This window comes from Patagioenas fasciata, chromosome 4 (genome assembly GCF_037038585.1).
Source record: "Patagioenas fasciata isolate bPatFas1 chromosome 4, bPatFas1.hap1, whole genome shotgun sequence".
NCBI classification, from domain to species: Eukaryota; Metazoa; Chordata; class Aves; order Columbiformes; family Columbidae; genus Patagioenas; species Patagioenas fasciata.
The window spans coordinates 29,829,688-29,955,335 of NC_092523.1; the positions used below are offsets into that span (position 1 = coordinate 29,829,688).

A 125,648-nucleotide genomic window follows, 5' to 3' on the forward strand; every position below is an offset into this window, starting at 1 on the left:
CTCCCTCACCCTCTCAATGAGCTTTAACATCCACTGACCTTGAACTAAGTCAGACACACAAACCTTTCACACATCCAGAAAGGAATTATAGACCATACAGCTGTTGTGAGGAAGAGAAGTTGTCTCAGAGAAGGTATTTCAGCTGTTTGCACTAGGAAGAACTGTTGTAGATATCGCAGCTCTGGCAGGTAGCTGGACTGAACACTCCCTTCACGTTCATTATCATTTGGCACCAATCTTAAACTACCATTGGTATTTTTTATAAAGGACAAGTCCAATACTTTTTTAAACCAGTAGGTTTTCCTGATGGGGAAAATTATCTAGACACCCTGACTATTGCCAGCACCACACTCAAGGTACGTGTGTACTCCCAAGCAAGATCTGACATAGACAAAGTAAATTTAACTCTAAAATGCTGCCAAGGCAGAGTTTTGACCTTCCACACCACAGGATTGTTCTCTGTCCCTGTGGCAGCTTCAAAATGGGGCACGTGACTCCTGTTCACTGCAGAGACATAGATGGGCAACAGCAGCTCCTGCAGAGCAGACCATGGTTGGCCTTTACTCATTTCTTCAATCAAAAAGAGCAGAATCAAGAACAGTTTTCTCAATTTTTTTTTTTTTTTCACAGTATCACAGTATGTTTGGGATTGGAAGGGACCTCAGAAGATCATCTAGTCCAATCCCCCTGCTGGAGCAGGAACACCTAGGAGAGGTCGCACAGGAATGTGTCCAGGCAGGCTTTGAATGTCTCCAGGGAAGGAGACTCCACAACCTCCCTGGGCAGCCTGTTCCAGTGCTCTGTCACCCTCACTGAGAAGAAGTTCTTTCTCAAATTTAACTTCCCCAGAAGCAGGGCAAGTTAGCTTGGGCAGACTGGGGCACCAGGAGCATTCAGGATCCTTAATATGTGTCAGTTCAGAAGATGACAAAAGCTTAATTTTATCAAGGCAGAAGAGAATGAAGGAACTGTGGGGAAGGGATCACCTATGGAGATCACAGGTTGAAGATGAAATCCAGCCCATCAGAGACTCATGAATCACAACGAATGGAAAAGGACAAACACTACACTTTTATTCTCTCTCACATACAAAACTGAAGAGGAAAAAATGGAAAAAAACAAAAACAAAAACAAAAACAAAAACAAAAACAAACAACAAACAACAAAAAAAAAAAAAAAACAAAAAACAAAAAACAAACAGACACATCAGTTTTAAAACATGAACATTTCATTTCAAAACACAATATAACATGAATTTGTTAAGCTGCATCTGTTTGCTTGGGGTTTGGGGAGCTTTTTGTTTGTTTGTTTGCTTGTTTGTTTTGGTTGTGGTTGTTTTTTCTCCCAGTGGATTGAAGAAATGATTCGTGATTTGACTGGCAGAAACAATGGGGACTTTCAGAAAATAAGAAAAACCTACACCACTCGATAACCCAGCACTTGCTAATGGAGGGGAGTGGGAGAAAGCATCTGCAAGAAAGCTGGTCTAAAGCCATCAAGAAAATGTATGTGCTCTTACAAAAAGATACTTTGCAACACCCTGTTTAACAGGTTCCTGCCCAATAAAAAAGTTCCCTATTACCTCCTCATTCTGCATAGAGCCAGTAAAAGACTTAATGGTTCTTTGGGATGCCTCCCTGATCTATCTGCCTTCTTTACAGAAAATACTCACGTGTAATACTAAATGTGAAATTTTATCAGCTTCATAATAGACAGGTGGATTCCTTTTTAACTTAGTAAGTAGAAGAGAAATACTTATATCAGGTTATACTTGAAAAAGTGCCTTCACTTCAAAGTATCTGGCAATGAAAGAAGACAGTTGAGAATGAGATTTTTCTTACCTAGCTGCTCCTAAAACAATGGGATGGTAGCAGAGCTAGACAGGTTCATTTCAATTCACATGTTCACAGCACAAAGCCTCTGTGTGTGTTAACTGTGTCTCCGATTTAAGCATTTAAGCCCTAGCATGGCAGTGGGCGGAGGAAGACAAGATAAGCAGGAGGCTTTTCTCAGTTTAACTCATTCATCATGGATCTGGCAAAATGAAGAGTCTACAGCCTATAATTCTGTACCTTTTTGGCACATGAAAAAGGTCAGTGCTCACTGTGATAATGCAAGGTGGATGGCGAACATCAGCTTTCCAGGGTTGGGAACTCAAGCTCTTCACTTGCGCCCACATAGAGTGACTCCTTTTTTGCCAAGTAGTTCTGCAGAGAGCTATGACTCAAACTTTGTGTTTACCCAGCAGATATATAGACTTTTGTCTTGGAAAGTGGAGAGGAAACAGGCTTTTCTCACATGGCTTTGTTCTGTCTTCAGCCCCAGCCAGCAGCTGATCCCAAAACTCAAGGACCACAGCACAACACGGAGTGAACTTTACTCAGGGATTTTTTTTTAATTTTTTTTTTCCAGCTTCCTCATGTTCCCTAACCATTTTCCACAGGGACAATATTGCCCATTGAATGGGGAATTTATATTTAAAAATACTTAATGACATGTCTTGCTCAGGGGAAACATTCCTGTGTCTGAAGCCTGGCCAGCTGTACTCTGCAGCTCATTAAGTGAAGGCTTTATGCCACTTTTCTTTGAGGAACATTTTACGGACATAACTGGCTGGTTCAACACATGCTGTAGAGCTCAAAAATATCTCATTTTTCTTTCCACGGCCACTAGGTGTCAGAGCACGGTGATGTGGGAATATCCCATGAGGACCATCAAGCCCACTGCAGCAGCCGAGTCTGAGCCAGACTTAGCTCAGCAGAGGGACTAGAAACACTGATAGTTCTACATGATGAATAACAACAACAACAACAACAACAACAACGAGGAGAGTTAAAAAGTAAAGAGACATCTTGTATTCTGCTTCACATGCTAGTTGCTACCTCATAAGGCTCCATGGGGAGGATGTTTGCCTGCCAGCATTTAGCAGCTTGCTACCTATGGTAGAAAACATACACCCCAACGTATAGTTTGATGTAAAATCCACATTCAGAAATGCTTGGTTTTTTCTACCCAGGTGCTTTCATTGGCAACCACCAAGGTTGTTGTTAAGTGCCATTGGCTGCTTAACAATACAGTTTCATCTCTGTATCATACTCATTTTGGATTAGAAACTGAAAATGTTTCCTCAAGAAGATGCCCCAGTCTCCATCGGGATTTCTGTTCTTTTGCGTTTTATGTAAACTGCACTTACGCTTGGATCTGATGATGGGAAGTGTACAGGATCCTTCTCTTTTTAACACAAGATTAATTTAAGTCCAGCAGGAAGATTTTAACTATGGAAGAGTCTATATTTAGAATATTTTCCTTTTGTGTACAGCTGAGTGTATTTCCAGATCCCTTGAGTGTCCATTATGCTGTGGACAAATACAAAACATATCCCACCTTGAAAGTCATTCCCAAGGCAGAAGGAAGGCAAGAAAAGAATAATTGCCTCCAGTGATCACAAAACTTAGGAAGAAGTCTCTTCCTTCCTCTGAATGAAAATATACCTTGTTTGACAGCACAGCTGTTGATCTACTTTGAATATTTTGTTGTTAGTGTTAAAACCATGCCACAGAAGCACAGAAACATTGAATAATTTAAGTTAGAAGAGACCTTGGGAGATCATTTAGTCCCCTGCTCAAAGCAGGGGCAGCTTCTACATTAGATCTACCAAAAAGGTTAGATCAGGTTGCTCAGGACTTTGTCTAGTCCAGTTTTTAATATATATATATATATATATTTGAGAAGAGAGATTTCATGGCCTTTCTGGCAAACTTGTTGCCTGATTGGCCACATAGTGACAAATTGAAAAATTACTTAAACTAAGTATAACAAAGCAGCACTGATTTAAATACAAGTAAACCGTTCAGTCCTATATGAAAATAAGAGGTTTTTATCTCCTCAATAATGTATTAATGCCAAAGGCCTCAAATGGGAAATTTAGCTTTGTCAGTAGCACAGAGCTATAACATTTAGAATTTTTTTTAAAAGGTTAGTTCAGCACAGAGTCATGTTTCTGTTCTTCTTGAGTGCTCTTTCTTTCAATTCAGTCAAATACTTGCAGAGAATGAACTTTACAGTCTCAGTGGTAATGTTTTAAAGACCAAAAGCATATTAACAAATCTTTCTCTCCACTGTAAGAGAAAAGATCTTTAGAATAATATATTCCACAAAAATAAAACAGTTCAATTTTTGCTTAACTGAAATTAGATTTATATTAACTTCTGATTTTTACTCTAGTCCTTGTGGTTGTAGTTTTACAGATGGATTTTCCTTTGTATTTATTGTACATTATTTCTCAGTGCTGTGATGCTATACTTGCTTGTGCAACAAACAGACATGTTAGAATAAGTGTAATCTTTAGACTTACTTATTTCAGACTTCCACAAGCCCTTCAAAATCAGTCCATTATAGAGTAAGATGGTCAAACAGCATCAAAGTTATGAACATGTGAACCCGGTAAAAACATATTCACACACTGATCTTTAGATGGAACATAAGTGGTCTCATATAGAAACTCAAGCAATCTCATTGCAGAGATGACATAAAAGATGAGGTCACATCCACCTCAAGGTGACCTCACTGAGAGGTTAAATGTCATCTTTCACACAATCTTGTCATTTAACCACGCTCTATTACTATTTTTGAGCTATTTTTACTTGCATGATCCTAGCACTCTGGTTTTCACATACCATTCCACAAGTTTGATCTTCAGGCTGCTCACACTGTTTTGGAGATTTCTGGAAAAGTTAGCTCTTTGCAAGAAGATGTGAAGCATGGTACGGCTGAACTGGATCACAGAATCTGATCTCCATTGCTAAGGACAAAATAAACTGTCATTACTAGCTGCAAAGAAAATATGCTCTTCTATAAGCAGAGTCTACCAATTCACAAAAATAAAAATGGTGCTTTAGGAAGAAAAAGTGCCATGAAAAGCAATTGAACTATCCTTACACAGAAAAAATCGTTATGTGACATACACAGGTTGAAGACTGTTAATGGACCAGTAGCACTACACACAAGGTCCATTTTTACTTGTTTCTAAGGTTCAAGATTTCAGAAGGAAGCACCTGACTGGCACAGATGTATGCATTATACGGGACACTGGCAACCCCAGGCAGCCACATGCTGGCTGCAGCTATCAGTTGTGGACACCCAGCTCCGTGCTTTGTGCGTGGTGTGGTGTACACTGCTGGATGCAGAAAGAGTTGGTCTTAGCATTACTGCAATTATGTCAGAAAGCACACATGCTAATTAAATACAAACTTAATGGGCGTAGTTAATAAGACACTGAACGATGTCTGACAATTTGCACAGATAACAACAAGTTCAGGCTGAGTAAGCAACTGAGCTACTGCTTCTAGTGTGATAGTGTGTAAAGGGTCCAAGCAGGAATTAAATCCTTCATCAGCTAGGTACTGTACAAACAAATAACAGAAAGACAATCCCTCTCCTGAGTTCACCACCTTGAGCACTGCCAATAACAGTATCCTTTACAGCTGAGACTTGGCCATGTTTGCTGGGTTAATGAGCAGGGAAGCAACATTTGGTGTTAGCTGAATTTTGTGAGAAATCTGGAAGCTGACACTTAATCGAAAACTACTGGCAAGCAAAATGCAGAACAGCTTATAATTTAAAATCCAGCCATCACTTAAAAATACCAAAAACCATGTTATGTTATGGTATGACCAACTGATGGTTCAAGGAAATAGGTTCTGCGAAAAAGAGCACGAAACGGTACAAAGCATGGCATTTAAGTAATTCAAAAGAAGATTGCAGACAGGGGCTTATTTTAGAATGAAGATAGTACAACTAATTATTTCTTCTGTTAAACCCTTAGATATTATTGCAGAAAGGTGTGACAAGGAAAGGAAAAATCAAAAAGTCTTTTTCAGGAGACACCTGCCCGTGCACTGGGCGAGGAAGGAAGAAGCCCATTGAGCACCCAGCCCTGAGAGCATGGCAGGGATCTTGCTCCTTGCTCACTGCCTGCTCGCTCCTTGCTCGGCCATACCTCACTCCTCACCCCACTGACTCCCCAGGCACCGCAGGCCTGCCCCATCTCCTCAGGTCATGCCCCCTCCATCTGAATTACACCTGCTTGCAGCATCTCCCAGAGAAAAGTCACTGCAAGTACGGCCCGTACAACTCCACATCACAGTAAGTGATGTCACATCTTGAGTGAAAAGACCCAGTGGTGGAATAAAACTAGAGAATGAAAATTCAAGTAAATGGCAATACATTTGCTCCATTTTCCTATCAGCCTGCTGCTTCTGCTGCATATATTTTTCTTCATTTTAAAGAGACAATTGGACAGATCCCAAGGTCAATATTGCTGACCCCCAAATTAGCTTTTCCTTTGAATCCATGAAAGTTACATTGCTTGGATGTTCAACGCTCTCACCACAGACTGTTAGGGTCGTCCTAGCCATTGAACACCCAGCTCCATGCTCTGCATGCAGAACGGTATTCACTGCCAGATGGAGACAGAGATAGTTTGCATTACTGCAATCAAGTCATAAAGCAAATTCCAGTGTAGGAGACCTTGTGTACTGGCATTTAAGTTCAATCAGAAGAAGGACATGAGAGATCTCTCTCTTAATCCCAGTAAAAAAATATGTTAATTACTCGATGAAATCAAGGCATTTGAGGTACATCTTTATCATAAACAGTAGATTTGTTAACTCCTTTAGTTCTGCATTAAATTCACTGTTCCAGCTGTCACCATTTAATATTTTTAGAAAATATTTTATGGAATACAAGTACACAAATATGGTCGGACAAAGCATTACCCTCTAGCACCACAAAACCCTTCAGCTAACATAAAGCCATGGAGGTCCATCAAGCAGAGAATCTGTCTTGTAGCTTATATGTTCAGGCTGCATCTGCAGATAATGTGGGGGTGATTATGTTACAGAAGTACCGTGTGAAAAACAGTCAGAAGCGTCACAAGTAGTCTGGAGAGTGATTTTTACACTTATCAGCTTAATGACAAGCAAAGGCCATCAGACGCATTCTAAAAATTCCTCCCTGCTATTTGCAGGTCCCTGCAGTGTGCCGTAGACACGCGCCGAAGACACGCTGCATCATGAAATCCTGCCGTTCTCGGAAGGTGGAATCAATTAGCATGTAAGATGTGTACTTAGGGAGAAAAAGCCTTGCTGTGAACACCCGACAAGAGAGGTATCAACTGAGCTGTTTGCTCACATGGAGCCTGTTAGTTACACAAACACAGGGAAAAAAGATAGTGTTACAGGTGAAATCCTGCAGCTCTCCTAATGAAAGTGAATTTGTTGCCCTTCCTGTTTTTCCTGCTTACCCCTACTATTTGACTGAGGTTAGACTCTGGCATGTACACTGGTCGAATGCCGGTTTTCTACCTTCCATTTGGCATTTTCTGTCTCTCTCATTGATTTTAACTCAAAGAAATTGCAAAAGAAATATTTTTCCTCTTCCTGGGAGCAACACTCAAGGAAGCTGTCTTTGATGCATATGAGGGCTGTTTTGAGAAACAACTGGGGAAAAGAAACCCTGAGGAATCATATAAAAAATGGCAATTTGTGAAAGAAAAGCATGCTTTTTCAATTTGCATTTTCCAGTGATCTTTGACCTTCCAATTTACATTTATCTTCTTGAGTTTAAGAAGGAAGGAGTGTTACCAATACTGAAAAATTAAAGCTTCTCAAACAAAGCCCCAAGAATATTAACCTCTGGGGAGGGATGACTTGCTTTAGTCAGGAAAAAACATAACCTGTACAGTGAACATTCATCTTAATGCAAAGCCAAGGAATGACATTCTCCTCTCTACCAGGAGATCTTATGATGAACAAATATTAACTCCTTGTGTCTGATTTGGTAACACCCCTAAGCCCTACTCAATCTCTGCAAATGCTGAGACACAAAGTCAGTGCTAAATTCCTTGTCGTATTCAGAAGGATGGAGTCCAGAGGCAATGAGAGATAATCTTGGCCTTGGTGTGAAACAGTGGTTTTCCAGTTCTTCAGACTGCTGTCCTTTCTTCCTAAAACTCAGGAGCTGACAGTCAATATACCGGGAGCGATACCTGTCCTGGTATCCTGCTGGCAACTGACACAGGTGCTGAGTGGAGGTGGTGTATGGCAAGAGCTGAAACAGAGGCAGTTCAGCGAGGAAAGACTCTTCTGAGATCTTGGAATAAAATCCCAGATCAAATTTTTAGATCATAGCTTCTTTTCAAAGGATTTATAATTTGAAATGAATGTGCAGATTTTTTTTCAGGATTGATACGCGTTTCACATTTAATTGTTTATTAAGTTAGGAGCAACGTGTTTTCCAAACAAAACCCACCACTTCAAGATTGGAAAGCAGAATATTCCTGTTTCTTAGCCTTGAAAACAACAAAACTGTTTCTAGCCACAGTATTTTTCAAAAACTTCCCTGAAGCAAACCAACAGCATGAGCAGTATCAATTCAAAGGGCTCACATCTGCAACAAGAAATAGCAAGTAACTTTAACAATAGTGAGTAGTACCAAGCAAACAAAACTGTATTGCTCTAACTTGTAAAAGTCTCGGAGCACATATGATGGAGAATCCTGAAATGCTTCTCCCACTGCAGAAATAAAAAAACTAATAGTTTGTTAACTTTTTTTTTTTCCCATAAAACTACACAAAGCCTGCCATAATTTGAAAACTCAAAAGGATTTTTTTTCTTTAGAGTTATCCACACAAATGACATGGACCTTAATATCAGTGTATTTAAGCTTCAGTTTTTCAGGCAGCAAGGGGGAAGAAAAAAGTCTCTGGAACAGAAACCAAGAATTGAAAATTTCCATCCAAAAGATGAATACATTGAAGAATACATGGAAAAGGGAATTTATAAGAAAAGCTCTTTTTATCCCTTCAGCTCCATAATACATAGATCTGCTGAGACATGGGCAAAATCAAACTGAAGATGAGGGGCATAAGAACTGCTCTCTTTTACACAGGGTAAATGCACAAAATATTTAGGTTCTTGAAAGAACAAGATGGGTTAAAAACAGAAGCCACCTCTTAAGATATGGATTACCTGTAAGAACTGGGGTTGAGTTGCACAGCTACAGGGTCTGACTGAGACCTGAAAATGGAAAAGGAAAATACTAATTTTTTTTTCTGTCTTGTTTTGACTGGGGCAGTGGGAATGGGCTGCTTATGTCTAGATGGCTATCTAAAAGAAGTGATAGAGAGACTGACCAAAACCACCAGAACTCAGACCAACAGTTTGGGTCAGAAGAGGTATTGCTAACAGTCTGGACATATTGCTTCTCAGAGGAACACCCTCTGTCAATCTGAAAACTGTTATTGAAAGAATTCTCTGCAAGCAACCAAAGTGCAAGTCCCCGCAGTAAATACAATCTGAACTAATTACTCTACTATAAACATATTTGCCTCTGCTGGCAGATCATAGGTTTTAGAAAGTTTGGAAGAAAGACTTCCCCTTCCTCCCAGAACTTTGAAGCTATATTGTCCACTTGATGAAAATATGAAAATATGAGCCATGTTCTTCATTTGACAATGCAAGAGGAAAAATAAAGGAAATGAAAAAAAATAATATCGACTCAGTACCATTATTTCAGATCATTTTGGTATGTTTTATTGTTTCCTCTTAACTACTCCTCTTCCTTCTTATCTCGTGTATGGGCCCATCTACAGTAATGTTTTAAATGAAAAGCTTTTTAGTGAGCCAACTGCACCTTTCTCTAGGGAGTTCCCACTGTAATTCCTGATAACACCAAACAATGGAATATTTTTTTTTTCAAAAAGTTACAGAGCATAATGAAAATGACATAAATTATCACTTAGATATTTCATCTCTTTGAATACATTTTTCCTTCATTATTCATAGCATTTTTTTCTAGAAAAACAAGTCATGATAGATCTTTCTGCAGAGCATATCAATTAGCAATAGAGGTGGGCTCCCTAACATTCGGTATTTCTATTTTGAATTGCTCTTTATAAAATAAACACTTAGGGAGCTTAGCGATTCAGGAGCCAAAGCTTTCTGAGTCTGTACAACATCCAATTAAAACCATAGCAGACGGATTAAGTCGGCACAGGCTTCACTCAGTGTCCATAAATAGCATTTAGTACCTCTGAAGATGCTCTGGGGGATGTCACTAGTCTCCTCCATGAAGGGGTAAGTTTCTTGAAGATCATCTGCAATAGCTGCCCACCCATTGGGGTAACCTAGGCAATTTCAAATGGCACCTTATACCTGAGCATAGGAAACTCAGTCAAGCCTTTAGTGTCCATATTAAAAGAATTATATTATGCAGACAAAGCCATAGAGAAGGATTATGTTTTAATCTGAAGCCTATATTTTAAGACCTGGAAGATGTTAGACTTTACAATTACAAATACAGAAGATTAAATAGATGTGGAAACTGGTGCCGAAGTACAATGGTAATAGTCCTATTTGTACGTGTGGATTTACAGATATTTGGAAATGTATGTCAATAAAAAAATGACCTCAAAAATACAAATCCTGAGTCTCATCCATGCAGGTAAGCCAACGTGTGGAACAAACTTGTGTTAAATTTCTTCATTTAGGTAGATAAGAGATGGAGGGGTGTAGCAGCTCCAACCCTTTCTTAACATGCCCTCCAAGCTGCACCATGTCTCAGGGATTCAAGCTGAAGCCCAAGGGAGTCAAAAGGGAGATCTAGTGAGATCAAAGGACTCTGCATGACACACCTTCACTTAGTGGAAAAGATGGAGTCATTGCCATGTTTGAGCTTATTTGTTGCCCGATTTTGGTGCCTAACTTACCCACATGGTGGTAAAATCAGTTCACATACTCACTTCACTTAAATTGTATGTATGAAGAAGGAGGGCTTGGCTTAGTCCTCTGAAAGTGAATTCATACAGTATAAAGGCCGTGGCAGGAGGAATGTGCCTCTGACAACCCCCAGAAGCAGATGTCATGCAGTGAAACGGACCTCTCACCTGTATGGGGAGGGCACGCCTGCCCAAAGGGGAAGCTGCTCAGGCCAGGTTTGGTGTCCATCCCTCTGCCAGGTGCCCCTCGGCAGGGAAGCACCAGCTGGGTGAAGGGGACCCAGCCTCGAAAGTTAGCTGTGGGCTGCGCTTGCCCCAGCTGCTCTTCGAGGCAGATGGATGGCTGTAAATCCCAGTCAGACACAAGCAGACGGGCTCCTTCAGACTGGGGGAGACGTGGACAACATTTTGGGAGGGTTCCATAGCAATTTGACTATTGCAGAAAGAGGGACAGGTCTAAAAGCATGGGTGTGAGTTGCTAACACTATGCTTAGAATTTCTGGCTTCGGTAGAGAGATTAGCCAGTGCAAGAAAGTAGGATCAGTGTGGGATTTAGGCAGACTAAATCCTATCCCAGGTTTTACGCTATTTTGATTTCTTTAGTCTCCTGCCAGGCCAATACACAGATCTGTAGGAATCCCTCTTCTTCCAGCTCCACATATGCTCACAAATGCCAAAATTAACAAATCGAGATTGCTTTTAATTCCAGATGAGCACATCTGAATTGCTCCATCTTATGATAATATTTTGCATCTTATTCAGAAGAAATGCTTGCATACTTAACTAAGCAAAACATTTCAAAATCAATTTCTAGCTCATGTCTTTTTTCCTGAATCCAAGATTATGCACGAGTTCTCCTGCTCTCTCTCCAGTCAGTGTTGTCTGGTGCAAGGGGGAATTAAGGAATTGCACTAGAACAGTGTCAGGCAATGGAAGAAAGTGACTGCAGGTCACTCATAGGTGAGATGTGGGCATCACAGCACTGCCAGGACTGGCACCCTTCTAGTCCCTTGTAGAAGGAGCACCATGGGCACTGGTGGAGGTGTAGTGGTGAAAGCCAGGGTGCCCAGAGGGACTGAGCACCTCACTCTGGGCATGGTGACTGGTGATCCCATCAAGTCATAGGGCCTCTCGTCCTTCACATACTGCAGTCCCAGGGGCTCAGCCACAGCTGCACAGGAAGGCTGCAGGTTATGGGTTAGTGCACATGCAGAGCCTGTGTTCAAGGATAATTTCCTAGCACTGCCCTCTCCTTTTTTAGTGCTTCTTCACCGATGCAGATCTATTTTTCAAAGGCAGGTGCAGCATGGCTGGGTCTCCCTAGGGGTAACACAGGATGGCTCTTGCTGAAGCCCAGACCTGACCTGCACCAGCTCTAAGTCATTTCAGACAGATCTGAAAGGAAGACCTGGCAGTAATTCAAGAGGTTTGAGTTCTGGGTTGTGGAGTCCACTGAGTCTGTAAAACCATCCTGGGAACATTTTGTTTAAACATCCCCCTGCCCACCCCAACCTTCCCTCTCCAACCATTGTAAAGGAATAGCAAAGCTGAAACAGCAGAGTTTCTTAAAAATAGTTCCATTTTATAGGGAACTACAAGAAATACTAGGCAAATCACCAAGCGATGAAGACCTAAATCCCGAAGAGCTTATACATATGCATTAAAAAGAGCAGTTTGAATGTCAAAATAAATAAATATAAAGCTGATTTTACACTACAGGATTATGCTTGGGAGGGAAGGTTTTCCTCCTGTCTTACACAACCAAACTTCAAAAGAAAAATCCCTGTGAAATGCTACTGGGTTTCTGCAGTAGTGCAGATGACTCAGTTGGGCAGGACAAAGCTTTTTTCTGTTTGACAGAAAAGTTCTATTTGGAATATTTGGAAGCAATTTCTGCTCTCAGTTTGCAAAGTGCAAATCAGGACAGTTTGTAACAACACAGAGCGATTGAGATGCTGGGAATTATTTACATAAGCAAGGTAAGCAGGATTTGACCCAGCCCCGTGAGCCCTGCAGATAGCATTGTCCTGTCAATTTTCACTCCCTACAGCAATGAAGCCAGATAAATGGCTTCCTGCCATATGGCATCACCTTTTTACAAGGGATCATGTAGACGTTGCCACCGGCCTCTAAATGCTTTGGAGGGAAGATCCCTCTTTGCTTCACAATGTTAATTCCAAAACATTTCCCAAACCTGCCATGTAGCATGAGTTCTCTGCTGAAATACATAAAGATGCCCTAAGTTAGGGTACCAGGAAAAAGAAGACTCGTGTGCTAGCTGTGGGGTTCAGTATCTTCAGCCCTCCCCACTCGGCAGGATGGAGCTCTGCATGTGATCTGTGTGATCGCTCGGGGTCATTAGTGCCTCTTTTTGCTGGGCAAGGTTCTGTACAGAAGTATTTTGAGCCATTTGAGATCACTTCAGTGAGAGTAGATACCAACCTGAGTTTTGAACAGTATATTTCTTCATAGGGCTTAGAGCACCAAATGAACAATGTTTAATAGCAGAGCTTAGCCTGTTAGTCAAAGATCTTCCTCAGTATTTCCCGGTCTGTGCTTTATCCATAGATGCTTCCTCTCATCCTCTACTGCCCCTCAAGTATAGACCAGCCAGCTGTGGTGTGTTTCATGATCATGTTACACCAAAGAAGGTCAGAGAAAATAAACGGTATTATTCAAACTTTACTCAAGAAAAGAGCAAATCTCTAAGGAAAGCACTCCTTCCCCTTTATTTATGAAATTAAACTCTAGAGTTTCACTCCTCAGGGAGGGATTGCTTTATATTCTCACTGTATGTAAAATTTACCCTGCCAAGAAGCAGCTGATAAACTCAAATCTCTCCTCACAGCATGAGCTTCTTAATGCCTCTGCCTCATTTGTTCATCAGCACTTTATGAGAAAATAAACAAAAACACTGTCTGTTTGCCCATTGTCATCAAGGGCATCTGAACACTTCCTGCCGGGAGAGGTGGTTGCACCACCCTTGGAGCACAGGCGATCGCATCTTTCTTCTGCCTCTGCATTTACAATGGCCAATTTACAAAGCCGGAATCCCAGGGAGCTTCATCAAAAGCCAGAAGACACCCCAGGGTACATGTTATTGTCTAATAAGAGTAAGCAGTGCATGTTGTTAGCACCAGCATCAGGCTAGCGTCAGCATTTCTGCATACTTGGGCATCCCTTGGAGCAATCCTGCTGCTCTTCTGGGGCAGAAATTGTTACAGATGGAGAAACCAAGCTATCACAATCATACTATGATTTTTAACAAGGTAAAAGTTAGAAATAGATCCTCGGTGTTCCCCTCTGGTAACAGTTTTCTCTCTCTTATGAGTTTGGAAAGAATATTGACACTTTTTTCAGTTCAGCCTATCAGCTGTTACAGTGAACCAGTGCAACACTGTGAGAGGTTCAGTGCAGCTCCTACCATTCATCTCTCAAACTACGCAGCAGCATATGTGCAATTTCTATATGATTAGTGTGGTGGACTTTTCCCCAAGTGTCTTCTTTACTTCTTTCCTGCTTTTTTGCTGTCTCTGGCAATTTTTTTTGCCATCATTCCCCCTCAAATCAGTATTTTTTCCTCCGTACTTGGTCCATTCCAGCATTTTTTTTTTCTTCCTTGTTTTTAGCTTCTTAATGGGGTAGATGTGGATGATTTAACTCCACTTCTAACCCCAGGTGTACTCAAGTGCCTGAGAAGCAACGGTCAGCGGGTGTGCAGCTGAGGTGCATCGGTCATACATGCTTTGCTCACCCATTGTCTCTCTAAAGAGATGGAGGAAGAAGGTTTGTAAGAAAGATGGGTAATAGCGCCCATCTGACTCCATCTTTCATGTAAGGGGCAGCGTGGAAAAGGCACTGGGAAGGGGCTTCACAGTCCATAGGGGAGCTCTAGTGCCCAGGGACAGAGATGAAACAAGGAACTGTTTCCACTGCTGCCCACTGTACCCTAAACACGAGAGAAGGAAGGTACACGTGTGACTGTAAGGGCTACAATCAGGGAAAATACTCAGCTAAGTCCGGTTTATACCACTCATAGGCAAAGGGAGACCTGAAGATCTCTGTGTCTTCCTTTTGCATCAACAAACTGGTTAACAAAGGCAAGGGGGGATGAAGCACGAGAGGCCTGGGCAGACCTATAACAATGTTGTCGTTCATGGCAGCTGGGTGTCAAGATGTGGGTTCAGTAAATGTGTTGTCCCATCACGCTGACACCACAGTGCTCCGTCTCCACAGCTGCGATGCGGGAAGACGTATCTCCAGCCCATGCATTGGCCTACGTTGTCATACCTATATGTTGCATATACATGCAGTGACCAGGTGAAGGTGTGACAGCCTCTCAGAACTGGTGGGAAATCCAGTGTGGACAGCACTCTTCCCAGCACAAGTACCTCCTGTAGAGAAGGTCTTTTTATTTGAAGTCAATTCTAAAGGGACTTTTTAAAGGATTTTACAGTCTACTTCAGTAGGGAACTGAGGCTCCTGACCAGGTTTCAAATCTCTCTCTTTAAAAGTGTTGATAGTTTGGTATCAAATATTTTTCACATGAGATTTTTGCATTTTAACATTACCAAAAAATCTTTGAACTTTAAAATTCCTCCTGCTATGACCTACTAGCAGCACATTTGCATAAATATACCTAGAGACACACATACACACAAACATATAGCTATAAAAATAAAAAGAGGACTAAGAAAACTAACAAAAGCCAGGCTCAGCTGAGCAGTTCTCACTGACTTGGTTTCTTGTACTGCCAGAGACCATTTTAAAAGGCAAATTCTCACCAGATATTGGGGAGGGAGGGAAGGGAAGGAAATTCATGACAGATTGTGCTGTGAATTCCTAAGCCTGGAGTTTTGTTTGTGATTTATCATTGCTAAGCCTTATCAACCACTGATTGAGTCTTTCCTCTCTCAGCCCTCAAGGGTGTCAGTCTCTGGTCTCCTGCGGTTCCCTCCCGGTCGACCAGCTTCTCTAAATGCTAATCAGATGATACGGACCCTTCTGTGATCTTGTGAAGGGCTCTATCAGCAGTTTGGTAGAAACACCATAATGTAAAAATGATACTCCCTTGTCATCTCTGAGAGGTGTCTGCCAGGAAGCAGGGTAGAAGCACAACATCAAATGGCTTGTGCATTGTCAGCTCCTACAGTTCTCCCTGTGATGTGTTGAAGTGTGGACAAATACTCACCTGACATGTCTTGTTACAGAACTGGAGCTTTTGCAAAGAAAAGAGATGTTTTACAACTCATGAATTTTGTTTGCGTGTTTGCTAAACTGAATTAAATTCAGCTGAAAGCTATGCTGTTTCCAGACAGGATAAATGTGGGCCCAAGATCCAGGCAACTTTAGCTTTCTCATGGAAGATATTGTAAGCATCTACAGGCAACAGGACCAGTAGTTTCCCAACACATAAGCAAGTAAGGAAACAGTGCTGCTACCAGCACAGCTACGCAGCCAAACAGCTATTCCTCAGTGCAATCTGCCAAGTTAAGGGCACAGGAGAAATTTTGCTTCTCCTCTTGAGGGTCAGAGCTCCTTATGATGGTGATCTGGCTGGTACAAGATGTGTAAACGTGATCCTTCCATCACCAGCTGCTGTCCAAGTGGTCCCTGGAACAGAGGATGGCCAGAGGCTGTCTTGGGAGCTCTGTGTCTGCCCAGTGCCTCTACCATGTCACATGCACCAAGTGCTGCCTTTGTGGTATGTTACAGACAGACAGTCTGGGTACTGCCTGGGACACAGGTTCTCCAAGAACCTCTTGCAGAGACCTTGTGGGGCACTTTTCAGGTGCCCCTTTGAGCTCAGAGGGTTGCAGCTCTCGGTCATGGGCAAGTGCTCTCACCATACCAATATAGTTCCCATTGCACCAATATCCATAATAATAATATACTAGGTAACCCAAATGTCGGGCACTGCCTACCCTTTCATTTCAGATGCCCTTCCCTACTCCACAGAGTGCCCAGCCCCAGGAGAGGGGTGGGTGGCCTGCTCCTCTCCAGCCTCAGAGGAGGGTCTGGATTGCCTTCTGGGGGCAACTGGATGTTTGGGATAGTCCAGGGAGAGAGGAAGGTACATTTTCAGGGGGACTGGGTCTCCCTCCAGAAACCTGCAAGAGGTATCTACATACAGTTCACCCAAGGAGCTACAAGGAAAATGCCTCTCCAGCTGTGCAACACTATTCTACTGTCCAAATACAAAAATGATTCAACAGGTAATTAATTTATTTTAGGTATTACCCATTAGGTTAAAGCTAAATTGGTTTGTTTCTTTGCATATGGCAAAACATTTCAACCTGGCATCAGTCAAAAATCACAGAATCACAGAATGTTAGGGATCGGAAGGGACCTCAGAAGATCACCTAGTCCAATCCCCCTGCCAGAGCAGGAACACCTAGATGAGGTTACACAGGAAAGTGTCCAGGCAGGTTTTGAATGTCTCTAGAGTAGGAGACTCCACAACCCCCCTGGGCAGCCTGTTCCAGTGCTTTTTTACCCTCACTGAGAAGAAGTTTCCTTTTATTGATTTATTTGTTTCATTTATAGATTTCTAGTTTGTTCAGCTAGCAAACAAAAACTATCCCACCCTACACCCAAACACACCGTGACAGCCTTTGTTTGAGGAAAAAAGCAGTCACCTGAGTGACTATATGCCAGAAATCTCCACCAACCAAGTCTGCTAAATCTAAGCTATCCAAAGAAATTGTTTTCTAAAATGACTAAGAAAATGTGGTTTAGGGGCACAGAATCAGCCCCTAACCCCATGGCACAAGGAACTCATTTCCCAGTGCAGGTATCCAGCAATAGGCTGCCCCTGAAGCATCTTGCCAGCAGATTGATGGTAGCTATGGACTCCAGGTGAGAAATACCACCAGGAAATTCAGGAGCAACACAGTGGCACCAAACTACCCACAGTCACCATGCACGATTGTAGTGGAGTGGTTTTAAACTCACTGAAGGGCTGCTTTGACTCATTAGTGGCAAAGCAGTTTCAGATATTAATTACTGTTGGCATTGCAGGGCCAAGTTCAGTTACCCAAGCTTTATCCAGAAGTATAGGAGACTATGGAGATACAACCTGATATGTTTATCTTTGCGAAGCACGCTCTCTGCCTCAGTCGTGTGCCAGATGTAGCCACAGCTGCAGGAAGTTGTTTATCTGCCCTCATGACCTTGCAGAAGTGTCAGGCGATGGTAAAATCATGTTTTTATTGAGCATCTCTTGTCTTTAACTGGAAACGCTTCACCATTAGCTAAAAAGTATTTTAAATTCTATAAGGAAACCAAGTACTGATATTGTAGAGCTCTGTAATCCAATTATATTCTTTACTGTGTGTTCACTGTAAGAATTTATTTTGGGGAGCTCACTTGGAAATGTTCTCCTCAGTGAAAATACTGGACCGAACACTTGCGGTAGCTACTGTTACCACTGCCCTTTCTAAATCTCATAAGTCTGTATATTTCTTGCTCTTTATGCCTCCACATTTTATAGAAACTTAGTCTATCTCATTAGATGTACTGTGACATTATTCTGGCACATAAGACAGATCCTAGCTAGCCTGTGGCTGCATTTTCCAAGACTCCTGGGGTACACAGACACTCAGTGCCCCTGTGATTTTTCCTAAGAGGTGGACACTGAATTCTCCCACGTTCCTCTGAAAATTTTAGTCCTCACAGTTCTGCAAAGAAAAAGGGATACTCTGTGTCCGATAATCCTGTCAAAATAAATTTGCAGCTGCAAATGACAGAGCAAGAGCATTTTTCAGTAGAGCTAGATGCTAATATATATTGACTGATCAACACTGTGGTGTAAGTGATAGTCCTGAACATGGGAGAAAAAGGATTAAGCAAAATACAAGTGGTATGTATCCATCAACCTTATCACTCAGGAGAAAAAAAAACAGCGTCATTAGCGAAGTTTCCAAAATAGCCCAGTTTCCTGCTTGAAAGCCAATCCTTCAGAAACAAGTTAAGCCTTCATTTTGTTATGACATGCTGGTAAAGTCACAAGGGTGCCTTTGGTCTTTTTCTGTCAACATTAACGTGCTAAGTGAAAATCATTGTTCCAATAGAAAATACTTTGTTAGCTTACAATACATTATAATTATCAACATTTCTTTTTAGTTGAACAGCAGCTGTATCACAGAAAGATCTTATTTACAAAAAAAAAAAAAAAAAAAAAAACAAAAAGTGAGTAAAAGAATTTGATAATGCTTTGTTTTCATTTTTTTCTTCTAATCACTTTATTTGAGCGGAATTAACACATAAATTTTAGTCATTGTTTTTCTTTTGCATTTTTAGAGTAAGCAATGCAATTAATAATAATCTTGTCACTTGAATATTAAATCTTCCAAATAACATTAAAATCAATGCACATTTATTATGACTGCTGCTGCTGTATTCAATTAGCTGCTTCTGTCTTAGCTGGTAACTTCCAGACATTAGCAGTAGTTGTGTTTAGACACATTTACTATGTGCTCATGACAAAATCACAGAGCCATAGATATTTTAAAGCTTGGAGTAGATCCCCATAAAGATGAGGCTGCTCCTGAAGGTTTGCACTGACTGGAGGTCCAATTTGAGAATTACATAATTCTTCACAGCAATCCCATTTGTTGGAGACCAGAGATAATATGTCTACATTTGGATTCAGACATGATTTTGTTTTAAGTTAATTTAGTATTCTTAAAAGAGTCAGGAGCAAACACCTTATTTAGCCACAGGGAAATGAGGACTTGGGTAGGAGCAGCATAAATCCCTCACCTGTTCCTACTGATGTGCCTCATTTATTTTTCTGAGAGGCATCCTGTTGGGGTTGAATTGATAGGTCTGTCTCACCCACCTAGCCTTCGGAACAGGTGCCTGCTAAGACCAGCCGTGGCAGCAGTACCATGATGTAGATACCTGGCGTGTGAGACTCAAAAATTCCTTTCACAGGGGACACCAGGTAGCCATTAAAGGTCAATAACTATCACTTATCAGCGATCTGAGGACAGACTAAACCTACAATCAGGTTCTTCATCCAAGGTCTTCTAGTTCCCAAGTGGAAAGCAAACCCTTATTTATTTATCTGGGCAATTAAATGACTGAATTACATAGACCATACCTTTCAAAAAAATTAGCTTGAGTCTATGTCTTATACGAAGCTTTACTTCCTAAAATTCCCTTTTCCAAAGGCAAAAGAGCTCCACTCCAGGCAAAGACACCCTCAATAAAAACCTAAAAGTGGACATAGGACGTAATCTAGTTATTTGTGAACACAGCAGAAACCCACTGACTTCACAAAATTATCATCATACATTTTTAGTGGCATATGATGTCGACATGGAAAATCTTTGAGGTTTCAATTCAACTATCAGACAACTCAGTGGAACAAATGAATACACTGTCTTATTCAAACTAAAATGTATTCAGGTATTAATGGGGTAGTGGTTCATAATCATGTAAATATTAACTCCTACTGCAATAGGATGGCTTGTGCAATTCTTGGTCTATCTGGCATGGACAAAATTGCTACCAGAACATGAGATTCATTCTGGTGCTTGCAATCAAAGAACAACCCCGCTCAATTGCAGAATATTCAAAAAAAAGCCACAAAGAAAGTATGTCTTTCACAGACAGACCGAAGTAGTGGTTCTCATTTAAATTAACAACTAAGAACAGGGATGATTTGACTGGGGCTGCATGCACTTATGTTGAACCTACAAGGTAGATTTTTAAATCTATCGTAGATCAAAGTATAATAAGTGCACAGAGTGAGAAGCTGAAGCCACACAAATTCAGATTAGAAACAAAGTCCAAGATGTTTGCCTGTGAGGACAACTAATCACTGGAAAAATTTACCAAAGGCTGTGGGAATTCTCCAACACTGAAAACTTGTACGATGAGAGTAAATGATGTTTTATTTCCTAAAAGATGTTCTAGGTCAAGCTTTCATGGAAGTCTCACATCTTTGCTGGAAAGCAAGGGAGTCTGTATGCTCACAATGGCTTTAGAGTCCATGGCACTGTCAAAACTGAAGTCACAAAGACTCATTTTGATTAGAATTCTTTAAAATACCATATAAGGAAAAAGTGAAAACATAAATTCTCTGTCTTTTCTCAATTAAATATCATGGAAGTGTACACATTCCCATGAAACATTAGAGTGATTCCATAACAGTGCTCCTAAATGCACCATTGGGAAATTTTGGCCCACTCTAGGCTGAAAATACAGCTTAAGCACTCTGTGCTTGCTGTTCCTTTTTCTGTACAAACCTCCAGTTGAGAGTAATGCAAATTGTGATGTTACGAGAAACTCAGTACTGGAATCTATAAGCAATTTCAACTCAGGCATGAAACAATAGAGGTAATATTTTACATGCAGCATCACTAATGTTTAACAGCTTCTTTAAACATGAACATTTTAAAAAATTAGTGTTCCAATTTTTTTTGTTGTTTCATTAAGAAACTGTTTAAAAGTTAAACAAACCCTTTCAGGTCTCCTCCTGAGATTTGTCTTCTCATGTCTCTATGGTCTATACTTCTTTTGTTCACACCATAAATCCAGGTTCCAAGCCAGATATTTGTAATAAGCCTATAAAGAAAACAGAAAGAGGCGTGGTAAGTTTATCAGCTTGAACCACACATTTAAGTTTCTGGTGTACATAAAAATTCCAGACTGAAGTCTCTTGACTCTCCCTTCCAAAACATTTCCTGCATGGTTCAAAAAAAAAAAAAAAAAAAAAGACGCAGGGAGAGGAAAAGAGAGAGAAAGAGGGAGATTTTTGCACAGGAAAGGTACAAAATACCTTTAAAAATACTTTTTTTTTTTTTTTATAAGCTAGTATCGCAGGATTTATTGGATCCTCAGCAGTGTCATGTTCAGACTAGCCCCACTGTCCACCCATGCCAGCCAGGCTGGCTGCAGGTGCCGCCAAACACTTTTGATTTCCAAAGCAGAGAGAATGGATGTAAGTAAGCAGCAGTCATATTTCTTGCTCAGATTTATGCCTGTTCTTCATTTCCAATGAGAAATAAAGAAAGAAGCCCGTTCTGTATCTCTGGGAGCATACAGGGGTTGGGATAAAGAGCAGACTGGAGTGAGGTGCGGTGCAAGGAGCCAGCCCTGCCGTGCCAGCACTCGGCACTGCTGGTGGGCAGCACGGCGGGATAGCACCCTGCTAGTCCCACAAACAGCAATCCAAAACCCCAGGGTGGAAAAATTAGCGCTTACACAGAAACTCCTTTGTTTTTTGTCCCTGGCATCTCAAAAATCCTGTATCATAACAGTTTAGTACTAGTCACAGAAAGGCCTGAGGAAGCAACAAAGAGCTATGTAGAGTTATCTTCATTTCCTCCTAAGTAGTCTCTTCTAATTCATCAGATCACTTTCCAGGTCTCTCCAGATGTAAGTGGAAACAAATACTGCCAGCAGATAAAAGGAAGGAACCAAGCAGAGAAAAACATCCACTATCACAGCATTTTTAGGGGCGACAAACACCGAAGCCGCCTCTCCAGCACAGGCATCACTCAGGCACGCATCACTGGAAACTAAACTCCCCTTTTCCTGAAGTCCTCAAACAAGTTGGAAGTTACTGATTCCATCAGGAGGTGAATTAGGCAGGACAGCAGGCTAAACTGTCTAGATTGGGGTGAAACGAAAATCTGGAAGTTAAATGCACGTTTCCCCAGCCAAGCTGGATTTTCAGAGGAGCTCATTGAGCAGGTTGGGAGTTGAATTTAACCAAAGGAGTGGCCTTGGTAGGAAAAGCTGAATCTGAAGGTTTCCACCAGACTTTGTGATCACTGAGAACCGATAGGCAGTGGACATACTGCTAAAACTTATTTTTTCAGAGGTGGGAGGAAGCAAGCGCCATCATCCTCCAGACACCGGGTCAGGCAGAGGCTGAGGGCAAGCAGAGGCACTCGGTGTGCGCGTTGCACAGATGGTCCCACCAAAATGCAGGAGGGATGAGCAGCAGGCTGGCTACTTGGTGGGGCTTCACAGTTCTTATACACACTGCTCATGCCAGACTTCTGACTATCATGTTAAGAATTATGAGGAAGGTCCTGAGCTTAACTCTATCCCTGTTCAGCAAAGTCACTTAAGCTTGGGTTTAATCCTCTGCTGAATAGGGAGAAGCTCCTGAAATAAGACCTAAGTCAGCCACAAGATAACAGAATTTGAAGGATCAGGGAGAGTCACTCTTGCCCAGTTACAGCTGCAATGTGCCACGGTCCATCCTCTTGGCCAGCAGCATTCATGCACCTCACCAGGCCAAGCCACCAGGCACAAACCCATTTTATGTGACACCCTGGGCTTCTGTCCCTGTAACCCTGTCAGGGAGAGCAGGAGAGGGGGCCACTTACACCCTTCTGAAATGGTGTAAATGACTGGCAGTGCAGGAGAGGTCTTCATCACTTATTGCCCTGTGCCCTGCCTACCCTGAGCACTGGCTCTGACAAGTCAGTCTAGAAGGTTTAGTGATCCTACCTTTGCTGTATTTCCTCTCTTATCTATGGGCTGTGTGGCTGGAAAGAAAAACCTGAATTGTTTACATACTGGTCCAAATCGCTGTCATTTTCATCCCCTCTTAGTTTTTCGGGTTTGTTTGTTTGTTTGTTTGTTTGTTTTTTCCTTTAACTACTTGAGAACTGGGAGTGATTCCAGCAGGAACAGTATTCCGTATGTAAAGCACAGCAGAGCCATGGGTAGAACAGAGCCAGCTCATTGCTCTGTGCTCCTGGCACGAAGGGCAGAGGCACATGCAAGCAACACATCCCCATTGCTTTGATAGTCATTTTGTTGCTCTCATTCCAAGGGTTTTAAAGCCTGCCAGGGTAAGACTTCATTAAAATAATAGCCAAGAAATCAGCAGTTTCGAGAGGGCAGCCTACATCTTGTCTGAGGTAACGGTGCCAGCTCTGTGTGACCTCAGCTTTGTTTTGAGTCCGGACAATAAGAATATTTATTAAGTGCTGTCTTGATTGCTGAACGGCACACAATGAATCTGGCAAGTAAGTCGTGACGTTAGCCAAAGCTGCTTGCAGTTTCTGAACACAGGGGCTGAGATTATTTATCGTCAGAGACCCCACACGCCTCAATCATATCTACCCACCCATAACTGTTTATTTTTCTACCCTCTAGTTCAGAGAGCAACAGAGCAGCTTATGTCACTGCAAATCTGTAGGTAAGGCACTACAAATAATTAACTTGCGGGTGACCTTTTGTTTGCTTTTACCACTTCCAGATTTTATTTTTTATTTAATGATTTTGCCCAGGTATGCACACAGGCACTAACGAAGTGGGTACTGGCATCCTTGCTGGGCTGTATCACAAGAAGCCCTCCTGCCCTCTCACATGTCCATCAAACCGAGAAGACTGCTTCCACTGGGAGAAGATGCAGCATATCTTCAGAAGCGCTTTAAAAGCAATGCCAATCCCCAGCTAGCCTGGTTTGGTTGCTGCCATTTAAGAGATCTGCCTCATGATTCTATGTCCACAACTCAGTAGCTAATCGATCTGGTAGGTATGGAAAGCTCAGCCCTCCTACTTAAAAATCACCAGGTATTTGTCACTGATTAGCTGCATCTAAACATGCTTGCAGCAGGCAGTACTCTGCGGGTACTGTTTCTGTCTTGACTGTAGTCAATATTTATCACAATTTGACCAGGTTTTATAGTGTTAAGACTCTAATAAATATTTGTTGAGAAAATTACTAATATAACACTTTCCTGATAAATATTTACTAGAGATTTTTCTGTCAAGAAACACACTGGGGAAAAAAATTTCCTTTAAAAAACTCTTATAAAAAAAATCAATTCCAAAAGCAAGCCAAGTTAAAATTAATCAAACAGTTGGCAAAAAGGAGTATACAAAATTAAACATATGCCAGGAAAGGATTAAGTACACAGCAAAGTAAGGATTTGCCAGTATAAAAGAAGTTGTGTGAGCTAAATGGGAGCTGACTCTATTCTCACTTCCTGTTTCCTTCAGAACGAGACTGGGCTTTGTAACTAAAAGCTACAGATATAATTAATATTATTCAAATAAAATCACATTCTCTTGTAGAAAGACACCTTCATTTGGAAATACTGCAAAGCCAGCACTAGTTTGTCTCATTTCCAACTCACACATCGGATGGAAAGCTTGAGCTCAGACATGTTTAGGATCAGGTCCTGCTGAGATAACTCAGCAGTTTGAGGTACAAACCATATCCTATTAGCACAGACCTTACACACTGTCTACGCTACCCCCTTTTTGCCCTTCATAACAATGTGTGAATACTTGTATTAATAAGAAAACAAAGACATTAAATAATCTTTCAGATATTGCACCAAGCTAATCAGGAAGACTTAATTTGCCAGAATTATATTTATACAATAAGGATAAATGAAAAAAATGAATATTCATAAACACCTTTCATTTCCCCTGTGATATGTTTAAGTTTAGCAAGATAAATTATTTTCTACAGCTGTTTTTACAGCTGTTAACTGCACTTACTAGTTGAAAATCTGAATTTCTTTCTAGTCACAGGTCACGGACACTAAGGGTTCATTGACCCGCCGTATCTTTCCAAGGCAGGATCACCAGTGAATACGTGCAGATATATGAATGAAGCCCGTGTCTTCATGTTATGGCACAACTCAACAAAACACACAGAACACATGGAAAAAAATACACATCTGCATTCTGGAAGAAAGCAATAGCCTGGCATTTTCAAACCTAGTGTTTGCCTTGTTGGAGCAGGCAGTATCATCTCTAGAACACAGGTAATTTAACGTCCCATACCAAGGGAGAGGTACCTCCTCTGGATGATGCTCATCTGAGAAGATGCTTCTGCTGGTCAATACTAGCGTTCGCACAGCCCACAATAAATGTGGTATTTTTCCAATATCCTGGTATGGGATTTCATGTATACACTGGGTATCTAAAATGAACTCAGTTGCATTGGCAATTCTCTATGTTCATAAAATTGCAATATAAAATGGGGACTGTCTTCTTTCCAAATGTGGCCATATGGATATGTGACATGTGACCAGATCCACGGTCATATCTTGAACCTACCTCTACCCAGGAACACCAAAGCATGAGGACTTTTTTTTTTTCTTTTTTTTCTCCATGGCAGATGAAATCTTAGAGTTGGAACACAGTTTCTACAAAATAAAGAGCCAATTCATATCCAAGATTATTCTATAACACATTTTAGAAAAAAAAAAAATATATATATAATGGTAGTTTTTGGTCCTTGCTGTTGTGAATGACTCCTTTAGGCAACAAGCAGTAGAAGAGCAATTGCCCCAAGTTTCCCCAAACTGTATAAGCTGAACAAGCTGCCACACATGTTGCAGCTTGACTGCTTTGGAATTTGGCCACAAACAGGCCATGCTTTCAGGCTGACTCTTTGAATGTAAAGCAACCTCAAAATGAAAAGGAGCCACAGAGTGGTCCGCAAGATGCAGTCTAGGCAATGTCTTTCTCTACAGATAGCTTTGAAGCAATTTTTGTGCTCCTGGAACAACTTCATAGCCTCAGAGAACAGCAGCTACATCCCAAACTCCCTTCTGTTTCCCAGTTGATTCTTATGAGACAGGTAGGAGCATTAAGATACTTTCCATTCACTGTTCCAGAAAGCTTAGGAAACGGCAGCTAATGCCATCCATTTCCACTGAGTTCATAAAGCAGTGTATAGAAGGTCTTTGTTTCCTTGAGGAAATTTTGACCCTCCTCAATTTTGAGTTATAAATGTTTCTATTGCCTTTCTCATTGCCTGCCAAGTTTACTTAGAGCTTTCCCTCTTCAGCTGATAGCCCTGTTAAAACTAACTTCCCTCCATGGCTTTTATCAGCATTGGTCTTTCTCCTCTGGCAGACAGTCTGTGCCCCTGAACTCTTAGCTCTTGTATTTGAGTCTGAAAGTTTTAACAGGAATTTCAGGGAAAAACTTTTACTTTTGAACCCACACCTGAATGAGATCTCTATTCCAGGAAAACCCCGATCATTTTGCAGGCAAATAGGTTCTGGCATATTTCTAAAACAACATAAAACAGTATGTAAAAGGCAGAGCACAGATGGGTGAGTATGAGGATATTGATACAGAGTCAGACAATTATTTGCTACTGTTAAAGGTCTGAATTCTGCTTCTGCCAAGCCCTGGGGTTATATCATGGACTGGTGCCCTTTGACAAAGAAAGTACTAATGATTCATCCCTAGGAATTTTAAGTCATCTTCCCTGCTCTCACGGTAACCACAACTTACCTATAATCTTAAGTAAAGATGTGTTTATTTCTTATGAGGCTATTCTGCAAATCAAAATGATTGAAGTGATAATTATGAACTCCACATAGTTTTCTCTGTTACAAACTTCCTTAGATAATGATAGGTTTTTTAAAAATCCAAATGCAGGTTCATATAGCAAACAAAAACCTGCCCAGACTTAGTCTTCACAGCAAGTGATCAGCCTGGGATCAATACCGTATCGTACAAGCTGTAACAAAGCTGCTTTTATTCCCAGGGTGAACCTTCAGACTGTCTCAGATTCCAAGTTGACTGTGTTGTCAAGATACTTGACAGCTGTGATCCGCGAAAATTCAGCAAATAATATAGCTGAATAGTGAATAAATCATACATATATAATTATCATGGCTCTAAGAGATATAGAAATCACATCCTGAAGTCTACAGATTCACATGTATGAATTATGCATTAAGAACTATGTAAACATAACAATGTTTATCCCATGAGTACAGCACCAATCCTGCACAGGAGCTTTTGTCTTATCAGAGAGTAATTCCTGCTTTCTGTCAGCTAGTGGAAACACTCGCATTTTCTAATTTGAAAGCCAAGGGCATATAGTGATCTTTGAATGGTGGGAAGTGCACTTCAGTGCAAGTTTCTCCTATCTCTAAGCACTCAGAGGTTTTTTTGTGCTCTGTGATTTATGGTTTCTTGGCCCCAATATCTTGAAATTATCTTCCAATGACTAAAACCAGTAGGGCACAGGCTAGTATTTTTACTTTCAAAATGTAACAATCTACTGGCTTTCTTCATTTATTATCCCACAAATCATGGAAGTGTGTGACTTTACTCCATTATGCTAATTATCTAAATCAAAGAATCCTTTACTAATTAAAGTTCCTAGATCTGCTGGTACCAACCAACTTAATTAACATAGAGTATTGTGTCCCATAACTGAATATCTAGATTTCAGGGTCCTCACCCATATTGGCTTTAAGCATTTTCATAAAGGTCTGAAGGAGAGTGGCCTGATTTGTACTTTCAAGGTTGCCCTTATCATAAATTCACACTGAATCCTGTCTCATAGAGATTACCAGGGTACCCACCTGTAGTACTCACAAAGCTGCTTGGGCTTAGTTAGCAAATTAAAATCTTCCTTGGAAAAAATCTGAGCAAATCAACCAGCAACAAGTATCTGAGTAATTGAATAATTTTCCTATTCTCCCTAATAAATTAAAAAAATAAACCAAAATCACCACATAAAATCAGTGGGTAAGTCTATTAAGTCCAGTCTTGCTGTGAAATCTGCTCTGGGCTGGCCATTAAGCAATGCTGATTTTTGTCCCTCATGCAGATAATGTCCCTTGAATAATATGATGGTCTAGGTTGGAAATCTCTGAAGCAGACCTTTGCTCTCCCACCCCTACAGGCATTTCATAAAGCGCTGTCAGACATTATGATCCACAGTGGCCCACACGAGTCTAACTTTGTGGTACATAAATCTGAGCTCTCGTCTGTTCATTCCAGCATTTTCTATAGGGTAAAGCCAAGCTTTGGCTCTCCTTCCCACCTTTGGTACTGCACCTTTTCAGGCTCTCTCTCCATTCTCCTTGATGAACAAGTTTTGTTACAAGTGATGTCTCACGGCAACGTATAAATGGTCCTGGCAGGTCTCCTTTAACAGGCAGGAAACACAAAGCAGTTACATTTCCAGATAACTCTCTCACTTGGCCCAGGCCCTTGTGGAAAAGTCCTTTCTTTTATCTCAGTGAAAGCCTCTGCATGACACTCATCAAACCAACTCCAGATCCAGGAGGATAAATAATTTATACTAATTTTTATTCTGGATCCTTTAAGATTCTCTTTCCACCAGGAGGACCTTCACCAGGGCAGACAATTCAGTTCAACACCTGAGACATCTGTGTTTAGGAAGAAAAATCCTGGCACTCAGGAGATACCCACCTCCATACTAGGAAACCATATAGCTAGTTTCAGCCAGTTAGTTCTTAGGTGGTAAAGTGAGATAAGCTGAACTCCACTCATTAAGATGGGATAAGTGTCACACATTTGCCATGAAAAGCTAACATGCAATATCACAAACGTTTGCAATTGTAAAATTACAAACCCTACAAATGTTGTCAGTACATCGACTGTTACAAATTGCTAACGTCAGGTAGGATTGCGAGGTGAGAGCCCCGCAGCGTTTGCTCGCAGGATGCTCGCAGGATGCTCGGAGGATGCTCGGAGGATGTTCGGAGAATGCTGGGGGGCTCCCGGGCTCTCCCGGGCAGCTGGAGCCCAGCGCAAGGCGGGCGGGTTTCTGGGGAATCACAGAGTGCTGGTGCCACCTAGAGGTAACTGTTCGCCTAGAAAGTGGGACAATCATTACCAGACACGGGTGACACAATGTGCCACAAAAGTACAGCACTGGGGGAAAAAAAATCCTGGAGAGAAGGGCTATTGCGGCTGTGCAAAACCTAGACACAGAGAAGTAGCAGATTATAACTTACATCTTGTCCTCAACTTGCAAATATAAATATAGCTGATACATTTAAGACAACCAACTGCCGATTCCTATCTCCTTCAAACCATTTCCCAGCCTCACAGCTGTATTCATTCCCTTCTTCCTCCAGTTATCTGAACTCTCAGAAAATAGCCATCAAGCTGACCACATCTGGAGGTTGGATCTCGCTTCCCTGTGCTGTTGTAGGACCAGCTGTGTCTGGAGCCAGCTGACAGGGGAGTTCAGGAAACACCAACTGCATGGCAAAGAAAACCTGTGGGATACGAATTCACAGCCCTCTGCTGATCACCAGCTTTCCCAAATGTCCCACCTAGCATCCTCCAAAACATTTCTGAATGACCCACCCAGCATCTACCCATATAACTTAAAACTGGTCAGCTTTATAGCAGGAACAGAACCAGCATCCACATGCAAAGGAAGGATTGGTGCAAAAATATGTCACCTTTCTTCCACCACTGAATCTGCCACCTACAAATTATGGTTCACTGTAATAACCACAGCGGTGATGATATCTCATGGGGACACTGTGGGACTTGAGGAGCAGTTGCTGATGGGTAGAGTCTGCAGCTTTTTCGTAGTATGTTGAAGCAATTTTTGAGGAAGTGTTCACCAAAACGTTGTGGACCACAGCGCTCTCCTCACCCTCAAGCTGCTGCATATGGTTCCTGCTGTGAGCTAGTCTGTGGGCATGGCATTCGTGCCGTGGCTCTTACTTACTCCACAGGAAACTCCACATGATAGCGGTACTGGAGCCAAGGGCTAAGACAGATACTAAGTGATCAGCTCTGTCTGTTACAGCTTTACTTCTCCCCAGACGCAATTTCTCTCCCTTCCCACCTATGAACCCTGGAAGACCGCAGAGCAAGACTTGGCTTGTGCCTACTACATCCTTCCTGCTTGGCTTTGCTGCTAACATTGCAGTCAATGCAATGCAGACAGTGACACTGGGGATGATGCCTTGATCCTACCATGCATTACAGACCCGCAAATATATGGGCTTCCTGCCCTGTGTTCCTTAAAGAAAGGTGGATTGATGGAAGAGTATTTGATACTAAACATCTGCCACTGCACTGATCTCCATGAAAGCTGTACCTCCAAGGTTCTGAATTAGTTAATTTTTTTTAGATTACTGAAGTACCAGAAAGTTGGGTACTTGTCACCCCAAAGGAGAACATGGCACAATGCACTGCGTGTCTCTGGATACTTGTGACTGTCCTGCCAAGGCCCTGCTGTTGTTCATCAGCTCCATCCTCTAGCAGCACACCTGTAAGCCCTCTGGCCTCCACTGTCTCTTGGGCACCATAGCCACTTTCCCTGTCCTTTGCTTTACAAACACCCCCAAAGCCTAAACTGCATGGGAAACTATAACTTGGGTCTGGTGGAAGCCAAAGACCTGCTCAATATGCTACAGGACCATGCCATACATCCAGCCAGCAGACTCCAGACCACGATTTCGTGAAAATGGCATCCACACTGGCTACCAAAATTGCTGAGCAAATCTATGCTAGGTTTTATTCAGACAAAGGAAGAACACTCTTTATGGGACAGATCATTGCTCTCTCTTGCATTTTCTGTCTTGTGAAAGCTGTAAAAGGTTGAGCCTGCAGAGACAAGGCTGCAGTGCATCTCCCGCATGTTTCAGAGAGGAGATGAGTCTGAAAAGAAAGAGGTACCCCTGCTGTACACACAGTCATACATGCCAAAATGGTTTAGGGAGGGTATATACCTCTGTTTATGAAAGTACATGGGTAAAATTTAAAATTTGTCTTTCAGTCAAGCCTGATCTACACCAAAAAAAAAAAAAAAAAAAAAAAAAAAATACAGATAGGGTTGGTAGTTGGTTGGGATGCAATTAATGTGTTTATGACACAATTCAGTCCCATATAGGAAAAAGTCATCAACACCTTTAAAGATACCTTGGGAGGTATCACCATCCAGGCAGCCAGACCTGGTGTTGTAAAAGCACATCAGTATCAGCAGAAGTTCCTCTTGAAGTCAAAAACCCATGTGTACTTCAGGCCTGGATCTCAGTGAGCTGCAAGGTGGTGGCCATTGCTTTGTTCTCTTTATCTGCTGATTTTGAGATGGTTTGAATTAGCACTAAAGACTAATAAAATTAGGTTGTACTGTATTTAAAGACTTGGACATACAGCCTAAGTATTTTTTTTTTCCTGAGCTCCCTGACTTAAAATCTTATTCCACTCGAGAGCACGAAAAAGTACTAGCATAACTATGCCCACACTAAACATTGTTACTTTTCTCATGTATGTTATGAAAAGTTTTATATACCTTCCAGTATCTCCTCGGAGGCAGGTAGTCAGTGCTATTTGGTCAGATAAGCCAACACCTGAATGCCTGCTGAGTAACACCTGAGTGTCTCTTATGAAGGGAAGGCTCGACCTGCAACCCCACATGCACAGAAGAGGGATGCAGAAAGGACTGGAGTCAGAGGGAACCACCTCCTTTTGGTGCTGAGCTGGTTGACTTATTGATTTATCAGGGCAAAAGAAAGGTAAGGAAAGCCTTTTCTTTCTTGTAACGATAAACCCTATAATATTGTGTAGAACGAAATTCTGAACACAAGACCCCACATCCACGTAATGCGAAGGAGGCGGCTGACGGGTAAGTGTGCAATTGGGATGAGCCCCGGAAGGGGAACCCGGTGAGCTCTCAGGCAGCTGAGGGGAAGTTGTTTCTGAGTGTGTGTGTGTATGTATGTGTGGGGGGGATGTAGGTGTCGGGGGAGGGTGTTGGGGTGTGTGTGAGATGGTATGGAGGTGGGGGGAGGGTGTCCCTCCCCGCCCTGTTCGGGCCACCACCTGCGGGCAAGGAGGGGAGCAACCGCGACTCCCGCACCCGCAGCTCCTTTCGAAACCTCCCCGGCGGCAGTGGGCGGGGCCATGACGGGGCGGGGCCATGCCGGCGGTGCTGGGCGCTGCCTGGGCCCTGCTGTCCGCTGCTTTCCTGTCGGCGCTGCTGCTGCTGCGGTGCGCTCCGGCGGGGCCGCCCGGCGCCGGCTTTGGCGTCGTCTTCGGTATCTTCCAGGATCTCATCCGCTACGGGAAGACGAAGCGCGGCTGCGGGCAGTGCCCGGCCTGGCTGCGCCTCCTCCAGGTGCCCAAGAGGTGAGGGGGCGGTGCTCCGCTGCCCGCCGCCATGTCTGCGGGTTGGGTGCCACCCGCGTTCTGCCGCGGCAGCGCGGGGGTGACTGCGCGTTTCGCTTCGTTCGGCTAAAGATGTAGAAAATAAACAGCATATACAAATAGCATTGCGTATTTCTGTGGGCTTGGGCTCAATTTATTTTTGGAAGTTTTACTCCTTTTTTACAGATGGGGAGCTGAGGAGCATAGAGACTGCGAGTCCGTGTGTTCCAAATGGGAACAAAAGCCTAATCCCTTGAATCCCAGTCGCATGCAGTAGCTGCAAATCAGCCCTTCCTGCAAGACTGAGGGCAGGGACCTGGGTATATGGGCTCCCGAGTGTAACTGTGATTGTGCAAATATACTGGCAGTTTATTGTCTGTAACCGATTCTCAGTTGTCTTCTTCCTTCAAGGTTTCTTCATAAAATAGAAGAGCGTTTTAATGTAACTGGCTGGACACTGTGTGAACAGTCTGTAGTAAGGCAGAAGAACTGCTGTATTACCCAAATATATCTTTTAATAGATATTTAATAGAAGTGGGGAAGAGAAAAACCTACAGCTTTCTATATGTTACTGGGATCTCATAATTTTTGATCAGCTGAGATTCATGACTAGAAGTAGCCTTTGACATGAACACAACAGGATCTTGCAAGGCCAGCAAGACAGAGCTGGGAGGCTACTTAACTCAAAAATCTGATATACCCCTAGTGTAATGATCTTGTTATCATTGACGCATTTTGCATACATAGCTTTGAAGCCAAATATTAAAAAAGTTTCATGACGCAGCATATTATTCATGCAAAGGCTATAATGTAGTATCTTGGTTATCAGGCTTCTGGTTACAGAAAATTCCTAGGGATATGTTTAAATTCTGCAATATCTTCAGTGAAAATAAGGCCTCATAAAGGCTTTGTCTTTAATTGCAGCACACTGCCAAGTGCCACATTCTTGAGGTAGGTTCTCCTTTGAGTTGACCTTTAACCAACAGAAGTTTTCTACCACACAGGGAAGAAGGTGTCTGTAAGACATGACTTTTTCAAGGAATTGTTCTCAAGCTCTTGACATCTACAATGTGATTCTATTACTTGAATAGTCAATGTGTATGCAACCCTGCTAGCTGAAGGAATAGGGAAAATCCTGAAGGTAGCTGTTGAGGCATTTTCTATTTCCATTAATCTGTGTCTTGTTTCCAAACAAGCATTGTATTTTCTCTAGCCTGAGCTTGGTTTTAACTTTGCCATTCCATCTGGTCAGATGTTACAAATGGTTTTGGGTTGGTTTGGCAAATACTGAACATTCCAGTCCTTGAGAGATGACATGTACTTACTGCAGTGCTGGATTGCTCTGTAGGTCAGATATATCCCCAGTGTAATTGAGGTTGCTGAAAACTTGCAGGGCATGCAGCTGCTAAGCTGCCAGGGCTTGTTTGTGTGCTGGTAGCAACAAGCAACACATGTGGAGAACGTTCTCTGGGGAGTGATGGGAAAGTAACAGGACAGCAAGGAAAGAGCTTGAAACTTGGAGGTGGCCATGAGTTTTTATGAATATACAAGTTGTATTTGTCTTCTAAGCAGAAAATGAGAGAGTGGGGCTAAATTTTACTTCTGCTGTTTCAAATCATGTTGCTGTTTCTGCTTGGTAGGAGAAGGAACCGAGGAGGAGAAGTCATTGTCTGAAAGGGCTGCCAACCACTAATGGGCAAAGTGCTCTGGGGCATGCAGGGGAGCTCGTTACCTCTGTGCTTCTTATTGGCCTCTGCTGTTGAGAGATACCTGAGTGGCTTTGGGAGGGGTGACTTCATTTAGTTTCACTAAGCAAGTGTGTTGTACCCCCAGACTTCAAAAGAAAAGTTGCGTGTTCAAGAGAAATGTAGTCAGTTCTTTGACTATACAGTTATAGCTCAGTTTTGTACCAATAGTTAACTTGTCAAGATAAGGCCATCAGCATCTTAGCGTGGTATGTATTTCATCTCTTTGCAGGTGTTTCCCGAGGTCCTGATTTTTATTCATAGCCAGAAGGACTTATAGTTTTTAAAAGGAAATACTAGGTCACCTATTTTGAGCTGGATATCATAGAATGTTTAACTCCATCCACTTACCTGTCTTGATAGTCTTGTGTTTCAGTAATGCATAATGTAACTTTTATAAGTGCATTATGGGATTGGGAGGCTCTTTGTTTTCTTCAAAAAACATGTGGTCTTGACTTGTAATCACTCAGTAATATTGCTGGTTTCTCCTTTTTCTGTGATTGTCACAAGCCTTGAATTTGCAGAGGGACAAGATATTTTTAGTGTACAGCTGAGTGATTACTTCTGAGTGCCTTTTACTGTTTGCATTTGTCTTTAATGTCATGTAATGCGTCCACTAGAACTGAGAAAAGTGAGGGTGCTGCTAGGCACAACAGCCTGGAAATGCTCAGAAAATTATTTCGGATGTTCTTACAATAGCGTGAACTATAAAGAAAAAGTTGTGTTCGTTATTATAGTTGTAAGCATGTTGCAATGTGCTGTTTACACTTTCTCCTCTTTACTGCAGCTGTGGTAAATAAGGTAACCTAAGTGAGGGGTTGTTCCAGACATCAGAAGAAGGTGTTTGGGTTATTCCCTGGTGATACCACTGGAGTCCAGAGTTCTCTGATCATTGATGTGGGGACCAAAAGGGAATGTACTCACCATGAGGCAAGCATGTCCTACAAGCATTTCCAACTAAGGCATGATGAGAACATTAATGAAGACCCTTCTTGTTCCGACAGGTGGTTTGCTCACTTTTATGTGGTTTCTGTGCTCTGGAACGGCTTTCTGCTGATCTGGCTTTTCCGAGCTGAGTTTCTTGGAGAGTCGCTCCCATCATGGATTCAGCACGTGCATCGTGCTCTTGACAGAGATTGTCAGAGCGAGGGCACAGGCAAGTATTCCGGCTATTACGAAACAGCCATTTAAATACAGAAAGCTGCGCTACCGTTCTGTGCTGAATTTGTATTTTTTGAGTGCTACTTCATTAGCTGCTCTTGAACTAGGTGCCAAGTGACTCTCCTGGAATATCAAGTCCCTATGTCATTATTCAAGATAGAAATCATTCTAATTTATGGATAAGATGGCTTTCAGCAGTCCTTTCAGTAGAAAGGGCCATTAGCACCTTCTAGAAGTAATCTTGATGTGGTCAGCAGTACCTCAGATGTACAAATATTCTCCCCAGTGCTCAGTTAATTTAAAATGAGGTTAAGATTTTTGCAGTGGAGAGGGGAAAAAGTAGCCTTTTCAAAGCCCTGTCAGGGTTAAATTGTTCCTATCTGTCTCAAAGTTGCTATTTTTCATGTGTGAGCAGATAGCGAGCACTTTTCTGCACTCCTGGTTCTCCTGCTGCTTTGGCTGCATAGCTGTCGAAGACTTGCAGAATGCCTCTGGACCAGTGTGTTTTCCAGTGGCGTCATTCATGTTGTGCAGTACTGCTTTGGAATTGTTTACTACATTGCCGTCGGCTCAACGGTGCTGTGTCAAGTGCCTGCTAACGTCAGGAATGGTAAGTGCTTGCTTAGTTATTGTCAGAGACTCATTTTTGCTCCCATTTGTTTCCATCGTGGCAAATGGTTCACGTGGTTTCATAGAGGGCTGCTTGTATTAGAAGGGTGTTAACCAATGAAGCATAAAAATGTTTACTGGCATAGTTCAAAGTAACTACATTTCAGTAGATCATATAATCAGCCAGCATTATACATACACAGAGACACTGACCCACACTTACATGTTAACCACCACTGTTACTTCCTGAAAGACATCCAACATAGATACTTTCAGGATCATTACTGATCAGTTTTGCTTGGAGATACATATGCTTTACGAAGGACAGTAATAGGTACCAGTTCCCAAATGCCACTGTGAAACCTCAGTTCTTAAACCTGAGGGGTTTTTTTTGTTTGTTTTAAGCTTTCATGTAAGATGAATCTGCGAGGCTGTCTTGGCCACCTCCTTTGTTTTCCATTGAGAACTCGCCACTGCTCTGCCTTGCATCAGTCAGTCTCTTCCTTCCCTCAGTACTGTAATATCTCCATTAATGCAGCAGAAATTTTAATTGTATGACCTGTTTCTGCCAACACATTCCACTGAGTCTCACAACTCAGCTGTTGTTACCCTGCACAGATGAATCGTGAGCTGGTTGTAACACTTGTCCCATTACTAATATTTGTAAGGTATTCACTGCCAAATATGTGACTTTAGTGAAGGTTTTAACCATTTCCAACCACACCAGCTCTAGTTTAATCCAGTGATTTTTTTTTTTTTTTTTTTCCTAAAGAACCTTCAGATATCCTATGTGTAGATAAAGATTTTATCTTTCTGGACCTGTTTTCTACTTTTCACATCTTGTAGATTCTCAGACATGATGTACTGGCTTCTCCATTGGAACTTATCCTTAATATAGTTAAAACTGTTTTGAAGGCCCAAATGTATGTGTATATATATCATTCACTGCAAACAAGACAAACAACTGTGTACTTAGACGTTGACCTAAACCATGATATCATCTTTAGTTAGGGTGATAGTTTTAAGTTGTGTTGAACATTGAGGTCTTAGACTATCAATTCTGTACCAGTTTTATGTTGTAGTGTACCTCAAGCTCCTGGATTAAAAATGAGATATTTTTAGTGGTTGAAGGTTGAAGCTGAGCACTTAAATGATGCAGGATTTAAAAGCATCTTTCAGGGGATTAGAGACCCACTACGAGAATTTTTTAAGACAGTAACATTTAAAAAATTTATACAATATTTTGACATGATGCTTGGAAAGATATTTCCTGGCCACATATTAATGAAACTTATTTCATTCAGGAGAAGAGCTTTCTGTGCAGATCTCCTGGTATCACGTCGTAGGAGTTGTGATGTACGTTTGGGCCTCTCTTCACCAACACAGATGTCTTGTGATTCTAGCTAATCTTAGAAAAAGTAAATCGGGTAAGAGCTTTCATTTCTTCCAAGGCTTTACTTAGGTTATTTTTTCCTAGTTGTTTCAATAGGCTTCTGTAGTTTCTAATACCTTAAACCACATGCATTTTTCAGTTCCTGTAGTGGAGTGTTCTCTGTTAAGACTTTCAGTAGATTAAATGAGGCTGTTAAGTAAAGGGATCATATGGCTGAGTGGTGCGTGTTTCTCTGTGTCTGTATATATAGTTTTATAGAACTTAAACTGAAGGTCTGGCTTCTGATATCTTAAGGACAGACACATGCTAAGGCTTAGGACTTGTGCCACTCTGCACAGACCTTCCATCTGTCTCCGTGTGGACTATGAACAGGTTTCCTTGCTCTGCATTTGTGCCAACAGCCAGAGGTGGCATCTTTATTTCTTTAAGAAGTGCAAAGCTGCCAGATCAGATAAAGGTGGATGAGATGATAATTTTAATGAGCATGTTGTTCTGTAATTGTGAGTAGAAAAGCTTAATGCCTGTTGTTCTCAACTAATTTGTTTCCGTTTGTTCACAGGAAAGGTCATAAGTCTGAGCCACAGTGTACCATTTGGAGATTGGTTTGAGAGCGTTTCTTGCCCTCATTATTTTGCAGAATTCCTGATATATGTATCTATGGCCATCATGTTTGGATTTCACAACGTGACGTGGTGGTGCGTAGTGATGTATGTTCTTTTTAACCAGGCACTGGCTGCCGTTTTGTGTCATGAGTTCTATCAGAAAAACTTCAGCTCGTACCCAAAGCATCGAAAAGCATTAATACCATTTATTTTTTAGAGTATTTCTTCTGAAGTATGTTTAATGCAAACTGGGAAATGTGTTCTATAAGGGAATAAGAGATTTACTTTTCACTAAAGCCAAGGTAAAATTGCACATTTTATCTAATTCCAACTTAAAAGTTCATCATTTTAATGATGGTCTCATTCATGTTACCAGTTTATATGGGGAAATGCAAGGTCTGTGCTCATTGTACAAGCTAAAAAAAAAGGATTGTTGAGGATCTTAAAGTGAAGATATGCTAATTGGCTCTTTTCTGTTTTATAATTGTATCTTATGCATAAAATGCTCACTGTTGTGCAGCAAGCCAAAATACTCCGTAGTGAAAGGAGGGTGCAGAGAATCATTTGAACTACTGTATTTCATGTCTCGTTTAATATTTAAGTGTATTTTTTTTTCCTAGTCTCTTTTCTTTCAATCACTTCCGAGGAAGGCAAACTGTGTATTGTCTTTCTGTGCTTCCCTGTTGATAATTAAAACCAGCAACTGCTTTATGACTGCAAGTGCAAAAACCAGTGGGGAAAGCTGCAGTGGAGGAATGACTCATGCTCAGCAACGGAGATAAACAGACCCGTTCTCTGCATTATCTGTTCTGCACCAAAGTCAGTATTCATTGATGAAAACTCCTTGTTTATCCCTAAACTGGGAAAATCAGGGAAGGTTCTCTGTTTAGAGACACAATAAAAGAGAACTTGCAGAATATTAATCTTCTCAGTTACGGTTCTGCCATCCCTGTTGCAGGTTTTTGGAGTCCCTCATGTGTCAGAGGGGACAGTTCTCTAGGGTGACTGTAACCGTGGCCGTGCTGGTTTTTAAACAGCCTTTGAGAGCAGATGCCATGAACTGCCGAGGCAGCGGACACACGGAAACCAGCACCCTGCAGGTGTTCCACAGATATTCTCTACTGGGGGGATGATGTCACTCAGCACAGAGGTTTTTTTGCACTTAACCGTTGAGTATTTTGGTCCTTCTCATGATACAGGGGTGAATGATGAGTTTGTGTGATATAGCGTATGGACGCTGGTGTTTCAGCATGTTTTCTACTTACATGTGTATATTATTTTGTATATGAGAAGCATTTTTTAATGATTTATCCAATTAAAATTTATTATTTATCTAATTAAACCTGTTTATTACTCCTATTTTTGTGTAGTCTTTCAAAACTGAGCTACATGTTTGCAGAACACAAGCCATCTGAAGGAAACGTTGTGCTCCCCTCGGCTCTCGCAGCCCTGCCTCAACCGACGCCTCCGTGGCCTCAGTTCCCCGCGGCACCCAAGCGCGGGCCGGGTGGGCCCGTTCCGGCGGGGCGTGGCGGAGGGCGGGACGAGCCGCCTGTCAGCGGCGGCTGCAGCCAATGGGGGCGGCGCGGTCCCGCCTCCCCGGTCCGGGCCGTTGCAGGAAGCGGTTGAGGGACCGCGGCGGGGCGCGCGGCTGCGGCGCTGCGGGCCGGGCGGTGACGCGGCGCCTTTAAGAGAGGCCTGCGCGCCGCCACCGCGCTCGGCCGCCATGGGCTCGCCGTCGTCCGCGTCGCCGCTCCCGCGGGCCGCCGCGCTGCTGCTGGCGGCTTCGCTGCTGCTGGCGGCCCCGGCGGGGCTGCGCGCCGCTCCGGAGGAAGAACCCAGTAGGAAGAAAGAGCCGCCACCACCGCCGGCGGCGGCGCAGGGAGCCGAACCGCGGGCTGAGGTGAGGTGAGGCGGGGCCGGGTCGCGCCGGCTGCCTGCTCAATCCCCCCCGCCCTCAGCCGGGCCGGCGGGGCGGGCCCGGCCTGCAGGATGCCTCGCCTTTCAGAGGCCGTCGGATTGCTGAATCTCCCGCTTCTAGCAGAAAAAGGGAAAGCTTCAGGGCCCTTTTTCTGCTAGAAGAGGAGAATTGAGATCCGTTACGAAAAACGGGCTAATGCTTTTTTCACGAGATAAATATTTTTGTGCCCCGCTTGCTTGCGTGCTGAGGGCGGAACCGACCTCTGCAGGTCTTCCTCACAGAAACAGATGGAAACAGGCTTTGTTCCTACTCAAAACCTGCCAGCTTTCCTCAGTGTTTAAGATTAGTTTCTTCACGTTAAAACTTCTAAAATAGGATTTTTGGTTAGGGGTTCTAGTGCCCGGTGAGCGCACAGAGGGATGATAAAATTACTAACATATGGCTTGATGTAGCATGTCGAGCATGCCAAGCTTTAAATATCGAAAACCAGAAAAATTTACAGCACAGGTGAACTCTGGGAACCTACCGTGTATCTTATAGAGCATAGAAACTTTTAAATATCAGACCTAAAAACTTACACGCTGCTAAAAGTGGAATGCTGGGAAGTCGCCGTGTTAAAACACGTTTCAGTCTGTCTCTGCTGGTAGGTGTGCTGAAACAAGTTTTCTCAGCCATCTCTGGTCAGGCATGTGAACATCAACTTCCTTGTTTTGGGTCTTGCTTTTGACTGTAGACATCTTAGTTTCTGCAAAAGTAAACAGTGAGTGAGGTCTGGAGTGTGTTGGTATGGTTTGACTGCTGGCAAGTCTTAAAGCCAGGTTTCAACAAACATTGAGCATGCACAAAGAAAGCCGATGAAAACTTTAGTAGAATTCTAATGCAGCTGAAATGCAAAGGTTCTGCACGGGAAGAAAGTGATTCTAACAATTTTTGAGAGGGCTTTGTATTTCTCTTAAGTTATGCTAATTGCCCAGTTTTTGTTCAAAGAGTTAATTCTTAAGACTCGTATCAGAAAATTGGTTGTTTGATCAAGATCATAAAGTAAATACCAGAATTGTAAAGGCAGCAATGTTAGAGCTGAGCTAAAGCAGCTTTCCCCATGTTTTGTTGTATTACTGGTTCTCATGTTCTGGTAATAGTGTGCACGGTGAAGTACTACTTTAATAATCTGTGCACGATCTGATCTGCTTGCTGAGTGCCTAACTAGCAATTTGAGGTAGGTGGCAGCCAGTAACTGGTTAATGATCATTAATGCTGTGTGAGAAGTATATACTTGAAATGGCACAGCACGCAGTGTGATGTGACAGGAGAAATACAAGGCCCAGTACTTCTGCAAACTTACCTATTCAAGCCTAATAACTAGTGGGGTTTTTGTTGTTTTTTCCCCCACCTCTTACAGAAGGGATCCTCACCAGTTGCTCCGGTTCACATTGTCAATGAAGAGTCAGCTGACAAGACTAATTTGGGCTTTATTCATGCGTTTGTGGCTGCTATATCGGTCATCATTGTATCAGAACTGGGGGATAAGACCTTCTTCATTGCAGCCATCATGGCAATGCGGTACAACCGTTTAACTGTGCTGGCTGGTGCTATGCTTGCCTTGGGACTGATGACATGTTTATCAGGTTAGTGCTCTTTTGCTTTCATATCTTAAAATGTGCTGAGTATGTATTTATCAATAAATATTGATTGAAATGAAGATGAAGGTAGTAGGTATATGCAATCTTCTGTTTTGAGGAGAGTGTGAAGGTTTTCCTGGAGATCATGGCTCAGATGAGGTGTTTGCACCTCTATAGAACTCAATACGAGTTTAAGGAAGAGGAATCAGATTAAGAGCCAAAGCACTTCCTTTGATTTCGCGGCCACTAGTTTCCTTTTTATTTTTAGCTCCTGTTAAATTAGCACGCCTAAAGGGAATGTGGGAATGACTGCTCTTTTTCCTCCTAAGGCAAAAGTTTCTTAATATGAATGACACGTTTCCCTCGTCTGACTTGTATCCCTATATGTGTAGCTGTTTGGGTTTGTGCTGGGAGATGCATAAGTAGACGATGATGTTCTGCCTCAGTCCTTTGGGATGGGTGGTACTGACAGAGCCAAGAGCTGCGGGGAAGTGAGGTGTCAGGTGGCACTTGGAGAACCTGTAGCTGTGGCTGCTTATGTAGCTGTGATGGTGAAACAGAGCAGCCTTCACGTCTATCAGATGCAGCACCGATTTTGTTCTATATGTGCTCATTTCTAACCATGCCTATTTCAGAAATGATTTAAGTATAGTTTGTTGGTTTATATACGCTGGAGACAGTCAATTAACTGGCTTTAGGCTTCTCGGCCAGCGTTTCTGTGAATGGTTCTTGGGTGTGTAACTACTACTATATACACTGCTGCAATAATTACTGCAGTCTTGGAGCAGCTGCCACTTGCACTGTGTGTAGTGATAGCGTTATATGAGTTTCTTCTGTTACTCATTTAATATAGCAGTCTTTGACAACTCTTCCACTTCTGCATTTCTTGATTCGTTTGATGTTATTAAATACCATAGGTAATTCTGTAAATGTTGTGATATCTTTTCTCCTGCCCATTTTGATTCTTCCGTTTTTCTATATGAAGTCTTTTTTCAAATCTTTCTTGATGCTTTTTCATAAAAGCTTTCTTTTCTGCTTTATCCCCCAGTCTAGAGGTTCCCAACTATTTCTTCCTTTTCAGAAATTAGACTTTTTTTCCCCTCTTTTTTTATTTCTTCTTCTCCTCTGTCTCCACTGCCCTTGGTTTTTTTTGTACAAGCTGTGTCTGGAAATCCCTGGGGTTTTTGCCCATCTTGATTTCATGAAAACATGGTCACTTAAACTCACTAGCTCCAAGCAGTCACTTCTTGGGGGGTTTTGCAAGCTGTGCTTGACAAAATACATTCTGATTATTTCATTATGTCCACGCTTGTATATGCAAGTAATGCTAAAAAAATATATTTTTGTGTAGTTTATTGCAGTGCTTTAGTATTTTCTGTCTTTAAAAAGAAGTTTAACTCCTGGTTTATTTAGTTGAGCAACTAATATTGTTGTTAATGTATGTATGTGCCATGTTTATTAACAGTACAGCCTGATTAACTTTGTTCTCATAGTCTTATTTTTGGTAGTGGCAGTATGGATGAATTTCCAGATTATGTAGTAGCTTCCGACTGTGACTTGTGTGCAAGAGAACACACATGGTAACATACGTCCTTTTAGCCAATTGCACGTGGAATAAAACAACAGAGACAGTTGTGAGTGTGTGGTCCCAGCAGCCTTGAATGTTAGGTGTGGAGTTCTAATTTCCTCTCATTTATACAGGCCTTTTTTTTCCCAAAAATGCTAACTGGTTTTCCTTTGTGAAGAAGTACGTATTTTGTCATGGATTTGTGTTACTTCTCATTTGAGAACTAGTTTTGGCTTAGTTTGACGACCTCTGATACCTGTAAAAAGTAGATGCACCATGGAGGTAGGTTTTTGGTCTTTGAGTGGGATCAGTACTTTTAAATTATGTTGTTACTTCTAAGTTATGTTGTGTGTTTGTAGGGATTGTGGGAAGAAAGGGAATGGTAACATGCAGGTATTTGCACTTGGCAAAAGAAGACAGAGATGGATTCACGCAGCTGGATGATTTGTGGCATGTCTAGTAGATTGAACTTGTAGAAAATCTTTTTCGAACTTTATCTGATAAAGGAAATGGTTGGAAAGAGATGCTATCCAACATGTAGCCATGCATAAAAATGGAATTAGCTGGTATACACTGTGACTCATCTAAGGTGATTACAGATTATAATTTCAAGGCATGCTTGGAGAAAGGCAGGACTTTCATAATTCTTGATGGGAAAGAGAATGTTGGTTGGACTGACTCTTGAGGATAGCAGCACATCAGCTTTGCCTGGTGTGCCTCATCTACATGTTATGAGCTTCAGTCTCTGACATGACCAGTAATGGTTGGAGTTTCCAGTATGTTGTTATCTTCAGAAAAAAAAATAATAATTAAAAAAAATATATATAATCTAACAAAACCTACAATATTTGTTTTTCAGTGGCTATTTGAATCACAGGCTTTGCTAGCAAACATGTCTTAGATGTGGGAAAAACAATTATGATCCTCATGCTTATTTTTTAAATGATGCATTTGTTTTCTTTTCAGTTTTGTTTGGCTATGCCACCACGGTTATTCCTCGTGTGTACACATACTATGTGTCAACGGCACTGTTTGCGATTTTTGGCATCCGAATGCTTCGTGAAGGCTTGAAAATGAGTCCAGATGAGGGTCAGGAAGAGCTGGAGGAAGTTCAAGCAGAAATTAAAAAAAAAGATGAAGAAGTAAGTCATAAACTTTCTGTAAATTAAGGCTGATGAAATAGTTACAGCTATGAAGCTGCAGAACAGCACTGTCGTGTTTGGTGTTCAGTTGTCTCTGACTGATAATCTGACACAGAAAACGTGTGGTAAATGGGACAGAAGTGGCCCTTGGAGACTGTTTGAACAGGTGATTCCAGTTCTGTGGCAAGCCTGGCTTCTCAGGAGAAAAAGGATTTTCTCCGTAGAGTGTTTTGAGTGGTTGGTGGTTGTTGTTTTTGTTTATTAGTTTTTCAAACGCATTACTAGCAGAGAAGGCATCAACAGCTTATTCTTGCCCCTACTTTTTTTTTTTTTTTTTTTTTTGTGGTCAGGCAGATTATTGCTGAGGTTTGTAGTGTTGCAGCAAAGTTCTCTGTTCTAATAACTTTCTAAATATATTGGTCCACTTCTAAGGAATAGTGTGGACTGTTAATCTTATTTCTCATAAGTGTTTTTTCTTTTCTCATTAATTTATAAAATCCTAATTGGAGAGCCACTGCTTGAGAAAAGGGGGATCCCTGCTTTAAAAATGGGAGGAAATCTGTGGTTGAAAAACAGGTGTCATTTCTACTGAAGCTGTCGTGTAAGTGCAAGCAATAAAAGATGGACAATAACTGGCAGTTAGGGGTGATTACAGCCTGTATATATACACACACCCATATGTGTATGCATATGTGTAACTAGTTTTTTAAAATGTTGTCTAAATAATACATTGATAATGCAGCAGTCAGTGGCTAATAGCATTCCAAATGCTAAATGGCTAGCTTACAGTTTAAGTATTTAATTTGGGTTGTTTAAATGACGTTTCTAATTTATTATTTTTTTTCCCTTGTCCTCCACAGCTTCAGAGAACTAAGCTGTTAAATGGGCCAGGAGATGTGGAATCAGGGCCAGGCACCACTATACCTCAGAAGAAGTGGCTGCATTTTATTTCTCCAATCTTTGTTCAAGCTTTTACTTTAACGTTTTTAGCAGAATGGGGTGATCGTTCCCAATTAACAACTATAGTCTTGGCTGCCAGAGAGGTGAGTGTTGCAGAGCGCCCGCTGGTCTTTGCCTCATTGGGTTGCCCGCAGAGAAGCAGGAGAGACAAAATACTCTCACAGGAGGCGTCAGATTCACATCTGCTGCCTTGCTGTGCTTCACTTAGTGTTAGAGCTATGCCAAGGGCTGAAAATAAATGCACTGAAGCTCTGTGTAGTATTAAAACTATTGTTACATCATTGGGACTGCACAGGCATTTCTGGAAATAGTTGTTTTATATTGTGCAGCTGAATACAATTGTTTTTTGTTAGTGTTGAGAGATGTTACAGAACAGATGTTTCTTTGATCCTTGTGTTCATACAGTTTTCACACAGTAGCTTTAAAAAGAGAACTTCAGGTTAGCAAATTTAATGCTGTGAAAAAGATGGCTCTTTTTAAAAATCTAAGTGAATATGATACGATGTATAGAACTAAAATACTGTGTAATAATACCATAAATGAAATTACATTCAGCATGGTGATTGGAATGTATATAACTGTATTATATTTAGAGGAAAATTAAGATCTACAGTCAGCCTTTTAGTAAACATAAGTAACTTGCCTGGGCTTTTTCATGCATTGAGATATTTATGTTTTTTCCCTAGGACTCATGCTTCTTTCAGTGCACTTTCTGACCTTCCCTGGGGACAAGTCAGGGCTGTGTAATGAACGAGGCTGTAATCTGTAGGAACCTCTTGTCGCTGTTACGGTGTTGGGAAGCTGCTTAGAGCTAACAAGGCAGGGAACAACAACAGGACGAGGGAATGATCTCATTGTTCAGGCAGCTACATGCCATCTCGGAAAATGAGGAATCATTCCTTCCTCTGCCCAAGTTTTTGTGTGGTGCTAGGCAAGTTGCTTAAACCCGTCTTTTCCTGGGTGGTTGCTGACTTCTGGTTTGCATTTTCTGAGTGTCCCATTGGGAAGTGTCCATCAGACCCTGTGGTCTGATCTGTAAGTGCTGAGCATTGCAACTAAAGACTCTGGAATGTTGTGGCTTGAGCGTATTAAGTGTTTGTGTAAGTGCTACCAAAGCAAATACTGTAGAAGAGGAATTGAAGATATCTTGATCTTGGCTTTCAAAATTAGTGAATGATGATGATCTAGATCTTTTTTTCATTTTATCTGTGGGACTGTTCTATACTTCTTTTTTCATAATCAGATGAATCCTTGTCTGTGAAGTACTAAGATACATAGCAGAAGCATTGCAGAAATGCTCATGAGGAAAGAAACTATATGGAGATTTGAGCAGTGTGGTAAGTCAGCTGTGACCATACATTCTTCAGTGAAAAGAAAACAAAATACTACATGGCTTTTCATTAAGCAAGTAGTGTCCATCCTGTCACAATAACCAGGACTCCCTTGGAGGAAAAAATGGGTGATAATTTGGCTGTCTCAGTGCATGCATGAGGAGAAGGAGTTAAGGCTATATTTGAGAACCCAGTCCCAACAGCAGTCCTTAAGAACTTGATTTTACACATTCATGGTTTACTGTGTATAAGAATTGTTCATCTATTGAAAGAAATAGAAAAGGAAACTCTGTAGAGTCCTACTAGACTGGCTTTGCATCAGCTGCTGCATCTGAGCACTTCTGCTCCTGGAGAGACCAGGCTGAGGGAAACTCATGACTTCCTACCTTCCAGGAACAGCCCTAGGGAGTGGGGTAGAGGGTGAGATCACACTCTGCCAGTGAGGCTGTACAGGTAACTGCTGACCACAGGGAAATGAAGATTGCCCCATCCTGATCCTGGAGGCAGGTGTGTTCTGCTGACACAGCCCTGCTTTCTGCCTGCACTTCTTTGTAGTTTCCTGCCTGTCCTCTGCTTGGTGTTCACCACCTTTTCTCACTGGCTTGTGGTTTTGGTTCTTTTGGCGAGACAATATTGTCTACAAGGAGCAGCCAGGACATCCAGTACGCAGCAGTTAGGTCTGGTGACATTCAGCCAGGTGGGTTGACTGTGACATTTTCAGACCTTGCTTCTTTCATTATTGCAGAAACCGTTAAAAACAGAAGTTTCCAGAGGGGTGTGCTAGGAGATATGTCACTGTATTAACTCAGAAATGCTGGAGGGATACCAGGTTAAACTGTCTTTTCTTTATACCGTACCATTTCCTAGACAGTGTGCTGTTTATCTGTTAGAGATTTCATGCATTCCTCATGTGACAGCAGCAGTTTTTTTTTTTTCCTGTCAGAGCTAACAGTCTCACTCAGAGATATGCAGGGAACTCAGCTGCACTTTTCCCTCATTCATCTTTGTGCAGCAGACAGGTGTGTTCCTACCTTGCCTTCAGTGTCAGTCATCAAAACATTTCTTTTTGTTTCTAATGCTGAAATCTTCTGTTTACTGAGGCGTTTAATGCATATGCTGCCCTTAACTCTGTAAGTAGATCTGAGAAACGTCTTCATGTGCTAGACTTGTTCGCTTATTGAGAGTAGGCTGCTTGTTATGTAATCATGTGAAAGATGTCATTGACCATCAATTTTGAAAAGTTTATTATCCTCTGGACATGAATTCTTTCATACTTCTCTCTTTGGATGATTTGGGTGCAGAGTGTAGAGGACAAGCTTGTGAAGCTGGACAAAGGAGTCAGAATATTTTAGTTGCTGAAAGTTTTTCATTCGCAGTTCATGGATTTATTTTCTATTTTTTTATAATTAGGTTGGTATTCTTCCAGCTGATGCATATTGTGTTTCTCAACAGCTGCCACCTTCCCTTTAGAGGTTGCTTCATTGTTTAAGTACAGCAGAGTGGTTTCTGGATCTATATTTAACCACTTGAAGATGCTTCTTGGCTGAAACATGCCATATGCTCCTGTATTAGTCAGATTTAGATGTAAGTCTGTCTCGCTAGCTGAAGTACGCTGTTACTAGTCGTTAAGGCAGTGATGGATAGCAGAGCAGAGCAAACACCAGAGAGTATCCACCTTGCTTGACAGTGTGCTACCAGGGAATTGAGGGATTGCTCCTTCATGGCAGGAGGCTGTCGAAGGGGTTTGGGCTGTGCTGATGTTTCCCTTCTGTGTTTTTTCCTCAGGACCCCTATGGTGTGGCAGTTGGAGGAACAGTGGGACATTGCCTATGCACTGGTTTAGCAGTTATTGGAGGGAGAATGATAGCACAAAAAATTTCCGTTAGGACTGGTAAGTGAAAACTCACTCCAACCAAAAAAAAAAAAAAAGCATTAATGCCAGTAATGCTTGTGGTGTAAATGACTACATGTTTGTGAACAGGGTTTCTCAAAGCTCTTGGAAAACCCAGAAACTTTTTTTAGTCTGTGTCTTCTGTCCCACACCCATTCCACAGTCAGCTCCCCTCATGGGGGTGACCCTGTGCTGTTCCCTGGGCCAATTTCTTCCTGCAAGGCAGAGTCCCAGCGTGTGACACCACTCTGCACAGGGTGCTTCTAAGGGCTCTGGCTTTAACTGAACTTAATGGTTTACTGACTCTGATTTAAAGGATCAAAATGAGTATTGGAGCTCCAGGTTTAAAGACAGACATGGGTGAAGCAAGTTTTGCTTCACTATTAGGTAGCTTGTAGGAGACCAGAAGCAGGAAATATAGTAGTTTGAGTAGTCAGTATGTATTGTTCAGCAGTGGGATAATGCAAATTATGTGGTAATTCCATGTGCAGACTATTAAGTAGACAAGAGAGCTGCACACCTGTGAGTTATGCCAGCCATTTAAAAGCTTCAAAGGCTACTCTGTGTGTGGCATAACTTTTTTTTATTGTGTTTTTTGTTTTCCCTTGTATTGGGTCGTAGCCTGCTTCAACTGTCACTCCTGTCATGTAGTGAGATTTCTTGCTCCCAGGAAGGATTCTGTGAAGCTGTTCTCAGAATATTTTTTTCTGTGCATTCAGAATATTTGTTCTGTAGTTGCAGAGGTTGTAAAAAAACAACTTCACCGTAGAAAGTGAAGTGTGCATTCTGTCTTGTTTGTTTGCCAAGGAAATTGGTGACAAAATACTAAATTAACAATGATTTAATGTGCTCCTAATAAGCTCAATGTGGATCTTTGGCTGCAGGAATAGCCTTATTAGGTTAGACCAAAGATCCATCTAGCCCATTCGTTTGTTTAGAGAAGACCAGGAAGAATATATAGAGTGGTGCTTTCCCAAATACTGTCCCAGCGGATTGTGGCCATTGCAAGCAGCTAATACGTTTTTGATACTGTCTCTTTCAATATAGTTACCTAAACTGCAAAAAATGCTTATTAGTATGTTGCTCTTAACAGATGACTTGCTCCAGCATGAGAATATTGTATCTTATTTTCTTCCATACAGCCAAATATTCATCAGCAGGTGCCAACCTCAGTTTTATATCAGTTAAAGTAAGAAGAGTGAAACAAAGCTTCCTTCTAAGGACCAGAATATATTATTGTAGATGCAGTTAAACAATGGGATGGCATATGGGTGTCCTCTCACTGAGCTAGAAACCATGTCCACTGTTTGCAGCATAAATTTTAAAGTTATTTGAGAATTAGACATTTTAAAAATATCAGTCATATGTCATGGAAAATATTTACAATTCAGTATCTAATTTCTTTTTGGTTTGTGTTTTCTTTTCAGTGACAATCATAGGAGGCATTGTCTTCTTAGCATTTGCATTTTCTGCACTATTTATAAGTCCAGATTCTGGTTTTTAAAATTTTTCATCACTGCAAAAGAACAAGGATCGGAAGAATCCAGCAGCTGTCCTTGTGCATTTTTGTATATAATGTACAGAATTACAGTTAAGCACTGAAGCTGAGACACTGAACTTCTTATAGCAAATGATTCATGGGACTGACACATGTATGGATGGCTTCCGCAGTGGAGATCTACTCACTGGTTTGTTTATTCCATGGTGCTGCTCCCTTGGTGGGATTTGTGTGGTTTTCCTGCTTGCTGGACCTGACTCAGCTGAGTTTTGAGGACCTACTCTCAAATATTGAGGCTTCCTCTCTTCTTCCTGTTACACATGGCCGCCTTTCCTGTTCCATCAAGAGCTGATTCTTAAGGCTTCTAGAAGCAGATGGTGTCTTGTTCCATGTTGCTCGGTGCGAGGTGTTCTGGAGGAAGCTGCTGGCTCCCACCTCCCAGGACTTTGGTTCCAGGTGTGCCTGAGGCTGGATAATCAAAGCAACAAGAAACATGGGAGCAGTTCCTATACCTTTGAGTGGCTGAGCCACCGACAGAGAATTTTATAAACTGTATCTGGAGGGAAAACTTAATCAGGGATTTTTATCAGGAAATTGATGTGTGGTGATTAACAGCCTACCGTGTTCAATATGCAATCTTATCTGGAGCTGATATTATTTGACCATTTTTCTTTTTTGAATTTTGAAACATTAAAGTATAAGGAAAGTAATAAAATGGTCCAGCTTAACAATGTTCCATTCCCAGGACTGAACAGTAATGGAATTCTTAGATTTAAATGTATTCTTATTTTTCTTTTTAGGAATAGAAGTGTAATCTGGAAGTGTATTAATAAAATATAGTGTCTTTATTTGAGCGTTTTTCAGTATTGTTTTCGATCGTTCCCCTAATTCTAGCCATAAAGGTTTACCTAGTGATTATGTACATCAGGTGAGGAAAGTTTACTAAATTTATGTTGGATACTGTTAAAAATGCCAGTTATAGAGACTTTGCAAATGTTGACCACTGAAGACATGTGGGGTTGCAGAAACACATGCTTATCTCTGCTCTTCAGGGATGATTTGGATTCTGAGCTAACAATGTAAATAACCCAACACGATGTACTCAGTAAAACAGAAGACATGGTTTCTAATGTTATGAATCCGCCTCACTGAAATTGAAGCAATGTGGAACATTACAAATTTGACCATTCCATCTGTCACTCACAAACAGAGCAGTCCCTAATCCTCTGAAGTTTCTCTGCCCACAAAAGCCCTTAATGCCACATTTCTCAAAGCACCAAGGCTGCAGCAGCGCATTGCCTGTCATGCACAGTGGTATGAAATCGGGCTGTGACTTAAGGCTCCAGGTCGCAATGTTTGTGTCTTGGCCTGAAGGGAGGGTACTGCTGGCAATACTGTTGGTAATTGCTGGGCGATGCACTGCCTTTGTTTGGTGTTTTTTTTCTGGTTGGTTTGTTGTGGTTTTGTGGTTTTTGTGTGGTTTTTGTGGTATGTTTCGTTGGTTTGTTTTCTCTTTTGAACCAAACATCTTAGCCAAAAAGTGCAGCATCGTCTTCCCCACAGCCTGGAAACACACTCTGTCCGTGCTGTGTTTCAGCTCCTGTATGGAGGGGACTGGTAGTACAGGTCGTGTTAAAGGAGGGCAGAAACAGAGAGGCCAAAATAGGGTAGAGCATAAACTCCCAACTGTTTACTGGACAACTTCTTGTTGTATTGATCAAAAGTGGTGCTGCTGGACAACAGTACCTCTGTATGCATGTGTCCCAGGTGAACTGGTGCCACAGTTCATCCTACTGAAAACTCTCGCTCAAAATCCAAGAAGCCAAACCAATTGCCTGTATTCTAATATAGAAGCTTCCCAAACTTTATATGGTACTTCAGTAGCTGCTACTAATTGCAGTGATTTAATGTTGTCAAGTGCATGTTGGAACTTTTCACAATTTAAAGAATCTAGTTGGGATGTAACCAAAGCCTGGTGAAGGTGAGGGAGGATTCCACTGATGTATTTTTAGTAGGAGTGTGTCTGCTGTGCTGTCTCTAGTACAAATGGCAGCCTCCCACAGCGTCTCAGAGCACTTGCACCCCCGGCTATCTCTCTTGCCTGTTGGCAGGCTCAGGGGCCGGGATTTTAGCAGCTTTCGTTGCACTTCTTTCTTGTATTTCTGGTGCATTGACATTGGAGATAATGTGTGGCACTCTTGTGTTTTGAACTACCTGGATACTCGAGATTATAGGTATTATCTTCAGGAGTGTGTATGTGTGTGCATACACACAAACACACACATACATACATATATACATATATATATGTATGTATAAGAAGTGTCTTACCCTTTAGGGTAAGTTTGCATCAAAAATTTCCAGTTTTTGTTAAAGCCTTTCCTTTGCCTATGCTTCCCCTAAAGTAGTGGGTCCTAATGAAAGAGATAGGTATGTTGTTGGTAAGATGAAGTGAGTCTGCTTGCTAGAGCTAAAACACTTTCTGGGAGAGTGTGGGCTGGGTGCCTGGCCCTGGGCTGAAGCCCTGGCGGGCGAGAAGATGGGGACAGAAGCTGCAGTGCCTCATGGTGTCCTCTGAATGCAGAGGGTGGGGAGCTGAGGGCTGGTGTTTGATGCTTGAGATGCAGATGCACGTGAGCAGTAATTCATTGCCTGCCCCTCCTTCCCCCACCCTGTGCCCAAAGTGGAAGTTACTGATCTCTTGGTAAAATAAACTCTTGTTTCTCTGCTTTTCCTTATGCCAAGAGATAAAGTGGGAACTGTGGGGCATGTCTTTGTGATTGAATGAGCTGTGCAGTTGAGTCAGCTCATGTGTTCCACCTTAACTACTTCTTTCAACATCCTCAAATGTGTCTAACAATGGAGCTGGGTATATGGGAACAGATTATTGTGTCTTTTCAGCAGCTGCCTGTAGCACTGACTTACTCTCTTTGGAGGTGCTGTCCTGACAAGGTGTTTACCAGCGTGCAGGAGCATTATGCCTGTGCATTAAGCACAAAGGCTGGAGCAGAATCTGTGCATAGTCAGGGAGGGGAAGAAGCTGTAAGTTTTATAGAGGTGCCCAAGCCATGAAATTGTAGCCTAGCACTTGCAGAGGGTGGATGGGAAAAGTGAAGAAGTTACTAAGACAACATAGAAGTCAGTCTCCTTTCCCATGCATAGATGTCTTCAGTAATTTGTTGTAAAACTATCTGCGTTGATTTGGTTTTGCTGTGTAAACAAGAACAACACAAAGCAGCAAAGAAAAATACGAGACACAGATAGTCAGAAGTGCCAGGTATAGGTCTGACTTAGTGCTTTTGGCCACATCAGGTTGCTCATGTGGAAGAAGCACAACCCCATCTAGTTCAGCTCTGCAGTGGCCGTGTTTGAGCTGCTCTCAGGTACACGGGAGGAGCATCTGCACAGCTGGGAATTGCGAAATCTTGATGTTCAGGACGGCAGCGCAGGCTTGATGCTGTACTGGTGAGTTAACACGTCCCACGTGGCTGTATAAATGCTTCAGTCATGAGGCGTTAAGTGTAGCCACGCCAGATGGTGATACTTTCGGGGCAGGAGCTGGTTGGTATATCAGGCACTGAAGGCCTGGATTTTCAGCAACAAAATATAGAAAGACTTTAAATAATAGTGCTCTTTCACTTCTAAATGGAGGCAGGTTTAGGGTTTGCCTCACATTTTGGACTATGAAAGCAGAACTTCAAGTAGCTATCTGAAATTTTAATTGCCACAGTCCTATGCAGTTTCTTGTTCTTTTGTAGCTGGAGAATGTGAAATACAGTGAGTGTTTCTGTGTTGAAGGGAAAATGCTGTAAATGGCTCCATCTGCAACATGGGGAACAGGCAAACATCCAATAGGTTTCCTGGCCATCCTGCAGCTCTCCTGCTGCGGTGAGATGCAGCAGATGTCAGTCGCTGCCAAAGGAACCATCACAGCAGTGTGTAGTGCGGGAGTTTGCATCTCTGACTGCGTGTGAACACAGCAGAGGGGTAGAGGCACACAGTGCCTGGAACTGCTCAGTGCCAGGCAACAGGAACAAAATGGAGACGGTGATGGTCCCTTCTACTGGGGTGGAAAAAAACCCAAATCTCACATCAACTGAGAAAGATCTTGTGCTTGTTATTTTCAAAAGTGCCTGTTTCCAATGCGTAGGTAAAGCCTGTCCCATTCCATCCTATCTGGCAAAGTGCAGTAAGCAAAGATTAAGGTAAACTTATAATCTTGGGTCTTTCCAGGACAAAGATTTCAAAGGAAACCGCATGAACCAGAGCACAGGTGCAGTTCACCAGCAAGCCTGCTCCTCTAGGGTGATGCAGATAGGAGTTTATGTGCTGGCCTGGTGGCTTTGAGCCAGCTTAGTCAGATTCCGAGACTAAAGGTGGAAGTTGGTGATGAGCTCTGTGCGGCCCGTGCTGTCAGGGGCAGCGGCTGCCTCACAGGCTGCAGCTCCAGCCCTGGGCAGGCTGTGCAGCGGCTGGAACGCTGCCACCACATCCACCTGTGTGCTTGTGCAACACCACTCGAGAAAAGGGGTTGGTGGCTGAGCCTCCCTACCTGTTAGTCCCAGGTTTTGTATATTAAAATAAAGTTCTTGAGTGAAGAGAATCAGGCAGTTTCATCCTAATATGATCCAAGTTATCTTTGATTTCCAGGGACATGGAAATTGTGAAGGCACTTGCTGCACTGACACGGCCTTTTTCCACTGATATCCTCATACAGTCCCTGGAGCCAGTGCCCTTGGCAAATCACAGCCACAGGCTTTTGCTAATATAGATACAGGGGACTTTTAACCTGCAGCACTTTCAGTTTGTATGTGGCACGTGTTATAGATGTGTATTTCTTCTGGATGATTTAAATTTACTTCCCAAATGAAAATATAGGTGCATAAGAGACTGTATGCTACAGCAAAGGCAAGTAAGAAGGTAGAAATTTTTGTTATTGTATGTTACCCTTGAACAGCTGAAATCTTCTGGAATTTATTAATGTATCACTAATGCCTGAGACTCAGAAGTGCAACTAACCTTTGGATTGCTAATCTTTACAAGCTGCATTCTCACATAAGCACCGTTTTTGTCTCTGACTTTGCAAAATGCCATTGAACAGCATTGCTTCAGGTGGGGCAGCAATTAGAATTACAGCTCCTCTTCTTGATAAGCTTATGGAAAAGTATACTGCTGTTTCCAAAATTCAAGAAAACCGATAATCTTGCTTGCTACATGCTATCCATCTTACTGCTGGTGGGTATTAACAGCTTATTACTGTAGCACTTCTCCAGCAAATTTTATGGCATCTAGAAGTCACACAGAGTTGGACAGATACCATTGAATTCCCAAAGGCAGACTATCTTCACAAAGGCATCTAGTGGGAGATTACAGAAAGAACTGCAGGCTGTAAAAATGGCTAAGTGTATTTTCCGTTTTCTCCAGGTATTCAGCTTTGATTACAGGATTTCCTTGAACATTTGATTAATTTCAAGTTACTAATGTTCACACCTGGCTCAGTGGAAAAGGCTGAGGGGAAAGGGTCAGACCACGCTGACACGTCACTGTCCTCTCAGCTGGACGTGAGTCTGCATGTCCCTTCCCAGTGGCGCAGCCACTCTCTACTGCTTTAAGAATATTATTCCTTGGGAGTTCCCCAGCAGAAGAAACACCCAGGAGGGGAGGTGAAGGGATTGAGGGTGCTTTGCTGCACCAGAAAGTGAGGGCAGAGCTGTGCTGGACCCGCTCTCCTTGCCCCACCACCTGGGGAGAACAGGGACTGGATGCACCAAGATCTAACAGCAGTTTGAAGTTGTGCACGTTCAAACAAGTGCTGCGTGAGTAAACTCCGAGGCAGTAATGAAAATACACAAATCAAAGGTCTCTAGCCTTTAGAGTGGGGCATCAATTTATAAAGAGATACAGAGAGAAGGCAAGAAAAAAAAAATACAGTTTGCATTTTTACTGAAATCTCACAAGTCATTTGTCTGGGTAGGGGGAGAAGATAAAATCGACACCAAGCAACTTGTCACAAGTGGGTTCTGTGGGTGGGGGAGAAAGTGCCTTTGTTACAGTCATGGGAAGGGCGAGCGCACTTCACTGTGAAACTCGGATAAAATTGACATCAAGCAACTGAAAGAAAAAAAAAACCTCTAGAACCTCAGAAGCTACAAAAAGCAAAATTTAAAATTAGTTACATTTATTCAGTTAAAAAATTGACAGTTAGTAATGGTCACATGAACACCAGGGAACTGTATCTACATTTCCTGACGTCAATATGAGCGACACTAGGGTTTTTCTGTTTGTTTTCTTTTACTTATACAAATCTAATGCCAGTTAAAAAAATACAAAACAAAACTGAAACCCAAGACACTGTGAAATCAACACTGCTTAAAAACTCAAAATTCAATCTGATATATTTGAAAATAAATAATTTTTACCTTTCTTGTTAAAAAAAGACAACTCACCAACTGCTTTCAAAGCAGGAACATCTTTAAGACCATTCCCAGAAGCGTTTCATAAATAGTTACCCACTGATTGTCTATTAATGCAGCATCTCTCAGTCTCAGCTGGGGTCTCTATATTAGGCCATATACAGTATTTTGTTCAGACACAGTGTTTTGTTTTGCGTTGGTACCCCCTTCCCCCCATTTTTATTTAGGTACAATTTCTTTGAATACAGCACATCATGCTGGCAAAAATCATGCAGATGACATAGCATGAAGCATAGCAGAGCTTAAAATCACCTCTTTAAAAAAAAAAGACAAGGAATGTAGTGTTACAAATCATGATAATGAAAAAGCAACTATCCAGTCTCACGGACAACCAAGACAATTTCAAATGTTCTCTCACATTTGTCTCATCTACTAAGATTTGTTTAAATGTCTTTTTAAATCCAAATTCACTTAATTGTCTTCAACCTTTTCCACCAGGGATAAGTAAAAAAATAAAAGGTTAATTATTAAAACTAGTCTCTTTTCCCTTTTAATCAAAATAACCATTTCCAGCCCTCTGACTGTACATCTAATTTTAATAATGATTTCAAATAGAGAAACTTATGAATCTGACATGTTTGACACCATTTCCTGATGCCACAACATTTAAAACACTCATAACAATACCTGGGTTAAATCTGCGAAAATATAAACGGTTCTTGAATCAACTTCCAACATTTGAAAAAGGCCACATCTTTAAACCTTCAGAACATTTTCACACACATTATAATCCTAAGGGACACTTAGAATTATTGAGCAGGCAAATGAGCCTCCAGATGATTCTCTCTCATAGGCAACTGTGCAACTTAAAAAGTCTCCTTCCAAGGACACCACCATCCCTGGCCACATAAAACACAAAGCCAACTGCTTTTAGTAGCCTTCTTAATCTTGCACTTTGAGCCTCAAAGGATCACCGTACTAAAGAGGCATTTTCCAGAAATGTCTCTCTTGACAGTTTTGTGCATGTTATTCCTCGATGCCCCCCCCTTTTTAATAGTTTCACTGACTAAAGAAATAAACTGTTTTTCAAATAGTCTTTTCAGTAAAGTGCTTGTTATTACTCAAAAAAAAAAAAAGTGCTATTTGAATCTTAAGATAATTTCTTTTCCTGTGAAAAACTGCCTGATATAACTTTATTTATTTTTACATAAAGCTGAAATGAAACCTACCTCTTGTAAGGATACTGGCTTACTAATTTTGGTGTTTGGCAGTAGGCAAGATGCCCACAGAGGTGGTGACAAACTGGAACCACAGTACAGAAGGTAAACCCTCTAGGTGAAATGGAAGGCATATGGAGAGCTCCTACTAGAATCCTTTCATATTTATATACAAATATAATATATATTAAATAGAAATATAAAAATAGCTCTATTCTTTTTCTCTGAAGTTATCCTAGAAGCTTTTCTTCAAATCCTCACCCATCGCAGGCAAACAATGTCTGTCTCCTAAACTCCATCCTCTCTTCCACTCCATAATGTACCACCAGCCCATTTCTTCATAAATACAATCGTCTCCTACCAGGCTCCTTAAAGTTCCATAACGTTTACGCTCCAGAACCTGCAGCATCACAGCATCCGTCATCATGCTCTTTACTAGGATGTTGCAAATAAGCCTACGGCTATAGTAAACGAGTCGAGCAGAAGCAAAAGGCTGATGAAGAAAGAGGCAATAGCCTGGTCCTCTTGCCACTGAAAATCGAGGACAGCTCAGCAATTGATTCAGCAAGAGGGGAAGCTGCAGACCCTTTAAAAATACCGTTTTTAGTCATGAGCTGTGAAACAAAGCATCTGCATCTTTGCACAGAATCTGGACAAAGTTCTACATACTTGCTTTGCTAAAAAACTTGCCTGATTCATGGCAGGAATTTTTCAAATATGTGTTATATTTTTCCAGTTTCTTTGAATTTCCCCATCTCCTATACTTTTTTCTCTACTAGCTGGTAGTTCTGTAATTGAATGACCTCTCTCTGAGGTTACAAAAAGCCTCTTGATCAAAGTGTACACTTCTGTCACTGTCTTTCAGCAGCCACGCTACTGCCCTCATCTCATTTCTCTCTCACCAAGTTTAGCCTTTTTAGCCACAGACCCAGAGCAGCACACCAGAGTGTTTGGGAAGGCAGACATGGGAAGAGAAGTTTAAACGAAGCTTTATATGAAAAGCTGCCTCATTAAGCGTCTGGCTGGTATCTCTATTTTCTGGAATTCTGAGTATAATAGCTTGATATACCTATTTTATCACTATTGACTAGTTCTAACAGCACTATTAAAGCTCTCCCAGTTTTCTTTTTTAGTGCTATATTACTGTAATTGGTTAAAAAAGTCTAACCTATTTTCCATTAAGCAAAAGTACTGACAGCACAGACCTCCAGTCAACGCAGCTTAATTTAGAAACAGGTGGAATGGCGTGGTAGGGACGGTAGAGCAAGGCAGGATTTCTTTACATGGAACTTTACAGAAACAGGTTTCTGACCACTATTCCAGCCCAGACAAAGCCAGAAATCCCTTTAAGGAAGGGAAAGTGTTCCTTGCTATGTTTGGTATTGGCATCTGTTCCTTGCTCCAGAGGTTGCAAGAAGCTTCTTGGAGCAGCAAGCAATCTGCTTCTCTTTGGTACTGTGCTTCTCACACTCTCCCTTCCTTGTGACTACTGTGCTTTTTGGTGCCAAACTCTTGCTTTGTAACTGGGGAAAAACAAAGATCTAATGGTGGGACACGTGCAGAGGCAACGGTGAGCCTCAAAACAGATACACAACCAACTCTGTCAAATGCTCGGCTAAACTGGTTTGGTTCACCCAGTAATACAATCAAACTGCTTCATAGTACAAAATAATCCATCACCATTTGGTTACATTCATTCTACTCCTCCTCAGTATTCAAGATTAATCCAGCTTTCTCTCCCTAGTACTAATTTTAACTGCTTTTACTGGTTTTGTTTTTAATTATCAGATCTATCAGCATTTATTAATTTTCCTCTGAAGTTCTTGTTTCCACAAACTAGTACCATAAAAACCTACTGAACGTTTACTTAAAATAGCACATCATGTCTGTTGGAACTTTTTATTTTCTTTATAAAGTAAAGTTGCCTTCTGAAGTCTTAGTTCAGTGATATCTGTAAATCAATAGCCTGGTAGTGTTAAATGCAATCATGATCTCCCCCAAGATACACCTTAAACGCTATGAAAATTATTTTTAAAAAACAACCAAACAAAATAACCACAAAAAACCCCTGCAAAACAACCAAATACTAGAACAAAAAAAAAAAATCAGCTTACCATTCCTTCCTCCTGCAAAAGGGGTAATCTATACTTCTAGATATTTCGATCATTTAAGAATATTACCTTCAAGGTCTGAGATTTTAGAGGCTCCTCTGTTTCTGGCTAGTGTTTAAGGGGAGAGTACCACTCAAAAATGCTCACGGTCTCAAATCAGACCATTGTTAAAATCAACACGATACAGAAATATCTATGAAGCAGATACACAAGTTTGGTTGACAATGTACTAAGACTTCAAAATTGAAAATGGTTACAGATTCAAGACATTGTAATTCAAGATGTTTAACATTATCACCTGAATTAAAATCAAGGCACTATGGGTTTTGTTGTTGTTAAAATGACCCTGAATTAGTTCTGACTAATTTTTGAAGGAGAATAAAAAGATTCCAACATATTTTAACAAGTTACAATTCTCACCACAGAGAAAGTGGTTAAAAAGTGCCCAAAAGGTTATTAAATGTAAATATATTTTTGTGCAAATTACTCCTATAACTGAAACATTCTTGAAAATCACTGTCATTTTTTTAAACCTTTTACATAAATATTTCCGACTATGAACTATATCAAAAGATAGCTTTGGGGAATAAAATTCCTAACCATCCACAAGAAAGCAGTGCAAATTCCTATTTTTCAAATAAAACAATGAATTAATTATGAAATGATGGATGATATTCATGAATCTGAACCCTGATGCATGATCACCAGTTCAAACAGCTTCATCAATAATTTAACCTCGAGAAGTCAACTAACCAACACACTACACCTCACCGAACAAACCCTGACATCACAGACAAAGCACAAACAAGAGACTTGTGCCCACATTAAGGGTGAAAATAATGATGCATCATGTTGTAAACAAAAGGGTAGAACAGAGGAAAACATTAGTCTGAGTATGGCGTGAGAATTTAGGGAAACATATTCAAACCTACAAATAACAGATTACATTTTCATGCATCATATAAAATATTTTGCTCTTTCTCCTTTTATGCAGACATATACACAATATATTACAGCATCTGTACAACAGAGAACCGGATTTCACACAACATTTTCAAAATATTTACTGTCCCATAATCATCTGAAAAAAATTAGATGGTTTTTGGACTATATTCCTGGCATTTTTTTTCTGCTAATTCAAACAATTGCTCCATGTCCATTTTAATACTTTTAAAATGTACAGGATTGATAAAAATACCAATATTTTCAGCATCCTTCTCATTTCAGTCACATTTTGAGATTTCACCTGGACAAATTAACACATGGCAGCAAATTCTTTAGAACACAGAAACTGGGGCAACTATCAAAGTTGGCCATGTCCCTGTCACCATAATCTTGTGGCTTTTCTTAACAAATTCCAGAAGTTAGATCTCAACACCGTTGTGTCAGAAAGCCTTGGTACTGCTACCTCCGTAGCCTCAGTGCAACTCCTTGTGGAGCAGCCTCCTCCTGATAGTTGGCTTCAACGAGAGGCCAAGCCCCACACTACTGTGGCTGAACTTTGGAAGGATCAGTCATCTTGTCAGTTCTGTGTCGCGGAAGTTGCTGCTGCTGCTGAGACTGATGCTGCTGGTGGTGCGACTGAGTAAAAGTGCTTTGCTGTAGTGGGAAAGCAGCAGAGAGGATGAGCTGAGCTGACTGATTTCCGTGAAGTAACCTGGATGTCTAAAACATGCAAATAGGAAAAGATTATTTTTCCTGCTGCTCTGAGAAACACAGGCCTAGATGCTTTTTAACTTTTCACAAGGGTTCAATCAAAATAAGCTGAGCAAACAATGCAAAGATTAGTTCATACTAATAAAGTTAATTAGACCATCTGACCAATTAATAAAGCAGCTGTAACTGATCTTTGTAATTTCCCATGACAATGGGTAGGAACACATGGCAATTTGTCTCAATTTCAAACCACAAGAGCATAACAGGGCATAAGGAATCTATTTGAACAAGTGCAGGTGGCTGTCACTGCCGCCAAATGAAAAACCAATGCATGACTTGGCACAGTCCCCTTTGAAGGGGATTAATTACTATTGGAAACTGTACTTAGTTTTAATATTAATTTTCATGGAACCAAAAGGTGACGGTTACTGAAGAAAAGCAATGAAGCATGGGTACAAATGCACTTGGAAACCTCCATCCAGAAAACACATTCTGCAGCAGAAAGTAAACTACTTCACCTGCTGCACCCACAGCATCAGACTGTGCGAAACCCCAGCACACAGAGGCAGGAAAAGTACTGTTCCTTTTCTCCACTTTCAATCAGCATTTTCTTCACTTCAAATTCCAGCACTTAAATAGTTTGTATTAAAAATACTAAGCTTCTGCCTAGAAAGAAATCCTAGGACAGAAACAGAGCTTTGGAGATATTTCTTTTTCACAAGTCATGTGTTCTTCACCAGAATTAAGTCCAAATCGTACAAACTTTTTAATTTAGAAACAGAGCTACAGACATTAGCAACCTGCTAAACAGTACTGTTGTTACAGTATCTGTCTGAGTTGTCAGTGAACACATTCAAATCTGCACTCTGGTTTAATTCAGTTCAAGAGTCTCCCACTACATAAATGAGTGCTGAAATTCAAATCAATAGGCATTTTTCAGTTCTCTTTTTGAGAGGCAACTTGCAGGTGAAAAGCCTTTGCCTGACACATGACTGAAATTGGTATGTTTCCATGAAAGACTTCTTCAACAAGTCAGTATTTTCTATCAGCGACCTAATGAAAGAAAATTTTACTCAGCCCTAAATAGAACTGTAACCACTCCTTGTGCATATAAATGTAGGTTAAGCCTCCAAGTACTTACTGCATTTGTATATATTCCACCTAAGCACAGGGTCTCTCATTTAGTGCAAGTGGGAGATCACACATAGTAAGAAGGAAGAAATACTTGCAAAATAAGGGTTTTTAATTATGTGTACTGTGAAAGAATAAGAAAAGCAATTACATTCCTAGTGTAGATAAAGAATGTTAAGAATGTGCACAAACTTTATTGTGATAGTTACATGGACTTTATCTTTCTTTGGAGAAGGCAACATCAGAGGCCCAATTAAGATTTTTCAACCCATGCCTTCCTGAAGGCAGTTCTTCGCTATTGTTCCAGCTACCACTACATCTTCCCCCATAGCATCACCTGCTGGGTGAGCTACGTGCCACCCATTAACTGGAGTTAACATATGGCGGCAGTTTTCCCCATCAATTCTTCCTACCTTCTGGTTATTTTCTTTTCAAGATTTCCTATCTCTAAGCCCCTCGGGTTTTGCCTTCCTTCTCTTTTGATCCAATCTCCTTTCTCTGCTAAACCAAGGTTTTTCAGGACTTCCTGCTTACAAGGTTACTTGCTGCTCAGCCTCCCCTGTAGCCTGGACAGATGTTCATGCCTCATGTCTTGCTCTGGGCTTTGTGCTGCTTTCCAGACCAACGAACTCTGTTTGATATCACCTCTCATAGCTTCTTGCATTAATATGTGAATGCAAAGAAAATACAGGCTGTTTTAAAGGGAAATGTCTGTTTCTTCATCCCATGCTCAATCAAAAGCAGCAGTTCAAAGGGAAGAGGATATAAAATAGGACAAAGCATAGAGTCAAACTGCAGGAAAGACCACCACTCCTTTAATTAGCAATATTTTAGAGAAAGGCTACAGAATAAACTTATCTCATGCATCAGCCTTGTTCATACATTACTATTTTTATCGCTCAGTTTTCAGATAAAGCACCTCTAGGACATGCCACGAAGGCTGAAAGTGTCAGGACTTGGAAAAATTTGTCGAGAACGCTGCATTACCTGTAGGAACTGCTGAGGGTGCTGGGTCAGCTGTGGCTGAGCTGGTTGCTGAGCTGTGGTGAGCTGCTGCTGATGGTCTGGCTGACTTGGCTGCTGCTGCTGCTGTTGCGTTACTGACAAAGTCTGTGGCTGCTGCTGTTGGGCAGCAAAAGTGGGATAAGCTGTCACCACCTGTCCCATAAACATAGTACTTGGTACCATTACTGCTCCACATGCTACCGGGGCTGTGACAAGTTTTGTTACAAGTTGCTGACCTTGAGAAAATCTGTTAATGGAAAAAGACATTTGGAGACTTTTTAGGAAAAACAAAACAAAACAAAACAAAAAACACAAAAAAACCCCACAAAGAAACAACAACAACAACAAAACCAACAACAACAAAAAAAACAACAAAAAAAAACACACCACCACAAAACACCACAACAAACCACAAAAAAACACACCAAAAAACAAGCACCAAGTGCACTGGAGAAACACACATGTCAACTTCATACTTTGATATAACAACATGGGTTTTGACACCTTAGCTTTGGCAAAGTTTAGTCTATATAGTTAAAATAGTAAATCACATTAATTTTTCCATGCTACTTTAGCTCCTTTTGTATATGATGCAGCTATGTATAAGCAAGTCATCTGAATATTGGTCTTGAAGATTTACCTGATTTGCCTGTCCTGTGTAAAAGTGGTTACTGCAGCAGCATTCTGGTTATTGTTCTGTGGTAAGCTGGAAGGAACCTGGACCACATTTCCTGTTGTTGGCTGAGAAATCACCATAGTGTTATACAAAGGTGCCGAGACTGTGTTCTGTGACTGACTGGCAAGAGAAGACTGTTGATTGTGTCCACTTAGTACATTTTGTTGATTATGCTGAAAAGAAAAAATATTTTATGAAATAGTAATTTGAAAATAGCCAGGTACTACAGCTGCCCTCCTCACTGTCATTGCCCATAGTTTACAACTGCTAATATTTTCCTATTACAAATTAATTCTTTATTTACAGTACACAGCATTTCTACTGACTGGGGACTTGGAGAGGGGATGGGCCCTCTTAGATTAACCTCTTCTCCTCTTCAGGTTCATTTTTCAGTTACTTGTAAACTGTTTCTTCAAGATGCTGTTTTTTACTCCTTTGGCATTTCTGTGCCACACTTTAGACTAAAATGCACACACCACATCAATCAATTTATTACATGAAAATCTGGAACTAGCTCACTGCTGAGATGGTAACACTGTCCACCATTAGTCTGCCTCTTCACAAATCTCAGAAAGAGAATATGGAATTTGGATAGAAGGAGGAAGGTGACCACAGAGATCAGACATACAAGGAGCCTCCATGCACAAAATGGTCAAGCCCAACAGAAGTGTTCAGCTTGAAGAACAGGCTTCTATGAAGATATATATGACAGAGGACTTTGAAATGACATGTGACTGAGAAGATGAAAAGTGAATAGCTGCTCAATGTGTTTCCAGCATATGTGTATATGAGCTGGGTAGCAAGTTAAAAAAACAATCACATTTCACAGAAAGTAAAGCTGTAGAACTCATTACAAGATACTGTGGATTTCAAAACTTTACATGGAATCGAAAGAAACTGAATAAACTCATAGAACTATTACATTATAGATGTCATACACATCTGGCATCTGACTGACATTGCTGAAGAGTACAAAAGTCAACTGCAGGAGCACCAACATATGCTTGTCCTGGTCCAATGATTTTCTAGTTACTTGCTGTCTGGACACTGCGTTTCAAGCTGACCTAATACAAATTTCATGTTATGTGCTCTATGAACAGAAAATTCATAGACCTTCAACATAAGGCAAGCTAAACATTTTCTTGATACTGGTCTTTCAAAAAAGCTACTTGTTATTACTCACAGGCCTAAGTCTTAAAATAAAAACAAGATCTGAAATTGCATTATCAAGAACATATATGCATTTCAATTACAAAACTTGGAACACGAAGAAATCAAGATGACACGAAGGACATTGTTAAGAAAAAAATTTGGGAGGGGGATGTTATGGGAGCTACTGTTGTGTTCCAGCCAAATAAATAAGATAATGTTACCTGTGTTGCAGTATTCTGCAAAGGCTGTTGCTGTATCATGTGTGGAGTACTTATATGGCCTGTGTTCATCCCACTTTGCGTCTGATTAGTCTGAACAACTTGACCTTGCATGTTTATTGGCGTAAGCTGCTGAACATTTGAAGAATTTCCAGAAGCAAGCTGCACAGAACCAAAGTTGAGTCCAGAAGTTGATTGCTGCAAGAACATCTTAAAAAAAATCCACCTGTTAGCTTTTAAGAAAAATCTTAATTGTTCAACATCTTTTAGAGAAACTAAACTTAATTATTTTAAATCGATGTAAGATAGTGTTTCATCTTAGTTATTAGAGGTGTCGAAACAGCCTTGCAACCACCAAGAGCAAGAGACCAAACTCCCATGTAAGGTTGGTACTCAGACTCTACTGTAACTGATAAGAATCAGAATCCTGATTCCTAGAGCCCTAAACATCAAGGTTTAATATTTGTTCTTAAAGAAAAAGTACCATTTAGAGACTAACTTGTAATGTAGTCTACAACTGTCTAAAGACAAAATGTATTAGAGATCACATTTCTATTTGTAGGGTCTCTAGCAGTTAAACTAGTTCAAATGAAGAAAATCTCAGAATCGGTAGATCCAGGCATAGCATCAAGAACATAATCTTACTTGGCAATCAAGTAATCATAATGATTATAACTGAACATTCAGACTTTGTTGTAATAAGCTGAATTCAGCACAAAAAATGTTCGAGTCTTTACAAAAAGCGAGGCCCAAGACTGCAATGAGACAGAGTAATAAGGTAGAATGTAGATATTTTTCCACAGTTTCCACAGTCCTGAATAAATTCCACAGTGCATGGGAAAAGAATTGTGAATTTCTCCTGTTGAGGCATCTATAAGACAGTCTGCTGCTGGCAGGCTTACACTAGACACAATAAAACACTGACAATGGCACATGCCAGAAACTCCCACTCTTCAACAGAATCTAAGCACATACTCAATACTTCCAGGAAGTACTTTTTCTACTCTTTCTTCACAATCTATACTAAAAATATTTAGGTTATTTCCTTAAGGTGTATTTTAGTTTTCATAGAATCATAGAATAGTTTGGGTTGGAAGGGACCTTCAGAGGTCATCTAATCGAATCCCCGCAATCATCAGGGACATCTTCAACTAGATCAGGTTGCTCAGATCCCTGTCCAGCCTAGTCTTGAATGTCTCCAGGGATGGGGCATCTACCACCTCCCTGGGCAACCTGTGTCAGTAATTTAACACCCTCATTGTAAAAAATTTCTTCCTCATGTGTAGTCTGAATCTCACCTCCTTTAGTTTAAAACCATTACCCCATGTCCTATCATAACCCACTCTTTTAAGAAGTCTTTCCCCATCTTTCTTATAGGCTCCTTTTAAGTACTGAAAGGCCACAATAAGGTCTCCCCAGAGCCTTCTCCAAGCTGAAAACCCCCAGCTCTCTCAGCCTGTACGTTTCGGTGGTGTGGGGTTTTTTGGGGTCTGTGTGGTTTTTTGTTTGTTTGTTTATTTCATTTTTTGTTTTGTTTTTAACTAGAAAAACCCAATAGAGTAATTCTTTTCTTCCCAATGCAACTGCTGAAAAAAGAATAACAAAATTAGAAAAAAATATACTGGTTAAAATACAGGATAGTCAGCTGCCAGACTGAATGTAATGCATCCTCTAGATTTGTCTTTCTGGCTCAGTAACGTCTTCAGTATGCCATGCAAAGTAGGGCTTGTAGGAAGACCACAGCCAGATAGGACAGTCTAAGAAAGAAAAGCTAAGAATTTGACACCCTTGAGCTAAAAGGGGAACTAAATGCTTATCTTACATATTTTAGATGAATATTCTAATGGCTACAAAACTATGCAAGAAGTAACAACCACGGCATCCTTTCACATTTAGCTTCAGGCATAAGCTGGCTTGAGCCACTCAACATAGAAAAGACACACTGTGGCACTTCCAGATACATTCACAAGCAAAATGGCAGGTACTACAGGAACAGCCTCTTTGGGTGCTATGGATTTTAGGCATATTAAGTCCAGATGGCAGCTGACAGGGTGTATGGAGGATGACCTTGTGGAATTAACTAGCCAAGTATCTTTTTAGATCCCTAAATTCTCCACAGATCAAACCTGTAAGTTACACTTACTCACCTGGAGCCCTTGACCGTGGACAATTTGAAGCTGTTCTTGAATCTTACGCAACTCTTCCTGCTGTCGATGAATATTTGCCTCTATCATTCGTGTTCTTTGCTCTAGCTGGTCCTTTAGATGTTGCATAGCTCCTAATTGAGCTGAAAACTGAAACACAGGCTGTAGTGCAATTAATAAATTAAAAGCTGAGCAAAAATAATAACTTTTTATTTGCAAGCAGTAAATACACTCCTCCACAATAGCAAAGAAATTCAGCACTTCTTTTTAAACTGCTAATAATCATAATCTGAGAACAAATTCATCTGTATGAAAACGTCACAGAACTCACATTTAATTGGTGTATCAGAAATGGTGAATTAAAAAAAAAAAAAAAATCCATAGCAAAAGAAATTGACTGGCATCCAAATCGCCCAGACTCTACAAAAAGCCTTAACAACTGACATGGTACTGCAGATGCTAAAGATCTCTCAGGTTAAAAATTAGAATTGTACCTGTTTACAAAAAAAAAAAATCACCCAGAGCTAAAACATGTGCAAATAACTTGGGAACACCCTCAGTGTCAAACACAGAAACCATGTTTGCCACCTCTGTTCTTCCCTAGACATCTGCTATGGGCCACAAGTCAATTAACTCTCTGATACTTACATGCTGTCTATAGGACAGAGGTCTTTAGTTGGACCTGATACCACTGTTCATAGGCTGAGTTGTGTTACAAGCATATGTGTAGAAATTCACCAGCATAGTTGACAGATTGTTAAATTCATGTCCTAAAATATTTTATCTTAAATTGTGTTTACATCTGTGTTTCTAATGGCCAGGCTGAAAACTAGATCCACACAAGCAACACAAAGAAAAAAAATGAAGGGGAAGTGTCAAATTGGGGAATTCGCTCATTTCAAGAGAATAAAGTTAAAGTTGACTTTGGCACCAAATAACTCAATTTCTGAAAGACAAGTTAACCTTATATTCAGAACAAGACTGTTCAAAAAAATAATAAACCAACTTAATCCATACCTGGGACATGCCAGACTGGAGCTGTAAAGTTGCAGGCTGAGACATCGCTGGCTGTGTTACTGGTTGTCCAAGAGACTGGGAGCTTAAAGACTAGGATTTAAAAAGTTGTTCCGTAAATGGAAGAGAACGAACTTCATACTTGACAGGAAATACTTCTTTACATAGTGTCAATTCCAAAATAGCATCATATAATAAAAACAAGTAAATGTTTCCTGAAACATCTAACCTTAAATATTAGAGAATTAAGAACATAAGAACAATTGATTATATACATTTTGTATATATGTAATTTTTCCACCACTAAAAATATATAGAAGCAGTAGGTATGAGCAAGGAAAAACAGAAATTACAACTGTTTTAAAAGTCTTATTTGTAGTAAGGGAAAAACTTTTTCAACAAGTTTGGAAGTTGACACCTTTGATTTGTTCTTAAACTATCAGTTTTTAAAAATGCATACTTTAATAAGCATTCTATTTTTGAAGTGCATGTTATTAGTTTGACTGGAACAAGAGCACCAAGTACATGAAGCATGACATTTTCTCACATTACTAAGACTTCAGAAACAATGTAAGTATTCACTATTATTCTTAGACTCATAAATTTATATTAATTCTCTATAAGGACACACACAGCATTATGTTGGAAATTATAAATGTAAGTAACTACTTATCCACATATATGTACTAAAAATGCAGAATCATAGAAAGAAGTTATGTGTGAGTGAAAGCAGAGATTCATATACAATCTTGCAAACCCTAGTACCAAAAAATACTTATACGCTTAATTTTTGTATTTCCTTAAAATGTAGTATACTGAAGCTGCATGTTTATACAATTCTGACAGTCATGTATTACAAGTGCAAATATTAGCTTAAATTATTTGTTTTCAGAAGAAATAAAACAAAAGCTATATAGATTTAATAATACCTTTTAGAAGTGAATAACACTGATTAACTACAAAATTTTTACCTGACTACTCAAAGATGATCTTCTTTGTGCAGTCTTTTCATGACCAGATAAGCTTTGCCTTGGAGGAGTGCTAGTGTCCACTGTCATCTTAGTAGGTGTTGCTGACAATGTTCAGAGTTACAACAGAAAGAGACATGTTAATAGTAATCTCAATTCTGCAATGTAATATTCAAATCACAGGAAACTTTTCAAGAATAAAAAAAAAAAAGCTTAAGGCTTGGACTCTTTTTACCCTGACTATCCAATAATAATGCAATCTGATAGACTGAAACAAGGTGTTCTAGGGTCTGCTATTGAACCTATAGAAGCAGAAGTCACTATTTACAACCTTCGAAAATCTGAGTGGTCAGCAGGTCTCTGAATCATCAAAAAGGACATTTTCATTTGCACACTTCTCATAAAATGACGATTAACAGCTCATTATGCATTTAATTAAAGTAACTAAGACAGAGAAAGCCTTCCCTAGGAAGGAAATTCTATTTTCAACAGTTGGTGCTTACATGAATGATCCGATACTGCAGTATGTGAAGATTTTCTTGAACTCCTGGAGGAAGCAGAAGGTGTGGGGCTGGTATCAAACCTTTCCAGTGCTTCTTTGAGACTCACTGTGTTTATGTGATTGTCAGACCCAGAGTCCTGACTCTGAAGAGACACACAGAAACAACCACCATTTTATCCGATTTGGCACACAATGTACATTTTTTTAACAAATATCAAAGATTATCCTGTGTCTAATCAACCCCCCCTTACAGAGGTGACTCTGCAAAAGTAGTGGCCTGTTTGATATCTTTAAGCTCAGTTACCATTTGCAGCTTTTATCCTTGGAAAAGAAACAAAACCAAAGTCAAATGACCAAAATGCATGCAGATACAGGGCACAAACTGACTGTTGAGCTGACCACCTCCTCTAGCAACTCATTTCACTCTGAACACCAGTGTAATGAGTGAATTGCTTATTCTTTTGCGAAAGTGTAAGTTAATTCCACAAGATTCTAGTCCTGCATTTATACAGTCCTAAAATTACATTCAGCCCTTTGAAGGCAACTTCAAACTGCTGTGGCCCCCGGTGAAAACGAGTTCCACACCCCTGCGCTAGAAGCAGCACTGTCAGATGAAACTTGCTGAACTGCCAAGGGAAAACATTTCTGAACTGCCAGGGGAACACAGACAGAGCATCTGCACAAGCTGGCTTATCTAAGACTCACTGAGCTTCCAAGGACATTAATTCAAAATTAATTTTGTACACTTCTAAGAAGCGGGACATTCACACAATGTAATAGCTCCTGCTTTGCCCTTGTGAACCCCTTTAAGTCATTTTTGTGTGTTGACCTTGGTTTTTCAGATTAGGAGTGCTTCCAGTATGGAAGAACATTTACTTATAAATCAAACTCTGCAGAAATCAGATATTAATAAAGACTTATGGATGTTGCCATGGTATAACTACATGTACATGAACTCCTGAAAAGACATGGGTAAGTGTTCAGGGAAAAATACAGTTGAACCAACACCTTTCCTAGACTTCTTCGATCATTTCAAACAGTCATATTATTTAGAGGACAAAATAATTACTTTTTCTGTAACAGGACAAAACACTTCTTGCTGCTGTGTATTTGCGTACTACTTTTATTTTTTTAGTATGAAAGAAAGAAGAGGTATAATAAAATAAGACACTCACTTTATCTGCTGTTATCTCTGGAAGAGACTCCTCAATACCAAGTTCCCGTCGTCTTTCTGCTCTAACTTCTGCATAACTAGAAGAACAAACCAAATATGACTATTATATTCTTGGGTGATTTAAAATACATACCTCAAAAAAAAAAAATTCCTGGGAGCTACCTTGCTTACAAAGTATCTTGTGAAGTTTTCCAATGATTCTTTAAACTGCTGTGATTTCTCTACCTCCAAAAATATCAGCAATACAGCTTCCATGCCATTAGAATTTCTTTAATACAGGTTTTTTAAAAATGTCTTACCTTACAACAGTGTGCGTACAGACAATAAACTCTGGCCTGGAATTCCACTGGTGATACGTGATATAGTAATGTGTTTGCAGCCAAATCCATTGTTGTCCCTTTGTAAGGAATCTGTAGTAACATGACTTTCCTTTCCCATATTGCATTACTATAAAAGTAAAGAATAACATCTACTGTCTTTCCAGTTGGTAAATATTACAATTATATCATAAGCATTATTTCCCAGCTTCATATGGCCCAAACCCATATATAAATCTAGTATTACGATAATGACTAAGAATAGGTTTAAAACTGTAGATTTCTACAGAAAAATAAAGTACACTGCATTTTTCCGAGAACTGCAGAATTCAAACTTCCATTTTTGTGGCGTTTTTACATATTGTGAAAAACTAATGTGCAAAAATTTTAAATACAGCTTTATAAAGAAAAACATAGCCAAACAGAGAGCTTGTTCTATTACATGTTTAAACAAGTTTTGCATTTATTAAACATCACAGAGCCTGTTAAATGCTGTTGGAAGAACTGGAGAAGTATTAGTCATAGCGCTCTGTGCTCCAAGCTAACACAATGAAGACTCTGTAAGATAAAAGTTAAATCTGTTTTATAGTTCAGTATCAAAAAGATAATGATCAGCAGTGCAATAAAGTCAAATGAACAGGAGTAAAGACCCTTCACTCAATGTATCACAAAATTTCACTACAACAGCCATACCATTTAACAAACTTCAATCCAGCATCTACAAAGCAAACTCATTCATTGTAGGAACTTAGTTATACTCACAATGCTCATGACATTTTGCCAGATTATCTAGATCATCCACATGATAATAATCATAGCCTGATGTTCCCAAAACTTCAAATGGAAGATAACCTATTATTGGAGGTGCCCTAATTAATATAAAAATAAAATGTCATTTTATTTTCACACTAAGAAAAGCCAAGCAAAAATGATTTCATTATATAAGTTTTCTTGTTTACAGTCTGTACTCAAAAAAAAAAAAATTAACACAAGCTATGAGTAGTTAATGCTGATTAGTGAACTCTAAATATTACAGCCTATTCAGCTACTATTGCTGTTTTACATAGAAGGAATTGCACCTGTGATCCAAGAATAGGAACTTCCATTCTAAGCTATGTCTAGATGTGAACTCTTCATTGGGTTCTTCAACAGTGCACATTTCCTAAAAAGTAAAAAAATAAAAATCTCTCTCAAAAAGGCTCTATTCTAATTCATAAGCTCTTTCGAAATTCAGACCTAAAGTTAGTAGAAAACTCCACAATAGCTCTACTGTTATTTTTAGACAGCTTCATTGTTTTTGCTTGTTTAGATGCACAGTACTGAGGTAGAATCTAATCTCAGCTGTGCCAGGCTGGCACTCAGTTGATGTAAATGGAACAATCCCGGCATGAGATTAAACTCAAGCTCTGTATCTGTAAACACGGTAGTACAAGCAGAAATCAATAGTTCCTGCAGTTATGCTTTTAACTTGTAACAACACTCCCACCAGAGCTCTGATTACAGTATTTGATTATAACGGGTAAAACCCAACAATGAGCACGATGGTCACTTATTTTGAGTTTAGGAATTGGATTCCTCTTTTTAGTGAATACAGAGTACTCCAAATCACTTTGGCTTGAGGGCACAGGCATGTATTACAAACAACAAGATTATTCTTATGTTTAGAACTCATGAACAGTAAGAGAACAATTGTATTTCTACAGTGACAACAAATTTTCAACATATTCTGTACATTGTTTTACATGTGTTCTGCTCAGACATATGTGCAATCGGTGCATGTCACAGTCAGTTTCTATTGTCCCCTTCCACAGAGGTGAAGATGCCTCACGCTGAGACAGTGACAGAGCTAAGTACCTCAAGCCAGTCGGTTCTATGGCAAACTCCTCTTGCACTGCCTTCCAAGAAGAAGGATGGGTGATGGAATACATGCATGCACACAAATAAGCCCCTCAACGTATTACAATAAAGCTGAAGATCAGTAAATCTTTCTTTTTTTGGACACTCGCACAAGTTTGTCACGCTTGTAGGAGCTTGCAGTGGTATTCCCATTGCCGGGAATACAGTAGAATCTACTGATGATCAGATACCACAACAGTTTCCTAAAGACTACAACACAGAGGTCACTGCTGCACTGACATAATATTCACAACATCACAACAGATGTGGGCGGATGAGCACACTGCTGCTCTGCAAACATCTATAACTAAAATAGTCCTGCAGAAAAATACAGTAGAATACTGACTGTAGTTCCTGCAAAGGGAACACCGTCCTTTTCATTCTTTCAGGTTATAATACAAAGAATCTAAGTGGATATTTTGCAGTTCGTTAAATAGATATTTCAAAGATTTCTTTCTGCAAAAGAAAAAAGCAAGCATATCTAGGCAATGTTTTTTCCTCACCTTCATCAGTGTAAAATGTAAAGACAATGACTAGACAGGGAGCTATATCATGGAGGTAATGAACAAAATCACTCTGAGCACGAATTTTTTACTCTTGGTGTGACTTCCAGTTAGCAAGACTTAACCTTCAAAACTGAAATTACTCCTAAAACCCAAAGCTCACCTAGCGTCCTAAGATTACAGCATTTAATACAGCACCACTCATAGCAAAGTAAAAGAAATGACAGAGCAAATGTATATCTTTAAGATATACTTTTGGTTTGTTGTTTCTTTTAATTTAATTATTTTGGTAAATTTCAAAACAAAAGTAAAAATAACTTCAGTGCAGGCAGTAAAATCACAGTAAAAACATCATTGTTAGAGAGCAGCTGGCAGCAGGTTAGTATCTGATTATTCAATGCATTTATATTAATGATTTTCAGATTCCCACTGTAAAATGCCCCTGGACAGAAGCTATCTTGTTCAACAAGACATCTTGTTGAAGTTGTCAACAAGGCATCTAGAAAAGAAAGGACTTTCATTTGTAACAAAAAGTATTCTGTTAGAATCCCTTTGGCTGGATTGACCCTGTCTTCTTGATAGGATTCAATCATTCACCAGCCAAAATGCAAGGCAAATGTTTTACACAATGTGCAGAGCCAAATCCCTTAAGCGGAAAGCAAAATTTGTGGCATATTTTGTTACAAAAGTGGCGGGGTCATATGCAGAAAATAAAAATGTGAACTTTCAGAAATTATTCTCATGAATACTATGACTTTCTGCAACAGCACTGTATATTCTTGAGAAATTACATTTTAGGTAAAAAACAATCCAGAACTGTATACCACCTGAAATAAAAAGAGGCAGATGAGCAGGCCAGTTCTACCTCAATTAAGGCAACCCAGTACTAAAACGCACATCTCATTACTGGTTGTATCACGCATCTGTTAGTAAAGTTCCTGAGATGGTAAAGTTTCTGACATAACGCTTATTTGCTAGAGTCTAGTTAATGCCAGCCTCAATAATAACAGAAGGTACCAAAAGAGTATAAACAAGTACTGTCAGATTAAAAGTCTTCACTCTAACATTAGTCTTCTTCACAAGAAGATTTCTCAGATGAACAGTGCTAATCGAAACCCTTGAGGGGATCTTAAAACCTCTGTAACATGAAAGCTTCCTTCAGCACTAGGGGCTCAGAAGTTCAGATAGAGGAATGAAACTTTGGCCAGAGTATAATCTGTAAGGCTTTTGCCCTCAGGAGGCTGAGAGACTTGAAAGATCGTAAATGGATGTTCCTCAACATCCAGTTGTCCTGTTCCAGAACTAGGAAACAGAAAAGTCATACTACACCACATTCTAAACTGTCAAAATTTAAAAGACAAAAGTATTTGCAAGTCCTGCTGAGTTGGTCTTTTTTTCCCCAAGTATTTCATTAAGCAAAAACATCACACATTTAACATCTCTACCAACTGTAGGCATAGCAGGAAGAACATTATTTAGACCGGTACGGGAAAAGTGATGAAAGATTTCCATGGCTTCAGGAAAAACAAACAACAAACTCCCTCTGGCATGCAGTCTGCAAAGAACCAGTTCCTGTTCAGCCTGATAGAACTGAAGTTTATACAATTTCTCTACGTGCTCTCTACTACACTTTCAAAATGCAAGGTATATAGACCATGTCTTTAGAGGCAACAATCGTCAGCTTAAGGCACAAGTGCATTCAGCTTACAGGAAGAATACTTGAATGTTCAAAGAGTTCTGCAGGACAGACAGCAGCTTAGCCATGTGCCATATACATTTCATGGCATTTCTTTACAACTGAACTGCAAGAACAAATATTAGATAGTAGTCTATTCTGAACCTTGATTAATATATTTGTATAAGGCACGTAATGTGAATCACAATCACAGACTACCCTGTACTGTATCCTGAGTATTTATTTTAACTGATTTTGTTGAGAAAGAGTATTATACTTAGTAAACTACAAAAACATCCAATTCTAAACTTGGAAAGATACCTTCATTGTACATCAGCAGTTAAGTAAAATGGTCTTGTTAAATAACCAGGTTACTGAATCACAGTACTGAAACAAAACGAAGGAGTTCTATTACCTCAAACCCAGCTCTCAGTTACCGACAAGTGATGTAAGCTTTCATTAATCCCTAACAGATTTTCTTCTGTGTCAAACTACAGCAAGACCCATGAAATTCACATCCACTATTAACTTCTCCAGTGAAAGTGGAATCTTGATGTTATCTTTCATCTCGTTTAAGTTAAACTGTCTAAATTATATTCCTATGGACTTCTTCTGAATTTATTTATTGCGTATTACTTTATTATATGACTATTTAAAAATGGCATTCATGATAACAACTTCATTTGATGCTTTGCAAAACATTTAACCTATTTGTGAAGAAATACAGACACTTTCACTTTCATGTAATAAATTCCTTATGTTTTTCAATAATATTTGCAATGTTATGTGCATTCTCTCTCAAGTTTTCCTGTTCAGAGTACATTTTAAAATGATACAAAAGTGATTTCATTTGTACATACCTTGATGAATTGAGGTGTAGCTAATCTAACTGTGGCTACAAAGCAAACTTTGTCTTCATATGAAGGCCGATGTGATCGCTGAATAGTTCCTTCAAAACCATTGTGCGCTGAGTTGGGAACTGAGGGAAGATAGAGAAGAGGTCAACACAGATTACAATATAAACATGGAGGAAAATGGCAATAATATTTTAAGAGAAATGGCCCAGTATTTCTCTAATGTGGTTTCCTTCCAACTTAACATACGTTAAGAAAAATGCTACATATAATACATACACATATTTGCACGGGAACAGTATTGTAGAGTAGTTATGGGAACACAACCATCAAGTAAGTTTCTCAAAGAACTAAAATTATCATCAACGTGATATTATCTGACAAAGCAGTTTTAAGAAACTAATAACAATTCTAATCCTTCTTGGTAACTACTAAAAATGACTGGAAAACACCCTCTTCAAAAATATTTTTAAAATTTCTCTTTTGCATCAGGTTTTTCTAACTTTTTCTTTTGAACACTGAGGTCAGAATTTCTCTTCCAGGCTTCCATCACATTCAAATGACACAAGCTGCAGACACACTGAATAACAGAACAATCAAATGCACAACAATTATGTACACGAAAGAATCAGGACACCAAGCTGAGGACAAATTCCACTTACTGAATTAGAGATGCATGGAACCATAAGGGGCCAAGGATGGACTAGACCTCAAACCAGATTAACTTAATCCTTCATTTCCAGCAGGTATCAATTTAGTTTGTCTTTACTAAGCTTTAATGAGCGTGACTTTAAAACCCTGTCAGGCTCTTCCAAGCCTAACTGGTTTTAATTCGACCCTAGATTAGGACTTCTGCTGAAGTTTCATCATGCAATTTAAGCTTATAGCTCCCTGTTCTTTCCATCAGAAGGAAAATAGGTAATTTCCTTCCTCTTTGTCTTATCCCTTCTCCTTCGTTCTTCAGAGTTTATCTTGCCTTGTAAGTTAGACATTTCAATTTCTGATCACTTTCACTCCTCTACTCTGAACTCTATCCAACTGCTCTACTCATGACAAATAGTGTCAAAAACTGGATGAGGACATATGTGTGCTAACAAGTGCAAGGAGATTATTTCATGTGATTCGGATTATATTTTAGAAAAGCTTCTGCATTTTCACAATTTGGTGACTGGTCACAGTGATCTGGTCACGTCCAGTTCAAATTCCACAGCAACCCCTTTTTCTAAAGGACCGCTACGCAGCTGACTGTAACCTTTTCCCCTGTTCACACCATTTGTTATTACTAAATTTAGTACCTTGCATTTGTTCTCAGTCGTTATCTTTTTTTTTTTCCTTCTAACATTTTCATAACATTAAAGAAAATACTGATCAAATCCAGAAGCTGTCCATTAAAACTCCATTTTGAATAATGGGTAACATGGGTAACCTTTCCAACCAGTTTATGCAGCTACTTTCCAGCAATTTCAATTAACATCTGCTTCCTTTACATGTTTATGAGAACAGAATATGATAACTGTCAAAAGCATACTAAAACAGTTCATCATTTATTTGTGCTTTGTCCTCTTTATTCACACAACGTGTTACTCTTTGATAGAAGAAACTGAATTGATTTGATGCTATTTCTATCTGAAAAATCCAAAGTGGTTGCTATTCAATTCCTTGCTAGCTTCCTGAAGCTCACAGAGTTTAATTATTTGTCCTGGAATATTTCCCTATATCAAATGAAATCAATAGGTCTGCAGTTTCCCAACTCCTCATCATTCTAAGACCAGGACCATATTTGGCCTCTTCAGGCCTGTTTCTTGTCTTTTCTATACTACATAGAGGCATTTGGCAGTAAAACACAACCTCTCCTCATTTTGTGAGAAAAATACTGACATCACATAAAAGAAACCAGGCTTACTTACAATATACCATTTTTGGTAATATTTTTGCAAGTAATCTTTATGAACATCTACTACTGACCATGGTGCACAACCCATTTGCCTGGCTGACCAAATAAACATGCCTCTCAAGTATATAGTCAGCATGGGCTGGCCAAATAGATTAGAAATGTAGTACAGAGGAATAATATTAGTATGTAACTAATAAAAATTACTTCAATGGAAGGGAGAAGGAACTCAGTGCAGAAAACTGTAATGGCCTATCTGCCCAGAGTGATAACTCCTGTCTGTTGAAGCACAGAACTGAAACTGGGAGGGGAAACCTATGGTCTCTTTCCCAGCTCACTGCGTAATGAGAACTGAGGGTACTCAGTGCCATTGATCTTCAAGTTACTTAGTCACCTCCTTCAGTATGGATTCTGTTTAACTAAATTCATGCTCTTTGTTTTAAAGTGTTTGTTTAAATTTATCTTACATTCTTTTAAAAATTGTTTTACAAGATGCTAGTTTTCTTTAATTGAAAGCATTAGACATAATTACTACATTTTGCATTTGAATGCATCGACCAGGAATAGCTGATCAGCAGTTTTTCTTATTTTTCATTGAAGTGATATAGAAGTAATAAAAATCCTGCTTCAAGCTCTTCTTTTGAAAAATTGATTTTAGTTCATCATTAAGTTTTGCATAAGGATCCCAAGCCTGTTCAGCTGTGTATTCCACTCTAACATTGCTGAACTTACTTACCATTATTCAAACACTTGAAATTTCCTATAAATTTTACATATTCATATGTAGGTTGCTCTTTTGGATCTATTGTCCCTCGCAGCATATGGCAACAGAATTCTAGTTGATTTTTTGCTGTGAAAAGAATAAACAAATTAAAAGGCTACACACACTTGATGAAGCACACAGGCAACATGAAACAGAAATCAGGAACAAATGAGTTGCACACTTGCTGAGGTACTGTAAATGATGTGATTAGAAATGGCTATAACCTCTGCTTTTAATCAGCATGATCCTCACTAACCTTTAGAAAAGGAGAACTCCTAGAATTTGTGTATGAAGGGCCTGAATGCTAATGACACAGAAAACCCCTGAAAACTAGAGTTATTTTTAAAGAAGCAGCTGCTGTTTACTAAAGCATGCATTTTCAAAACCCATTAGGATGCTGTGTTTTTATTCTTGCCAACCATTACAACTGTCTAAATAAAAGCTATATAAACAAGACAAACATTTCTAACACATGTGAAAGTTATAGAGTGAAATGCAAGGTAACAAGGAAAATTTTACTCTTCAGGGTGGGAGGGGTGGGGGCAGAACCATCACAAAAAAGTGCTTCTATTCTTCAGGGCTCAAGCATATGTTTCTGCTTAAACAACACTGGAAGAAAAGAACTGATCTCATGTGATACAAAGCAGATTATTTTTAACACAACTACCATACTGGTTTCATCTGGGATATAACTAATTTCCTTCATAGTAGCTCACACCGTCCTGTGTTTTGGATTTGTGACTAGAACAGCACTGACAACACAGGGATGTTCTAGCTATTGCTAAGCAGCACTTATACGGTGCAAAGGCCTCTTCTGTTCCTCATACTGCCCTGCTAGCAAGTAGGCTGGCGGCACACAAGAAGCTGGGACAGTTGACCTAAGGGATATGCCACAGTGTGACACCATGGTCAGCAATAAAAGCTGAGTTTACTCACAATAACTACTTACATTTTAAGTATTCTGGTGTCAATGAATCACTTTCCAGCAGATGAGACGACAACATTTTATAAATTTCTGAATGTTCCCCCTCTGGGATAAAATTAAATACACTCTGATCCACAAGGTCAGACTGAAAGAAAAATGTTTAATAAGCATTAAAATATGCAAGACGTACAATGTCACAAAGCCTACTACTATTTTAATGCAAAACAATTCTTCACAGTTAGAAGAACACTACTGACTCAACAAAGCCACCTACTGGAATACACACGAGGATTTTGCAATAAAAACATCTCACTTTGATCAGTTTTAATTTTGACACCATGAACCATTTCGTGAGGAACACCATGAATGCCGCAGATACACTAAAGTACACATTAAAGTACAATGGAGCTTATATTAACTTCCCTGGGATGCAACAATTCTAAGTAAAGGAGCATTTTAATTCAAAATTATAGTGTGTTGTTCTAGGACACTGTAAACTCTCAGTGGCATTCAATACATTGAAACCATATTTCGGAACAAAGACAGTCCTACATCATATATGTTTTGATGTTACTAATAATTACATCCAATTGCAATTGATTTTATGAATAAATTCTATAATAAGTTCCACAACTATGTACACAAACTGGGAACAATAGAGATGAACGCAATAAAATTGAATAACTGATTATATGCATAAATGCATTTGATTAAGTACTCAGAAAGGAGGTATCATAAAAGATATGTTTACAGTACATAAATCACACCTAAAAACACAGCATAAATGTGTCTTTGAGAACCCACTAAATTCTACTTTTTTAAAACAACCACAACTACCTGTACATTTTTCAAAATTCTCAAGATGGTATCATGCATACCTTAGCGGAATTTGTGTTTTGCAGAATCATTTTTAAATATGCCACTCAAAGTTTTAAAAAATACTCTTATCACAGTAAGGTATCTAGCCTGTAAGAATAACTTGTCCCTCTCTAAGAAACAGCTCATTGTTTCACTCATGAATTGTTTGCATTTTTGAGTACTAATTTGCTGCATTTCAAAAAAGCATTATTCAGAGGTAACTTTAAAAATTACTTTTACTAGTGACCAATGCCACCAAGATTGAAGATGAATTCATGTGATAAAACCCAAAGTATATACCTAGAAGAACCAGCAGAAATATATTTCTTATAAGACGACTTTCACAAGAGAAAAGTAAAAAAGTAGTTTAAAAAAATTCCAAGGATATAGCTCTTTAGCAATACTCTTCTGACTCATGCAGAGGCTATGATAAGTGTGAATTCTAAAGGGTCTCCTGCAGTAAACCTGTTATTTCAGTTAAGTAGAAGAGAAACTGATGCTAGGCTGGCATCTCATAATCCCGCCTCACAGAGTGCTGACTACATTCTGTATTTCTCCAAAAGAAATGTTTAATACAGGAGGCAGACCAGTAGCACAGAACTGTGCTGAAGAAAAGCAGAAGCATTATAACAAAGCATACATCTGTTCTATAAGGCAAAAAAGCCTAACGATTAATCAGTACTCATAGTAGAACACCATCCACAGACAAACTGATATGTTATTGAAAGTAATTTGTACTTACTGGCAAATGTTCAAGTAAGGGAGTTATACTTTCAGACACATATATTATGTTTCCATCTGTCATAATTGCTAAAAAAAAACCATCAAGAGCCTGAAATTAAACATAATAGGCAGTTAAACAGAGACAGAAAATATTAAAAATGTTATGCTATATTCAACATAGAAAATAATTTAGACCAATTACAGTTTAGTTTAATATAAAAATGAGAATGTCTTTCGCTACTAGAACTTCTTAGCCTTGCTTTTACACCATGAGCATTACAGTTCTCAAACTGATCTGTTCTCAAATAATCTGTGGTTTCAGAAGAAAGACTTTAGTCAGTATAGAGCTAGCCACTGTTGCCCCCATCTCCCAATTTGCCTGCCTGTTATTTTCAATTTCATCATCATTTTAAACATCCAAAAACTCAGAAAAATGAGATAGAGACAAAAATAAAGAGGGGGAAAAAAGAAGAGAAGACCAAGTAAAACAGGTGGTGAAATCAATGCATTTCAGTATTTAATACTTCAGTATTCCCAGTCTCAATAAAAGAAACTCATAGCAATATTTTACTGAGACTTGAAAACTGTGAGATACAGTTCTGACTGCCATATTTTCTACTTAACTCAAACTTGTTTCCACTGAACATAACGTGATTACTTTATACTTGAGCATTACCAAAGATAGAAGCATGACAGAACTGTATTTCTCAATAGGAAATTTCAAAGTTCATGTCTTTGAAAAGCATTCTTATATTGTTCTAGCTTTATAGTCACTAGTTGCAGACATATCTTGTAGAAGGACTTGTGAAACACCAGAAACAGCTACAAAAACTCCTCCAAACCAGAAACAACTACTTCACTAACTTCTTGGAAAAAAAATATGCATATTCACCAGAAAGGACTAATGAAAAATTTTTAAGTACAAAAAACGAGAAATTTTTACTTTTTAAGTCTCTGCCTCAAAGAACAGGTTTAGCTACAGACTAAAAAGAAAATGCGCTTGTTCATTTACTTCAATATTTTCCATTCAACTATTATTAGAAATTGTTTCACTAACAAGATACAAACTACTTATTCTTATTTCTAAGGAAAAAACAGATTATACTCAAAGTTTATTGCTAAAATAGTAACTCAACTACTCATGTAATCTTCTTCAGCAAAGTAATGCTCACACACCACTTTTGGAAAGTGTAACGTGCAAACAAATTAAAAACTATTGCTCACAAGCTACATGGGTGTGTTGAGCCTCTTTTCTAATTAAGATTTTAATTTATGTACAACAATTCTTTGTTTGATTAGTACCTTCCTTAATAATTTAAAATATCCACTTTGACAGTAAATATTTTATTTCATGGACTTGCTTTGTTATAATGTTTTATGTAATTGAAAATGCAGTTAAAAGAACTATTTTGCATTACTCTGTATGCATAGGAATTTTGAGTGTTTACCTTCATGAAAATGTATAGTTAAGATATGAAAACAAAAAATTATATCATCAAACTGAAAAAAATTATCATGGAACGAGTGCCCATGAGAAAATAGTCTATTCCCAGAAAACCAGAAATAATATACCTCTAACATTAACTGTGTGAACTCTTCATTACTAAGGAATGTCGGCTTCCAGTCCTGTCGAATCTCACTGGCATCTGATTGTGCAGTAATTTCTACAATCAAATATAAATACAATATAAGGATTCACACTTGCAAAAGCCATTGTTTTCCCACTAAGTTACACATACACAGTTGGAAATAGCAGACTGTTCTCCATTCTTCTATGTTGTTCATTCATTACATATAGATGTTGCTCCTTAAAAAGAAAATAAATGCCTTCTCTCTTATGTCATAGTGAGATTTGCCTTCTCTTTCCTTCTACCACTTTGTGCTACAGTCCTGCCAGACTTCAGGGTAATGCTGAAGTTAACGACAGTAAGTAATGGATTTTGACAATGGAAAACTACTCTTCCCTCTGAGACTATAACGTATTACTGAGAGTGTTGTTATTCAAAATTTAGAAAGCCAAAATTCCTCAACAGTTTAGGTCATTAAAATGGCTAATCCTCAAGTATCTTGCCCAATCCTGGTCATTCTAACCTTTGCACTAAAAATTGTCACTGTCCTTTCTCCCCACCCTTTTCTGTAAAGAAATAAGACCACATTAAAAAAATAGTAGGTTTGCAATAAAGACTATTAGGAGCTGCATGACAGACTCCAGTGCAGAATTACTGTCTGATTCGTACACAGAGACGAATTTTGAGCAGATGTCCCTGTAGAACTTATGAGAAATATATAGAATAAATTCCCACACATGGGTGAAACCACGGCTGCTAAGCAGACCTCTGGCTCTGAAAGCTGATGCTTCCTTATCAACTGGTAACTGAAACAAGAAGCAAGACCACGTGGTATTGAGTTTTGATGAGTTACAAGGGCATTACAGAAGTACTGGTTGCAAGAACAACCTTGAACAAGTAATCGTGAATCAAGCATTACGATGAACGGAAAGAACCAAACCATGTCTTTAAGGCTTTTTGTTTTCTAAAGGAGAAGTCTGTACAAAGGCCATAAGATAGATTGTTAGTTCAGATGGCTCCAAGAGCACAGAAAACCTGGAATTGACTTAAATAAACTTTGTTTCTAAGACCGAAGGGAAAAAACTTTACGAAACAGCATTAGACTTAACTAAAAGAAGAGTAAACAGCAGTAACGTCACACAAGAAACTGCCAAGAAGTGGAGACCTGCATGGAGAGAGGAAAAAAAAAAGACTAGAATTTCCAATGATCACATCTCACAAAAAGACCTAAATTGATCACACTTTTGCTATCCGTTTTGAAATGGTATCATAAAGCAATAAGAGCGGGCTGGAGAATAAGGATAACTTAAGTATAAGCCCAAGCCTAACTTTTCAGAACAAACATTGAGAACTGAATTGGAAGTCAAAGGACACAGAAATGAAAAGCTCTGGCACCAAAGTGGAGGCAAAATTCAAGGAACTTAATGTATTTAGAATCATAGAATGTCCTGAGTTGGAAGGGACCCACAAGTATCATCGAGTCCAAATCTTGTCCCCGCATATGACAACTTCAAAATTCAAATCATTTAGTCCACAGGACACATATAATCTCCATTTTAGAACTGGAAAAGCCTGATTCATTGGCTCATTCTGGTCCACATAACCATACTACTTCAGAATGAAAAACCAAAAAGGTCAGTCTGGCTTCTACAGCAGAAATTATCTCTACTAAAGAATAGCTGAAGTTTATGCCTTTAATGAACCATTCTGAATTATGTTACCACAAGCATGGTTGTTCTCTTACATTCCCCCTAACTAAAACAAGTATGGTATCGAAAAACAGAGCCAAAGAAACAGGGAAAAAACTTGTTTCACTTGGATACTTCAAAGAAATGCTTAAAAATTATAGCAGAAGGTTGCATTCAAAGATAAATGACACCAAGGTCATGTTCTGGAACTAGAAAACAGACAAAGCAGCACAACCTAGATTGCACGTTACACTCATTAAGCCTTCAAATCATTGATCTAAAGCAACTCTGCATCAGCACCAAGCATCCTCTAAAGAAATCGCCAGCAGGGCCAGGATCTGTAGCATCTTTCATCTGTGGGCTGTAGGAATAGCTGTCTACTAGTTGTAATTATAAACAGTGCAATTCTTCAGTATTTCACCATTAAAAAAAACTCTTGTTCACAAATTCAAAGGAAGATGACAGGCAATATTAGCAACTGAGACACTGTCAGTAATATAATTCCAGTCTGCTAACCCTGCTGTTTTTTCCCAAGAAGAAACAGAATCCACACTGGCCAAACAGCAGCTCAGATAGTTCATCTGGAGCTGCTGCCAGAGTACCAAGCCTGGCCAATGTGGAAATGGTCCAGAAAGAATCAGAAGCATTGCAGTTAATCAAAACCTGGTGGCTGAACACAGTAGGATTTTCAACAATAAAGCAGATAATCATTGCTGAACAATTCATTTATTGCTGGGGTCACTCTGCTTTATGGTAACAAACAGATCCAAGCACCTCAGGAGGCAAAGCATGCTTCTGACCTTCGCCAATATTTTGTTCAAAACATTTTAATGTAAACCAGTGCAGAACAACACTAGTGAGCACTGGCAGTCAGAGATTTAGGGACCTTAACATGATACAAGCTGCACTCTGACCCATCAGGTGACGGACAAAAGACCATGCCCTAAAAGGTACCCATCTCCACAGCTGCTTTTTCCCACTTTATACTAAAGAAAATAGAAGTAATTTTAAGAATAATCTGAGAAAGCACTTTGAAGGAAAAAAGTATGACTGGTGCTGCTGGCTGGTTGACACATGTTCATTCTACACTGTATATTTAATTATAGGAATCATCAATACAAGATAAAGTGATTTTGAAACAGAACAAATTTTCATTAAGACCTCAGAACCTACAGAACTGATTTTTACAGAAAAAGAGCCTTCCATACTGTTTTTGTTATGAGACAAACGAGTCTAAGAGAATTAAAAGAGCATAATCAGCATTTAATTGGAAAAACAAACCCCAAATCTGTGAATTCTTGCACAAATGATTCTCCTTCCCTTTCCATTTTAATTGCTATGTTTACCTTTTAACAGCACTTTTCGACACACATTTAGTGCTATTTGAACCATGACACTAATGGAAGAGATGTGCTAGGGTATGCAAAATTATTTATCATACCGTAAGATACCTTAAATTGACACACATACTGCTGATAAATACATATATACCCATCCACTTAATAGCTTAACTTATTTTATTCTATAACCTAAGAGTTGTTTCTTTCGTCCCTAGTGCTTTCTAGTTAGCATGCATGGTCAGAATTACTTGGGGAAACAGGCTGACTAGTGAAAGAGCTCATTTTCTTGAATTTTTAATCTTGTTTTTGGCAGTGTAAACCACAAGGTGCCATATTAAGAACAAGTGTAGGAGCAGGAACAGGGAAATTTTATATACAGAAACATCTAACAGCCATAAATAAGTGTACACTTAGTGGAAGAGATTTTTCGTGGCAGAAATAACGATCTGTAATGAACTTCAGTACAACATAGCTGGGTATGTTCCACCATCAGCTGGTGCAAACAACCAGAGAAAAAAAACATACCAAGGATGTTCAAAAACATTCATCATTTTGCCATTTCACAGGATGGTTTACAAAACAACAAACACACACCCATTCGCTTATACATCAGTGGATAAGTCTTGAAAATTAGTTCAGCTAAATATATTTTCAGATTTTTCTGGGGATTTTTTTCCAGCTAAAAGGAAAACAGAAAAAGCCCATGGTCCTGGTCAGCACGCCACTCTCAAACAACCTACCCAGTAACACTTGCTGCAGACCACAATACCCTATTGCTTTATAATTTTTGCTAAAGCAGCCAGTTGTGTAAATGCTTGACGTGAAGAGAGGGAGCATTAAGTTCCCTTGACTAGCTTTTTCAGGGATTTATCTTGCTTTATGTGGAACTTGGAGAGAAGAACCCACTGTTCAAACCAGTCTTATCTAAAGATCAAAATAAGTACTTCCAGTAAGTACTTTCCACTGAAATGGATCAGCAGAGCTTTCTGTGAAGTAAAACTTCGACAACTTGCATCTTATGAAGCAACTATATTCTGGAGGTCTGTCCACAACAAAAAAACTTAACGGTTATTTCAAAAATAAATGCTTCTCTTTATAAAACAGACTTCTTTGACAACTATGGAACAAAAAAATATTAGTACTGGCAAATTACTAGTACTATTAGTACTTGCAAAACACTAGCAAAACCAGTTATATCTCTGCTATCTAAATTAGGACCTTAAGAGTATCTTTTATTGGGAACTCTGCATTCTTTGATAATTTCCTTAAAGGAGCTGCAAAACTGTTAATGTTTTATGTACTAAGTGGATATCATTAAAATAATTAAGAGCTTACAAACTTTTTTATTATTATTACAAAGAATTACCTTTGTGCTTCCGTAAAAAGTCAATGCTCTTCTGCAGTACAGTCGATTTATCCATCTTTCGAGCATTACCTGGAAGCATGGAACCCAGCTCTTTGATAAGAACATTAAACTGATCTCGACGTTTCTTTTCGGACTTGTTTCTAGACACTCTGAAAAACAAAGCAAAAAATGTTTTATAACAACTACGACACCATTGCACAATAAGCTGCCAGGTTCCTGATGCAAATAGCACCTTAAGAATCTTTGCCGTCATAACTGTCACAAAAACACCTACTCCAAATACCAGACACCGTTTTTGAAGAATGGCTTCCTCCCTCTCATGGATCGTTGCAGCTAAGCCTTTGGAATAAAGCATCCTTTGACACAAATAACTGAAACACAGTTATAAATACGCAACATACCTGAATAATGACAGTAAAAGAAATGCTGTTGAATAATACAATTATTTAGAAAAGAATCACATTTTTATTGCTTAGAAATCTCCTTGGTAAGCCTAAGTATACAAGTATAGGACATGCCTTAGTTTTAAATAATTTTAAAACTTACCTTTTTGCTTTATCTTTGTCATCTTCTTCCACCAGCCCATCAAAAATGCTTCCATCATTTCTGAAAGAAATAAATGTTAGAGTGTAACAGTTCTCTCTTGTGGAGTCCAACCACCACAAAAGAAAAAAAATTATTCATCATCTCTGTTACATCAAGAAACTGAAGCACTGTTTTACTGTTATGTCTTGCAAAGACCATCTCCAATTAGCTGAAGCCAAGTCTGCAGTAAGTTCTTCTTGTAGGATATTCACTACACAGAATGCAAAAAAAACTTACATTTCTAATACAGCTCAAAGAATTTTCAGACTATTTCTAATGTGAACTTACAACCTTATGCACTTAATTGAACATTACTTAATTTTCTTTTTCTATGTTCTTGATTATTTGCATTTCCTTACCCTTTTCAAAACATGAGAGGACAAATATAATTTTTTTTTATTTATTGGCAACTTCTGTTACAAATACTGGAAACACTTATTAAAAAGTGCATTTTTCTGAAATACTGAAGCATCATTGATGGAAAAGTGCTGATGAATATGCTATTCTTCCTCCATGTATGTAATCTTATAAATATACAATTAATATAAACATTAAACAGTATTCATTGTATTTGCTTCCTAACCAAGTATCACAGAAATTTTCCTCAGCTGACAACAGTCCATGCACTGTTAAAGAGGTATCAAAATATCAAAATGAGAATGTTTCCCTTTGAAGATGCCTCAGTATATTTCATACACCACCTTTGTTTCATTTTCCGTTTTTGAAATCAAGTCAAAACTGTTCTGTTTTCCAAAACAGCTGTATAATGGATTTCCACATTTTACTTCTCTAACTTCTGTCCTTCCGTCTATTTAGTGCTGTCCACTCTGACCTCTGTGTGTCAACCCTTAATTTTTTCATCCTCAGGTTTCCTTCCCTGAACGCAAGTAACTGTCATGAAACAATCATACACTACAATAACCAATGATGCTAGGAAGTAATTCTTTTGTACACTACTACATAAACATAAATCTTTTAAAAGGAATTTGTATATTCAAACAGCTGAAGTTTCAGTGAAATGCCACAAAAGTTCACTAAAAATAATTGAGAAGCCAGACAAGCACTTTAAAGTTTTACCCTTTGCTTTCATTGTTATTTATTTAAAATGGGTTTAACTTTCTGTAAATTCAACATAAGTTTCTGTTGCTGAGATCTTGAAATATTAAGGAATATTAAGGACAGATGTTCACCCAAGCTGCTAAGAAAGTACGGTTCAAGGAATCAGGTAGAAACCATGTCTCAGCTATTACTTTTCCCTTGAAATAGGTTAGCAGGTCACTTTACTATCATCTGCAGCATCACTAATTGTTTAAATGTATTTGTTTTCCTTAATCAAATATTGAAGTACTCAAAAACAAACATTCGAATAAATTAAAAATCAACTCAAATTGCATAGATGCTGTTCCATGGCTGAAAACAAGTAATCTATTTTAAGAATGATTTCAAACAATTTAAAAAAATTATTTCAATTTACTACAAAACAACACATCTAACAACTATCAAAGTAACTTTGCCAAAATAGCCAAAACCTCATTCATCTTATCTTTTGCATACATTAAAATTCTCTGTACATTAACCATAAAAAAAGATTAACAAAGAAAGCACTGAACAGTAATTCCCCCCAAACTCTTATTGTTTATTAACATACCTGTCTGCAATGGAGCTCATTTTATGGGTGCTTATGGTAAAAAACATAACATATCACACTTTAGTCTTGTGGTAGACATTTGTACGTTTGCCTGTAGAGAAAGAAGAAAGAACATGGAAATATGACTCAGGGCAAACAAACATTCTTCATTAGAGCATATTGAAGTCTTCATTTGCTCTATAAGCTGCTCTTAATCTTCCCCTCTCTTCCAATCTGCTGCTCTGCCCTCCTACCTTCTCTAATACAGTCTCCATTACCATCAAAACCTGGACTTCAGTATCTCATTTTACATGACAGAGAGTTCAAAAGAACTCTGTTTTATTAAATCATCATAAATAAGTCTGGACAAAACCAATACAAACCTTCTTCTGTCTTCGATTTCAGATATAGCTTTTCATTTTTATGTGAACTTTTCCCTAAAAGATTCTCATAACTCTGAAGGTCGAACAGATGAAAAATACACTCCTCAGTCATAATACACTCTACACAGAAATTGTGCGACCAGAAATCATTTGAGATATAGTATTTCACAGCTATTATTTATTTCCTGCTATATTTTTATTGAGCACATTGTTATAATAGACTTGTGAAATAATGACAATAAGATACCTATTAGAATGTGATCTCTATACTCTGAGAAAGTTACAGTTAACCTGGCCATTTCTTAAAGCAGTCACTTATTCACTAAGAAGATTCAGCAGGAAGTTGTTGGTTTTTTTCCAAGTGTACATATGATTTTGAATCAGGAATGTGAATGAAATACTAATAGTGGGAGAAGGAATATAAAATTAAAGTAAGTATTTAATTCAACAAGTACCTACATTTAGGTGCCAAAAAATTACATGACCGTATGGAAAAGCTGAAATGTTTATGAAAACATAAAACAATCCAATTAAGCCTTTCTCCTCGATACAGAAAAGTCAGATGGCAGAAGTTGCTCAATGGGAACAGCAGGACTGTAACACTGTCAGCGATTAAGGAACAAGTGCATGCAGCAAGGGGTTTGATATGAGCTGAACATGCAGATCTTTGGGAATTTTTAGTATGTTATAAACTTAATAGTAAAAAGGCATTGTGTTTATTTCAAAGGAGGTAGATTTAGTCACTCTAGGGACTCATAGTTTCTGACACTACGGATTTGCTTCTGAAAGCATCAAATCCAGTGGAACTTGCAGTGTTAATACCACAAGAAATATGGCAGTTGCAAGTCCATGATCCAGGCAGTCTGCAAAATGTTCCAGGAAAATTGCATCCCAGCTGTTGAACAGAAGGGTAAACTGAGGAAGAAAGCTCAGCAGTAAAAGGAAACTACCATCACTGGCAGAGAATTAGGTTTAAAATCAAGACACGAGTTAGGAACTTGTTTTCTTTCAGCTTACATAGTACGCACTAATACAGGTATGTACTAATTACATTTTTAGCCTGGTCTTAATTTTTAAATTAATCTGCTACCCAACATTATAGGGATCAACAGTAACATGAAATTCTGTAGGACAAATGATATATTGTTTCATTAATCTGCAAAAGAAAAATACATGTACACCTGAATATGAAAAACTTTCACCTGTGACACAACTGCCATCTTCATTACGCAGAATCAGAAGAGTCAGTATTTTCACTTCAACAAAGCCCTCAATTTCTAGAATTCAACAAAATAATTCACTTGTTACAGTACACAGGTCCTACGTCAGGACTAGCAACTTAGATTCGGTATTCATGACAAATAGTTAAAATAACTTAAAGACTACAGGCAATGCACCTGTAGTGCATTTGTTTCTCCCTCTTCAGTGTCTGACCTTTCTGTCTTTGCCTCCAGATTTGCAATACCCTGAGCATTCTCAGTGCTTCTACATGCCACTGGGAAAGACTGCAGAAATTATTCCAATGAAACCAGTTAAATTCAACACAAACACTACAGAACTCAAGGACTACATCTATTTCTAAGAATTAAATTCAGTCATGTTCTGGAGAAAAAAAAAAGACAGTACTTAACACTGCTACTTAGCCCTTCAGTGTTTATGACTGAAAGCCATAGGAACCTTTTTAATTATACAACTTTACCTTTTACACTTTGGGACTTGTTAAAAGTGTGAGGTTTAGTGATTAAACCTGGTTCCTTTGAAGAACAATGTGGAGAGTCAGATATATCCTCTTCTGCGGAAAAGCATTAAATTCTGAACTGTAACTGAAATTTAAAAGGAGAATTTTATAATCAAGGATTTTTTAAATGATCACTTATTTTTTCTATATATAAGAGAAGTAATAATTCCAACAAGACTAATTTATAAATGCAATATTCTGCTTACTAAAAATATCCCAAGTATTTCACTATCTGAATTCACATTGCTTTAAAGCTCTTCTTGATAAAATAGGTGTTCTGAAATAATTTCATCTCTGCTTTAAGCCATCATCTTACGCTGATCTTTAATCATGATGTCATTATTACTTTTGAATTCAGTTGTCTCCCACACCATCTTCACTTCCACTTGCTACCTTCAATGTATGTCTTCATACCATTATTTCAACATCTTTTGTGCTGAAACACTTACCTGGGCCTTCACTGGCTTTCTCAGTTATGTCTTTTCCTCTCCCAGTTACTAAAATTGCCACTCTCAGGACTCCAGAATGTGTAGAATGCTGCTGCTGGCAACTAGCAAAGTTGCCCAGCTGCATTATTGCTGCTCCCTCAGACACAGCCATTAACTCCTCCTTTCAAAACCCACTTCAAAAACACTTTCAAAAACCTACCTCACAAATGCACTTTTCTCATAAAAAAAGCTTGGCACCAGTGTAAGTGATGACCAGCTTCCAGGATCTTTATACTGTTACTTTTCATGTATACAGTTTCCAGGCTTGAGCATGCTATTTTCTACATTTCTAAGTTACATGAAACCAGTTTTTTCTCTCATCTTTATCCTGCTTCTCTCTGCCTTGCTTACTGTTTTCAAAATAAAATGTATTCACTATACAATCTACTTGTACCACTTCAGAAATATTTTATTTGAAAGCATATTAAATTCTAAAAAGGAGACTGGGAGTTAAAAACTAAGCTTACACTACGCTTAAATTCATTAAAGGATTTTATGGAAAACACCAGAATTATTTCTTATTTTATTAGAAAAGTTAAGTTTCTCCTTCCCTTGCACCTCACAGAGGCTCTTAAGTGGTTAAAATACAGATGCAAATATTAGGATAGGAAATTAAAGCACAGCAGAACAATCTGCCAACAGAAGAGAAACAATTACAGCATGATTCAATGAAGCCACTAGTTCTTTTCTAGCCAAATAACCTGCTGGCCCATTGACCTACTTTTTTAGGTGCTTACAGCCTCCTCTCCTGTTCTGTTTTGTTCCATCTGACAAGCGCAAATGCTAATAGTGACAAAGACTCCCATGGAAGTCTGGATTACAGAAGCTGCAACATGAAACCCATGTTTTTAAACTGCTTGGAGTCAAACAACTCTGCCAACTCTCACCCAGCTCCTAACAGAGCTCTAACAAGGAAAATGTTAGAGCTCATCTCCACAGTATGTAGAGGTGTATTATTTTTGAAGTCGCAACTAAACACTTAAGACAAACACCACAGGAGTTAAGCACAGAACCAGTTTTTCGAGGCTATTTCAAAAAGGGATTTTAAGATGAGGAGAAAGGAATATTTGTGTCATAAATGAACACAAGTAAGCTTAAACCAGACCAAAAAGAAAGCTAATCACAGTGGAAAAGCTTTTGTAACCCAGACCACATAGATCTCTAACTCAGTAGAGCTGGCATGTGGGTGAAAGCCAGCAGAAAGGTTAAAGACGCCCACATGCCGGCATTGTCAGCCACAAGTGTTCAAAGGTCACCAGTCTGCCTCCACAATTCATTAGGTTTTTTAAAATACAATTAATTAGTGTGTTTCTCTCTAGATACTATGTCTTTTGTACACATTCAGTGCATGTTTTCAAACTTTTCTGCAACAAAGAAGGTTAGAAACTTAATATCTTTAAGAAAGCCAAGTCCTCAATCAAAAACCTTAGCTGCTGCCTCGGATATACAAACTCAAAATACACAACATTGTTCAATCTGTAGCAAAATCACAAAAACTGGCAACACTGCAACTTCTGCACTACGCTGACTTATTACTCGTGGAGAGACAGTGAGTTACTGGGTGCCAAGTTATTGCTTGACCAAAGAAACAAGGTTCTAAATAAATCATCGGGTAGAAAGCCACAATCCAATCTAAGGTAACAGCAAAAGGTTCACACTATCTGATAAAACATTGTGTTTTAGACGGAAGGAATTTCAGTAACTTTAATCCAATTTTATTGTCAATACTGGTGTGCACATAGGTGATATTAAAACCTAGAAATAAATTCAAAGATTGAACAAACTGTGACATTACACTACACTCTTGCTCATGACAGATGTACTGTCAGGACTGGACTGAAAAATGGATGGGACAAAAGTCAATGCATTGCTTGTCCTTAATTTTTTACATAGCCAGTGACTCAAACTCCTATGTTTCCAGCTCTGCACCTTAATGGTAACATTGTTAAATATTTCTGAGGAAGAATCAGTATTGCCCTTACGCTGTAAAAACGATTTTTCTATAAATGTTTTGATTTCATAAGCAATATTTTCATGACTTTACAGATTACAACCCTCAGACAATCAGTGCAAGATCTCATATATTATCAAGTCAAATAATTTCACCCAGAAAAGATTACAGGAAGAATATAGGAAACAATACAGTTTTCTAACACTACAGGGTTTTCAAACAGAGATTAACTTCTGTAGTACAACCTGATCTCTGTGACATAATCCTATTTTGCCAGGGGAACAAACTAGTTGTTATAATCACCAAGGATTAGCTTTAGAGAAGATCTTGTTTAAAGAATCAAACTCCCAGCATGCCAGTCTGTGCTTCCACGGCATCTGATGCCCCAGCAGAGCTCTGCCACTAGTTACATGCCAGGGCAAGCAAGCCAAGGAGCAGAAAAGTCACACTGTGAGCAAACAGCTGAGCCAGAACCTGACTCCCAACATGTGCACAGCACCAGAAGCCCTGTTCACATTGTACAGATTCTGAGGATAATTATGAACATTCTTGAAGCTCCTTTCCAGGAACAAAGAAACATTTGCTTCTGATAACTTGGATTATGAACTTCTGGGGTTTTATTCTACTGGGACATACCACCTTAATGGGCAATCAGAGATCTATCCATTAGGCTCATGACCTGAACAGTGCATCACTATCACACATGTTTTCCGTTTTGTTCTTTGTTTCATAGGTTTATTTCCAGTCCAACCATGTTTTTTTCCTTCAGGTTTCTCTCTATTGGAGGTGGGGTAGAAAGGAGAGCAGGAATCATTTACTTTGGTTTAGTTCCTCTCTAGTAACCATAGACTTCTGTAGAAAACAAGAAATCTTTAGACAGGTAAACCATAACCTGCTTTCTAATCAGGTATACATTTGGTCTAATAGAACAAGCTAGCAGGTTTCAGGATACTTGCTCCTTTGCTTGCAATGGTATACACAGCAACAGAATGCAAATTAGGGTAAGGACTGACTGATCCTTTCTCACTAACCAAAGGCCATCTGTTAAAATACTATGTTTTTAAAACTGACATATGTCTCTTTCATTTTCTACCTCAAAAAAAAAAAAAAAAAAAAGAAAAAAAGGCAAACCAAACAAAATTATCAGAAAATTGGGCTGAAAGGAATTCTAAGAAATGTCATCCAAACTTCACAGCTGAAAAGGTTATTCTAGCACCTGGGAATAAGGATATATTGCAACCCTTTCTCTATGGTGTCAATAAACCAACTGCAATCTTGGTCTGTACTCATACAGAAGAGCTGACACATCCCAGAAATACCATTTTCTGTAGCTGAACACTGTAACCACAGGTATACACCCTCACCTGCTTCACAGGAAAACAGAGTAGGAGAGGGTTGCTTCCAGCAGACATCCACACAACTTGATGTCAAATGGCCTTTTACCAGGAAAATTTGTGAGCGAAATTGAGACAAATGGTGGGCAGGGGTGTTTCCTCTAACCATGAGCTAGAGAGATACAAATTGCAAACTGCATTCAGTCCCAAGTTCTTAGATACAGTTTGTCAGACAATTCTCTCCTGCATTCTTCACATATTAGTCTGTCTCACCATCAGGAGAGAACTGTGCACTGTAACTTGGGACTGAATGCAGTTTGCAATTTCCATCTCTCTAGCTCATGGTTAGAGGAAACACCCCTGCCCCCACACATCTGTTCCAGATATCTGGGCTCATCTCTGCTCAACCAGCTGTTCTGCTGCCACTCTTCCACTCTTGTCTGGAGTCTGCAACTCGTTCCCCTTCCTCACTATAGAGATGGGCCCACGGCTCGCTCCACAGTACAGTGCAGTCCTCTAATCTTGGTTCAAACTGCAGTGAAGATATGTGCAAGAAAGCTGTAAGAAGCCTCAGACTCTTTGGCTGGGCTATGTTGAAGCCTAGCCCATGTACCCCACTGATTCGGCTTCTGACTTGCTGATTTGACTTCTCGACTTGTCCTCACATGTGCCTCGTCACCAGAACGTGCTGGTGATCTTGCTCCTGCTGGAGCCCAGTTGCCCTGCCCTGGGAGCAGCTGCCCCTGGGCGGGCCTGGGGAATCAGACAGCAGGTCACTGGCCTTTTAACAAAACTGGTCCTTGGCAGTGGGGTGCTGAAGCACTCCCCAGTCTGTTTTCACCCTTCAGCCCTTTCCAGGCTTTCTACATTATCTTTGCCTTTTAGGATCCAAATTAACCAAACTAACTACATCTGAGGTGCTGTTTACGTGCTCCCTTCAAGCTATTAATAAAGATATCAAAAGAAAGTTATTATAATACTGATTGTCAGAGCTTGTCAGTGAACATGCTCCCTGTCTCAGAAAAGCATAAAGGACAATCAAAAAGTAGTACAAACCTAACTAAGTTTAGGATAAAAATTTGAAAGGTAGCGTTTAATGACCTGGCCACCAGAAACAATTGCTATTATCCTGTATTCTCATTTAAAGTATTTTCTCGGTCCTTTGTATTCACAGTTCCTTACTGGATATTCCCCTCAACAACAAAACCATTAAGTGTGGCAGAAATAATGCTTGTAAATCCTGTGTAACTAGTCTGTGCAAGAGTACACGATTGGCTACATGAGACATTATTTATAAAGCTTCACTCTGTTTCTTGCCACCCTTCCATGGCTTTCACTGGAGCAGAGCAGCCCTTCAGCACTGGCCACACACTGAAGCAGATTTGTGAAAAGAGGTGTTTAAAATAACCCACATATCTCACAGTTTTAAATACAATCTTTATTATGTTGTTCTTTTTAAAAAGTGTGGCTTCATGTACCTTTGAAATTGGCATAGCTGATCAACAGTGCTCCTTTACAAAGAAGAGCAGGTCAGACTTAAGCGAATGCATTGTATTTGCACATCTAAAACACAACTCAGCCCATCATCAAGCCTCACTGAAAAATACACCTACTGCCTCCTGAAGCAGTGCTGAACAAAAAAACAGTACTTCACAACATGAGTTTTAATCAAGAGAAGCTAACCTGTTAACGTTACAATTCATAGCAGAAAATCTTCACTTCTCTGTAAATCTCCATTTCCCTTAATGGAATTCTGGGCAGAAACAACCTGAAGTCAGCCAGCTCAAGCACAGATTCTAAATTAATGTCCACTGTGCTGTGGAAAAAAATGCTGTAAATTGTGTAAAATCTGGAGATTCTGCTATTTGCTCCAACAAGTGGAATCTAAACTTTGTATATTTTACAATAAACAGATAAAATCCCAGCTCCCTTCTTCCAGGTTCTTACATGAAACTGAGAGGGCAAGCAATTGACAGGGTGTTTTTCTGAGGTTCAAAGGGGAAAAATTACCACACACATGCTCAAAATTTGAATTCGCACTGAATATCATTAATTATCCCAGAAAAATATCTGCTACATACAAAATAACGATTTTCTACAGAAAAAAGTTACCAGCCAAAAAAAAAAAAAAAATTCTTCACTGGATAACTTCTCAATACCAACAGAAATTTAACGAAAAACTTTGAAATATGGTACCAAGATGCCTAGCCTGGAGTTAACAATACTTCGAAATGATTCATTCAATTACAAATGTGCATATTTATGAAACAGAACATTAGCCATTTTAAGTATTTTGTATCAGATACAGATATTAGTTTCAACAACAATTTTTCTAATATGGTTTGTCACATTTTCCTCAGAGGATAAATAATACCAAGCATACTAATAAATCTTACCAAAGAGGAAAAAGTAAATACTATTCCTAAATTGAAAAATATAGACGAAAGTTCACCAAGTAATGAGACGGATCAAAGAGTTAAAAATAGTTTTTCATGTACCCTTATAACAAAAGGGAAGAATGTCTAGATATAGAAAGTAAACCAATTTTTGAAAACTGGAGAAAATTTATTACCAAATGCAACAGACATAATTATTACACATTCAAAGCACAACACCACCAAGTAAATTTTTCTTCCATTCCATACAAAATTTCTGCTCGGTGTTGACATAAACTTCTGTATAAATTTAGAAATTAGACTTTGCAATTATTATTACTGCAACAAAAACAAACACTCATCTCTCTCCACTATCATTAGTTGGGCAGAAAAACATGAATCTACATGTTAGGTGAGCACCTCAACTGCCAGACTTTGAGTGTGCATATGCATGTTGCAAGGTGGGAAATGTGGCTAAAAAGTAGTTTTTGAAATTCCCATAAATAAATCTTTCCAAAATTCTATCCTAGACCAGAAACATCTACCTAATGAAAATGTATTAGTTTTTATATCCAAATGAACACTTACACTTTTTACATATCTCACTCTTGCACTCTAATGTTTTCAACAATTCAAGAAGCCAAGATATGGCCAAGAAGGTCTGTAAGAAGTTATGGAAGTTATTTCTGCACCCAATGGCTTTATAGTCTATTTAGGAGAAATTTTTAGGATATAGCTATGAGCCTTGAAACAGTTTTGCTTGATTTATTATCTACTTCACCTTTAAGACACAACCAACTATTTCATTTCAACAACTTATTCCTTTACAATGTCATTATCTAGCACATCCAGAACCATCCTACCACTTCTGTTACACACACATTAAAAAGGAATGCAGGGGGCAGAGGGGAAACAGCATGCCGTGCCAGACAACTCAGTGAAATTAACTCAAGTTTGTTGTTGTTGTTGTTTGTTTGTTGGTTGGTTGGGGTTTAAAAAACACACAACAACAAAAAAAAAAAAACACAACACAACAAAACAGACAAACAAAAACCCACAAAACAAGAAACAAAAACTTAATCCTAACTGATGGATGGGGTGATCACCTAGGTTGTGAGAGAAACAAACAAAGCACTTTCTCTGAATCAGTCCACAGGTGAAGAACTACCACATGCAAGATAGCAAGATATATAGACAGACCACGCAGGTGGTAACTACACGGCTACAGATACTAGGCATTTCACAGCCTAACAGTTATTTATATTTGTAAGCACTTTTACCAAACTCCTTGGTAAAGCTGAAACTTTTCATAATGTTAGCGTTTGATCACTACTTTGCCCACTCATTTCCACACCAATATTAAATTCCCTCTCTTCTGCTAGCATTAGTATCCATGATCCCACAGCCAACACAGCCTAAAACTGGTCCAGCCTAGAACTAACCCAAATATTGTTTCATTTAGCTAAATCAACTATATCTGTTATACCATATGGCTGCTCAAAAGCTATGTTGGCACAGGAGAAGGGAAACAGTGAATCACCAGGTTAGACATCTTTTGGCAACAATGCTATTTCACGCTGACCTGCACCATGTGTTAAATTACAGCCAGAAAACAAAATCAAGAAAAATTAGATTCAAATTTGTGCTCAAAGAAATGAGTGTTGTAGCTACTACTTGAGAAGTCTGCTTTGTATTTAAATGAAACATTTGTACTCTCCCATACATTGTTGCATCTCATGTGGCAACCTGTGACAAATGAAATTGCTGGACAGAAAGAAGTTTGTTTATATACAGTGATCCAGACTCATGGATCAGCTTCTGGGTATGAAAACAAATCTAGAACTCAGCCTTAAAGTCAATGGGAAACTCAAGCAAAATGTAAAACACAGGAGTATACATACCTGACACGTTGCTAAGTAGTTATCAACTTGTCTATCAAACAACATATTAATTAGCATGAACTGTGACTGTTTTAAGATGATACTCAGCACAGATACTTATACAAGAGTATTCACCTAAATGAATAATATGAAACTAAGAAAAATTAATGGAAGAATGATTTATTTCAACAGCAGCTACTTGTAACTCTCAGAATTGTACAAGTGTACCAAATGGACATAAATAAAAAAAGATGAAGACAGCTGCTAACAGCAATGACCAAGAACAAGTGACAGGTGTTTCAGAAAGCTAATATTTAACCTGAAACTTAATTATCTGTCTCATGCAGAAATGCAAACGTAAATAAAACACTTCAAAAATATTTAGCGATAGGCATCATTTTTTTTTTCCAAGTTAATTGCACAATCCTCTATTTGTACAGCTGTGGAAGTGATTCTGATGCTTAGATTTCCCAGTGCGGTTGACTCATGCACAGCTAAATTATTCTGTAAAACTTCTGTGAAGAGTAGACTGTTTGACTGCCTGAATAACACAGTAGGCAGTGCACTTCACTAGAGAGTGTCTTCATAAAGCAAGAAGTGAGACTTCACATTCCTGTTTCCATACAACGAGAGAGTAGGTACATTTTAAGCATCAACAATGAAGCGCAGTCCAAGTCAGAAATTACCAAATGAGCAGCTCCTCCTTCCCATTTCCCCCCACTCCTTTCCCCTGAAGTCCTGCACATCATCCTAGAGAAAAGAAAGTGATTAAAAAAAAAAAAAGGTAGTAGAAAAACAGAATAAAACATAAGGGAAACACTAGGGGATGCTAACTTCAGTGCATTCAAAAATGTGGCAAAATACACTTCTGTATTAGCATGCTTATGTTCATAAGAGTAACAAGATTTAACAGAAGTAAAGACTTACTTTTCTAAAATTCTGGTGTCTGCTAGTGGATCCTTCAGTTTTTTCGTCAATACAAATACCTGTTATAGGAAGGGCAAGTTTATACATTAAACAAAATTTCAATACTACAGTTACAGAATTCTAAATCCCTGCATTACACTACTCCTTAATTTCATTAAACAAAATACTAGTTACTCTTTTGTCAGAATTTTCAATATAACATCAGCAGCAGCAAATTTGCTGATGACACCAAGTTGGGGGGCAGCGTCGACCTGCTGGAAGGCAGGAGGGCTCTGCAAAGAGATCTGGATAGACTGGAAAAATGGGCTGATTCCAATGGGATGAAGTTCAACAAGGTCAAGTGCCGGGTCCTGCACTTTGGCCACAACAACCCCCTGCAGCGCTACAGGCTGGGCACAGAGTGGCTGGAGGGCAGCCAGGCAGAAAGGGACCTGGGGGTACTGATTGACAGGAAGCTCAACATGAGCCAACAGTGTGCCCAGGTGGTCAAGAAGGCCAATGGTATCCTGGCCTGTATCAAAAATAGTGTGGTCAGCAGGACAAGGGAAGTGATCCTTCCCCTGTACTCTGCATTGGTGAGGTCACACCTGGAGTATTGTGTTCAGTTCTGGGCCCCTCAGTTCAGGAAAGATATCGAGGTGCTGGAGCGGGTCCAGAGAAGAGCAACAAGACTGGTGAAGGGACTTGAGCACATGACCTATGGGGAGAGGCTGAGGGAGCTGGGGTTGTTCAGTCTGGAGAAGAGGAGGCTTAGAGGTGACCTCATCGCTCTCTATAACTACCTGAAGGGAAATTATAGCCAGGTGGGAACTGGTCTCTTCTCCCAGGCAGTTAGCAATAGGACAAGGGGACATGGGCTTAAACTCTGCCAGGGGAAGTTTAGGCTGGATATTAGGAAGAAGTTCTTTACGGAGAGAGTGATCAGGCATTGGAATGGCCTGCCCAGGGAGGTGGTGGACTCACCGTCCCTGGAGGTTTTTAAACTGAGATTGGACATGGCTCTTAGTGCCATGATCTAGTAAATGGGCTGAAGTTGGACCAAGGGTTGGACTTGATGATCTCTGAGGTCTTTTCCAACCTAGCCAATTCTGTGATTCTGTGAATCCAGGCTCAACTGGAATTACAGTGATTGCAAAACTTGAGATACAGGACAAGTCCTTCATATTACGTAGGCAAGAAATGCCTTAACGAAAAAGGGAAAAAAAAAGAGTTTTAAAAAAAAAAAAAGTTTTGCAGTTGGTACAGAGGAGAAACAGCTCAACTGTTATCTTGGCTAAAGAAACAGAAAAAGCCAAGGCAGAAAGACTTGACTTTTCTTGTCCCTGAACTATTTGCAAAACGCCTTGTAACCACTTCTGGGATAGATGTTAGGTATTCTTCCACCACCACTCTATAAGCAAGAATCAAAAGGAAATGGAACATCAGCCAGCATTTAGTCAATAATTGGACTTGCTCAGGCAGGAAAGATGATGCATCATTTTAACAAAAGGAATTGTGCTTCATAAGCTAAGCAGAAACAGCAATGCAGCACTAGAAAAAAGCATATAAACTCTAAATTTATTTTACTGTAACTATTCTGCCTATATATTCTTATATATATTGAAATAAAAAATAAAATCTTTACTTAAGTATTAAACTATTAGAGCACTGAATGCACCTTCATTTCTGAATGTTTGAAGAAAAACTACATTTTGAAGTAACACTAACATTTAGCCACCTATTTTTTAGCATTCTGTGTTTCTAAAACTATCAATTTCTGTAGGTATCTAATGTGCTCTAATTCTTTCTTCATTCTCCTGAGCAGCAACAGCGTGCATTCCTCCTTTGTGGCTTGCTACTGACACGAACAGAAGCTTTCAGAGCTTGTGCTGACTAAGCAAGCCCAGAAAACCTACTGAATTCACCTTCTGAGGGTCATCAGAGAAACAGCTAAAGACCACTAACAAATTCCTTCTTCCCCTAGATCAGTGTGATCTTCAAAATGTTGGGCCTCGTCAATTTACTTGTAAATTTAGTAGACTCATTATGATTACAATATTCCTCTTCAAGCATTTGGAATTTTTTTTTAATGAAGGCTTTTGGGACCTTGTAGACTAATTCACCACTTACAGAAAAATTTCTGTCAATTATTTCCCATTCCCCCAGCTGTTTCAAAAGTATTTTAAGATCATAATACTGATTGAAAGACAAAACATAATATAACTGAGGAATTTCTAAGCCAATCTTTTTTAAGCATTGCTGCTACCATATTTAAGAATTTTTAAGATTAGGTATGGGGAAAAAGAAGGTCACAGATTCAGCTCCTTTTCTATTTTTGGAAATTCAGATTCTGTCCTGGTATTTCCTTATAAACTTTTAAAAGTTTCAAATGAAATCTCAAAGTTATTTGAGGAACTATTAGTCCCTTTTACCACCTACAATACTCAAAACGTAATCATATCAGGTGCTTAGGGCCATACTACATTTGCATGACTTCAAACTCTTTTCCTCAGCTTTTTTCTTTTTCTCTTTTACCACTTCTTAAGCTTTTCTTTCACAGAATGATCAGATCACACTATTTCTATCTACCAAACCCCATGTTGCGCTATGCTTACTCCATGCCCCTCAAAACCTTCTCTGCACTCTCAGGTTCTTAACACCTCCCAAATTAGTATCACCGTATTTTATTTGCAAACATTTAGAACCTTCCTTTCCAGGTCATTACTGAAGATGCTAAAATTAGCACTGCTTAAAAGACTGCCATCTCAACTAGCAAGTAGGACCTAGTTAAAAATAAAGTTGCACTAGATGTATTTTTTTACACAATATTTTAAATCAGAGCAAATGTGGTAATCCACCCCACATGGGCTCTTTTCCCACTTCATTAATAGAACCTGACTTGGATCATCCAGCACTTAAGCCCTGAAAAGAAACATTAAGAAAATATTTATAAAAGCATTCTAGTCAATTCAATTTTCAATTAAAATAACAGTTAACAAAAAATAGAACTACAACCAGGTTTTACGTTAAATGGCGATTTTCTTGTGTTCAGAACATTGTGAATATGGTTTCAATGACCCAGGATCTTGCTAGTAGCCTATTTAGCACTTATATCGAGGAATGGGATTCCAAGAGCTACCAATATTCACAGGAAATCCTGAAACTAATATAAATTACATGTTAAGGCCACGTGCTAGCAGAGTAACTGAAAACAGCTGTACTGTATTTAAGCATGTACTAAGGTTTAAAACAGTTTAGTGATGTCTAACACACTAAAAAATATGCAAATAGAGTGAGAATTAAATACACTTCAACATAACAGTGCAATATTCATAAGACAAGATTACTTAAAATAATGAGGACTACTCATAACTTCTTGTCTTACAATTCTCCTGTTTGACTCTCAATATCTTTATTCATTTTAAATTGAGGCTTGCACCTGTCTCAATGAGGCCTCCTCCCAAAGCTGCTATATAAAGCAGCTGAGTACTAAATTTTGATTTTTACTTAATGCATTTGTTTTTTTGCAAGCTAAAGTGCTACATACACATACAGCACTAATAATTGCTCTTTTAGAAAGGATTACACAAACTAAATGGAGAGATGCTTAAGCCTAGGAGAATAAAACACGCAAACTTTTATAATGTGTTTATGCTAGCTACAACACGAGGGAATAGACTGAATAAAATAAGTAACACTGCAAATAACTCAGTTTAGAAAAAAATCATTGGCTTTAATTAAAAAAATAAAGTTCTCCAAAGTGCTGCTGATACTTGCACTACTACAACCTTAGATTTCTTTTCATGGTTATATGAAAGGGTTGTTGTTTTAAATGTCCTTATCAATATAAATCTTAATTGAATATTGGAAATTTTCTGGAAAAATGCTGAAAGCTAAGGCCTAGATTCTGCAAAGATCTAATAAACAAGAAATATAAGTGAGTTTATAATCATTGGCTTAGACATGCAATATATTACACTAGTAGTAAGTGTGCAAAACTCTTGGGAAGCTCTGAACTAAAAATTACACAGCGCAGATGAGGAAAACTCTTAAAACTGTTACTTCAAGATAAAATGAGTTAACACTGGCAGCTAAATATTACTTATATTTTCAAAACCTTAACACCTGCCATCTACAACCTCACATTGAGGAATTCAGTCCAGGTGAAAGAAAGAAATAATCTGTCTTTATTCATGACAGCTCAATGCACAGAAAAATCATAGTAACTGCAAAAACCTGTGAAGATCATATCTTTTTCATTTATTGTCCTGCTCCTATTTAATGACTACAATAAAACACTGGACTTTTTTTTCAGTGAGGAACAGTTCAAGCAGAACATGTGGGGTGGGAAGTATACACATTTTAGAATTCTGTATAAAAAGAACAAAATGAAAGAAATCGGGAGATGCCTATTTTTAACAATTTAAGAAAATAAGCAGGGAATAAAAACAGACTAAACAATCAAAATTTCATAAGGCAACTATGACTTAGCCATTTGATTCACTGTGACTTGTATTTATCTGTTTCCCTTGACAGTTTGTATGAACACAAGCTGACAAGAACATTCATGGCACTCTAAAAGCTGTAAATATTAGCACTGAACCTTATAACTGGATTTGCGGAATAGATACAGATCATAGATGTCCATTGCCCTCGTCTACTAACCAATAACCAAAGTGAACAATTTTGGTTATGTCTCTGTTAGCAAGTATCTGGAGCAGCAGAAATGGATCAGTTAATAAAGCAGCTGGTGCTGACACTCCTGTGCTAGCTGTTCAAGAGGGCTTGTTTTGGATTAGATTTCACTTGGTCTCCAGAAGCAAACATCACCATCACACAGGCCATTCAAAGTTTTCCAGGGATTTAATAACTGATTAAGACCTGCATGACCCTGGCAGAGACAGAAGAGCACTTGAAACCTGCAGCAAAACTTAGAAACTAGTTTTCCAGGTAAGCAATGTAGTTCAAACCCTGAGCAAGATTGTAGTAACGGGAGATAATCAAGAGATTATCTCCAAAATAGTCCAAATGATCCAAATAAAAATGGCAATGGCAAATCACAGGAATGGTATCCTACCTTTCCAAACCAGAGCAAACAAAGCAGGTGTCACCTCACAAAACAGAATACCACAATTAAGAAAAAAAAAAAAAAAAAAAAAAGGGAGATCATAGTACATGGCATCCTACTGTCTACCACAAAGTAATTTACTTCCCCTGTTTCAGAATTCAGCACTATCACTTTGGCTTCATTTCACTTTGCTTTATTTCTTCACTCCATCTTTTATGTCTTTTTTTGTCTTTTAAATATTTTATTTCTTTTCCCATTTCTCCCTTATTTCTTTCAGATTTTTTTTCTCATTTATTTATTTCATCCTATAACCTGTGTTATTAAATACAGCAAGAGAAAACTAAAGATTCTGGCACCTCTGAGCTTTCAGACAGAGCTGTCAGTGTTGTTTTTTTCCCTTGGAAATTCACAGAGTGTAGACTGACACAGGCAGTGATTTAACTTGCCCTAACTCAGACAAAATTTAAAAGGGCTAAAGATGAACATGTGTTTCCTTCAATCATTCAAATTGATCTCTAAATCCAGCACTAAGCAACTATGTGAATTAAGAAAAAGCAGATTAATGATACAAGAATATCAGTCTACTATACTGAAGTTAGCCTGGTTCTAAACATCATCTCAGAGAACAGCCACAGGAACACCATGACAGAAATGCTAAGGGAAACAATGAAGCAACTTATGTTATGGAAGAACTTAATTACAGAAACACTAGACAAAAATATATTTGGCTTATACACAGCTTTTTACCCTAGGAGCAAAGCCAGGAATATCTTGCTTAATCTTTGTCATTTGTTTACATAATAATTTAATCTTCTAGATTTTAGGTTAAATGCCAGTTTCTCTTAGTGTTCTAAGTTTAAACAGGATTTTGTCACACATGATTAACTCATTAGTTACCTAGAATAATCAAAAGAGACTCACCTAGTTTCAGTGACATTCAATATACAGCATCCAAGTAATTTTCCAGAAGAGTTTTACAAATGAAAAAATGGGCTTCACTCTGCATTTGCTAAAATTTAGATGAAAAGCAAATCAGATCTCTTTAAAGCAATTCCTAAAGAAACATTGTCTTTTAAGAAAAACAAAAAACAATCCATGAAACAACACTACACATATTGTCACATGTACATAAATTGAAAATTTGAAGTATAACGAGAAACCTTTTCATTTCAGAAGCTTCCTTCTGTGTGGACCTGGGTTTCAAAACAAAACCCAGAATTTACACGTAATTATGGTTTTAATAACAAAAATTCAGTTAGCAGAAATTTTCATCAACATTCAATACAACTTATTCCACCAAGTTTTTTTAAACCTATTAAGCAATTACAGAATTTTAATACAAATTCAGTACTACATTTTTAATCCATAAAAATCTAAGAAACAATAAATCATTCCATTTATTCCTATACGGAACACAAATTCCATCTTCCTGTGACTCATGAACATCAGACACTCCTGGGTCATTTCAACACAAAACAAAAGAAAAATTGAAAAGAAGGTTCAGTGCAGTCCTATGCTAAGCAAAAGAGAAGCGTGGGAACACTAAAATAATCCTCCACACTGTATATTCTAGTTTCAGCAAAAGAAAGTAGAACTAGCAATCTCCAACCTGTCTTGTAAATCTGTCTCCATTTGTTTCATGATTTGAATCTTTAGACAAACAAGGTGGCCAGCAACTCCACTACTTTATTTCATTAATTTAAGTCAACTCATCTGATCCAAATGTATAACTATGTTTCTGAGCAAGCTAAGAGATCCATCTCTTTTTTTCCTTTATAACTCAGGAACTAAGAGACCATTTTCAGATCATTAGTTCTCTATACCTTACTAAACAAATTTTGATTTAATGAGTTGCAATTTTTCTTCATTGTGATAGGCAGAACAGCCCAAACAATTACAACCAACATAACTAACTGCTCTACAATACTACATTTTCCATTCCTTGTGGATGGGCTCTGATGGTGCTGCTGCTACTCCTTATTCATTGCACTTCCACAGTAGGCATGTAAGAACAAACCTGAATAAGACAGTGCTTTGACTTCACTGTTGTCCTGAGTAAATGTGGTTTTGCACAAGCAGTTACATGGCCACATTTCCAGAGAAGCACAGAGGCACTACTGCAAGCACTCACACATGCACACAAGTCAGTGAGAGCAAAAAAACTTTCAATTCTCTCTTCTATTTCTACAAATCAGTGTCAAAAATATTTTCTCTCTATCTAGTTATTCGCTTTTCACGCTTCGATGCAAACATTAAGAAAAAAATGTATAAAAAGATATTTTTATATATGTAAATACAAAAGATCTGGAACTTAAGAACAGTTTTAGACTGAGGATTTTCAGCAGAAATTTTAAAAATGCCCTGAGGAAGATAAAAGGAAAATGGCCCATGAAGAGACAAGCAGTAAATAAAGCTGAAGTACGCCCTGGAAGGCATAAATTCTTAATAAAACAAAGCAATCCTTATGGTCTTAAAAGGTTACTTGAAAAGTAACATCCCAGATGCAAAGCACGTGTAAGTTTTCAGGATGCTTAAAGATAAGTCTTTTGTAACTTTTAACCACACACAATATGCATTGTTCAAAATAATCTATTTTATAATATTACTATTTGTTCTGAACACAAAAGCAGCAATAAAGAAAAAAATGAAAGAATACAGAAAAGTTGAATCAAAAATGTACAATAGTTGTGGAAATATACTACTGAAATAGCATTTGAAGGACAGCATCAACGGGGGGATGTGGAGGGACAGTACCTGACATTACACTGGAGTGGAGGAGATTAGGGCTGTTTACCTCTCACAGTCCAGCTAGAACATGGCCAGTAGCTCTGTCTGGTTATGACTAAAAGGATTTAGAATACATCTACCCCACGTGATTTGCACAGATGAAACCGATTTATTAATAGCTAAATCATTGAACTGGTACAAACCATATTTTCAGAAATCTATCGTGCCGCCTAATGTAAGAGTTTGGGATGGCACAAAAATGTCTGATACTGGAGCATAACAGTTTAAGTTTCTTCCTAAAACCTAAAGTACTTATTCTAATATATGCAGGTGCTTTATTTTTTCCAGCAGTAAGATTTCACTCCATTTTGAATCAAGAAAACAGTATGCTCCTCCCCCTCACCTCATTCTCAGACACAAGCTGACTTTTGGTAAACTTCTAGTTGAAGCAGATATATAACACAAAGAATTACTGCTCAACAATTTAAGTCTTGTTAAATTATAAACAACTACAACCAGAGTCACAGAACAGAAAGTGTTAAGCATCATTAACTACAAGCCCTGCTAATTATAACTCCATTCACTTTCCTTTGTGCACGATCAAAAATCTCCAGTGCATGATAAGCCATTAAGAATATAGGAAGATCTTCTGACAGGAAGACAAAATAATCCAGTTGCAGAAAGACTGGGACACTGTCTGAATAAATCAGTTTCCTGAGGTTTTTTTGACCCAGTCAAAAAAAAATGGAACATCTTAAAAAGTTTAACAATATCTACTTACAAAGAAAAAGCATATAAACACATACACAAAGGCTACAGGGCGGCATGGCTGCTATCCTCATCATACATGGAATCAAAACCCCTTCGTCACTCATAAAACAAACCTTAAGCAAACTTCTCTGGCTGTCGTGTGCTTCTCTTTGCATGACTATGGATGTACAAAGCAGTCAAGTAACCTTACTGCAAGGTAAGACAGGAACAAATCTTGCAAAGATGACAATCTGTACCTTCTGGCCCATCTTCAGCTGGACAGTACATAGTGTCGAAATAAGGCAGCAGGGAGATGCAACTCATTCACAAATAAGATGTGAACAGAGATATTGCTGCTTGAACGTAGATGCGTTCTTTTGCTTTCTATATATTCTTACATTAATGGCCACTAAGCCCATAAACCCTTTAAAAAGAGCATCTTTAAAAAAAAAAAAAAACAACACAACACCACACCACAAAAGCTGTAAGCTGTAAGCATGGCAATACATAAGCTCATACACTGCAACAGATCCCTGGGAGAGATATTAATTCAGTCTCCAGATACCACAGCACCACTCTAGCACAGTGCCTTGCTGGGGACAGTGCCATCATGAGGTCTCTTTTTTTTCCCCATCTAGTTTCCAAGGCAGCTCAGGTACAGCCAGTTCAATTGTTTCATTCCATGCTCCAGTGTACAGGACAAAAGCTTATTAGAAGCTTATCTGAAGTTTATTTTTGCCCCCACACAACATTATTTTCAGCGTCAAATTGAAGCAGAATGTCTACCTTGCCTAAGTTTGAAAAAGACATGCTTCTGTTTAAAGCATTACTGTGCTAGTAGCAATAAAATCTACATACTTACTTAAACTACCCAGAAATGCATTGTGGCTTGTAGAGTGGGCGGATAGCATTAGTAGTCCAAATGTGAAGTCATCTGAGCAAAAGCCTTCTTTGGCACAGTCTTCTGAAAAACAACAACAACAAAAAACACAGTTCTATAAAGATGAATCCATTCAAAACAACTTTTAGAGGTGAGCCTTTGATTTCTGCTCTCTCTATTCTCTCCTGCCATTTCAGTCACTTCCTTTCCATCCCTAAACTGTACACAATTTCATTTTCCAATTCCTCAATTCAACATAAAGTAGTAAATACACACAAAGGAGAACTTCAAAACTGCATGCCACCTTTTACACAGCTCTGGCACTGCCCAAAATCCAGATCTGAGAGACAAATCTAACAGCCTAACAGTAACATTACAGTTCTAACATACTACCTACAAAACATTAATATTACAATTATTATACTAAAATTGCTTCAGGTTATATTATGACCTTGCAGAACATCAATAACACACCAAGCAAATTTCTGGAAAGAAAGTGCATCAATACAATCTTAACTGTGTGTATGTATTTTGGTTCAAACAGGAGATGTGATCTACCTCAGAACAGCTTAAAACTCAAAGAACACATCACACAACAGCATAAGACTCAAACATCTTCCCCTCACTAATGAAAAATTAATTTCAGTAATCTGTACTGAAGCTAACTATACAACAGGTATTTCTATACACAAACACTCTACTTAAACCACAAAGAAATAGCTCCCCGTCTGTTACAGATCACAAATTCTGTATCCCTACATGCAGTGCTGTGTTTTAAATACGCAGGCACCGATTTTGTAATATAATCTCACTGCTGACAATCCTGTTGGGAAAACTACTGCTAGTTAGCACCATTGATACTTCCTGTTCAGCACTCCCATGTGGCAAAGTATATCCTTTAAGATATACATAAATATATTTCCTTCCATTGTACATAAGGATAGGCAGATTTGCTTTGACATAAGATAACAAAAAATAGAAACATCAAAACCCTTGCTGTTTACCACCTTGTCCCCCAGTACATAGAACACAGAAAGAAGCAGCTGTCAAGCTGGGGAGGAAGAATGCCAATGATTGAAGAAGGTCTACTGAACAAGTCTAATGGAATAAGAAAGGTAGATCATTATCATCTACTTATCTACTCTACAATAAAATTAAATATTCTTATGTTAGAAATCAATGTTTTGAATCAAATAACAGTATACAGGTAAGAAAAGGCAAACTATAGGGGGCAGGAAAACTGCCTAGGTGCCATTTAAAAATAATAATCTCTACAAGCTTATGAGAGATTATTTTTCCTGTCTTATGCTGGCAATACAAAGATTAACATAACTCAATGTAATCAATCACAAATCTAATTGTCCATATAAAGGTAGTACCAGTTTAACTGAAATATTTTTAAAGCAATTTCAGTTATTTTAATGAAAAAACATTTGTGATCCTTTTGACTTAAAGTGATAGTGCCTCAATTACCTTTGATATTAGAGGCTTCTACAGCCCTACCACAATTGCACTGAAAAGTCCTCCAACTTGTACAAAAACTGGATGTAATAGAAGCTAGTGACAGAGCAACACAAATGCCTGAGATAAAAATCTCAGGCACAGTTGCCTGTTGTTTTGCCACTGACTTTAAAAGTAAGTTAAATTGACAGTTAAATTTCCTAAGGGGTTAAAAAAAAAAAATCTTAGGACTAGAATTTGTGTCCTGACTTTCCTGCCAAACCAATCAAACCAGCACACTCTGAAATCCTTTTCCTGCCTCATCTTTTTTTTTTTTTAATTCATAAAAGCCAAACCCATCAACATAATTCATAAGTTTCTACATATCTTTTTCCTGTCCCATTTCCTAACACCCTGCAGTTACTCTTCATCTTGATTCAAACTACTCTTCTGATTTTATTGTGTTTTCCAGATCCTACAAAATATCACATTTTCCCACTTTTCCTTCAAACCCCTATACTATTTGGACTTATTTTTTATTGGTTTTTGCTTCTATATTCTCATTTTCCTCCTTGCTGACCTACTGTGCTCTGTTCTGAGAAATGACAACTTGTTTAATTCACCCACTATGACTCACTTATTCATTTGAATCCTCTCCCCCCTTTCTGAGGTCATTCTCCTCATTTTCTATGTCAATGAATTTCAGATCACAAGCTGTTCAAGGCTGGAACTATATCTTATTATCTATGAAGCATCATGGAAAGCTTTAGCACAGCACAAAATGTTTAACTAATGCTTCTGAGCTGAAAAAAAAAAACCAATCTGAAAGAAAAACTGAAGTACAGTATTTTAGCTACAGAAACGTTTTCAGAAAACATATTTTAAGCAAAACTGCTGAGATGGTAATCATTCGAACTACTATACTGGTTTCATCCTCAAACACACAACTGCTAGTAGTAGCTTGATTACATATAATGAATGTTGTTGCTGTGAATGGCAAGAAAAACTTTATTAAATCACATTACTACATTAAAATTGACAGCAAGGAAAGTGTGTGGAGGGAGAGTCTGCATTCCTATTCTGACAGTTCTTGGAAGCTGTGATTCATGCTGCTACTTGCTCTTCTACTCAGAGACAGAGGAAAATCTGTTTTCCTTTAGAATATTTGTCACTACCATGAAAACTCCTTGAAAATGAGCACAAGTCAAAATCTCCTATTTTGCAGTCCATTATAATATTTTTAAATGGAAGTATTTTAATAATCTAAATTGATGAATTAAAATTTGCAAATACTATAAAACTTGTGAAGACTACTACTGAAGGCTTGAAAAGTATATTGGACATTATTGAGCAGAGAATTATCTAGAAATGAAGAGCAAGCTAGTAAAGTTTTCATTTCCACCATTACTGCCTATGAGAAGTTTCTCTAAACCTTTCAACAGGAGGGACTACAGTCCTCCACTGAGACTTGATAGAATCTTACAAGTTGAACATAATGTGGTAAATTTCAGTCTGCTCTTCATCATGATTAATAGGTAATGCAAATATAGACAAGACAGGAAAGAACCAGAATTGTCATTCTAGACAGAAACCCAGCTCCTGCTTTTCAACTCATAACTCCATGTTACAAGACAGAGGAGTGGGCTTACAGGAAATCCAACGTAGGAGGTATTATCTTTTGTTCTTATGCTGAAAAATCTTACTCTTTGGCCATTAATTGACATATTACATACAGTAACTGGTATCACCAGAAATTTTTAGACAGCATCCTCTCAGCTTTATCTCTGCACTATTAAAAGCATTTATTCACCATGGCCTTTAAATGGGAAAATCTATTTCTTAAGCTCAAGTTACACTTTCTTTTCCTCTTTACTACTGAAAGTGAGATCTAAATTCTAGTCTTTTCAAAGAAATACACCAAAACCCTGAAATAATCACAGCTTACAGCTGTGCTGTTAATTTCAAAAGGATTTATTTTACATATTAAGCCAAATCAAGAGTCAGGCAACCCTGCAGTCAGTGAAACATAGTATCATATCGTCTAATTCTGATCAGGACAGTAATTCCTGGGTTAATGGTCAAAATCTCTTTTACCATCTTATTATCAAGCAAGTTCTTCTGCGAGCAGTACACCGCAATTCAGAGCGCTCTGCCCTGTATCAACACTCTCCTCCCCTCACCACCAGAAGCCAGCTTCCCCTTGCATTGTCCCTCTGACACCACGACAGTCTCAGTCCCCATCCTCTTCCAAAACAGCTCCATGTTCTGCCTGTCTCCTCAAGCCCTCTTGGCTCACAGAGACACCTCTTGTTCTCCTGTCCAACTTCAACCCTGCACGTGCTGAAGGAAAACAGGTCAGTACCAAGCTCATATTGTATTCTGTCTCTCAAGAGAGGGTAGTGACACGTTTCTCTCTGTCCAGTTTGCCTGTTTTCCAAAAACCTGTAGGAACATTATAGCCTTTGAGATTTCTATCCTTCCGACAAATATGGTGGCAATTGGTCAACAATTTAAAAAGCTGTTGGTAAATACAAAAGAGCGAGAGAAAACAAGGAGAAAGGAAAGCCTAAGCTCCATTTCCCTAAGAAATCAGGCTTTAAAAAAACAAAAACAAAAAACCAACCAAACAAACAACGACAACTCCCTACAGGTTTTAATGACAAAAATTTCCCAAGGGAAATAAGCAGATTTTGGCAAAAACTTTCCTGATTTCTCTGACTTTTCACAGCTTCACTCTTGGGTTTCAAATATACCTTTGGGGGACTAAGGACTGGGAAAGATACTCCATGTGACAAGATATGTTTTGCCCTAATATATCTTGAAGCTTTTGGATGACGGATGAAAACTCCAATAATAAAAAACCTTTGGCATTTCTCTGACAAGATCCATCTGAAAAATTACAAACTTTCTATCTTACCACACCAGCAGGAATCTACCATTTCCAAACTCACAAACACCTTTTTGCCAGCAGCTGGCAAACTGCTGGAATATTATTCTGTCAGGGTACATGCCAGTAACAGCCACAATTAAAAAGGCAAAAAACAGTCTCTGACATTACATTAAATGTGCAATGAAACAATCACCAAACACAACAAATGCTCTTAAATGTCAGAAACTAATATTTACTATATCATTAAAAGCTTTAGTCAAATGTAAAAATAGAGAATTATGTTTTATTTAAAAAAGCAGCAGCATTCTCAGAATTCAAAATATGAAATTAGTTAAATTAATACAATTTATTTTGGAGCATCCTTCTATTATGAGCCAACTTAGTATTTCATACTTTCACAATTTAATATGTAAAAATATATATTTCCTTAAGATTTCTAACACATTAGGAAATTCACACATTATCTTTCCTCCCTCCTACAAGAACCACTTGTTACAGGCCTGCCTACTCTGTGCTCACAAATACTTGCCTCAATGGTATTTAAAAGAAAGTGCTGGAACTTCCTGGCTGTCTACCAGTTCAGCAGATGAGATGCTTGTGGGATCTGAGATCATCCTTGTACAAGCAATTGAGATATACTCACAAACTTGTGGAGCTGCAAGCTAAAAACTCTTGCAGATAATGCTATTAGCAATACTATACCCTACTATAAAGCACTTAAAATTCATACATCATGCTGGATGATCAGCCCACTTCCAAGTACTCCTCCTCTTCTAAGTGTCCCACAGCAACACCACTACCACATGATAAATTTGTAATTAAGTTCTGCTGCCTGCTCTGCTTGTAATAGGCAATACTACCCTAAACTATAGTCTTCATCAAAAGAGAATATCAGCAGGAAACCAAAAGGGGACTTCATACAACAGGATTCATAGTTCAAAAGTACCAAAGCCAGTGGGAGTTCCCTCACTTAGCAAAACTTTTGAGAAAGTTAGTAGAGATGCAAACCATAAAGGTAACCAGTGAACGCAATATTATGCCTCTGTTTTCACCTGCTTCTGAAGGCCTAGGACACAGGTAAGTTTAGTGCTCATAATCTTAGGCCCTGTCCTTTATGTACATAGATAAGCTTTTCCCATCAAAACAGGAGTAATATATTCCTTTAACATGCCAGCAAGAGGAAAAAGACGTGCATGCTCTAATTTTGTCAAGTTGCACAGGGTTACAGCACAGTAACTTGGAACAGAGAAATCTGGAAGCCAATCTCTACTCTGCCAGAAGGGGATCAAACCATAATCTTTCAGCAGGCTCCACGTTGCAGTGGGGTGATGGATCAATTTATGGCTTCTCATTTCAGTGGCAATCTTCAGAACATGGAAGAAAAATTAAAAGTAAAGACTTGCTGGACAGAGCAAAACTAGCAGTGTGCATGCCTAGGGAGAAGGGCACCCAAATGAGAGAATGGAGTCCTGGTTTCCAGTTTCTAATGGCATTCAAAAATTTAAATGGAAGAAAATACAAAATAGTTTTTGGAACACAGGTCAGAACACAGGTACTCATCCCCAATTCATCCAAGAAAATAAGTGGCCTAATATTTCTCTTTGTCCCAATTAGACTTCAATCATTTTGTGCACAAGGAAAAGTGGATTTCTAGGGTTTGTGTTTTTGTTGGTTTCTTGGTGTTCTTGTTATTTTTTGAGGGGGTGGGTGGTTTGATTTTTTTTTTTAAAGATCACACCAACAAAACATCTTCTCCTCCTCCCTTTGTGTTTTTGAACAAAAGAGACAGTCACCACAGGGATTTGGTCTGAGTCCAATCCCACAGGTGTGCCCGAGGTGTGGTTTTAACATGCCTTTGGACAAGTGAATGCCTAATTTACAGATTGCCTAATTTATGAATAGTAAACTGCTTTGTTCCTCAGTAAACAGATTTAGATGCCAAGATGCTCGGTTGTGACAAGATCATGGAAGATCTGAGGGAAAACAAAACCTCAAGGTGCTTTACTAGTAAAAATCCAGAGATCTGTAAAATTTAGCCAATGCACGGCTACAATTTTAGTTGGGACTAGAAATCCAAAACCCATTTAAACCGCAGTTTTTACTTCACTATATTATTTCATAGATCTGTACACCAAAATAATATACATCAAAAACTTCCCAGTGATATCTGCAAATACCCTTTTTAATGGAATTCTAAAAGAACCTCCATAGAACAAGGGCACATTATTTCAAAAATCCACTTTGAATGGATCTGTCTTACTCCAGGAATTGTCTTATTCTATTTTAACATAAGCATAATATTCTAGCACCACTTATCTTGCGGTACCAGACTGCCATTATAGGTAAAATAATATTAGCTTCAAAACTGAAATTTTCTCATGTATTCCAAGATTATTGAACACTAATTATAAGGACAAAGTACTTAAGTAGCCACATTTGTGCCTAATTTGGCTACATTTTTATCATGAAGATAAGTAATGCCTATAGTATCTACTAAGCTTCACTCTTTAAATATAAGTCTTTACCAGCCTTGAATCTCATAGGCTGTGTCTAATTTTTAAGGATCTATATTTAATAAAATATTAATACTACTAATGATGATTTTATAATAAACTCCACAATGCTCCTCAGAACATCAGTGCACAACAACAACAAAAAAAAATTAATTGATTTTAATGACAAAATGTAACAGTTGGAAAGAATCCAGAGTGTGCAATGCTAAACTGCTGAAAGAATCTGAGAAGCCTTGTTGCTTCTACATAATACCAGATATATGACAACCGCAGAGTAACAAAACTTTTTACATATGTAATTATATATTCTGAAAGCGGCTATAATTAAGAATTTATATTATACACAAAAAGTAGGGTAAGAGAGTATTAAGACTATAAAATTAAACACTCAGGCATGAGGTATGCCCAAATTAGAGCAGCCTTTGCATTACAAAGGAATTTTGTGGCAGCAGTAGGGGCTGAGAATTCAGTCCTTCAGGGCAGCAAGTAACTGCGTTAACCACGAGTCTCCTTCCTCTTCTGTGCTTTTGCATTTCACACCTTTAACTCCTGCAACAAATTAACATGGGAACCTCCAACAAATGGTTTCAAATTATTACAGACCCCCATTAACTGAATTAAAAAAATAACCAACTGCAACTTTAAGTTGTTTTCCCCAGGTAGACCTGGGGAAAGGACCTGGGCCTGGGACTGACATCCCTTCCCAATGGATATAGACAAATTTGCTTTGCCAGAGTTATGCAGAGACACTGGAATCTTTCACTTCAGACTCTGCTACACAACTGAAGATGAGCTTCCTATACCTCTTTCTATCCTGAAAGACCACTAAATTCCAAATACTACCAATACTATTAATGATAATTCAGTATTAGTAGAAGATGGGAAAGACAGCTGAATGGTTTGGCCACTCTCTGTTTATAGTCCCACAGATATTTTTTCTTCCCCTCCAGAGATAAATCTACCTTAAAACAGCTACTGCTTTCTCAGCAGCCTGGAGACTCTCTCCTGTTCTTGTACGACCTCTCCAGTGGTGCCAGTACAGCTTTCTACAGGGTAAACCAGCTCAATTAGCACAGAAAGCTTAAAAATACTTTGTAAAATAAATAAATAGAAGGTAAAAACAGCAGGAACAAATACTACTGTCTTTGTCACACAACTATTCACTAATACCACCTATCCTCAGAAACATTTCCAGCTCTGCTTCATTATCTGGCCTTTACCATTTCTAGTGTTCACACGGAAACCAGTACTTTAAAAAGGGTGAAACACTAAAATGTGCTTTTCTTTACTTCAAAGTATTTTTCTCAAGAAAAATTAACTCATTACAGTGTAATTCAAAGGAAGGCATCTTAGCTTAATTCCTAATTATATTGTGTGTTTTGTATTAAAAACCGTATTAGGGTACTAACTTTCTATTTTAAGAGGAGAATTATCCATATTCTTCCATCTACAAAATTAGACTGAAACTGTGAGACTTCAGACAGCAAATTATACATCTCTCCTGAAGAGGTGCGTAACTAAAAAAGGAGCTGTTTTCAAATGATGAAATTACCTAGAGAAGAAAACTCTATTTTTGATTCACAACTATTTTCAATACAAGTCTATTACTTTTAGTAAAAAAAAAAATAAAAAAATCACAGCTTTTCAAGTTGAAAAAAAAATTTCACATAAAGAACATGTGGGGAGGGTGGGGGTCAATATCTCTACCTCTAATTTATACCTCGAATTTTTGCACAAATTTAGAATGGGGGCAAAAAAATAGCAAAAGCGCAAAGCTCCTGAAAGCAGGAATTGCCTTGGCAAGACCAATCTATCCATGAAGATTCAGGACTCTGATGAAATTCTATACTAACAAGACAATTAACCAACACTACAAACTGCATTTAAAGTAATTACCACTGAAGTTCTCAAATTGCTTAGTACAAAAATTAGCTAGAACAGAGTGTTTATGGGGTCCTTAGAGCATTAGTAAAGAAACTACTCTCTGCTTTTCTCAAGTCCTTTTATTTTACCTATATGCGTTAAACTTTCCTATGCAAGTACATGAAGCAGAAGAAATAAAAAACAAGACATGGCTGAATGACATCTTAAACTACTAAATTTCAACCCGGGAGTTATTTTTTCCTTTTTAGATTGTTTCTTAAGAAGGAGTAACTCTTGCCTTACCAACAAAATTCTCAGACTTTAAAATGCTAGCACCCATGTTCAACCAATAATCCCTAACCCAACCATGTAACTTCTGCTAATCTGAAAGCAGCATCTGTAACATTTTTGAGAAAGTATCTTAAATGGATATATATGAAAATCAAATTTATAAAAAAAAATGCAGTTACTTGTCCTGTCAAGTAGAATTCCTCTCTATTATAACAAATCCTGTCTAGTTTCAAACAACAGGCCCAAAACCCACAGATATTCATAGACAAAATCAATTTTATTCCTGTAAGAATGAACAGTGCAAAACAACTGCAACTGCTTACACTGAACTTCACCAGGACTACCACAATTCAGGTGTATTTCTCAAGTATTTCTTTCACTAGAGTATTTACTTAAACAATCCTCTTGCCTTCTGCCACACCTGTCACACAGATAAATGATCTATGCTAAATATAACCACATTAGAAAAAAAAAAAAAAAAAAAGGTAGTTAATTTTAACTTGGATCATTTCCCCAACCCTGTTACAGGACAGGGTTCCGTGAACCGTTGTGTTGGCACAGCTGCGGGGGGCAGCAAAGAGGTGAGTTGGGAGCAAGCAACAGACAGGCCTGTTTAAATCAACATTGCTACCAAAAGCATTGCTTGTCAAACTGTGTCATCAAAGAAACACCTTACTTTAAGGATTTAGAGGATCAGGATCTACGATCAGGCACTCTGTCTCTACATGCTACTTCATATCCAGCTAGAACTATATCTGACTTTCCTTGTGCCTCTTAGTAGGTCAACTTTAAACATGCACATAAAAACAACGGCCTTATAAACAGCCTTATAAAAATGTCACTACAAAAATGCTTGATTAGTTTACAAGCACTCTTCTGCACGAAAAACACATTTCAAACTTATAACCAGGCCTAAATTACTCGAAATTTGAAAGTGAAGCCAACGAAAAATCCAAGTCTATTTTAACAGAAACACAAAAATGAAGTACCACGGATTTCTTAATCCCTCACCGGTCCATACTTCACACACATATCCGTGGAGTATTTGACACACTGATTTTAAGGATGTGTGCAAGTCGGGAGAGGATTGGGGGCTACTGAAAAGTTCTCATGTTTAAGAGCACAGACACATTATAGAAACTATAATAAAGTTATCAGAGAATAAAAAAAATATGCCCACGAAGTGGGTAACTCAACCTTGTGCGCCGCGGCTCTAGTCCACCTGCCACAGGGAAACTTGGCACCGCAGCAGCGCCCAGCACCCTGCAACCGCCGGGAACCCGGGGCCCGGCAGAGCTGTCCCGCCGCAAGAACGGCCCGGGGGCCGCCGCGGCCCAGCCGCCTCATCACGGCCCAGCCGCCGGGCGGGCACCTACGGCCGCGGTCCCCGCGCAGTCGCCTGCCCGCCTTGTAAACATTTTCCCCACTCACCGCGTTGCGCGGAGCCGCCGCGGAAAAGCTGTCCCACGCGCGGAGCGGCGGGGACGGGAGAGCCCCTCCGGCAGCCGCCAGACGACCCGTCCCACTGAGGGGAGCAGCGGCGGCCGTCCCCCGGGGTGAGGCGCCGCCCGCGGCTCTGCCCGCCGCACCGCCGATGGGCCGGCGGCGGCTCGGTTCGACAGGGCGGCGGGGGATGCCGGGGAGTCCCGCGCCCGGCCTGCCTGCGCGCAGCCCAGGCGGTGGGGGCTGGAACGGCCGGGCGGGCGCTGGGCCAGGCGGGCAGGGCTCCAAACGTGCCCGGGAGTTGTGACAGAAGCAAAGTGGGTCACCAGGCCTAGCGGGTGCCCCACGAGCGCCCCCCGCCCCCGGCGGCGGCCGCCCCCGCCCGCGCCCGGCCCAAGGGCAGCCGCTGCCCTCCCCGCGCGCCGCGGCTGCCCTGGCGGCGGGGGACCCGCCGGCGCTGTCAAACTTTACCGGCCCCGCTCCGCGGCGTCCTCCGCCTTCCCCCAGCCGCAACCGGGGCCGGCGGAGCCGCCCGCCCCGCAGCGCCCTCCTTACCCGGCCCCGCACGGCCGTTGCCCGCCCGACCTCTCCCGGCGAAAGCCGCTCCCTGCGCGCTGCCCCGAGCCCGCCGCCGGCACAGAGCCTCCTCCAGCGGGAGCACCAGCAGCCGGGCCCGGGACTCCCCCGTCACCGCGCCTGCGCCGACGAGCCCACCGTCGGCAGCAGCGGCGCCTCGCGCCACCGCGCGTGCGCCAGGGCGCACTGCAACCCACAGCAACGGGCCCCTCGCGCGGCGACTCCGTCGCGCACGCGCAGTAGCGGCGGCGCGCGGGGAGGTGATCCCCGGCTCTCCACCCGTCTTCCTACGCGTGCGCAGCCGCCCGCCTGGGAGCCGTCCGGGCAGCGTAGGGCGGGGCGCGCGGGGCTGCACAGGCGCAGTGGGCGCCACGCCCCCCCCGAGCTGGGCTCACCTAGCCTCACCCTGCTCCGCTGGGGCTGGAAATGGCCTCGGCTGTCGGCTGTCGGCTGCGGTGGGCGGTGCTTCTGCGGGGTCGTGTCCTGGAGACTGGGGAAGCCCGGCGCGGCGAGATCCGGCAGCATCATGTCTCCGGCCTGGAACGCCAGGGCTCGCTGAGCTGACGGTAGCTGGGCTGCGAGGTGAGGAGCTGGGGAGCGGGGACGGTGTCCGTGCCCGGCCGCGCTCAGCCTCCGGACAGCGGCGCTATGGGAGGCTGCGGGTGATACCGCTTTGCGGCACGGCCGGGGCGGCTGCCACCGCTGCCAGGCGGGATGCTTGGGGGCTTGTTTTGCAGGCGGGCGCAGAGCCCGGAGCCGAGGGCTTGGAAGAGTCTCCGCGAACGGAGGCGAAACGGTGAAACTGGCGCACAGCGCCGTCCGGCAGCGCCTGAGCGTCGGCACGGAACGAGGAGGGGAATAAACAGCGTCTCGGTGCTCGCTGGGAACAGATGTGCTGCCACAAGTTATTTTGGGATACAGGCGATCCCTCTGGGTGGTGGTCGATGGTTTATCTTTTATGCATATGCTGCTAAAGCTTAACGGAGTGGCAGAGAACAGACTTGACCGTCTCAGTCCTTTTGCCTGTGTGAAATGTTTTAAATACCAGTGTTATAAAACAGTATTACCAAATTTTAAAAATAAGATATGGCCCTAGCTAAATTTAAGATCTCGACAGCTAATAAAATCTTAGAACCTCAAAATTACCGTACCAATGTTGCACTGTTTGTACAGTTTGTGGAGTACTAATACTGGCTGTTGAGGTGTGGGAGTTTTCTGGACCACCAAGGTGGTGAAGGGTTCACAGCAAGTAACTGTCTGACTGAAAAGTAGCAATTTAAGTCTGTTCTTATTGTTTGCAAGACCTTACAGTTTGGAGGGTTTTTTGTGTGGCTGCAAGGTAAAAGAGTAATTGCGAACTTGATAAACTGAAGTGCCCTGTTTGGGGTTGCAGTATTTTTATTAGGCAAATGACACATTGATGTTGTGTAGGTTAGCTCAGAAAACAGCTGAGGAAAACACATCTGTAGTGGGAATTTGCAGGACAATCTTTGGTAATGAATGTTAGAATTCTTGTGTTTGTGTCTTGGTAAGGCTTATAAAAACTGTAACATATGTCTGTATTATTGACTTTGTAGAGAAAGTTGAGAACCAGCCCAGCTAATAAACAGCATCAGGTATCAGAGTTAATCAGATGACTGATAGTGCACAGTTGTTATTTACAACTGTAATGGATTCCAGCCATACTGCTACTGCAGGACTGGAATATGCTTAGATGTGCAGTGACTATGTTAGTGTATGCAGCAGAATATAGCAGCAAACTGTTTTCTGTAAAATAAAATGTTTCTCAGTGCTAATAGTATGTAAATATTCCCAGTTTTCTTTCTCAGTTGCAAAGATGTTGATTTTTTTCAGTTGATCTCCTAAACAGCAATATATCTAAAAGCATAATTACAAATGCGTATAGAAGCTTAATTGGTGTTTGTGTCCAGAATGAAGTAGGAACTTGGCTGCAAAATCTCATGGATTTTTCTTTCTGGATTACTTTTCAGCTAGATCAATTTGCCCATTTGACTCATCTTGTGACCAAAGTCTTATGCAAAGGTATTGTAGGGACAAGAACCTCTTTAAGAGTAGTGCTGCTAAAGAACTAACCATGTGCTCAGTTTTTCCACTGGAAGAATTCTGAAAAGCATTAGTAAAACCACTTAGTTTTGTTACTTACTCATTCATAATGCTCTATTTCTAGCTTTCAATTGAGGAAAATGTGATAAACAAAATTAATAATTTTATTACTCATGCAAAGGATAATGTTCCTGTGATGAAATGGAGTAAAGATAATAGGATACAGCAGAAATGGAAAATCCAGGAGAAAATGCAGGAATGTTTTCAACAAAAATGCAAAATTACCAGAACTAGATAGAATATGGCCAAGAAATGAGGAGGGTTAAAATAGCATCAAGCTATATGTATGGAGTTTGCCACATGATCTTTAGTAACCAGTAGTAATTATCGAGGAAAACAAAGTAGAGATACTGTAATGTCTCTCTTCAGACCTTGCATTTATGGGAGCATAACACTTACTTGCTTCAGTGTTGCGGTAGCAACTTACCCTTTGTGGCTTGCACATCTTATGTTTTGGGACTTGACAAGATTAAAATAGGCAACATAGCTGTGGAAATCACATTCATTTGCATTTTCTGCCAAGGTTATGGCCTAACCAAGGTCATTTTTTTAATGCATCTTTTCTTTTAAAAATATTTTAAAGGCTGCTGAAGGAACAGGACAAACAGATTAAAAATTATGTGGTAGTTTTATGAAATCATTCTCCACCTAGAATGACAATAAGAGCCAAAAAACAGTCTATGTGAGTTTGCTCTGATGTGTAATGATAGCTTTGTTTCACTCACAGATGTTACATGACAGCCAACATAATTTTCAGAGATTGCCAAATTATGACCAGTGAATCTTTTGTGAGTTATTTAATGATGTGACAACATAAGGCCTGAAATGCAGAAATTTCTGATGCACTTCCATTAACTATGGCCATGTTTCCTATGGAACTGTCATCACAGTCTTGTGCATGATACACTTCAGAGTCATAAAACAATCATCTGCTCACAATGTTTCTTTTTGATCCTCACTGGCATTCCAAAGAGGATCTGTTTGAGGAAGCAGATTTTGAAACTAAATTTCATATCACTCTAGAATACTAAAATCAGTGGACTGAACAAAGATGCTGACTTGAAAGCCTGTCACAATGTACATAATCCTTGTAAAGCAAGAGTCATTAACGTTCATGCCAAGGCCCTTTCCCTACAAATGGTGTAACAGATTAAGAACAGAAACATCTGCTTTTAACCTTGGATTTTGCTGCTGCTTTGTCTGATCTGATGGCTGTAATCATGATCATGTGGTCACTTGGAGGAAGCAAGGGGAGCAAAGGCCCTTTCCTGTCATAGCTGCTGACCGTTCCTGTTACTTGCAGTGTGACACCACCAGCACTGATACAGTTGTGTATTGTGTTCGTGTACCTCACAGCAGCCACACAAGCAGGAGGGAGGTTCACCGCTAAGAGGAACCAGGTGGTACTATTCCTTTTGTAGCAGCCAACACTGATGCTCACCTAACATGACTGTGGAACTATCTGAAGTCACTGATGACTTATTTACATTTAAAACTACTAGTTAGCTTTCTAGTTTGAAGTGGCAGATAACCCAGTATGTCTGAAATGAAATGCATCTACTAGTTATCTCTTTGAATCTGCAAAAGATAGTATCTACAATAGTATCTACAATAGTATCTACAATAGTATCTACAATAGTATCTACAATAGTATCTACAATAGTATCTACAATAGTATCTACAATAGTATCTACAATAGTATCTACAATAGTATCTACAATAGTATCTACAATAGTATCTACCAGTGAGTGTCTACTAATACTGCAGCTGTATCCTACTGGGTGGAAAAAAAATGGCTAATGTTAATTGTTTTTCTTAAGTATCTGTGTCCTGAGTGTTAAGTGAACTGTTTCTGTCTCACTTTCCTTTATGCATCCTGATGCTATAAACCATATCAGCTGTATATAACTGAATCTTCATTAGCACATTGAGATTGCTGGTTTATTTGTTGTTGTGTTTTTTGTTTT

At 39.4% G+C, this 125,648-nt stretch overlaps 3 protein-coding genes across 9 annotated transcripts; 2 read left to right on the forward strand and 1 right to left on the reverse strand.

Moving 5' to 3' along the window:
• The first annotated feature begins 32,411 nt into the window (after nt 1-32,411).
• Nucleotides 32,412-39,514, forward strand: SRD5A3 (steroid 5 alpha-reductase 3). Its single transcript, XM_065836553.2, has 5 exons — nt 32,412-32,644; nt 35,412-35,563; nt 35,984-36,178; nt 37,482-37,604; nt 38,130-39,514. The coding sequence occupies exons 1-5, from the start codon at nt 32,436-32,438 to the stop codon at nt 38,387-38,389; spliced, it is 939 nt and encodes a 312-aa protein (XP_065692625.1). The 5' UTR covers nt 32,412-32,435; the 3' UTR covers nt 38,390-39,514.
• A 287-nt stretch (nt 39,515-39,801) lies between these two features.
• TMEM165 (transmembrane protein 165) lies at nt 39,802-50,949 on the forward strand. The gene is made up of 6 exons (XM_065836552.2): nt 39,802-40,075; nt 41,493-41,718; nt 44,246-44,421; nt 45,282-45,464; nt 48,498-48,603; nt 50,031-50,949. Exons 1-6 carry the CDS (start codon nt 39,899-39,901, stop codon nt 50,105-50,107), a joined length of 945 nt encoding a protein of 314 aa, XP_065692624.2. The 5' UTR covers nt 39,802-39,898; the 3' UTR covers nt 50,108-50,949.
• Nucleotides 50,950-56,027: 5,078 nt separating this feature from the next.
• CLOCK (clock circadian regulator) lies at nt 56,028-121,687 on the reverse strand. Of its 7 annotated transcripts, XM_071807527.1 has the most exons (26): nt 121,537-121,687; nt 110,524-110,625; nt 107,106-107,193; nt 101,138-101,196; nt 92,144-92,267; nt 91,647-91,721; nt 90,083-90,173; nt 88,396-88,455; nt 87,850-87,998; nt 83,460-83,551; nt 81,907-81,996; nt 80,331-80,451; nt 79,355-79,468; nt 76,734-76,852; nt 72,879-72,961; nt 72,562-72,668; nt 71,782-71,929; nt 71,484-71,559; nt 70,310-70,451; nt 69,810-69,910; nt 68,842-68,931; nt 67,828-67,986; nt 65,684-65,890; nt 64,275-64,483; nt 63,617-63,881; nt 56,028-61,507 (listed from the first exon to the last, which is right to left on the reverse strand). In XM_071807527.1, the coding sequence occupies exons 7-26, from the start codon at nt 90,127-90,129 to the stop codon at nt 61,328-61,330; spliced, it is 2,559 nt and encodes an 852-aa protein (XP_071663628.1). In that variant the 5' UTR covers nt 90,130-90,173; nt 91,647-91,721; nt 92,144-92,267; nt 101,138-101,196; nt 107,106-107,193; nt 110,524-110,625; nt 121,537-121,687; the 3' UTR covers nt 56,028-61,327. The 7 variants fall into 7 exon arrangements, with proteins under 7 accessions (XP_071663628.1, XP_065692572.1, XP_065692575.1 ...); XM_065836500.2 differs by lacking the exon at nt 91,647-91,721 and having other exon boundaries at nt 110,524-110,622; XM_065836503.2 differs by lacking the exon at nt 91,647-91,721 and having other exon boundaries at nt 67,828-67,974.
• Between the last annotated feature and the right edge of the window lie 3,961 nt (nt 121,688-125,648).

What these genes read in the sequence shown, in the direction of transcription:
- SRD5A3 (XM_065836553.2), top strand. Translation starts at nt 32,436, where the DNA reads ATGCCGGCGGTGCTGGGCGCTGCCTGGGCCCTGCTGTCCGCTGCTTTC. An exon ending in TTGTCAGAGCGAGGGCACAG is followed by an intron (nt 35,564 to 35,983) that starts GCAAGTATTCCG and finishes ATGTGTGAGCAG; the next exon opens with ATAGCGAGCACTTTTCTGCA. An exon ending in TCTTAGAAAAAGTAAATCGG is followed by an intron (nt 37,605 to 38,129) that starts GTAAGAGCTTTC and finishes GTTTGTTCACAG; the next exon opens with GAAAGGTCATAAGTCTGAGC.
- TMEM165 (XM_065836552.2), top strand. Translation starts at nt 39,899, where the DNA reads ATGGGCTCGCCGTCGTCCGCGTCGCCGCTCCCGCGGGCCGCCGCGCTG. An exon ending in GAGCCGAACCGCGGGCTGAG is followed by an intron (nt 40,076 to 41,492) that starts GTGAGGTGAGGC and finishes CACCTCTTACAG; the next exon opens with AAGGGATCCTCACCAGTTGC. An exon ending in TTAAAAAAAAAGATGAAGAA is followed by an intron (nt 44,422 to 45,281) that starts GTAAGTCATAAA and finishes TGTCCTCCACAG; the next exon opens with CTTCAGAGAACTAAGCTGTT.
- CLOCK (XM_065836500.2), bottom strand. Translation starts at nt 90,129, where the DNA reads ATGTTTTTTACCATAAGCACCCATAAAATGAGCTCCATTGCAGACAG. An exon ending in CTTTTTACGGAAGCACAAAG is followed by an intron (nt 83,552 to 87,849) that starts GTAATTCTTTGT and finishes ATTTGATTGTAG; the next exon opens with AAATTACTGCACAATCAGAT. An exon ending in ACACAGGACAGGCAAATCAG is followed by an intron (nt 63,882 to 64,274) that starts GTAAATCTTCAA and finishes TTCCATTAACAG; the next exon opens with ATTTTCTCAAGGTCAGCAAC.